Below are 144,179 nucleotides of genomic sequence, written 5' to 3'. Positions count from 1 at the left end.
ATGTCAATTTTTAAACTCTTAGATTTTCCTTTTTTGAATATTTTATTATTTACATTGTTACAGTTATTCAACTTTTTCCCCCTTCAGCCCTCTCCACCCAGCCTGCCCTCTACCTCCATAATCAGTCCCCTCACTGTTGTCCACATTCGTGGGTCCTTCCTATACGCTCCTTGACTGATCCCATCACCTTCTTTTAATCAATTCCTCCCCCTCCCCCGCCCCTTTCACAGCTGTCAGGCTGTTTCATGTTTCCCTGCCTTTGGTCCTATTTTGCTCATTAGTTTATTTTTCATTAGATTCTTCTTATAAGTGAGATCATATGTATTTGTCTTTCATTGGCTTATTTCACTTAGCATAATAGTCTTCAGTTCCATCCATGTTGTTGCAAAAAGTGGGAATTCCTTCTTTCTTTCTGCTGCATAGTATTCCATTATATAGATGTACCACAGTTGTTTTTCTTTTTAACCACTTATGTATTGATGGGCACTTAGGCCATTTCCAAATCTAAGCTATTGTAAATAGTGCTGCTATAAACATAGGGTACATAAATTCTTTTTTAATGGTGTTTCAGGATTCTTAGGATATAATCCCAGCAGTGGAATTGCTGGGAATAAGGCAGTTCCATTTTTAGTTGTTTTTTTTTTTGAGGAAATTCCATACTGTTTTCTGCAGTGGCCGCACCAGTCTGCATTCCCACCAATAACACACTGGGGGTTCCCTTTTCTCCATCTGCTAGCCAGCACTTGTTGTTTGTTGTCTTATGACCTAGTGATGCCTCTTCTGGGAATATATCCAAAGAAACCTGAAACACTAATTCAAAAGAACAAAAGCACTGTGTGTTCATAGCAGTGGTTATTATGATCACCAAGATATGGAAGTAGCCCAAGTGTCCATCAGTAGATGAGTGGATAAAAAAAGTATGGAACATGTACACAGTGGAATATTACTTGTCCATAAAAAAGAAAATTTTACCCTTTGTGACAGTGTGGATGGACTTGGCGAAACTATGCTAAGTGAAATAAGCCTGACAGAGAAAGACAAATAACATATGATCTCACTCATAAGTGGAATCTCATGAACAAACTGAACTAACAAGAAGAACGGAGACAGCCTCATAGAAAGAGAGCAGGATGACAGCCATAGGGTAGGGTTTGGGGGGGGTGGTACTGAGCAAAGAGGACAAAGGTCTCAGGGACACAGACAATAGTGCGGTGATTAGGAGGCTGTAAGGGGGACAAATGGCAATGGAAATATACAATGAAAAATTAAAAATAAAAAAAGAATGAAAAGGATATTTTTATAAAGGCATTTTCACCAGTAGTCTTAGAAAAAAATTGATATTTTATCAGATAAATGATGGTAAGTTAATGCCAGGAGAAAAATAAATTGTTCTGATATACCAAAACAGAGATTATAGAAGTCTAAATGGATTTAAGAACACTGAATAAGGCAACATTAGCTATAATTATATTTAATTACGTGGTAACAATGTTTGGGCTAACAAACTGAGAAAATAAATCTTTGGCAGTTGAAACTTTTTTTCTTCTTTAAAAAATCTTTTAAATTAGAAGATAAGAATAATGCTATTATATTGAACAGTTAAATTGAAAGTGCTAATAAACTGAGGTAGGAATCTGAGGAATACTCCTAAACTTAGTAAAACTGAATATGTCCACAACAAAATGTAAATTCATGACACTTTAAAATTTTCTCCTTCATAAAAGTCATGTGCAGTGCCTATAAAGTGAAAAAATGGAAGAAGTATAAGAAATAAGGCAGCCATCAATTTTAGTATAGAGATCACTCTGACATTATATGGAAAACAAGAAGTTAGTTCTCCCCACTGTTCCCTTCCCCCTCCCCTCTGGCTATTGTTAGGTTGTTCTTAATTTCAGTGTCTCTGGTAATAATTGTTTGCTTTTTGTTTTGTTGATTATGTTCCCGTTAAAGGTGAGATCATACGGTATTTGTCCCTCAACACCTGGCTTATTTCACTTAGCATAATGCTCTCAAGTTTTCATTTTTAAAGGAAATTTACATTTAAATGGGAAATTTCTATTTGTAGAGACAGTTCTCCCTCCTCACCAGGAAGAGGAGTCCTCTTTAACAACTCTTATCAGTGGAAAAGATAGGGCCTTAATCATACATAATAAACCTTACTAAACAAGCCTTGTTTTTGTACTTTTCCTGACCACTTTCCATAATTTGTGATGGCTGTTGCCCATGCAACCTGTGTAATTACCTTACAAAAAGGCATCTAGGTGCTGGAGAGCAGAAAGAGCACTCTGCCTAACCTGGCTGAGTAGCCAGAATTACAAACTCTTGCCTCTGCTGCTTCTATACTGGTCAGTCTGCTAACAAAGATCAAAGCCTTCCTTAATTTCCCCTTGGAATATGTCTACTTTCTTTAAATGAGCTAATGAATATGCCAGAGGTCACAAATACAGAGAGACTGTCAAATAGTAAAAGCTTTTAAAAATGTTTGTACCTTTTGTGTGCTGCGCTTCTGGTAAACCTCCTAGGACGTCCCACTTAGTATTACTAGCACAGGGGGGATGTGGTCTCCACCCGGAAGCCGTAAGTTCCTTCGGGGTGAGACTTCATTTTGTTATCCCACAGACTTTATTATCTGCCTCATTTAGCCTGTTCATGTTTTTTCCTGTTTACTAGATTATGAATTCCTGGGGGACTAATTTGTGTCGTTTTCATCTCTGTATTGCTCACAGCACCTAACACTACTTAGTACATAATAAAGCTCAAATACTGTTTTGTTAAATTTGAGTGCTATCTCCTTGGGGTGATTTTATTTATGGAACACTTGTACATGGATAGGACTTATTTTATCAAAATGATTTACTTTTAAGTTTAAGATGATTGTGAATTAAACCAGAAGACATGGAAAATTTTAAAATATAGCTTCAAACTTCAAAGATTTAATAGGATTGTGCAGTACAGTATGGCAAAATGAACAGATGGCATTTGGTACCTAGTCATTTGCTGATTGTGTTTCTTATGTGAGGGTAAGATACCACTTGGGGGCTTTTTAAAAAGTGGTGTGGAGACCCTAAATGTCCCATGTCTTTAAATGGCCTGTATCCTTGCACACACATTTTAGCAGTGATCAACTTGAGTTGGTACCATTTAATAGAAAAGAATAGCCAGGAAGCTATGCTAAACATTCCACTCAGTCAAGTAATTGATCTTTCTGGATTCCCAAAGAGAAATGTTTACTCATTTAATTGGTTGCCTGAAGCTGATGTTTGAGACAGAAAACCTTTTAGCCAAAGGTGGAAGGACAGTAGAGGAATTTCTAAAAATTACTTATATTTTATTCTTTTATCTCCATTTTTTACAAAGTGCCAATCTTTAGTTCTATAAAGATTTTTTAAATGCCCACCTTGTATATAGAATGGGTTCAATTCATATGTATAGATAATGGTTTTTTTTTTTCTGATATGTAACTTCTGCTTTAAAAATACTCTGCATCAGTTTCTAAATATCCATGAAGATTTTCTTAATTTCACTTCAGAACTGATCGTTGATGTGTTTGACTACTCTATTGAGATAACTATTTGACATCATTGGAACAATGAAAACTAGCCTGTTAAGTTGGAGAGGATCAGGATTGGCATCTTGTTATTCATTGTCTCTGTCACCCAAAGACTGGCTAGACTCTTGAGGGCAGGAAAAGCCCAGCCTGGAATACGTATCCTCAGCATCCAATTGCTGTCAACTCAGAATAACAGATGACTGGTATTTGAACAGGTTAGGGAGTATGCAGTTTCCCCAAGAGGTCTAACTAATACTACAACTTAAAGGAAGCCTATTTTACTAGCAGCATTATGAGGTTAGCAGACCTCTCCTCTGGAGAATTTCTGCAGTGAAAATCTAGTTATTATGAGATCCTGTGGATAATAGGCCACCTCTGTCTTTGAAATGAACTTCTCTCATATTAAAGTTACACCTCACCCTACTTTGCTGATGGATATGGCAAACATAATATTTCATCCAAATTGGGGCAATGGAGAGTGAAGGTGATAGGGCACTTAAGAGTGGGAAAATTTTAGTTTAAGGTAAATAGTTATAAGCCTAGTAATGTTTATGTTAAAGCTTTTGTTTCAGATCCTACAGATAAGGCTCCTGGGAAAACAACAGCTGACCTCCTGGGGCACTGCTAAAGATTACCGCCTGGGGACAAGTGGAGGCATCCAGGCCATTGTGTTCCAGGGAGAGACAGATGACCATCGGTCCCTTGGAACAGCTAACTGCCCAGGAAAAGAATGCTGCACTCTCTTTCGCCTAATTCTCCCTGAATTTCAAAACCCCTCACCGCACCTTGTTTATTCCCTGTAATAAAAAGTCTGGCCTGGAAAGAAAATGTAAAATGGCCTGTTAGGGTATGAATGCTCCATCTTCTCAGATCACTAGCCGTCTGAATAAAGTGCCCATAAAGATTCACTTTCCATCTCTGCTTATTGGGTTTGGTTGGGACAGGCAGCCCTAACACTAATGTCTTCTCTGGTTTCAAAGGCCCACTGTTAAACACACAGGAATCCCAGTCATAAACCAGCACAGTCTTAGGACATACATGGTCACTGCACCAATGGAAATTCTTATATTATGTTGGGTTCTATTACTACATAAATCAGATTTTGTTTTTGCTTGTTTCCTTTTTTGAATCAGATTCCAGATTGGGAGTTTCTAGACTAGATATCAGATTGGGAGTTTCTCAAGGCAAGAAATTATCTTCATTTCATTTTGAAGAAACTGCAGAAGAGTTTGTTTTATTTATTCCACATACATCTATGTGATAGGAATAAAGGAAAAATATAAAATTGCTTGTAAGTTTTTCCCTTTCTTTTTCTCCACTAATCCTCCCCCAAATCCCCCTTTTTCCCCTTTGCCCCAGGTTTCTAAGGAGGAAGGAGGCCTTGTAGCTTGGTCAGCTGAAAGTCTTTGCTGCGCTTACAAGGTCCTAAAAGTGCTGGATATGGGAGCAGAGATACTGGAAGAAGCTGAGAGGATCTGATGATCCCCAGTACAGGGAGTGTCAAAAAGAATTTTAGGGAATCTAAGATTGGAAGGCAGGGGCTTTGTTAAATTTTGCATATAGGAGTGATTTAAGAGATGTGAGTGGTTGCTACTTAAAGTAACACTTAGAGTTGAGAAAGTGTTGCTGTCTAATGTGGAAAGTAATTCCAATACAGTTTTCAAGTGAACTGTAATAAAGGCCAGCAATATTCTCAATTTTTTATGAAGCTGGACTTCTATATCCTTTGAATGTAATAAGATACCCAAGTTTTATGTGTGTTACACCTATTAAACATATATTAAATAGCAGGCAATCTATTTGAAGAGGAAATGTTGAATAAAGCATATGTAACAGATGATACTTGTTGAGTGAATGAACAATCAATGCATGAATAAATGATCCAGCTGGATGACCAGGAAATTTTTCTGTTTTGAAGAATTTAAGAGAAAGGAACATACATTATGGACCCTTACCCTTAAATAGTTTAGTGTGTGTTTTATTACAACAGGAAATCATGTTATTTGCTCTCTGAATTTTATGGATTCTTAGAAAGGAGAGATTTGCAATCAGGAAGTTGCAATTGTTCTCCTGAAAGTTTATTAACCACATCTTCTACACAGATATGACCCTCAGTTCTTATTACAGAACAGTACACTGGGCACAAACCTGTGAACTTTTCCCTCACCGCTCCTGAAATCATAATTTGCAAGAGTGCAAGGCCTCATGTTCATCATATACTTTTGAATGTGCTACTTGCAAGGATGGACTATGACAATGGGTCATAAAAATGTTTTTTCTAGTACAGCATCAACAATAACAACTGGTCCCTTCAAGTCTTAAGTCCTAGTAGACATGTACTCTCATTTAGCTATTCTCAACAAGTTTATTACCACTGTCTTCACTTTACCACACCTGCCACTCCCTCCCATCAGCACCTTCTAGACTAGCTTTTCAGATTCATATGTAAAATTGATAGGGGACTCAAGACTTGGAAAATTTTAGCTTAAGGTAAAAAGCTGTAAGTCTAGCAAGTAATGTGTATGTTAAGCTTTTGTTTCAGAAACTACAGATAAGGCCCATCCTGGCTCCAGGGGAAAACAGCTTACCTCCTGGGGCACTGGCTAGAGATTACTGCCTAGGGACAAGTTGGAGACATCCGGGCCTTTTGTGTGACCACTCCCCACCTTGGGAACAGCTAACTGCCCAGGACGGGAAGGTTGCAGCTTCTGAATCTCAAAGCCCTCGCCATACCTTGTTTATCCTCCCCCACCCCCTTATAAAAGATCTGGCCGGGAAAGAGAAGGGAAGATGGTTTGTTAGGGTATGAACCTGCCTTCTTCTCAGATCGCTGGCCGTCTGAATAAAGCGCCCATAAAAGATCACTGTCATTGCTTATTGGATTTGGTAGTGACAGGCAGCCGGAACGTCGGTGTCTTTTCCACTTACAAACTCATTGCATCTCATTTAATGAGAATTCTACATTCACTTCATTCTGCTCCCTCTCCTACGTGGGTCACTAGGATATTATATGAGTTCTGTTTTTCTACATTTCTCATGTATTAATTTCAATCATGTTGTTTTTCATTCCAGTTCTAAGTTTGACTCTTTCATTTTATTTTTCTTTTGTTGTGCATACTGCAGTCTTCAAGAAAAATTTTAATATTAATATTACTGGGCCCATCAATGTATTGTTTACTAGATCTTTTGAGAAATGCGCCTAAATCTTAGTAGACTCTGCTGGTGGTTCAGGAAACAGGAGGAGGCCTGGACAGATTTAAATTGGTGTGAGCTTCCACAGGTACCTAAAGGGAAAATTTGCAAACTTGTTACTGACAGGTCAGCTTCAAATGCACCTCATAGTAATTTAAATGCGTTTTAATTAGTTATCAGAATTTAATAGAGATTTTGGCTTCTCTTTAAAATAAGGAATATTCTTTTGAAAATACAGATTTATAAGGCAACAATTCACTGCTGATCTCTTTAGATGGAGTGTATGATTTGGTCTCTGCCCCGTCTGTTTCAGTCATTTATATTTCCTGCTCAGCTCTGGTAGGCATTTGAGTCTTTGACATCTCCACTAAAGCCTGGGGAGCAGCCTGTTTCAGAAGGTGGGAAACAGGGCTGTGTCAAGTGATTATTGCCCTCAAAGAACACATAGAACTTGGAATGTTTTCACTGTGGCTCCTTTGCCTTGTTTCCTGCTGTGCTGTGATATTTTCTTGAAAAATGGTTGATTGACTGACTGAACTCAAGAATCATTGTGTCACCTTAATTATAACCCTCTGAAAACTCAGCAGGGCCAGTGTGGAATTTGTAATCCTTTCAGCCGTAGGGTGTAACAGTTGTGATGGAGGAGGCAGTGCTCTCACTTAGACACAGTATTCACACAAGAGGTGGGGGCCAAGGGCAGACTCTTCAAGGTTACACTGTTTACTCAACTGCCGGGGCTTCTGTTTCACTGCTGTTGGATTGGCCATTTCCTACGAGGGGGCCATTAGAGGCAAGGAAGAAACCTGGAAGCCATTGTGATTGATCAAAGATAGAGATGGCTTCATGGCATGATTTTGATTAATGCTCTTCTCCGGATTCCTGTTGCAGCTGTGTAATGTCTACATTCCTCATTAGCTGCTCCCACTGCTCCTTGCCTTCCCCTGTCATAGTCCCATTACAATTTTTTGTTACTTTATTGCATTCACTGTCCTCCAGGCGACAGCTGTAGGTCTCCTGAACATCTTGAATGTCTGTGTTAAAGGTTTGGAAGCACCCCTTTGGGGAGGTGGAGAACAGGGCTGTTTTGCTGTAATAATTTTGCCAGAAAATACATTGATAGCAGTGTCTTTTTCAGGTTCCTCCAGCACATCAGTCTCTCGGTTGCCTAGGGGATTGTCTTTTGCTGTCCACTTTCATCCTAGCTGTCTCTTGCTCTTTCCTCATCTTTTAGGTCTTAGTTTAAATGTGACATCTTCTAAAAGATCTTCTTTGATTATCTTATTCCCAGTAGGTTCACTCATTTATTCTCTGGCATTATCTTTTAATTTATTTATTTTTATCATCTCTCTCTCTACCTCCGTATATAAACTCTCTGACCACAGCAACTTTATCTTCTTTTCTAAATTTTTAAAAACTTTTTATTGTATTTTTGTTGCTATTTATCCCCCTTATACCCTCATTCACCTGCACCCACCCACTCTCCTCCCTGACCCCAATTACCACACTGTTGCCTGTGTCCATGAGTCCTTTTTCTTTTCTGCTCAATCCCTCCACCCCCAACAAACCCCCCACCATGGCTATCAGCTTGCTCTCTACCTATGAGTCTGTCTCTGTTTTGTTTGTTAGTTCTGTTTGTTCATTAGATTACAAAAGGTAAAATTTTCTTCTTTTTATGGCTGAATAGTATTCCTTTGTGTAAATGTACCAGAGTTGTTTTTATCCACTCATCTACTGAGGGACACTTGGGCTGCTTCCAAATCTTGGCTATTGTAAATAATGCTGCAGTGAATATAGTGGTGCATATGTTCTTTCAACTTAGTATTTTGGGTTTCTTCAGAGAACTTTCCAGAATAGAATTCCTGGCTCACAAAGCAGTTCCATTTTTGTTTTTTTTTTGTGGTAACTCCATACTGCTTTCCACAGTGGGTGCACCAATCTTCATTCTCACCAACAATGCAAAAACAAACCCACTGAATGGGAGAACATATTCATCAATGATATATTTGGTAAGGGGTTAATATCTGAAATTTATAAAGACGTTATAAAACTCAACACCAACCCCCCCCCCCCCAATTAATAAAATGGGCAAAGGATCTGAAATAGACACTTCTCCAAAGAGGGCATACAGATGGCCAATAGACATGAATATGCTCACTGATCACCAGATAAATGCAAATTAAAACCACAATGAGATATTGTCTCACACCTGTCGGAATGGCTGTCATCAACAAATCAACACAGAAGTGCTGGTGAGGATGTGGAGAGAGGGTTTGCACTGTTGGTAGGAATGCATATGTGTGTGTTCTTGCTGACACATTCTCAGCACCAAAGCAGTGCCTGGCTCATAGTGGTCATTTTGACAAAGATAATAGAATAAATAAATGTGTACCACATGTTGAGTCTTTTTTGTTACTTTGTAATTTCTGCCTCGAGTTCTAGAAAAAAATATATTATTGAAGGACGTTATATTAATTATTTCACTCTAATATAAAGCAGGCTGATAATGCCAAAGTATTGAAGAAGAATATACTTGAATTAAATATTGATTTAATTTGCTTAAAATATGAATCAACACTGCTGTATACTCCTATTTCTAATAAGCTTTTCCCATGATTCCTTTTGAAGGTGATAAGTTTAAAAACGTGTGAGTAAACTTTGTGGATAAGATTGTGTCAATGCAATTTAACTTGAAGCACATATATTTGAGAGATATGTCACGTGAACCATTTGGTATGATTGCCAGATAGGTTTTAATATATAATTACAATTATTTTAAGTCAACAAACTTTGAGATTATAATAGCCAGCATTTTATTTTTCTACTTTCCCTGGCATTTTGCATTCCATAATTCTCAAATAAAATTTTTTTTAAAAACCTAGCCAAGTTGATTTTTAGAGGATGTATAGTTCTTGAAACTCTTGCCTTTACATTCCTCTAAACCGAATCTATTCAACCCCCTCTGTAGGTGTAGACATACTCCATACTCAAGTATAGAGAGATTCAGAAATCTATGCCAGTTGAGTATCTACGCAGTATTGAGTCAGCTGTTGCTGCTTCCAATATAACATGAGATTCCCCAAAAGCTAGTGGTAAGATTTGCTGCCCCGAGGTCGTAGAACCCGGCATTCACAATTAGTCAAACCCTTTTTTTTGGCCGTCTGTCCATCTTTTTGGACCCTCTATCAATTGCCTTTCCTATCATTGGTCTAGATCTTGATTTTTACAGAAATTTATATTAATTTTCAGCTTACTCTATCCCTGGTTGGATATACAGTTTATATATATAAGATTTAGTTACTATATTGTGCTTTGAATTTCTCTTACAAATAACCCCAAATGAAAAATACTACATAGTATTATGTTTATATCATTTACTTTCAGTTTGAGTCTCATTTTGAAATAGAGCATTGAAGTTTTCAGGTTTCCTTATTTTGATCATGGTTCCCTTGGTGAGTTACTCTGTAGTCATCTCACCTCTTATTGACTTACCCTGCTTGTTTCTAATGTTCTTAGGTCCACAGCAATGTCATTACCATCCCTATTTATGCTCACAGCATTGCCCAATACAAGTTCCATGGGAGATCTGATCTAAAATCAGACCAAACACCAGTGGTATTCTATCTCAAAGTACTTTCCTTCACTTCATTACTGGTTACCTTCGATTTCCAGTTTTAGCGAATCTTTATTCCCTGTAATAGTGCTCGCCATCTATCAAGCTGAGAGGGTTATTTCTGAGATTAAAATTTCATGGTTTCTTACATCTAAATTCTTTGCTAGAGGGAACATTGAATATTCTCTGGAGGGAAAAAGTACAGCACAATATTTTTTTGTACCGAATTTTACCATTACAAATTCGAAGGCATGCCCTTACATTGGTTCTCCTGGGATGAAATAGAGTACTGGAAAAAAACTGCATAGCTGGAATCAGGTTTGCAATTTGCGTTTATAGTAATATAATAACAATATTTTATATATATATATATGATTTTTTACGCAGATTTTTATTTTCACAACCAAATAGAAAATACACGGGCTGTGAACCAAAGGTCGCCAGTTTGATTCCCAGTCAGGGCACATGCCTGGGTTGCAGACCAGGTCCCCAGTGGGGGCCACATGAGAGGCAACCACACATTGGTGTTTCTTTGCCTCTCTTTCTCCCTCCCTTCCTCTCTCTCTAAAAATAACTGAAGTCTTAAAAAAAGAAAAGAAAATACATTTAAGACAATTAAAACATTGTAGTATATGAAAAATTTAGTCCACTATTATACTATTTTCAGTCCTTTTATGATTTATTGATTCTGCTAATACGATCATGTTATTCAGAATTTTTTTTACTAAACCAAGGATTTTTTGTGCAATTAAGAATTTGGAGGGAGAATCTTAATTGAAATAAGACTTGACCTTATCAAATCAAGGCAAAAAACCACTTTTGATAATCCTGATATGCACCTCATTCTATATTGTTCACTATAAAGAATTATGTGGCCTTTGTTGCTGTAAATATTATGGTCTTGACAAGAAAACAAGTAGAAAGGTCAATCTATTATACACATTATCAAGTTCTGGTTTTATAGCATAAAAACTAAGAGATTTTTAAAAATCTGCATATTGGAATCATAAGGGAATATTAATTGAAGGGTGTGTGATTTTGATTGGGTGAGGAGGTAAAAAGAGAGGAGACAGTAGAGAAAAGATCAGTTTCCATCAAAGAGTTGGCAAATGTCTTCCTTCTGAGGATACAAATTTTTCTCTAACTCCCAAATTTCATTAGATTAACTCTCCGAAATATGTACAGTGTTTTCTTCAGAACTCTAGGATTTTTAGGTTTCTTGCTATTCACAGAAATAAACAGACTTGATAAGGTGGTGAATACCACCTGAATTAGGACAAGTTCAGGATTGTTCAATTTTGCCACACCTGTTTAGACACAGCCAGAGTTCTGGAAGTTATTTGGATTTCATTTCAATAATTGGAGGTTAACTAGTAAGGTCACTTTGTGATTCAGAGATGAAAGACAAAATTTTCTGGGCCAGATAACAAAATATAGCAGGACATGTGGCCGAGATTGTTTTAGGTACTAGAATCTGAAATTTATTTTATGTTGGGAAAAACAACAATGTGACTTGGTGAAATATGTCCCAAGAAAAAATTAACAATATGATCCTGATGTTTTCTGCATTTAGCAGGCTTCGCATTGCAAGTAGATGCATTAGGGATCAAATAGAAATATTAAAGATTTAGTGGCTTCTGAGATGATAGAAAAATGATTTGAGACTACTCAATTTGGAATTTGTTCTCTTTTAAGCAAAATTTGGGAGCTGTAGGTCCTTCCCATTGCTATGTTGCACATTAGAAAGACATCGAAAGTAGAAATGCAGCGGCACAAAGAGGATGAAGCTCAAGAGAGATGGAGACATACACAGAGACAAAGGAAACTGAGCAAGAATAAGGCCAAGGGAAAGGGAGAGATGGGAGCTTAGCAGGATATGGATTATCAGCTCCTCCCTTTAACGCAGGGGTTTCAAACGGTGTGCAGCAACAGGCCCACTGGTATACTACCCAGAGTTTGTAAAACATGCAGTACCTGACTCTCTAGTCAGGAGCACCAACCTCTGTTTCCCTAGTTTGTCAGATGAAAAAAAGGACAAAAGCCAACACAACAATAACCATCCAGGATGAGTGAATCAAAATCATTCCTGTTTTTTTTTCTGTCAGATCAGCAAAAAATATAGTATATTTTTTGGCATGCCACAGAATTTTAGTAATTAGTTTATGTATGCCATGAGATGAAAAAAGCTTGAAATCATTGCTTTAACCCCATACTTACTGCAATGGACTGAATTATGTCCTCCCACCACCCTGATCCATATGTTGAAGTCTTAACCCCCAGTGTTGCCATATGTAGATAAATATAGACCCTTTAAGGAGGTAATTAACATTACATGAGGTAATAGGGGAGATCTTTAATCCAATAGGACTAGTGTCTTTATAAGAAGAGGAAGAGATACCAGAAATCTCTTTCTCTTTCTCTTTGTCTGTGTCCACAGGGGAAAGGTCATATAAGAACACAGTGAGAAGGTGGCCATCTGCAAGTCAGGAAGAGAAGCCTAGCCAGAAACTAACCCAGCTGGCACCTTAGTCTTGGACTTCTACCCTTCAGAGCTGTAAGAAAATAAAGCTTTGTTGCTTAAGCCAGCCAGTCTGTGGTATTTTGTTATGGCAGCCTGAGCAGACCTAAAACTCTCAGTATGCCAATAAAGAAAGAGGATGCTTTGTAGAAATGGTTGGGGTGTCCAGTAGTTAGGGAGAGAGGATGGGGGCATCACCTGGAGAGTGGCAGCTACACCCCTTTTCTGTTCCCTATACTGTACACAGCAGGCATACCCCAGAGTTTCAGTCTGGGAAGCAACGCCCAGAAGGACCTGGCAGGCACCTTCTCTATTACATGTACACACTTTTGCTTCAACCTGCTGGGAGAGCATAAAACTCAAATATGAAACACCACTGTCTGCCCCTCTCCCCAAAACAAAACCTCAAACCAAAAACTATGCGTGAATGTGCACACATGACTATGAATCCTGGCTTCCCTGGGCCTCCCCTGTTTGAGTCCTGAGGCTGAAAAACACAAAGAACATGGTACTAACCTGAGGTCAGACAGCACCGGAGTTCACTGGGGTAGGAGACCAGCAGCACCGGAGCTAGCAGCCAGGCTTTCTAGCTCCCCTGCATTGATATGCCTAGAAAAATTACATTGGCTTTCTTAATGTGATACTGTCACTGTGTTAGAAAAGGTCAGTACAACCAAGTCTTAAAATACCTTTACGTTTGAAATGTAATTATTAATAAAAAATTACCTCAATACATATTAAGTTATTCCTGTCTTGTTCTGTAAACACATGTAATCTAGCTGCCCAATGTAATACCAGTTGCTCTCAGAATCTCTTTACGAGCAAGTGGTTCCCTGAGCATATGGCCCATATGTTCTGATGGGGGGGACTTTGGGGACCTCATGAGGCACTCAGACTGTTGTGTCTGGGGGCGGGAGTTCTAGTGGCAAATTACGTCAAAACAAGTTTATTATGGAACAAGAGCCACAGCAGCAACTTCTAATCTTGTACTTCTAGAATGTAAGGAAGTTGCCAAGATGGAGACTGGGACAGAGGAGAGAGGGAGCAAGAGGGGGAGTGAAGGGAGGTGAGGAGAAATCTGGACTGACTGAAACAGCTGTGTGTGCCCATGTCCAGGCCATTGTCCTTTGTAAGGTGATGGCTCAGTAAGTCAACAGGAGCTCAGTTTTGCACAGGGTCACACATGCAGGGAAGACCCTACAGAGCACTCAGATCCACAGAAAGAAGCTGAGCCATTTGCCATCAATATTGGTGTACTTCTAACACCAAAGTAAAACAACAAATATAAAATCAAAACAAAACAAAAAGCCCAGTCATGACTTCTTATATGCATTGATTCCTCACACCAAATAGGCAAGCCAACAAAACGAAAATGTCATCCTTGAATAGCCAAACCACTTTCTTTCCTATTTGAAGAAATGAGGTGAGCATCTTCATTTGTTTCTAAGTCGAGGTGACCCCACACTTGAGTTGGCTTCAATTCTGCTAGCCTAGTGAGTATATATTATGCCATTGATCAGCTTAGAAAGATCTTGAGCTACATGTCCAACCAAATCCATTCCAGTGACTTTCTCTAAACTCAGTTCTATTACAAATCCAATCTCCACCCCTTCTTCCATCCTGGGATATTACCAATAGATCCATGTGTGTCAGTAGCAGTTAGAATGTACCAGTAAGGGTCCAAGTAGCACTGCAGCATTGGCAGACATTGCTTCCTGCTCGGTGCACTCAGTTTAGCGTTGGCTGCAGGCGAAGGGAAGTCTTGTAATCAGTAGGGAGCTTAACCAGTGGGGTTGAGTGGTAGGTGCTGCTCCCTCCACTATGACTGTGAAGGTCAGCTTTTTTTTTTTATGGATGCCAGGTCCTTAAATAAACTGCTCCCTGAGAATGATCCTTTGATTTAAAAATCCCTCATTCCTGTCCATATGATTCATTCATGTCAGGACTGCTTATCCTGGCTCAGCTCGCCGCCATCCAGGCAATGAAGATGTGTTCTCATCTCACGGGAGTTGAAGTGGAGGAAAGCGCTGCCTTAATTTGACTAAGTCATCCTTGTGCCCCAATGAGTATTGGTTTTTGAAACAAAAAAGTCAGGGAGAAACTTTTTTCTTCTGTCATGTTTCTCCCTTGAGAAAATGACCATTGAACATCTAACTGTTTTGACTGTGGAAAGCAGAAGAAGAAAGAGGTGAGAAAAAGTAAACTCCAAGGAGAAAGGAAAAAACAACAGCCCCGATAAACATCTAAAAGTATTGCCCTACCGTGCCTGTTATGCCACTGCTTGTATGCATGTCTGTGTGTAAACTGCCTTAAGCCCCACTTTCTAGTTCCTTAGAAAGGGATTAGGACCTAGTGACCAATAGGAGCAAGTTCAGAAATGTCACATGGGGCTTAAAGCACGGAGAAAGCAGTGATGTCATTGGAGCAGTAGTTGTGAACGGGAGCGGTGCTGCTCCCAAGGAGGTGTTTGTGGATGCCCATTGTCCTATGTCGTTTAATGAGGAAAGACCAGGGACCCCATTGTGCTGAAATATTCAGGGCAGGCTTCACAAGGAAGGATTATCCAGCATCCTGCATGACTTAATGGATCCACAGAACAGCCAGGTAGATACAAATCTACCCACAAATACCTGAACCTAGCACTTACCTCTGTTTTATATATACACACAAAGTATTTTTGGTATAGTATTGAAACATATTTAATTTTCCAGGAATAGAGCTGAAGGAAGATTACACTTAGTTTGTTTGGAAATTTGCCAAAAGTTGTTAACCATTTTAGAAAAATCATGCTTCCAATGATAAATGTTGCCATTTGGTTTTAGGTCTAAGTGCAAGCATCTGACTACATTACTTATTACAGTCATGCCCACACAATTCCATATTTAAAGATCTATTACTTTAATACAAATAACTTCCCTTTCATGTATTCTTTTATATTACAGTAAATATCTTGCATGCATAGGGCAGTGTCCAGAGAGATGGGCACAAGCTCTCTATGGTTGTCTCTGAGAGGAGTCACACAGAAAGTGTCCACCTCTCCCGGCCACGACGTGTGTAAAGTGTTGCCGACCAGGGAAGGTCACTTAAACCATGGCTTCCAGGGTTTTTTACTGGGTGTCAGTCGTGTAGTTGTGGAGTGCCCATACAGCTGACCTTATTCAGTCTCTAGCAACTCCAAGATCAAACTGAAACTGTGTGGCCCCAAACCTCCCATCATACATTACTTTGTTAACATAACATATCTGCTGTGACCCAAAGCCACAGTTAAGAAAGACATTCTTTACAGGCATAATGTTCCATGGGCTCAGAGATTACCTTGCAGGAACTGGTCAGGAGCCAAACCTCTGTTTGGAATGAGCAGGGTTTGGACAGCCCAAGGCTGCTGAGTTAGTCCTATATTGCATGCTATAAATTTTACCTTAGAATATGAAATATTTTGACTGCTAGGGGTTATAATCTCTACATTAAACATAGAAAGTGATGGAGAGTCAATAGAACAAAATCTTATACTCTGGATGGAAAGGTAGCTGACTGCCATTTCAGTCCACCCCTTCTTTCAGCTTTCTTTAAGGAGGTGGAGTACAGTTTTCAGTACATGAGTCTTTGGAGTTAGACTTTTGGAATAAACACCCGACCCTACAATTTATAATGTGTGTGATTCCGGAGAGGCTGTTGAAATGTTCCATAGCTCAGTTTCTTCATCTGTTAGTAAACTGGAGTTATAAATGCCCTACCAAAAATATAGCCAGTACTGATAAATGGTTCTTAGTAAGCACTCAATCTCTGTAGGATTACTAATTTTATTAGCTTTCTTAAGAGAAGAAATGGGATGACCAAATGCAGAAAGCCAAGGAAGGTTCATGGCCATTTGAAGTTTTGGATGTGGCACATTTTCAGGTTGGCATTTTTGAGGGGCCTTGCTCTCAGTCCTTCTCCCATGTAACAAAAAGAATACCTGCTATTTGGGGTGAGTTTTGAAATCTGGGGATGGAGAAGCCAGGATGAAGTGTAATTTATCTCCTTGGGGTCTGCTTAGCACTTTTGGTTAAAAGAGAGAGAGAGAGAGAGAGAGAGAGAGCGCTTAAAGCAAAACTTCTTGTTTTATTCTTAAATGGTCCCAAACTATCCTCTGAGGTACAAATAAGGGAGAGATTCAGGGCAGCAGCTCAAGTGATAAAAATTTGGTGGAAACTTTCTTTTGGTGCTGCTCCCACTGAGGAGCTCAGAATAGGCCTGCATGCGGCTGCCTTCCACACACATGGCAGTTAATGGACAGCCGGAACAAATCACGTTACATGGAGAGATTCTGAAGTGCTTAGTCACTGTTCTCATGATATAGACATGACTTATGAGAGCATGAGGATGATTCATTTAGCCAAATGGGTGGCATAAGTTGACTTTTATCAAACACAACTCAGAATATAAGAATTAATTAGTTCAAGACTGTATGATACCTTAGCTAAAAAGTCTCCATTTATGGAGAGAAACATGCCACTTTATTCAAAGTTAAGTGTCATCAAGCAGCAGAAAATGAAAATACATACTTGACAGTAGAGAGATTGCTTTCTAGATCAGCCCACAGGGCATGGAGGTGGTCCTTGGGGACGAAGTGACTCACGCTCCCCCAAAAGCTATTAATCTTTCTTTTTTGGGGGAAAAACTGTTAACTTTTTCAGTGAATTGAAGTGCAGTTGAGCTGTTGGATAACACAATTTAATAAAAGAAACATTCCCTAGGAACTTCCCACAGCTGTCACCTGGAGAGCTGAAGAAGGCTTGCCACCTGCCCCGTCACAAAACACAGGGCATCCTTTCCAGACTTCAGCAACCCTGGGAAGCTGAGAGCCCATCACCTTCCAGGAACTACTGAAGTGAAATCTGCTGCTTGGCATTCTTGTGGTTTTCAGACACACCAGTCATTTTCAACCACTCCCAAGTGCACATGCTCACAATATTCTTGGGCTTCTTCGCTGATACAGCCTCTCACACCTTTTACACTCCCCAGAACTCCTCCACTGTGTGTGACATTTGCTATTCCTGATGCATGATCTGCAAACTAGTGTGTGGTCTCAGCATCTTCCACAAGTTTGTCTTAACCTGACCTCCTCCTAGTGCATCTCAAGCAGTGGTTGGTCAGTTGCTCACATTCATTTCTAGGTCAGATCATATGAAACACTTAGGCTACTTTGCTTTGGCCACCTGCCTAAGATGGTGTTATCTCATCTACCTGAGATTCTCATCTCAGTGTGTGCATTTTGCACCTTTTTCCACCTCAACTTAAACTGTTCCAACTTAAAATTTCCAATTCACAGATTCCACTGTTAAGGCCACAATTCTTATATTTATTATCAGCTTATATAGTCTGTGGGCATAGTCCTTTCCCCCCTATTTTATTGAGATATAATTGACATAATGTGTGAGTTTGAGATGTATACTGTGCCAATTCAATACATGTAGATATGAAATATTTACTACAGTAAGGCTAGTTAACACATCATTTACCTTACATAATTACCATTTTGTTGTTATGTTTCTGAGCTCATTATGTTTAATGATGAGAACATTAAAGCTCTAGTTTCATAGCAACTCTTAAGGATACAATACAGTGCTATTAACTATAGTCATTATATTGTCCATTAGATCCCTGGAACTTATCAATCCTACAATTCAAAGTTTGCACCCATTCACCAACATCTTCCCACTCTCTCCACTCCCAACCCTGGCCCTGACAACCACCATTCTGCTATCTGCTTCTATGAGTTCAATGTTTTTAGGTTCCACATATAAGTGAGATCCTACAGTATTTCTCTTTCTCTGACTTATGTCACTTAGCATAATGCCCTGAGGGTCCATCCATGTTGTAGCATAATTGTTTGATTTTTATGTTTTAGCCCATCAGCATCAACATCAGCTAATGTAGTTTCTCGTGTTTTTCAGTAACTATTTCAGAATTTTCCCCTCTACCCTTAAATACCTTACTTCCTTCTTACTCTTAGCAGATAATTTGGACTGCTTACCATTGACATTTAGATGTTTCAGTCACCTCCAACTGAGTATGTGGAAAATATTTCTGAATCTCCCCTCCTCCATCAAAATGACCCCTCTTCATTGTTCTCTCAATTTCTCTCCTACACCCTTCCCACCTCTTCTTTCAATATTTAAAAAATGTAAACCAGAAATTCTCCTGTCTACAGGCCTCCTATTCTCCTATTAGAAAGTCCAAGCAATTAGTGCTCATACTACTGCATAAGCTGGTTCCTACCTAGCCATCTCTCCAGCCTCATCTTGTACTGCTCCCCACTCTGCCGATCCTTTTGTCCCATATACAGTGAGCATCTTTCATTTCTCCTAATGTACTCAGGGTCTTCCCACACGCGGTATTCTCTATTTCCACACACCCATCTTACACCATCTCATTCCTCACGTCTCAACTAAAATATTCCCTCTTCCAATGGAATCTCCATTGACCAAGCTCCAACGGACTTGGTCAGGTCTAACTGTTGCACAGTTTAAAAAAGTGCCATGTCTCAGTCAGAATTATTGATTCAAATCTCTTCCTACCCTCAATTTAAGTTTCATAACTGTGGGGTCTAAATTTTGTTTACTCAAATAGATTCTCAAAAACATCCATGAAAAAAACTGAATAGATGACTTTAAGTCAGCCTATTTACTACACTTTAAAAACTGCAAAGTATATAAGGAAGTCATACAACTCAACAACAAGAAACCAAACAATCCAATTAAAAAATGGGCAGAGGACAGGAACAGATACCTCTCCCAAGAAGACATATGAATGGCCAACAGATACATATGAAAAGATGCTCAACTTCACTAGCTATTAGGGTGAATCTAAACTATGAATCTAAACTACAAATCTAAACTACAATGAGATCCCACTCCCTTGTCTATTATCAATAAGAAAAATAATAACAAGTGTTGGAGAGGCTGTGGAGAAAAAGGAACCCTCATTCACTGCTTATGGGAATGTAATCTGGTACAGCCACTGTGGAAAAGGGTATGGAGGTACCTCAAAAATTAAGGACAGAGTCATGATATGACCCAGCAACCTCTCTTCTGGGCACCTACCTGAAAAATTTGAAAACATTTATTCTCAAAGATATATGCACCCCTGGGCTCACTGTAGCATTATTCACTGTGACCAAGACATAGAAACAACTGAAGTGTCTGTCCTTCAGTAGATGATGGGTAAAGAAGATGTGGCCCATACACACAATGGAATACTAATCAACCTGAAGAAAAGATGAAATACTGCCATTCGCAACAACATGGATAAATCTTGAGACCATTATGCTAAGCAAAACAAGTCAGACAGAAAAAGTCAAGAACCATTCGATTTCACTATGTGGGACATAAAACTGACAGTAACAAATGAACAACAAGACAAACAAGCATACAGAAGTCATAGACACAGACAACAATATGGTGGTTACCAGAGGGAAAGGGGGTGTAGGGGTAGTAAAGTGTAAAGGGGGTCAACTATATGGAAGTGAAGGGAGATTTGAATTTGGGTGGTGAACACGCAGTGCAATACACAGAGGATGTATCATAGAATTGTACACTTGAAACCTATATCATTTTATTAACCAATGTCATCCCAATAAATTTAATAAAAACTACAGTTATTTCATCTTTATTGTGACTTACAATTTTATTCCCTCGTAGAAGACATACACAACTGCAACCCTTCTATTTTCTCAATTTCATGCCCTGCTCTTGGGTCACTAGGTCCTATTTTTCCAGCTTACTTCCTTTGTTACTCCTATTCCATCAAAACTTTGTGTCTATACCTCCGAAGTTGAGCATGATTAGGGAAAAATAAACAACCAGGCTGATGATTCCTACTTTAAGTTCAGGGCTGCAAACCTCAAAGTAGACTAATTCTGCCCAGCATTCATAGTACATTTCCCCGAGGCTACTCACCTTCCACTCTCCTGGCAGATTTTCTCACACCTTCCTTTCTCTGACTTTGCATACTTCCCCTCTGGCCTTCCCTCTCAGCTCACTTCCTTACTTCCTTCTCCACTTAGAACACTGAAGTATTCAAAGGAGAACTTCCCTAGATCCCACCACTACATCTACCAAGCTAGTAACACCTGTAGCTAAAAGCTCTGACAACACATTGATGCATGAACTGCCCGTGCACCTGATTCAAGTGGATCCTTCTACGGGTGCCTTTGACCTCAGCTCCTCTCACTCAGGTGTAGACATCACTCCTGAAATCTGCACCCCCTTTCTCGTATTATGTTTTTATAGTTTATATTGTTATTTCCAATAACACAAAAGTATATTTTTCCCAACTGAAAAAAATTAAAAATTTTCTTGCTCCTACTTTCTCCACCAAATAGTTCCATTCTTCTGCTTTTACAGCTCTTGTGTTCTGTCTTAAATCTCTCACTTCTAATTTATCTCTTAACCTCTCCCAGCAGACGTTGCCCCCACCCTTCCATTGTCTGACTTTGACTAGAATTTAATCACCATAAGATCGCAGATTTTGATTATTTTTGTACTTAAAAAAATTCCATTATTGGTTTTTACAGATAGAGGAAAGGAGATGGGTATATATGTAGAAAGAGAGACAGAGAGAAACATTGATTCGTTGCTCTACCTGTTTATGCATTCATTGGGTGACCCTTGCATGTGCCCAGATTGGGTAATCAAACCTGCAATGTTGGTATATGGGGAGGATGCTCCGACCAGCTGAGCTACCCTGCCACAGCCTATTTTTGATCATTGATAAAATTTACATCTCAAGAAAAATAGCTGATGGAGTAGCTGCTCAGCAGAATTTTATTGAATGAACTAATGACTGAAGAATTTGTCTTTTATTTTTCCTTATTAGAAGATCATTGGCATTTATTGTAAAATGTATTCTCTCTCTCTGTATGTGAAACATATGTGAAAAGTACTTATAATACATATAAAGAAGAAACCAATCACACCATAGTGCACTGTCCTAAAACAGTCAGTTTTATCTACTTTTAAACTTTCTATGCATCCAAATGTTACAGAAATGGCAGTGAGATCCCTCTACCTCTCCTCTGCTACATCACTGTGTGCTCTGTCCTCCCGACCGCCCACCACCCTCACATGGAACTTAGCACCTTTCCAAGTCCCCTAAAGGATCTGTCTGCTCGCACAAATGTCAGTGTGAACAATAAAGGCTTTATGGAAGAAGTAATGTTAGGGAGTGGTCACAACAGAATCTTAAAATCTCATTCTGCATTGTGTTCTCTGATGCCCTTTCTAGGCTTCGTTGTCACCAGAAGTTTCTCTTTTGACACCTTTCCCTAGAGTTCCCAGTTTTGTTGGCTCCAATCTATCACTTACCTCTTGTAAAGTTCAAATTCTTCTTTTCTTAACTTTGCAAGAGAATTCAACTCTCAGTTTTTATGTTGAGACCGATATATAAAAATCCAAAGGAAAAGATCAGTAAAACAAGACATTTTCACTCACCAATATCAAGGGAATACAAATCAAAACCGTAACCAGATATCGCCTCTCACTTGTTAGAATGGCTATTATCAAAAAGACAATCAATAACAAGTGTTTTCGAGGAGGAGGAGAAAAGGGAACTTTAGACATTGGTGGGAATACAAATTGTTGCAGCCTACCATATGATCCTGCAATGTCACTTCTGGGGGTTTGTTTGGAGAAAACAAAAACCCTAATTTGAAGTGACATATGCACCCCTGTGATTGCTGCAGCATTATTTACAACAGCCAAGATAAAGAAGCAGCCTAAATTGAGAGTGACTTCAATGAGAAGGATCTGGAGGTTTTTCAATCAATTGGCAAGATTTATAAAATGTAAAGAGGTTTCAAGCACAGAACTAGAATAGTGGCAGTGGAAAAATAATTTGAAAATGAGATATGGTTTGCTTTAAAAACAATTTTTTTGGTTAGGTCAGAGTCTATTTGGTATCTTAACTACCTTCTTAGCAACTTGTACATACACCTATCTTATGGCTCTTAAAGATGCTTATCCCATCCATGGATTTCAGGTGTTAATGATGGGAATGGTGTTGGTTTAAAACAAAAAAAAAACCCCAAAACTAGTAACTACTATTGGCATAGTCATTTATATATTATATCAATGAAATATACATTAACTAATTAATAGATCAGGCAGATACAACTGATCTCAATTTATAGATGAGTGAAGGTAGATGAAGTTCATATATCTTCATTTGGGTAATTTATCTAAAGAAGCGCAAAAGCCAGTAAGTTCTTCCTTGTTTAATAGCATATTTAGTATGTTCTACTGAAAAACATCAGGTAATAAATTGTGAATGCAGTGTGAGGGCCAGGGACACAGGCTGGAGGCCCAGTCCTGCCACCTACTACACGATCTTGGGCTTTCATTTAACCACAATCACTGTTTCCATAAAATGGGCACGATAAAACACATATACCCTGGTTAAGAATTAAGCAACAGCATATGTGAGAATATTTTAAAGTCATATAAATGTTAGCTTTCATATTCCATGATCTGTAGAGACCAGAACCCAGCCTTTGGAATAAGTTCCTCATGTGATCAAAGCTGTGCTCTACTATTAACTACATTTATATTCCCTTAATTCACCTGAGCCTCAATTTCTCCTTCTTAACATAGTCATAATAGTACATCAAAGAGGTTTTGTGGTGGACTGTTCTTGACTCTATCTTTCAGTTACAACTTCTGGTTGAGATAACTCTGCAGCTGTCAGGGCCGTGTCTGCCTTGTTACGCACTGAGGTGACGGGGCAGGACGTGTGTGCTCCAGGAGGTACCGCTGACATGGGCTACAGTGTGATCGATGCCTCCAGGAGCTGAGTAATTTGGTGGCTTGTCTATGTCTTGTGTCCTCAGTATGTTCCTCACTGGGAGTTCTTTCACTTTCTGATTGGAGTTTCCATCACGGACTCAGGTCTTGCTTCTCATTTGAGGTAAAATTTCCAGTCATATATGTCCAGAAACTTATCAAAGAAAAAAAATTTGATCGTAAAAATACACACAAGCTAAGCAATTAAGGCTCCCTAAATGCATTCACAGTGGGAATTGATTCTGTTCACATAATTTATACTCATATGTGGAACTTTGGATTCCTTTTTTTTTTCATAAGGAAGAAAAGTGGGTTTAAAAAACATAACCTGTCAAGTGTCCTATTTATGGTTCCTGTTCAGACTTTTGGTTTTATTCTCTGTAGACATTAATGGACATGACTTCCCTTTGTTCTGTATTATTTTATTAGTGTGACTAGGGCAAAAACTGCTCAAATATAGCACAAAAGGAATTTAAAGCAATAGCATAAATAATAACTTATCCATGAATTGGATGCTTTTAAATTCAGATATACCAGTGGTTACAATCCAAAATTACCTAGAAAATTGCCAAGATAACAAATACTTTTCAAGAGTTGGTTAACTTTTAGTTGCATTTTGCTTTATATTTTTTACACATTTTTCTATATATGTATTCATATATATTAGATAAGTTGTCTTTACAGATTATAACCTCAAATTATGCCTTTTGCATTATAGAATGGAGAACAGCTTGAAATGTGGTGATATGAAGAATTTGTCTGAATGAAAAAGAAAAATAGAATACTAACAAGAAGGGGCCATTTGTTTTCCGAAGAAACATAGATTTCAGTCAGGCTCCTCACACTTTTCGGATGTAAGGACGTAAGCACAGACAGACAAGTCAGATCAGTGACTCAACCTCAGCCTGCATTCTGTACACACTTGTTCACCTGCTTCTTTACATTGTATTTCTTTTAAAACAATGACTCTAGGTAAAGAACATTTATCTGGTTTTTCAGCAATTATAATTTCTTTTGAGTCAGCATTGTATTGACTACCTAACTAGTTGTTACAAACATTCCTTAAGAAAATATTTTTGAAAATCTGAGGCAAAACAGAAACAAAAATAACTGGTATACTCCAACGACTTGATCACCTGCTAAGATATATAATATATAGGGACATTTTCCAGATGAAACAAATGTAGCTAACATGTATATGTGGTATTTATCTCTTTTAATACTTGACTATTGATTGTTTAATCACCCCTTAATGAAATTTATCCAGGACATTAAATGAATAATTTTGTGGAAAAAATGGTATGTACTAAGTGAAGCTTTTAAGATGTATGCAGCTGCTTGAATTGTTGAAATATTGATAAATGAATTACACTGCTGTCTAATAAATGCCAAAAAGGATTACTATTAAAGAAACATGTAGACACACAGAAGTCTCAAAATTAAATATGGAAAAGGTATTTTCTTCAAAGAAAAACAAAAATAATTTATAATCACTTTATTTATTTTTCAAAATACATATGAAACCATAAAATTATATTTCAAGTGCTTTTCCATTTTCTTTTACAAAAGTAATCATAAACTGTATACTTCATAACAGCTTTGAGGTTTCATTGTTACATAATTCATCTGAACCTGACAAGTATATTCACACATTCTAAAGAAGACACTGTAAAAATACTGAAATGTGTAACATCTTTTAAAGGTGGTTGCAAAACATTTGTTCTCAGTAATACAATTATATGCTGTCAAGTTTCACAAATGGCTGGTTACCAAGTACAAAAGCCAGAGACACAAATTTCAAAAGATTTTAAAATTTCTGTTCTATAACACGGAAGTCAAAGATATCGATTTGAACAATGGCTACATATTACATCACAAAATTCAGTTAAAAAGTCACCTTATGAACAATAACTGAAGGATACAAAGCAGGATTAATTAAATATGATGGATCCAAATTATTCAATGTCATGTATAAAATGAAGAATTTTCATGGTTGCTGTCAGTTTAGAATAATTGGAAAATATTGTAGACTGTTCATTATTGAAATCATCACATTTACAATGTGAGGCAGTTCTTTTCCTCATGATAAAATGAAAGTCTCATGTCAGTGAGCCCCATAATTTATCCAAATTATGCAGATTAACTCAATCACATCTTTCAGTTGGAAGGGTCAATAAAAATGTGAATGATATGAACTTGGGTTGAACTTTTTATTTACAAAACATTATAAATGAAAATATTTTGTATCTTAAAGTTGGTCTACCTGATTCTTTCTTATACAATAATAGAATTTATGAAGCTATTCACATTGGGGATTACTATGTTTTTTAAATGGAAAGCTTAGATGGTCTTTTTAAAGAAAAAACAAAAAATCTATAATAAAACCCACAAAATTATCTACATAAACAGAATAAACCATGCACTTTCTATAGAGAATGATTCTGTGGCCAGTTTGCACATAGCCTTAGGGATATAGTAGTTTTCCTCTTTTTTTGGTTCACAAACTTTATTCTATAGCAAAATCATGGTAAACATAATTTCATGTATTGATGTTCAGATGGGGAAATATTTTTTGAAAGACCAAACAAAGACAAAAATCCAATGCATTAACTTTCCAACACTGAGACTTATTTCTTGTAACAGTTTTGACTCATGCCTGCAACATGCATTGTTTTCCAAAAAATTATTTTTGAGGAAACAAAAAGATGAAATTGAATAATTGAAATCCACCATTCTATACAATAAATAGGGATTCTGTGCATAGCAGATGCAATTCACAACAAAATTTCTAAAGAAAATGGTCTATTTTTACCTTTTATGACAAGGTCAGGCATGTTTGCTCTTTGGAGAGGGTACTCATGATCCAGGTGAGCTTAGAAGTGATTGTCAGTTTGAGATGAAACTGTTTCTGCATAAATATCTGCATCTCTAGATCTATCAGTAGCAAGAGTCACTTCAGTGTCAGTATAGATAAATATAGGATTATTCTAATCAATTTCTCCTTGTAGGAGTATATTTAAATTATTTCAGGCACGAAGATGCCTATCTTTTATTTTAAATATCTTCTACTTTTTTTCAGTCATCATTTCTAGTATTCAAAATGTTGGCATTCAATAAATCCTTAAATCCCATCTCAAACTTCAGTGATTTCTTTTTTTAAGTTTCTACAGCATGATATTGTCATCTCAGCAAGTTCAACCCTGGTTACCTATCTTCATGATGAAAAGGGCAAAAATAAAAACAGTTTTTACTTTCATGAGAAAACACTTGAACTGAATATTAGTTAAATGTCACTGTTCAAATATACATATCTTGGTAAACTGTTAATGGCAGAAGACAAGTATTACCAATGCATCTTTTAAGTTGCCATTCACTCTAAATATAAGATTGAGTAAATGTATGAAAAGTCTTTTAATGAAGCAGAAGGTTCTTACTTTGAGGAGTATCACTGAATAAAGTATTAGAAACAGCATCTGGTTTAATTAGTGCTGTTTCACATGTAAAATACAAACTCATTATTTTCTTTTACATAATGGACCATAGTAGGTTCAGATGAATCATATCCTGAGCCATATCACTGAGTAACTGTTAAAATACTGTGTCATGGGGTTTGTTTCAAACGGTATTAGAGGATTCACTTTTCACTAAAAGTTAAAATAAAAAGTTTTGGTTTTACATTCAAATGTTTATTTCCATATGCTTTAACATATCTGTTTATCATTTACTTATGTAGATTGTTACTCTAAATTATTTTATAGTCCATGCTTTTGTATCATTCCTTATTGGCAGCAATAAATCCTTAGCTTAAAAAATATAAAAGTTTAGGTCAACTAAAGTACCTTGGGACAACCAGAATTGCTTCAAGAACACGTTGTGAAGAAAACAGATCTCCACATTTTCACTCAGATTCAGTCGAGGTCGAATGGCTTTCTTAAATCCTTATCAAGTGGTCAAATCACAACTAAGGTAGCTAAAAAATTTCAGATGGGGCTCCATTCTATAAAAAATATTCATTCTGAGATAATATCAAGTACTCTTTTTAAAGAAGTAAAGAAATGATCATGTGTTCAATATTAAGATTTTGTGTCCCTTTATTTGTAAAAGTCTTTGGCTCTTCGGTAACTCACTCTGAAATAACTTGTGTTTCATTTTACGGGCAGTAAAAGTTGATAAAGGAGTGGAAACTTGGCTTTTTCATTTTTGAAACAGTTAATCATCAAATGAAAGCCTTACGACATTGATAGTTCTTTACCAAGTGTACAAAATTTTTAAATAATCAACATTACAGGAGAATAAACACAGGTGAAAATGTCAATTAAATATCACAACCAAGTAAGTTCAAATATATTTGCTTTTTTCTAAAACCTGAGTCAGTATTGATCAGTTTGTGATCTCCCTGCAGTAACTAGAACAGGCACACACTCCCCAAAGCTGCATAAGAAAGTGGGTGCTTGGCTTCTCCTTCCTGTGTCTTGTTCCCCGGCAATGTCCTCATGAAATTTTTACTTAACAGTGAATATATGAATATCATGAGTTTTACATGTTAATAAAGTAGCAGAAGCAGGGCTGGCCTGATGCTCCCAAAATAAACAATTTTAAATTGTCAAGAAAAATAATTTTAAGAAACCAGTGTAAAAAATGAAGTATCAGTTGTTCAGACTTTTGTGAGATTAGTGCTCCACAAACACTAATGCTTCTTTCGTATTCAATTTCCTCATTCTCCTGATTACTTAGTGAATCAGGTAGAATACATACACACATCCATTCATTCGTACATTCATACATAACCGGAAAAGAACATCGATGTTGTGATGTTAATGGATCAACATTGGCTCCTTGTTCCTAGACCTACGTTTGGCGAGTCCCTGAATAAATCCCTGAAATTAGGTATTCATTGTATATCTAAGCTGCAACTTCATACTGTGTCAGAGCTGTCATTAAAATGTGCTGTCCCCCACAAATTAGTGGAGGAAATCTGTAATATCAAAACTTATTTTAAATATGGAAATTACACACATTCCATCTTCAATCACTGGTAGAGAGAGGGCGAGTTATGTTTGCATGAATGTGTGGCTGTGCAGACCGAGGATGTGTTGTATTGAAAAGTGGCAGAATTGCATTTTATAATAGGAACTAGCATTTTCAATGATCATGCTTTATCAATGAGTGTGAACCTCTCATGGACTGCACGAAAAGATGACTTGTGGTGAGGTGACGTTTCTCTCCTTAGTCGCTCTCGCAGGATTAGCAAATACTCTGGCATGCTAAATTTATTATAATGCCCAGGAAACATTTTTTAAAAAAACCTTAAAAACTTATTTTAATCTACAATCCCCATATTAAAGTCTCCTGGTTGGCTGTTTGCATTTTTTTCATCACAAACATTGGCTTTTTCTCTGTACTATACGAAGAAAAACATGAGCTTTAGGTATAAATATAAAGTCCTGCAAATATGTTTACAGATGAAAATAGTCATTACACACACTCAGGAAATAAGCACATATTTACTAATTAATTGTAAGCTGCAGCTGTATCTACCGTCAAAACAACTGCCTGCAAAAATGTCATTTTATTAAAAGTATAACTTTGTTCTCCCATTTGACAATTGTTATTTTCTAGTAAAAAAAAGATAATATTCCAAAATGGAAGCATTATATTCAGTGATTCTGTCTACAGCAATGGTTCTTTTAGGCTGCTTAAGGTACCCAGGTATTTTTGAACCTGGCTACCTTTTATTATTTTTAATTAGAAAGTTTAGCTAGTTTTTATTAGGGTGGTAACAGGCATTTGAACAATTTTAAGGAATTGTTTTTCCCTTTATAATGTTAAAGGTGTAAATTGCATATTAATGAGCTGTAACACCATCATTATGAGAGATGCCAATAAACAAAATTTCAAGGCTTTGAAAACTTTTTATATTTTAATATTTAGAAATGTGGGATTTTACTAACATAAAATTTTTATATTTGCTGATAACAATTTCTCATAGTGATGGTGTTTTCATATTGTAAGTACAGATTTTCTTGCCTTTTTGTTTTGTTCTTTTAACCTCTTATGTTGGCATAAACTTGAAATACGCACTATGCACAGTACAAATCTCAAAAGTAAGGTTGGGGTTATTCAACATGGATACTTTCTAATAGGGCCCAGAAACAATGCAATAGAAAGTCAACTCGATTCAAAAGAAAGGTCTGTCTCATAAAAACTTTTGCATAGTTTTTCCCATCAGCAGCCTGTCCCTTGATCCTCATGTAAGGCAAATGCCTCTCATGAAAGGACTGTGGGTCTGGGCCTTCAGAATTATTGGTTAGTTTTTATTAAATGTTGAGATTATGTTATTTATGGTATGTTTCTATATTTTGCTGAAAAACAAGTCATCCATACTCGAAGAAAATACCCAGTGTTAACAACTAGGTTGTGACTGGGTTGGACAGTCGTCGTCACCATGCACAACCTGAACTACGAAGAGCTCAGATGTTCGCTGTGCCTCGGGTGTCTGCTAGTGAAGTCTGTTGGAAACACGGGACCACGTGACAGCTTCGTGTCACAAAATACACGTCACGTACTTGAAAACCTTACAAACACAAAAAGTGAACGACTTCTAATTCTATTCATCTAGGAATACTAATGCTACATTTGAGATTAAGATTACTAGAATTTTAAAAACATCAGTTAAACAGTGCAACAGATGCGTGAACTAATGTTAACATTAAGACAGTATAAAATGGTAGCCCAAATGGCTCAACTTCCATTTTCCAGCTATTAACATTACTTCTTAAATTTATATTCAAAATGGTTCTTTGAATTATAGCTTTATCTCTATGTTTTAAGCAACAGGCTCAAGAGACAAAGTTTTGAGTTTAGCAGAGCCAAACCTCATCAAGAAAACAGTTTGCTGAGAATGAAAGAACATATTATCAGAAAAGTAACGTTAATTTCATTGCAAAAAGATTTAGTGCTGTGCAAATTAAATTCAAAATTTCCTTAAGGTTTACGTAGAAACATGTGCATAACGGAAATGAACATAGTTGTAACAAAACCAAAACCACACATATGTGTCATATGCTAGTTTATACAATGGCAGCATAAACTATACTAAATTTTAGATAAGTATGGATTCTTTTAAAAAGGTATTTCCTTGCTTATGCAAAGAATTACAACTTAATAAAACATTCTGTGCTAATAGGTATATGACGAGAAGAATAAAACGCCTCATGGAAGTAAAGGACCATTTGTTTTCAAGGAAAATGTATCAAGATGTCCAAAAAAGTAAATGCAAAATTGCACATCAAGTTTGCTCGTTACCAGGACATATTTTAAATCCAGAAGTCAAACCTTCTACTTTTTTTTTGATCTGATGAGCACATGGTCCCGAGTCCTTACTACAATGGTCTTATTCTGGAGGCATTATGGTGTGGGAGGTGGTTTGGGAGAGGAACAGGATCCTTGACTATCAAAACTGGTTGCCCGGCCAGGTAACTGAAAGACAACAATTTTATAATTTATAGTCTAATATAAAAAATAGAAAAGTGGGTAATTACTGTTACCTTTTAAAAGTGAATGATCACTCATGATATGCATGTCTGAAAGAAAATATACGTAACTCCCCCTGCCCTTTGGAACTCACCTTCTCAGGTAGTGTAAAAAGACATATGTATCTTACAGAGATGTGGGCAGTGCGTGGTACATGGATGGTATGCAGGGCAGCAGTGTATAGACAACTATTCATCACTGCAGGTCCATTTCACATTCTGTGACAGGGTCTTAGTCCTTATTGTAAAATAGTTATTGGTTTACCATAGTGGGGGGCGAATTCTAGGTAAATGCGGTAAGAGGTTCTAGACACAAGAGACTGTGTTTTACTTGCTCTAAAGCAGGAAGTACTTTTAGAGGAGCATTAATGAGATGACAGGGACTAAGTTTGGCAATGGGAGCCACATGAGATGAAGAATAATTTCTCACATTCCTAAATATTATGTGTATTTAAAAAGTTTAGTTACAACAGAATAAACTCTTAATTATCTAGGTAGAGTTTCTAAATGACGCTTGAGTTTCTCAGTCCCGCCAACGTACCCAGTTCTCAAATTGTTCCCTTCTCATTTTAAACCTTTCTCTGCCAACAGAACACATAACTACACACTCATCACTTCCCCACAGTGAGAAATCCAGCCAGTTGTTAGTCTCTGTTTGACCCCTGAATGTAGTGTAGGAGTTGGAAAAAAGGAGCTGTTTGCTGGAGAAAGTACATTTATATAATCTTTTAATGGACTTGTCTCCTGATACTCTTCTGCTAGAAAAATATCTGGGATCTTCTGATGTCCATGTTGTAGCTTATTTTCCTGTATGTCCTACAGTGGCTGACACAAATGCATGGAGTCCATGAAGTTCATGGCTTCCCTTCATCAGATAAATGTGTCACTACTTCTTAAACAGAATCATATGTAATTATAATATATCTTGGGTTGTACAACATATGCCCTTTCATTCATTACAAGTTCTTCCTCCCATGATCTCATTTCTCCCTACAAAGTTCCTATAAAATCTGAGGTGAGTGCACTTCCATTTGCATTAAATACAGAGAAATGCAGCTGTTGCCAGTGTAAGTGGTCTGCTCAGGGTTATCCAGAGGGGCAAGGATTAGAACACATAGTTCCCCTGCCCAGCAAATTTTACTCTAATGTCTAGAGTCTTAAAATTATATTCACTCTTCATACCTTAAGTAAAAACAAATGTGAGAGTCAGGAAAAGGATCATAAATGTATAATAGGCAGTATAGTATACTTAAGACAATACACACTGTTGACTTGAGCTATTTAGAGAATATAGTCGTCTATATTTCTGAACCACTCTAGGGGAGAGTACTGTGTAAATGTGCTTTGTGTGTGTGTCTGTCTTGTCAATGATGAAGTGAGATAAACATCGGAAACACACACATGTATATACGTTACCTATGATAACAGATATCTACGATGAGAGTTCACCTCTGGTGTCTGAGTGTGCAATGTTCTACCACATTCATCCAGTTTTCTCTGTAGAGTTCCGAGTAACACAGCCATTTCTGTTACTCCTGAAATCACAACCTGGGCCCACTGACTTCCAGTAGTTATGTAGTGGGCCTGGAGCTAGAACAAGTCCCAGTCAACCCAGTGCCTAATGCCAGAGCAGGAAGCAGAACCTTATCCATGGAGAGATGGCAATATATCATCACTTACTATATAATATGGTTATCTTAGCCATTCTTTTTATTGAATTGCAGAAATCCCAATTCCATCACCTACCACAAATCCTTTTGTCAGTATGCATTACCTCTCAATTAATCAGGTCACATAAATGACTTACCTTGTGACCCTTCAAGAGTCTCCAGCAACCATCATTACATCTAGCAACATTCAGTGTTTTGATTACACTGACAATTTTGAGTAGGCTCATAGAAGCTGGTATTAATATCTGGTTAATATAACTTCATGTTATAATCAGAGCTAACATTGTGTCACAGTGCTAAGAACTCAATATTCAGCATTTAATTTCATTTTACTCTATGAGTTTACTACTATTAAAGAATAATAGCAGAACTTAGGTTAAAGTAACTTGCCCCAAGGTTCTCCAAAATGTAGTCTCATAGAACAGCCAGGCTTTGATCTCAGGCAAACTGATGCCTCAATAGTTAAAACATCTGTGACCACTCTTACTTCCTGGCCAGAGTTGGGGTAGATATCCCTGTCCTCCTACACAGATGAGCTGTACTAGCGGATACTACTTCTACTTAGGAATTCTGGGAAAGTTTAGGTGAGGTGGCTGTTTTCACAAAAGAGAGGCACCAACATTCAGCTTCCAGTTAGTAATGAATGTACTTGTTTTTTCCATTGATGTCAGCTTTTAGCATATGCAAAGAAAATAATAGACTGACAGTTTCTATGGGCTTACTGTCCAAAATAACATCAAACCCAGAGAGTACAGTGATTTTCGAACTCTAACAAGGCACACAGAACTTTGAGTCCTGGATGATTGAGTGTGTAGGGAAAAAGCAACAGCAACATCTGTTCTTTAAAAAAAGAACAGGTGACTATCTAAACCATCAGAGAATCACTAGTAGACAAATAATAGTTAAGCAGAAGAGATACAAAAGAGAGTGGGTGCCAGGAAGTCACAGGCTCACCTCCTGCAAGGGGTGCCAGTGTGTTATTGGTTTCCGGTGATAGGCCAGCATTTCATTCCAGTGGTCTCTTCCAAGACCCTCAGCATCCAGTCCTGTTCTGCACACTCCGATGACCTCATTGTGTCCGACCCTGCAATTCAGAGACTGTCACACTTCCACCCCAACATTCAAAGATGAACGGAGTTCCACACATCTTAGCAGACTTTTAAACATATGATTAAAACACTAGATTTTGCTGCAGGTTCTAAATGATTTGCAGACCAAACAACTTCAGGTCAAATAAAAAATCTTAAGTGAACTAAAATTCCTAAACTAGATCAGCATTTAAAAGTGAGTTTTCAAAAGTGTGGACACAAACCATTTCAGTGCCTCGTAAGTTGAGCACATTTCACAACAATAACGATAGTGTGAATGACAAATGCCAGCTGGTCCTTACCTGTGTGAGGAGTTTCTTTCTTAGAAGCAATACTATTAATGTTTAAGTGATGTAAATCAAAATCTCATTCTTTCCACAAGGCTTAATGTTTTATAATAATGCTTATATTTCTCACTAAGAGCTTAATACCCACTTTCTTGTATAAATGACCATATTTAATTAACTCTGAATGATATGTCAATGAAGGTTATGTTTGTACTATAATTAAACAGGACAGGGCTATGATGAGTACTACAGATGATTTATTATTGTATATAGCACCAGAGCATACTGAACAGCATGCCTATTTTGCATTCATGTCTTGTGTTTACAGCAAGAAATCAAAATAATAATGGCAGTCAATACATTTGGAGATTGTTATGTGCCACACACTGTTCTACGTATTTAAGTGTGCTGGCTCACTTAATCCTCACACCATGGTAATGAGTATCACTATCACCATTTCATTCTACAGAGACAGAAATGAAACACCCAAAAGCCCAGGGACCTGCCTGCCTGCCTTCATACACCCAGTAAGAGGCAGAGGCAGCATTTGAACAAAGGCAGTTGACTCAAGTGCATTAGTGGTTGAGTTGCCCTTCAAGTATGGAGTGTAATTTAAAGGTATTTCTAAGGGTTATTTTGACAGACATCTCTAAGGAGACTTTGAGATGATTTTAGGATATTTCATTACTTTCTTCCTGTCATTGATATAGATTTGTATGTTTACTATCATTTTCCTCAATGTTATTTCCCAAATAAGCATACTTTTAAAAATAAGGTTTTAAATTTTTCTGTTTTGTATATTGTCAGGATCCACTTCTCTGAAGCTGCCCGGGTGCCCAATGCTCAGTTGAACTTACCTGTGGGCACTGCTGAGAGAAATCAATAGGAGATATTTTTTGGTAAAACTGAACAAGGGTTCCTACTGAAAACAGTACACCATTTTTAGAGTTGAAATTTCAATTAATTCAAGATCTCTCTCTGTCTCCAGTGATAGCTTTTTAAAAAAATTGTGATATAATTTAATTTGAAATAGATGATGCATAACATTTCATTTTTCACTGCTTCATTTTGCTAGCTATGAGCCACGGTATAGCATATTAATTTCTCTAGGTTATAGAGTCCTGGTTACTACCATTTTCATGATAATATAAAATGGACATTGTTTTTAAATATTTGTATATGTGCGTTCTTGTGTTAGCATTAGAACAAAATAAATGCAGTGAGACATGGTCTCGGCGCTGATAATTTTGTAGGTTAAATACACATTATTCCTTTCCAAAGGGTTTATAAATATAAAACGTGAAACGCTAAAAAGAAGTATAGATAAAGGGCCAAAGAAGAGATTTGAACCTTTAAGGTGGGATAGGAGCTCAGGGGAGGAAGTGGAGGGTGACCCGAGACAGACAGAGGCGGTGGCTTGAGCACGGCTGTAAGGCGCGTGTGGGGTGGCATTTCAGGCAAGGGAAGGGTGGGAAGGCGAAGGTAGGAGCTGCAGCAGGAAGAACCTTCAGAGCTGTACCTGGGAGTGTGCAATTTAGTTCATGAAAGGAAAAGCGAGTCCAAGTGTGGGAGCTGGAAGAGCGACCCACGAAGCAATGTGTTAAGGCTGCAGTGAAAGCATCAAGGCTGTATTCCCAGGGCCACTGCTCACCTTCTCCCCTCAGTACCCACTGCTTACAGTTCCATATTATGCTAATGTTTCACAAATGGGGAAAGTGAATCCCCAAGAGATTACAAAACTTTGCATTTCACACAGCTAGTTAATGACAGAGCTCTGAAAAGAATCATAATATTCATATTCCAGTCTAGTTAGTAAAACAAACTCCGTTGATTTTAGTTTCTGTGGTTACTGCGAAAAAGGCTTCACAACGGTGCTTTCTACACTGTGTCCCGTAGAGCTTCCGTACCCACTCAGTCACCAGCCCAGGTGTCCCATCCTCCAACCTCAGAGTAACTTCACTTGGAGAAGAAAAAATATTATAACATGGAAAAATGAGTTTAAATAAATAATTTTTTAAATAAATAATTTTCCCCTCCTCCAATTTACATGAAAACTGCTGTAGCGGAATTTGGTTCGCACTTGACTCGACATGGCTGTTCTTCAGAGCGGAGACAGACACACGTACCTGTCGTAATCCATGACTGCGATGGAGAGGCTGACCTGCTCCACATTCTCCGGGGGGATGTCGAAAATAATGGCCTCGTTGTACACAGGGTTCAGAGTGTTTTTCTTTGTAGTTGTTTTCCTCTTTTTTAGTCTTCGACCCTCACACATCAGAGATACTTTGACATAAGGATCTAGGAGTGGGAAGGTAATTTTGTTAAAGTAGAAGTATCGGTACAAAGCATAAGTAAAACTGTAGTTCAATGTTACTAAGTGAGAAAAGTGGTATATTAAGCTTTACAATAGTACCAGTTTTAAATTCAAATGACTTATTTGGGGGCAGTAGACTCTCTAATACTTACTAGTTTAAATGAAAACATTTATTTTGAATGAACTAGAAAATAATTAACTTGATCTCATTATTTTTAATATAACTGAGAAAACTCATGAATTTATCAAGAGCCAGTCCAGAGCTACACTTTTTTCAGTCTCAATTATTTGAAGACATATTTTTGTTAGAAGTGAATTCTAGGGAATTTAATCTTAACAAGTAAGAATAATTTGAAACTTAACCTTTCAAAATAGTTTAGAATCAGAATACTAAAACTTGTGAAAGAGCAATATTATATATATCCAGACGACCATATGTAATCACAATGAATAGAAATTAGAAAGCAGCTAATATAGCCCAACTACATTAGTTCGAATTTTCTTCAATCATTGGAAAAGGTACTAAAGTTAGAGGTCTCTTTTTACAGCCATAGCATTTGTGCCTTATAAGAAGCTCTGATTGAAGGAATGATCACTAAAAGTAATTAATACTCAACAACATGCAAAAAAGATCACTACGTGCCTTCAACAGGGCCACAGGGAAGATTTCTGTTATGACATTGTCTGTATGATGTCAACTGGAAAGAGTAAAAATTAGCTGGCCTATATTTTCATGGGCCCAGGAATCAAATAATTGTTAACATTTCTGCCCAGCTGACTCTCTACTTTCTTACCTCTGCCACCTTAAGTAGGACAACTGTTAGAGTGCTATAGGAAATACAGGAATATGGTATTCTAAAATTTTCTGTAAAAACCTTACCTTTTTATAAAAAGGAGGCATGGCTTTGGGAGGGAATGTTGTCACTGGGGTGAGCATGGTAGATGGTTTGAACAACCAGTTTCTAAGGTCTATTTTTATTTTTTGTTTTCTGGTCATACTCCAACTTATTTCCTTATCAATATAGTAATAAATCTTATTTTCTTAGAACAGACCAAAAATGATGGAAATATTAATTTAGTTGAGCAAATGAGCATTTTCTGAGCTCTGGAAAAATCTATCTGTATATTTTATAAGCATCTCCTCCAAGGGACAGATCCACATTTTATGGCTAGAAACAGGGTATTTAGAAGAAAACAAGGTGAAAGGGCAATGTTAAATGGCTGTTTTCCATTTATTTTTGTTTTTCAATAATAGGAAGTGCATTCTAAAGAAGAAGCTCATTTTTGGGATCTACATTTGTGTAGGAGCCCCGAGGCCTAGGCCTCTCATTAACAACACGAACAAGCCTGCTTTATCCTTCCATGCCCCCATCATGTCTCTGACTACATTCCGCTACTCATGACAAGGGTAATTTACCGGCTCCTTGGTTGATTCACAAGCCTTTTGTGAGAATTAATGAGGTGGTATTCTCAAAGCATGTACTCCTCCTATAAAAAGCTTCATGTAAATACAAAGTGATCTTGTACTTAATTACAACTTTGATGCTGTTGTTGTTTTTTCTTTGGTCTCAAAATTTGGTCTCTTTTGATACATTGTAGAAAGATTAGAAAAACAATAATTTGCAGAGTACACTGTTTGTCTTAAGTTCTTCAACTTTTATTGACCCAAGGATTTTTGTTGCGTTATTTCAAGATAAATGTGAAATTTACTTTCTTTCTATCTTTATTTATCAACTATGTATTAGAAATTAAACAAATAAATAGGTAAATCCGGACATAGTTCAAGAATCAAGAGCCTAGAGAAAGATGTACAGTGAGGAGTCTCCCTCCCATCTATCTCCATACTTTCCCTTAGTTTTTCTGGATTATTCCAGTACTTATTTATGCAAATGTTAGCAACATGAATATGTATCCTGAAAATTCCCATTCTTATACAGAAGGGAGCATGATATCTGTATTTATATTTGTACCTCATTTTAACATTAATTTAGTAAATACTGCACCTCTTTTTGAAACAGGGTACAAAGTGGGGAGTCCCTGAAAATACCAAAGCATATTCCTCACAGCCCATGGTTGGGAGGTGGAGGAAGGGGATGATGCATGGTTAGGATACTTTTCATAACAATGGCAAGTTGATAGCTAGTTGATATAGCAAGGCTGGGGGTGGGGGAGGAAGAGAGGGAGTACTTATATAGTGCCTGCACAGAGGCAGGAAGGTGAAGGCTCCTGTTTCATGGGGCACTCTTGCCCTTACTAAAGATGGCAGCTAAAAGAAGGTAAAAGATATGATGGAACTGGCAAAAGTAGCATATTGTAGGAGGGGCCAAATATGAGGACATGTAGGAAGTTGTGGGTTAGCCTTTAAAATAAGGGCAGGCTGAAAGACAAGGGGCTGGTCTGCCATGAGAGCTGAGAGGGTAGGTAGCAGCCATGCAGTTTGAAAGGGTGTAGACGGGCCCCCCTGCCTACCACAAGGTCTGGTGTGTAAAAAGGTGCCCTGCAGTTCAGAGCAGGAGGTGCCAGCTGGTTTTGGATTAAGAGCTGGAGTAAGAAAGAGGAGACCTGCTGGAAAGCCTGCCTGGAGAACGTGGCGGCAGAGCTGATGGAGTTGGGAATTGTGGAGACCTGCCTCAGCAAGCACGGATTAGTGGGAGATACCTGGAATGCTGAACCTCGGACTTCTCCTTTTGTGAAAGACTGTACCTCTGACTGGTGTATTCTGAACCTGGCCTGGTTGGCAAAGTGGAGCAGGACTATGTATTTTTGGGTGTTTTAAAGGGAGAGAGACTTAACAGCAGAAATCCACCATTGTTTGGAATTGGTATAACCTTGAAATAAACAACCCCTTTCTTTTTTCACCAAACTCTTACATTGGGAGTCATGCTTCCTGGCAGTGGGCAATTGAACCCCACAGCTGTTCCAGAACAGCATAGGCAGGGTTCTGTAACATTTCCACACTAACATTTTGAGTTCATCATGCTCTTTATAATGCAAATCTAGGGGGCATTTTTGTTTTTAAGAACCACAAAGCTATAGATTATTCCCGTGTCATCCTTTACTATATCTCCATTACTATTTATTTCTGTTTAATTAAACAAACACTTATTGATCTCCCTATTCTACCCTCATTATTTTTCTTTCACAAACTATGCCAAAGTTCACATATTCAGTTATAAATAATCCTCCAGAACTGTAGATTTAAATAAAGGAATAAAATAGTGTGGTGTGGCTTTAATACTAACAAATCTAGCACAAAAATAATTTCCTTCAAGAATGTCTTTAAGAAGCTTCAAGAAGCATTTAATTACTTTATTATTTCTTTAAATCTCTATAGTTGCCCAAATTTTTAGTTAGAAAGCTGGTAAGAATGCAAATGCAAATGGTGATCTTGGAACCTGGTAATTTCTCTGCAGATCAGGTGAGAGAAATAAGTTCAGTCTAAATATGTCTTCAAATGGTCCTCATCCTTAGACTAATGCAAGTTTCAAATGCATGACTTAAAGTCCAAGAATTTTCTTTTATAAATAAGTGATTAACTGAAAGTAAGGAAGTGGATGGTAAATTATATACTTTTCAGAAAAAACTAAATCAGTAGAGAAAGAAATAAAAATAAAAACCCAAGTTCAAAGTCAATTTACTTGGTAACACCTTTTAAAAATTTTCTAATGATAATGTGAATAAAAGAGGTGACTTACAGCCCTTTAGCGGGTTATCTCTTTTTCTACCATTTTAGTGACCCTAAATGGACAAATGAATTCAATTCAATTGCTACATATAGTTTTGGGTACATGGAATATATTATTTGGGAATGTATACTTGGATCACTAGCCAATTGTGTGCATACCTGATGCGCCAGTAATATCCATAGCCTTCAGATTTCTGCACTTGATGACCGTCAATGTCATACGCCCAGCAGTTGGCAAATAACAAAGGGAAAACATGATTTCACCCAGGTCTACACTTTCCTAGAAAGACAATTGGTGATGTTAGCCATTTCAAACACCGGAGGCTGAAAACAAAATATAAGTGAAGATGTTCAGTGAAAAATCACTTTAAGAGAATCTTTAAATGTCATTTTAAATTGTTTTATTGAGGATACTAATAACATTGTGAGAAAGCTGTTCCAAGCAGAGAAAGAAAAGAGATTATATCCCGGTAGCTTACCTGACATCTCTACTTGCAGTTCTAACAGGAATCTCAAACTTAATACAGTCAAAACCAGACTGCTGATTCCACTGATTCCTCCCATCTTCTGAACCAACTTCTCTGTCAGTCTATCCAAATCAGCAAATGGTATCATAATACATCCAGAGGCTGGGGCCAAATGCCTAGCAGTCACTTTTATTATTATCTTTCCCTCATGCATGCCTACATCCAACCCATGTCTTAGTTACACTCTCTACAAAATTTATCCCAAAGTGCTGAGTTTCTTTCCAGTATGACTACCATTCAAGCCACTATCACCTCTTACCAGAATTATTTCACTTGTCTCTAAAATTGATCTTCCATTTCAAGAGTAAAGAGTCATACAGCAGCCACAGTAGTTATTTACAAATGCAAATGAAATTATTTCACTCTCCTGCTTAAAACCATCTAAGAGCTCACAACTATATGTGATAAAATTCAAATTGTTTTACTCTGACATATAAGTGGGATAACTATAAACCCTGGTGTATCTGGGAAATTCCAGGTTTATATATATTTTCTGGTGTAGTTATTAGTAACATCCCCTTTAATTTTTAAATATGTCTTTGTTTAGACAATGCATTACAAGGTTGTACACATAAGGCCCCATGTGATCTGCACTATACCTATCTCTCTAACTCTATGCCTTGCCTCTTCTCTAAGCTCACTCTGATGCACATGCAAAAGCCTTTTGTCTGTTATTCAAACAAATGAAGTTTGTTTTGGCATGTTCTTCGCTTCTTTTTTCATGTTAACATGGCTGACTCTCACCATACAGGACTCAGCTCAAACAGCATCTCTTCAGGGATGCCTTTCCCCTTCCTGTCCTGTACTCACCCTACTCACAGATCCTTCACATTTTCCCATAGCAGTTGCCATCATCAGAAATCATCTTTTAAATTCACTTTTTGTTTCCCTGGTTCCAATACATAAGGTCTGGGAGAGCAGGGTTCTTATGACCTTGTTTTTGCCTCCTGCTGAAGTGGCTGGTGCATAGCTAGCTAGCTCTTAGTGCATTTGTTTTGAAGGAATGAAAAGATTATTAATTAACCTGGATAAAAAAAATGACCTACTTGCTTTGTTTACAAACTGTCTACAGTGCCCTGATGTAGATATTATTTGCTGTCATTGGTGCATAGATTGTGGACAAATGAAAATGCATGTGAACAATACATACCTATGAAATAACAAATCAAAAAGTTGTTTATAGGGTTTAATTAAATCATTCCTGGTAAACAATGTGGTAGATTCAATTTTGGGGGAAATAGAGTTGCTATGCAGTCAGGCCAAAGAACTAGGTTCTTAAAAATTCTTCATGACAAGCAATTAACATTTATTGGACATTTTCACAGCTCAGGTTCTGATTTACATATTCCCATTTCTTTATTCATGATCTAGAAGTAGTAAAGCCTAGTAATTAAGAGCATAAACTTTGAGTCAGTTAAACTTGGGTTTTGACTCCTGTTTTCTGCTTCATAGCTGTGAGATCCTAAAAAATTAATTAAGCTTTGAATCTCTGAAACTTCATTTTTAAACTGAGGAAAATACCCACACCACCGGAGTTTTAATCATTAAATAACAATCATATGATGAAAGACGCTATTCACTGCTGTATTGCTATCACACGGAGCAGTGTGCTATACATATCAGGTACTCAGTGAGTACTGCATAAAAAAATAATCAAGTGAAATAATTATTATTGAGAAAATTAGTAAAAATGAATATTTTATAAGAAAGGGATATCCAACTGGGTCTCCTCTGTGCTGTTCGATTGCTGCAGACCTAAAATAGTGAGCAAGACCCAACAGGAGAGGCCTGATGGAAAACAGGAAGACTACAGCCTCCTGCCAAGTTCAGCCTCTTGCTGAGCCTACTGGTAGGTGCCCAGGATGCCACGATAGGCATGGCATGATTCTACCCTTGAAGATCTCAGTTGAAAAGGAAGAGTAGTCTGTAAAGGGCTAAGAAAAACTGGATCTGTCTTTTGACTCAGCAATCTACTTCTAGGAATATATCTTATGGAACCAAAAACACTAATTCAAAAGGACATAAGGACCCCTATGTTCATTGCAACATTATTTACCATTTTGAAGATATGGAAGCTGCCCAAATGTCCATCCATAGATGAGGGGATAAAACAACTATGGGATATTTACACAATGGAATACTACTTGGCTGTACAAAAAGAAGAAAATTTTACCTTTTGCGACAGCATGGATGGACCTCGAGAACATTATGCTAAGTGAAAAAATCCAGTCAGAGAAAGACAAATACTATATGATTTTACTCATATGTGGAATCTCATGAACAAACTGAACTAACAAGCAAAGTAGAGATAGGCTCATAGACCAAGAGTAGATGATAGCTAGTGGTGGTCGGGGCGAGGTTAGGGAGGGGATGGATTGAGCAAAAAGGAAAAAGGACTCAAGGACATGGTCAACAGTGTGGTGATTGTGGGGTGGGGGAGGGGAGTATCAGAAGACTAAATGATAATGAAAAATACAATAAATATTATATATTTAAAAAAGAAAATGAGTCTGAATTCTATGTTTATCTGGTGGTTCTCTCCTTGTTTCACCCTCTGTCTCTTTTTTCCACATATTTCTTTAGCTTAGTCAGCGGGCTGAGTGTTCTTTTCTGGCAGCCATCCCTGCTTCCCGCACAGGGGAGTTCTTCCAGGAACTATCAATTAGAGTAAGCATATTTCATTATCAGGAGGCAAAAATTATGAATGCAGAACAAGATACCAGGTTCCACTGAGAAATATGCTGGGCATGCTGATGGAGGAGCTAGGAACAAAATAGGAGAGGTGAACTCAGGGATGAGACGCTTGGAGTCAAACGGGAAACACACCGGATGCAAACTGGAAAAAAGTTCCCAAGCGGAGACATATAAAGGGATTTGTAAATACAACATTTTCATGTGTCTGGCTGACATGGTTTTACTTTTACACATTAAATAATCGCTGGGAGTACTTTCTGTACTTCTCTAGATATATTACATGTTTACTAGCTGGAACAAAGATGTTCTCATCATGTTTGGTCCTGTCTCTCAAAGATCCTTTCTATGGCTCCAGGTGCAACATAATTTTGACTATGTGTTATTAACAGGTATTGATAAATAGAAAAAGGCTATAGTGAGGAGATGACCAAAATACTAGCCCAAATAAATGGAAAACAAAAAGCTGATTAAAGGTTGTTTTTGAGGAGCTCTATATAACAAGATAGCAGGCTTTTTTGCCTACTACAGTAGTAAGAAATCTACCTAGATACTTACACTACATATAGTTAATGGTTTTTTAAAAATAGAATAAACAGTGATAAAAATTAATTTATCGTATGCATCCATAATAATTGCACAAAAGTTTCATTCTTCATTAGACTGAATTTTTATTTCAGGAAGTATAGATTTAAGAACTAAAACTGCTCACAGACCAAAAAGGGCAGAATATTCTCTAAGATAAATTACAATACTCTTCAACTTTTAAAACCTGGAAGTGATCTAACAGATAGTTATGAAAGATGAACTTAATGAAGGAAAACAGTGTAGGCCTTAAAAAAGGTCCTACAGCAGATGGAGCAGCAGAAATTGAGATTGCGGCTACAGTGCCCTGAGCCGCGGTGTGTGCCAGTTCTCAGCACCCACCACCGAGCCTGTCCTGTGTCCGTGGCCCCACTCCAGGGAGCGGGACAAGTTCTAACTGCTGTCTCTTTCTCTGCCTGCTCCAGACCACTGCACTTTAAAAGGCCACGCTCAGTCTCAACACTTTGAACTCTCTGGTGCCCAGCAAAGAACTGGGAAATAAGCTGAATGCTCTCTGAACAGCCAGCATAAACATAAAGATATGCAGTAAAATCCCGTCATTTCATGAGACTAGATCATTATTTAACACCCATTTACTATTATTACTTTAGACAAAATTCTAAGAAGAATGCTTACTTAGTATATCAACTGACATCAGGTCAAAACCCCGTGCTATGTGGAGACGGGGAAACTGATTGCAGTAGCTCAGGTGAGGGCAGAAAGGAATGATAGCTGCAGACGCCATACATACAAAAGAAAAGCGAGTATTCTAAAAGGAGAGCAATCTAGATCATTTCCTATCAAGGGGAACACTAATGTCTTGGCAACTTAAAAATGATAGTTTGTTATAGACTTAAAAAGTAAATAATATCAAAATGATGACTCTGGGTCATCAAGCTAAGTGAAAATATCCTATAGGTTCTGTTTAAGAATGTAAAGACATGTACACTATTTTTTTAGAGTTATTTTTATGCAAAATCCTTAAAATGTCTGAAGTGGTAATTTTGGCCTAAAATGAGAAAGGCTTTGATTTTGAGTTTCTGAAAATTTTATTTATGGATGATCTTATTTACTGCAATTCTCTATAAATATGAAAGTCCCATATTAACCTTTAAAACACTGGTATCTTTGGGCAAACAGTCATTTGAAACCTGGTAATAAGGTCTCGGATTTGGTGTTCCATGACATTTCTTTCGAGTAAGAAGACCTTCATTTCATTCTCATCTGCACTAGTGTATCTGGTTGAGCACTCGCAGTGAGAGTCCTCTGGCTGGGGCCGGACTGTACCTTTGATGTCTTCCTCCTGGCTCCGCAGACAGAGCTGGGTGTCCTTACCTGATGGTTGGCTATAGTCAATCTGGCCAATATAGTCACAGTTATACATTTTTATTAATGTATTGTCTCTCCAAAATAAAAGTAAAGGCCACTGAAAAGATACATTGATACACAAATAGTTGCACTGCACACCTTGTTTCAGGACTAACCAGATGAACAAGTAAGATCAAACTATAGCAACTGAGCGTAAGAGACCTAGAGGAGGGTTCCCTGAAAGCTCCATAACCAAGGGTGTGACAACTAAGGGAAGACTTCCTGGAGGGAAAGAATGGTGACGCTGGGTTTTGAGAAATTAAATGGATGGGATTTAGAGTGAAGAAGAGGAACAGTGTCATATGTGAGTGCTATGAGGGTAACAACAATACAATTCGAAAAACATTTCTTTATTTTGAGAAGGCTAGATTAGGATGGAAAAAGAGAGAGCCATTGAGTACACAAGTGTGGGGAGGTGCTGGCTGAAGAACGGTTTGAATTTAGTGATCTATTAGAAAGAATCATTAAGACTTATTGAAAAAACCTTTAAACAAACAATTGGTTGCCATGGTGATGGCAGCCCTCACATCCACTGAGCACCCTAAATGCAGCCCGACTGCATTTCCTGGTTGGTATGAAAAACGGAAGGTTTTCCACGCTGTTAAACAATGTGTTACTAGATCAAACGAGCTTCTTCATCAAGTTACCTTCGTCCATCTGCTCACAAAATGAAGGTGCAGTGAAATGCAGGCCCAGAAGGGTTTACCGAATTCAAACTACCATAAAATTTTTATTTCTCTTTAATGCATTCCTCCCATTCACCTAAAAAATATCATGGAATTTAACCTTGAGCGATTACTTAACCTCACTTAATCTCAGTGTTTTGTTGTTTTGCTTTGTTTTTGGTGTAATGAGGGTGTTTAAAGAGATGAACTAATTTATTTTTTGCTCTAAAAGTTTGTAATTTTAAGTGCTGGTAAAATGAATGATAATTAGCATACACAGTTCAGGCATGGTCAAGGATGTAAGGCCAGGTCCTTTTAGGCCTTGTTCGTGAGATCTGGTGGAGCCTTGTTGGAAAGTCCCCAAAAGATCAGTTGATACTAATAATTCGATTTCAAGTTCCAGTGCAACTGTTCATAAAAATTGGTTATCACTTTGATTACCTGACAATCTGCTAGATGAGGAAAGAGGTAATCCTTAAGGCAGAGAGCATCAGGGTTGATCTGATTGGGGATCAGGAGGACCTCACAGGAGAATGAATGTGCATTGTCATTTATATTGTCTTTTGGCTCTGCAAAAAATCTCAAGGGGATTGTTTTTGACTCTCTGATATGTGTTGGACACACAGGGCCTGAAATATAGAGAGTTCACACTCCTCTACATGACACATGCCTCCCTAAGAATTTGGTCTCTAAGTTTTTTTCTGCCTTCAGCTTACAAATTTCTTATGATGTTCCCGCAACTCCAAAATGCTGCACTCTAGCTATATCAAATGCCTTGTGAATCATTTGTCCTTTCATTAGCATGCCTGTGTTTATTGAGAGCATCATTTGTAAACATTTGTCCTTTCATTAGGATGCCTGTGTTTATTGAGAGCATCCAAAATGCCAGGCAATGTTCTCACCGGGATAACATTGATAACCCAGACAAAAATGTTTCTCCTTACAGAGTTTACATGTGATTTTAGATAAGTCATATAATCTCTCAGAACACCAGACGATTAACTGAGGGACAGGCTAGAAGAAAAACTTAAGTGTGCATAATTTTACAGTACATGTTTTTTTTTTGATACAGTGTTGCAAGTGCTTTTTAGAGAAATTCTTGGGTTTTAATTATAGGAACGGAGATGAAAAGTACCCAATTTTTCCCCTGAAGATCTAGGAGGACTTCAGAGGTACATAACATTTAATCTGAACCTTAAAGAATGAGTAAAGGTGGAAGGAATTAAAAACCGAGGGAGATACACATAAAGAGGCTCTGAGGCTTGGAGTGTGCAACAGCAACTGGCTCTGGCGTTGCCAGAGCATAATTTAAATGGCAACACGCTGACCTTATTCTGATGACCCCTCCTCATCATGCTTATTCAGATCAACCCTGATTTTCTCTGCAGTCAGGATGAGATCCATTTTCATAGCTAATAACACTTTCCTGAAGAGGCTGCATTTAGATTTAAAAGACATAGTATAAAAATATAATTATGTCATGGGTCCAGTTTGGCAGCCTGACACATTGTAGCTACTCAAAAAACACTATTTTTTAAATTTAAAACAATTTTTCTGAGGTCAGTGACTGGCATAAGGTTGATGCTTAGTAAAGTGTTTATTGAGCGAATAAGTGAATGAATAAATCATAAACGCCTGGTCATGATTTATTGGCTTCGGGGGCAGCAGGGACAACTGTTTGAAGGAGTGAAGACTACTCAGTTGGCAAGGAGCAGGTGAGCAAATTGCAACACCATTAGTGGGTGTCCTGTGCTTTGTGAATGGAACCCCCAGACCTGTGCAAAGGCATGTCCATGTACGGTGGCCCTGAGAGTACAATAAACTGCAAGTCATAAGAGTTTTCAGCCATTTAAAGGTATACTTAGGGTTTGGGGAACTAAAGTTAGAGGATAATTGTTGAACTTTACTTCTCTGCAGACCCCTCTAGTCTAGTCTGACCTGAGATACTGTGCTATAATTCTATAGCACATTGGAATTGCACAGTCAAATGTATCCCTGAGGTGTATAAATTGCCTTCCTTTCTTTGCACACCTGGCCATCTCCTCCAATCACCAGCACGAGCAGCCTAGTCACTCTGGGAGGCACACAGGAAGAAGGAAGAGGCTGTCTGAAGGAATACAATTAAGAAATGTAATAAATTGTAACCCTTCCTCAGTTTCTAGCCAGCTTCCCTCCTTTTCTTTCAAAGAACTACAATTTTCGCACAACACTTCCACCCTGTCCTTTATCCTCCTACTGATTCTAATTAAATCAGATTTCATATTCAGTGAAGGTGGGGGCAGGAACAGGCAACGAAGGGTTCTATCACCAAGCCCAGTTACAGTCCTGGATTTTTATACCACATTTGCCATTATTGATTTGTTCCTGCCGTCTCCACCTGAAGACAGAGAAAATGCTCACCAGGTCCCCTTCAGTAGGACTTGCTTGAATTTCTGCGAGAAGGCAGAAATGCACTTGTATTAAGCATGTAATATTAAGGATTGTGGTTCAGGTGAAATTTTGCTGCAGTCAGGGCAGAAAAGGGCAGAGAACATGGCAGTGTTCGAGATGGGGTAATCACAAATCCCACTTAGTGTTAAGTGATTAACAGTCACATCTCAGAGCCATTATTGCCAGGGATGCTGTTTAATAGTGCCGTGTGGCTGCTCAGTGGGAGAACCATTTTCAGCTCCAATGCAAGTGGGGAACATCTCTGCCTGACAAAGACGTTTAGTTCTTATTCTATCCTACACAGCCACAGACTTAGCTACCCGGAGCCACGAAGTGCTCAGGTTGTCGAGACAGAGCTGAGGCCTAAAACAGCCTTTCCTGGATTTAATAAATCAAGTCTCATAACTACCTGTGTAATAGTAGCCTGAAGTGATAGCCCCGTACCAGAGCAACCCAGGACATAAGAAGAGGATACAAATTTGATAGAACTCTTCCCTCTATCATACTGGATAAAAGATATCTTAAGCTGCCCTGGCTGGCATGGCTCAGTGGATTGAGTGGTCACCTGCGAACCAAAGGGGTCACCAATTCAAGGGGTCAACCAGTTCCTGTGCCCAGTCTAGGGCACATGCCTGGGTTGCAGGCCAGGTCACCTGGTAGGGGGTATGTGAGAGGCAACCACACACATTGATGTTTCTCTCCCTTTCTTCCTCCCTCCCTTCCCTCCTCTCTTCCCCTCTCTAAAAATGAATAAATAAAATCTTTTAAAAATAGATAACTTAAGCTTCTTGGTGAGAGGAACTGGAGACTTATTCTCAAACCTTAATCACTATTTATATAGGGGCATAGAGACTGGTGTAAAAACTGTACACAGCTCTCCTTAAAGTGTTCGATGCTTTTAAATATCTTTACAAAACCCCTAATTAAAGGAATCCACTTGGATTGGAAGAACTTGGCTTTATATTCTCAGGTCTACCTTAAATTATTGCATATGGTTTCATACCTGCTCCCCAAAGCATAGTCTTCATATAGTAGCCAAGAGATCTTATTGATACTGAGACCACAGTTCACTTCCGATCAAAATCCATCAATAGTCTCAAGAGTTGCTTGAATTCTCTACCAATTCTAAAAATAACATGCTCATAATGAAGCAGGACAGTGAGAAGCTAGGAAAATTCCTTAGCAAGTGGAATAGGGAAACTGAGAAACAGAGCTGAATACAATGGCTGAGCAATTTACAGCCGGACACAGAAGGCCACCTCCCTGGAAATGACATCTAGGCCTCAGCTGTATTTCAGCTCCAGGCCCAGAAGAGCAGCAAAACCAGGTGGGTGACAACAGGACCAGCTGCAGTGACTACTGACTCCCTTCCCTAGTGCTGACCAATGAGTAGAGACCACAACCCTGAAAGAGCCCACCTGGAAAACTGATGAATATTCTGCTGAAACCCTCCCCTAAGACCTCCATTTAGATTCCTGCCTGCAAGAGAGAGATTAAAGCCTCAAGACAAAGGACCCAGTGGTGTGCTCCCCCCTGGGGAGCAGCTTGCTCTGCTTCCTTCCCTCTCTTCTAACCCCTACACACACGCATCTCCTGACATCTAAGAGACTGGGAGACTAGCAGTCCGGGAGAAATGGGCAGCAGCATCTTGTCCCAGGCTAATCCCCTGAAACTGTCCCCAGCGAGTTTCCAGTGAGCTAAGGCAGCCCCGACTAGGCCCTCCTGTTGTTTTTACGCTAAGGCCTTCCTTGTTTCACTGCCCCCAGCTTTAATAAAAGCACCCTCATAGTCACCTGGATACGTTATGAAATCTTCCCTGCTAGAAGTCAAGAGCCCGCACACTGCCAGCTGGCCCCAGGGAGACTCACTCAGGGCCAGGCCCTCCATCTGGTAACAATACGGTGTAGACTTCAGATTTGGCACAGTCCTACTTGGATCACACCCACGAACTTTTAAGTGAACACGAAGAGACTTTTGACCTGGTACAAGTCTCACACTTTACTCTGGGAACAGGACCTATGGCATTATTTAAGATTTATTGATCTTATTTATACACAAGTCTCCCAAATTAGGTATTTTATTATACAACCTAAAAGCAACAAATTGGAGATGTTCGGAATGCAGGAAGCATGCACAATATAGCAGAGATCAAATAGTGTAAGAGAGGAGCGATGGACAGAAATAAGGACCTGCTTTTGAAATTTATTGTGATAGTTAATAGTCGTAAAGATCAGTACTACAAAGAAAAGGTTAAATTATTCTGAAGATTCTACTTTTTAAAAAGCAGGGACAGGTATGACATTTTAGAAACATTTTTATCTTAAATTTCTGAAGTAAGAAATTGAACACATAAATGTGAGTATGTTTTGAAACCTATAAAATTAACATAAAGACTTATTTTTCCAAATTGTTTTACATAAATGATGTATTATTCTTGACTGGAATCTTTAAGTAAAAAATTCTAAATTTTAAAACTGTGACGAAATGTAAAATTCCAATTTAAGGAGCTTTGTGGGCCGTATTAGATCAAACCAAAGACTTTTCAAAGTAGCATCGAAGTACATTTTAGGTTTGATCTGAGGAACAAAATCATCTTAAAAAGTATAAGATAATATTAACTAAGGGACTGAGTGCTGGGAAGAGGTGACAAATATTTTACAAGAGAAACGCCTACTACTTTTAGTAACTTATAAGAATTGTTTTTAATTTACCCAATCACCAATGTTACCTATATACTGTTAGGTACCTGAGTTATTACTATGTATGTAATCAAGTCCTACCTTTGCAGGTTCTTAGAACATAAATTCGGTAACTTTGTAAACTTGTTTCAATAAGCTGAGTAATACTTTGTTTTGTATATGACTGCAGGTCAAATAAAAAGCAGTGTGTTGGTGTAACTATTACTTACTGTGGTAGCACAATGAATGTCTTTCCACACCACGGCTTCCCTGGAGAGATCAGAGACATCAAACAAATTCTCCAGAATCACTTCTCCAATCATGTCATGTCTAGAAAACCTGTCGAAGTCATATATACTGAAATGTAGTTTTCGGTTGCTTAGTTGATCATATGCTACAGGAAACTGAAATGTTTCATCAAACACGGGGTTCAAAGTCTTTCTGTGCACACGGGTCTGAAATTTCTTTTTCCTATCTGGAAGAAGATACATCTTCACGTAAGGGTCAGAGGTTCCTGTGAAGTCTTTAGCAGGGAGGTCTAAGGCTTTGATCATTTTAACAACCAGAAGTTCATTTTCATAATCATACTGGAGGGTAAAGTTAAGTTTCCCACAGATTTTGACGTCTTCCTTCCTGTTGCCCTCTGAGTCAACCGATTTCTGTTTGTAGAGCTCTGGTTTGATCCTCCCAATGCTGGTGGTGGTTTCTCCTCTCTGTAAGACGGGTTCTGTGCCCATGCTGAAGTCAACGCTGGAAACCTGCATTTGCCTTGGCAGGTGTCTCCTGAAGGAATTGTGGCTGTACACACACACACACACACACACACACACACACAAAATAATTTAGACAGACTATTGGAGACAATATTAAACAGTGGCATATACACTGTCTCCCACCCCCAGGATAATGAAAACATGTCAGTAGAAGACAAACACACACACACACACTTTTGAAAAACCAAAAATGCAATATTCAAAGTAAAAGTCTCCTAAAGTTATAGAAATACTTGAAACAGACACAGATAAATATTTTTGAGCTTTTGAAATTTTGTAATTCTCATTCATAAGCACTAATTAAATACAGTCATAAAGAGACACAATTACCAACAAAGTTCAATATTTCACAAAATACTATGAATCATCAATCATTTGGGTGTATCTAGAGGTAAGAATTATGTAGAGAAATCATACAGGTGGCTGGTTTCCTTTCATCTGGATCTTTATGTTTCGTGTGTTTCATGTTTTAGTGACTGCAGCATTAAAATAAAACACAAGTCCCCATTTTATTATAGTGTGTTAATTATTTCTAATACTTAAAATAACTAAATGACTATTTACTTTAAGAAAGAATATAGAGGTGTGACAGCCCAAATGATCACATTTTCCTTTTTTCAACATTGAGTGGGCTTCAGAAATTTTAAGGATTAAAAAACTGTAGCCTGAGAATTCAAGACCAGCACAATAAAGTTTTTAAAATTCCAATGGACTTTCCTACAGTTACTGTTACTATTCATCTAGTCACCATTTCCAGAACATTAACCATATATATCTAGATTGACCACCTACACCTCTCCTCACTACTGTCCTGTAAATGTGACTCATATGAAGATCTGCTTCTCTGATACTTCTCCCATGATTTCTGGCATAAGCTATGCCAGATATGTATCTTCTCAAAACTTAGTCCCAGGTCTTTTGTTCTTTTCTTTCCTCATTTTGTCCATTACACTAATCATCAGTTCTCAGACTATAATTATTATTTTGAATCTTATGGTTTACCAGGTATACCCAGGTATACCTCAGATACATAAATTTCCAGTTTCATGTCTCTATTATTTCCAAGGGAGATTTCTAAATGGATGTCCTAATTTTGCCCCAATCTCAAGCAAACTCATTATTTTCTCCCCATTGCTCTCAAACTAGTTATTTCTTCCACAGTCTCTAAAAATAGTGCTAACATTTTTATCAGTCACTCATGTTAGGACATTTGCAGTATGCTTTGAATCGCTTTTCCTTTATCCATGGGATTTACTCAATTTCAAAATCCTGTTGATATTAGCTTTGAAAGAAGCAGCTTTTTTTGGCTAGTTATGATAAATTGAAAGACAGCAAAGATGCTTAATTTGTATGTTATGAGACTTGTACAAAATTCTTATTAATTCCACAGTTTCTGTAGTTTTTATTTGATAAGAAACATGTTTGAAAATATCAAGTAGAAAAGTGAAATCTGTAATTTGTGCTCTATTATGCAATCAAAACAGATTAAGAATAATAAAAATTATGTCTATGTAAAGAAACATAATAGGACTATTCCATCTCATATGCAACAATTAAAACCATACTAAATTTAAGAGCCAATATTTCAGTTTCTGCATCTAAGTAAATATATATGTCTTTACTGACTTAGAGCTTGAAATGGTCTTTTTATAGATTGGTCTCATTTAAATGCATTAAATATGCTATTAAATATATTTTGACCTTGCATTTTCCCCACATATATAGGATAAGAGTCTAAACTGGAGTCAGGGAATTGTCAGAGAGCATTTATGAAAGCGGGAAGAATTTGAAAAGGAATTCAGGTAGTATATATTGTTGTGGATTGTTAAAGTGGATCTAGTATAATCCAGTTTATATATTCAAAGTTTCTAAGAGATTTAGAATATTTTACTAAATAATCACATTTCTATCAAAATCACTGATACTTATGCAATATTTTTTTATTTTTGTGAGCAAAAATCCCCAAAAGTTAATTTCTCATTTTTATAGATTGATTCCATCACTTCATACTGACTTATACTTCTCAATATAATGAAATTTTAATCTTCTATCCTTTCCCTAAAAGTCAGTAATTTCTTTCTTATGACTGTGAATATAATTATGCAGCTGGAAAGAGCCCCTTCTAACAGGAATCTGAGTTGTAATGTTTTTGTTCTAGTAAGCCAGTGCCCTAATTATAGGGTAAATAGTGCATATTCTAAGTCACAGTTTAGCTAGTCAACTAAGAGAAGCTTTAATTATTACAATGTTAAACAATTACCATGACAACACATATCCCTTTCTTCTTTTTCTCTTTTGGAATGACAGTGATAAGTGACTATTTTATCCAACAAATTCATGTACAGGCCATTTGATTATTTCTGATCCCATTCTTACCCTTCAAATCAGGAAAGCACCACCCAAGTGCTCTTCCAGTTGGTGAAGGAAAAAATTGCCTCGCCTTCTCTAGAACACCAGAGAGTAGCTAGCCATAGTCAATATTACTTGATGCACACCTCTCTCTGATCAACACCCCATCCTTCTAGCTCAGCCTTCTTCTATGCCATCTTAGACAGCTTTCCCAACTCAACAGAACCTCCAATCCACAGATTTTATTACCATTTCATAATCGCTAATTTCTTAATATATTTTTCCTTCTTTTCCCAGTTTCAACCACCTGATTAATCACTAGACATACTCTTATGCACACATCCCCAATTCCCTTGTTGCTGTCTACTTTCTTAGTTCTAGAGCAAAACCACAGCTCTGCTTGAATTCAGTTCTTCATCATCGCTACACCTGCGCATGTACAAGTGAATATGACCAGAGTAAAACACGAAACAACTCTCACTGTTTCACTCTAACTTCAAGACCACATTCCTCATGTAGGCACTAATGCTGCACAGCAATCCATTCTCCTGCTCAAATTTAAATTTGCAAGAGGGCGATTTCATATCTTCTCACCTTTCATCACACCTTTATCAACTACTTCCTCACTTCCAGCCTCAATTAATGACCATGCTTCCCTTTCCTGAGAACACTGAAGCAAGGAGCAGGAACTTCCACAGACTCCCGATACCTCACCATCCCTCCTATCAGAATCTGTACCCGTCCACTTTGCCTTCTGGTTGATATTAAATTAACTACCCATACTTCTATGTGAATCCAATTCCTCCACTTGTAGTCCAATTCCCATTTTTTTCTCATGTAGCTTTCAAGAATGCTCCTTTCTGATTCCTGCATTATTAATTCTTCTTCTTGACTGAATCACTACCATCAGCACAACAGCATACTCTTATTGCTCCTGCCTTAAAGGAACCTTCTATTCACCCCACTTTCTCTCTGTGTACCGCACTGCTTTTAAAGAGGAGATAATGTTTATCAGTGCCAGGAAACAAACACTCTCCAAGTCTGAATCTATTTTGTAAGGTTTTGTCTCTAACCTTGGTTCAAGCAGCCATCCTACTTCAGAAAAGAAGTGAGTGCATACACCAAAAGCATATGTTTCATAAAGGGGGTTATTCAATCACTTCAAGCACTAGCACAGCATCATCCATGAAGGTTTATTTCAAGGAGATAGATCTCAGTTTCCCACATTGTCCTGGACAAGTACTGCTTCTTGATATCCTGGGTAACTAGACACCTTTTCAACTCTCCCTTGGTGTAGCATCTTGCTTTCCATTCCTTACAGTGTCCTGGATTGGATAACTGCAATCCAGTTATTTTTAGTACTTTTTGAGAGAAATTTCAATCCAGTTTTACATACTTTTATATAATTCTTTGCTTCTCTTTTAAAAGTATATGTTGATTGTTCTTTCTGACACTGTGTGATGATTTTAAGAACTACTTTTCTAAACAGCCAAAGTTAATTAATTATAAATCTATCAGCACACATGTCAATACTTATTTTCCATGTGCATTTACCTGCTTTTGTTCACTGGATATGCCATTAGGTTTCCTAATTATTTTCAATAGGCACTTAGAATCCTAACAGTGACTAACCTATATAATTCCTCATCTTCAACAAATTACTTTCCCACTTATTATTCACCACACCTTTATACAACTAATGAATGCCCAGAAAATTGGTCCTCATGCCTGGGAGTATACCATCAACCTCTTTCTGATATGAGCACAGTGTATATCAACACCTGATGCTGCTTTTAAAAAAGCAAAGTGAAGTGGAGAGATGTCTATCAATCACAAGCATTCACTTGATGCTCATTATGTACCTGTGCAGTGATGGAAATTAGGTTGCACAGCCTTGGTCTCTAAGGATTTAGCATCTATTGAGCAAACAGCTAGGGCTCAATGTTAAGCCAATACACAATTAATTGCTACATTGTAATTTTGGCTTTAAATAATAAAAGATGATAGCTTATAATGGGTAGAAACAGCAGCCTCTTAGATGCATTTTCTTTAAAGTTCTTACAGTAAATAAAAAAGAGGTCATTATTCTAGAACAAGGAATCAGCATGTGCAAATAGCACAGAGGTGGAGAGTTGAGGTCTATAAGAGGGTGATAAAAAGACCAAGGTACCGTTTTCACTGGCAACCATGAAAGATTCATTTGAATGGATAAGATGAAGTCATAGCATTCATTTGCTGTTGATTTTTTTTTATACAACAAATACAGGGTGGGGCAAAAGTAGGCTTACAGTTGTGAGTGGGCACAACAGTTTACCCTTGTGTTATTAGTTATTGCATTATTTTTCATATGAACAATTGTAAACCTACTTTTGCCCCACCTTGTGTGCCCTGAGTTCCTATAGTGCTTTCCTTAGGTGTCAAGAGCAATATAGAAAAGAATTCAGCAAACTTTCTGCCCAGGAAAACAAGCAGTGTGCAGCTAGCTATCTGTGTGGAGGTTTCGCAGCCTTCAAAGTGTTATTATGGTTGGTATTATCTTGGTATTATCAGGTTGTACCAGTTTGAATGTCAGGCTTTTAAGAAGTTTGGTCTACATTTGAATAGACTGACCTGTCACAGTTGTTTTTTATAAAGGATCTTGGATTCTTCCTTTACAACTTTTCTTAGGTTTCTGTCTTTTTTGTTGTTACTTCCTAATTCCTGATTTTTATTATGCTTTAAACACTATATTAGTTATAAAATAGATGTCTTCTTCTACAAGTCTGTCTTATGAACTTTTGCCACATTAATTTTCCCAAAACATACCTCTTTATTGAAGGCAGTCTTGTGCTGCAAATATTTTTGACAGAACAGACTTTGAACATCTTAGCTATGATTTCAAGGCCTCCTCAAACTTCAATTACAGCTGACTTTTCTATTATTCCTCCACAGAACTCCATATTCTGATTAAGGAAATTTACCTACTGTTTTCTTAGGGAGATTTCTTCTTGTATGTATTTTCACATAAAATGTTTCTATTTGGGATGTGCAACCCCTCCCAATTGCCAGCTATGTAAATCCTAGTTCCCTTTAGCCTCTGCCTACTGGCTGGCCCTCCTCTGTGCCTCAGCTGGCAATGATATTCCTATTCTCTGAATTCTGCATTCTCCACTATACAGTTTGTACTTACTGCCTTATATTGAACTTGGTACAAGTATCTTATCTCTGCATTATGTTGCCAACTTTTTTCCCAGCTCCCTTGAATGTACAGAGTGGAAAGAGTGTGAAGAATACACTATTCCCAGGAGTAAATATATACTGACTAAGCCTATTGGAGGACTGAACAATCAATCAAGAAGAATGCATGATGAAGAAATACACAAATGTCTCCTGGGTCGTTTGGTTGCCTGGCAGGTTAATGGGGCCAAACATCCATTTGAAAAGGGAGATGAGAACTTGAAAAACGAAGTTTCTAGCAATGTTGTTAACTTCTGAACAGATCCAGGTGTTAAATATGGAGAGAAAAGTTGAAAGAGTATGACCTTTGTCATCTATTGCCTGAGGCAAATAAAGTAGAGTGTCAACAGCCAACTAGAGCTGGAGTAGCCTAATAAGGTGAGGAAACCAAGCACCGAAGTTAAGTTCACTGTATATGTGTGTGTGTGTGGTTTGATCTCACTACATCTCAGGGAGAAGCTATCACTTGAGCAGAATAATCTGATTTATAAAAATGCACCATTGATCTATGTGTCTAAGTGGACTGCATAATGAAGTCAGCAATTTCCTATTCCTCTCCATATAAGTAATTTCTAGAATGATAAGGTAATTAATGTAGATGAGAATTTTTGAGAACTAGATATAATCAAGTTCTCTGTAAAGAATGCATCCCAAGGCCAGCCAGATTATAATCATGACTCTAGTCATTCATGATAACCACATATAATTCCCTACTTCTGAGTAGAATGAGCAGCATGATACCCCCATCCTCCAACCTGCAAACTACCTGTCCTTAGCAGACCTGTAACCACTGTTTTTGTGGAAAAAAAAACCCTTACATCTGCTTGGCTTTATTGCTTAAAATGTATTTCATCCATCTGGATAAATCTGAATTCTAACTCTTCAACAGCTGCATGACTTTGGGCAACATTTTAAATCTCTCTGTACTTCAGTTAACTCACAAGCCATGGGGATAATTAACAATGCTCACTTCATGCACACTGGTGGAGGATTTGCAGGAAGGATGCCTGGCAAAGTGACTAAATTTCAAGCAGTAAGAAATAACATTATTTTTTTCTTTACCAACCACTCACATAAACAAGAAAATTCAGGTAGGGGCATGTGAGAGGCAACCACATGTTGATTTTTTTTCTCTCCTTCTCTTTCTCTCTTCTTTCCCCTCTACAAAAAAAAATAAATCTAAAAAAAATCAAAATTCAAAGAGGCAGAAGAAATGACATTAAAGTTCTAACAAAACTATGAATTTGTATTTTGCTTTTTCTCTTAGAAAATATGACATATGTACAATCCAATTGTTATGTTTTTTAAGATTGAGAGAAAGAGTCTTTTTCTGATTTATTCAACTTCACATAATTACTGTGAAATCCAGGACTACAGTGATGTGTTTTCACCCCTATCATACACTGTTTCTACAAACCAGTTCTGTATCCAAGACCAAGTCTTCACACGTGTTCTCAGTACATACTCTTTCATTCTCCCCTAACTAGAAATCATCAGGTCAACTGTCTCTTTACATTCAGCAGGTAATATTTTAGCAATAGTATTTTGTTTTTCCAAAGTTTCCAAAAAACATCTAGGCAGAGAAAGTCAGGCAATTTTCACAGCTTACCTCAACTTGGCTTCATGAATTGAATCCTTATGTGGAGTGCACTTACAACTAAAAAAGTTTAATAACTCTGAACACTAATAAGGTGACATATATTCATAGCTGTCATTAACATTTTTAAAGTGTTTTATAGTTTAATTGACTGTTAACCCTGAAATTCCTGTGTCTTAGTACTTTATTACACAGAATAGTTAGCCACAATGTGCGGCAATGAGAGTAGTGATAATCAAGTACCAACGTGAGATAATTTTAAAGCAGTTTTTCCTATATATATTAAAAGAGTGTCACACAGGATAATTATTTTACAATTAAATACCCATAATAAATGAATTTAATGAACATATATTGGGGTCATATTACATAAAAATCATAAAAATGTTAAAGTAAACCTAAGGGCTACTTCTCAGGAAAACTTGTCAAAACAATAACTAAATATGAGGCATACCTTGGTTATAGAATTTAAACAGAAAGTATAACATGAAAAAGATATCCCAATATAACCTCCTTATCCCAAAGTTTCTTATCCCACAAATATTTTTACTTATACTTTTGTAATTTACTTCAAGAAGAAGAGAATTTATAACAGACACAATCCTTTTTAACTTCATAAAAGATACATTGAATACCATATTTTCCATGTAAAATGCTCACCTTTTTGCCCACATTTTTGAGGGAAAAATAAGGGTGCACATTATACATGGGTAGTACTAATTCCATATCTATATAAATGTTTTTAATTCTTTATTTATGCTTATACATTAAACATGTAACTCTAGAAAGCAATAATGATATTTGTGTGTAGAATAATACCTTGGAATATGAAAATCAGTTTTGTTTCTAAATATAAATAAATAAAAAATTGAATTAAAAATTTAAATACTCTGGTTTCTCTCCAGATTGTATAAATCTTTTGCCTTTTAAAAAATTTAAATGGAAGCTATTTTTTTCCTAATGTTTGGGTCAAAAACATGGGTGCGTACTATACATGGGAGCACATATTACACAGCAAAATATGGTATATTCTTTCAATTCTAGTAGCAAACATGCCCCATTTTTCAATGTGACAGATTTCTAAATACAAAAAATATGCCACATCAGAGAGCCTGGATGCACCTTAGAGAGGTAGGAATATAAGATCAGGATGGGTAGTTAGAGACTTATGTCCCAATAACATTGATTACCCCACTCTAGGTTAAAATTAGTTGCTACTTCTAGAAAATAAAGAAAAACTGCTCCTGTCATGCTCTTGTTCATTTTAAAGACTATATTAAGTAGAAAAAAATGACTCCTCACAAGACTATCTTTTTTCCTTTACAGTTAACACAATCTGAAACAAATAGCAAATTGTCATTCAAGGAAATTTTTGCTGATTTTTCTAGGCTGAGTTAAAATGCACCTCCTGCCCTGGCTGGTGTGGCTCAGTGGCTTGTGTGCCGGCCTGTGAACCAAGGGGCTGCTGATTCTGTTCCCAGTCAGGCACAGGCCTGGGTTGTGGGCCATGTCCCCAGTAGGGGGTATGAGAGGCAACCACATAATGATGTTTCTCTCCCTTTTTTTCTCCCTCCCTTCCCCTCTCTAAAAATAAATAAATAAAATCTTAAAAACAAAATAAAATGTATCTCCTTATGGAACTCTCTTTCTTCCTTCCTCCTGGGTATTCCTTGGTACGTTCCTGATATTTGACAAAGCTCTTGTGGAACTTGCTATACTCTGCCTAATACATGAGTTTGGTCTGTGTGAATTCTGAAATTCCCCAGCCATTCCAGGTTTGTGGTGTCGGTACTGAACAACTGTAACGACCAATCTCTGTTACTGGGCTTGGATTGTGAACTTCTAGATGATTTCATGATATATCTCTTTTCTTGATATTTATTGGTTGAATTAAACTAAATGGAAAGATTGTCAGCAGCAATTATCAACTAATGATATTTCAAGGGAAACAGTCAATACATAATCTGTCCTACTCATTCCCTCTTTACTCAATTATGTTTCCTATGTATTGCTCATTTCTCCTGTTTACCATTACTCCTTTCCCACCACAGTTTTTCTCTCTCATGAAATCACACAACACATACACAACACATGCTCAGTTTTATGTGTTGCATCTTTCCTTACCGGGAAGAAGACGTAGGCTCAGTCGTCTGTCTTTGCACACGTGCATGTTTAATTAAATGTTCTTTTAAAGCAGTCTGAACTTCTGCTGGGATATCGGGGGAAGTGTGACTGATTTTTATTGCAGGCTCAATAGCTTTTAGTGTTGGCTTTCCATTTTCTTTGACCTCCTTTTTCTCTTCAGTCTCGAACACTTCAGTAGGAGCATTGATGGTGCTCTGGGGGAGAGTACTGATGTTGGAAGTCACGGGTTTGCTCTTCCAGCAAGGCCAGCACAGCTTCCAGAAGACAAAAAGGGAGACAACCAGCAGAGCCAGGCCACAAAAGCTGACAACAACTGCTAACAAGCTGACCGAAACATCTGTCGAATTAAAACGTAAAGCAAGATTAGTTCATTGATATGTACATAAAAGAGCAGAAATGGTGAGGTAATTTTACATTTATAATTATTAATAGACTCCTCATTTAGAATTTCAAAAATTTAATATTGTTATCTTTGTAGGGGAGAAATCAGTAATTATGTCAGGAAATTCTCCAAGGAGATATTTGAAAAATCTCATCCCAGGAGAAGTTTCCAGTTGTATACCAAAAAAGCATAATATATGCATATCATGCCTATTATTTCCAAGGACACGAGAAGGGGTCCAAGAGCTTGCAAAATGAAGTTCCTCAACCAGCAAGCTGCCATGAAGTCATGAAGTGTAAGAAACTCAGGAACTGCATATGCAGAAGAGCTTCTGTTTACTTCATCTTTCACCTTCACACTTTCTGAGCAGGGAATAATGATACATATTTGCATAAACTACTTTATATAGTGTAAATGAAAGAATGTGTACACTATATGTTGTAGTTTCAAACTCCCTAGTTTGATAACTTTGCATGCTCTTAATTTGTCTTAAGTTCAAAATTAGTTCCGGCATAGGTGGACGCGCCGTATGTCCAGGCACAACCAAGATTAGAACAACAACAATTTAGAGGCAGAATAACACCCAGAACTGACAGAGAATTTATCTGAATGGAAGTTGGACAGCCAAGAAGTTGAAGTAGACCCGTTCATCCAGACCGGTAGGAGGAGCAGAGACGAGCGTGGGTCGCAGCGTGAGGAGTGTGGGGAGAGCTGGGCGCCTAAGGCAACCAAAAGCGAGTAAGCCATCTGGGGCATGCAGCGGGTGGACCCTGAGTACACAAGGGGCAACTGGCGGACTCAGTGAGGCTGCGATTGTGGACCAGGGCAGAGTGCGCAGCCCAGGATCCCCCCCGGGAAGGGATGGAGATCCCAGGAGAGTGGGGCTGCCGCCATTGTTCCCTCCCACCCCCGCCCCCACATACAACGTCACAACCTAATGACTGGGGTGTCCAGCCCCGGTGAACACCTAAGGCTCTGCCCCTCACCATAACAAGAGCAACCAGACTGGGGGAAAAAAAAGAGAATGTGATGGCTTAAAGAGAAGAACAAATCAGTGCCCCAGAACTCATCCTTTTGAGCGACTAAGAAATAGCCAATCTACCAGATGCACAGTTCAAAACACTGGTGATCAGGAAGCTCACAAAATTGGTTGATTTTGGGCACAAATTACATGAAAAAAAATGCAGGTTACCATAAAAGAGATAAAGGAAGATGCACGGAGAGCCAATAGTGATGAGAAGGAAACTGGGTCTCAAAACAATAAAGTGGACCAGAAGGAAGAAAAAAAGAAACCAAACAGGAAATAATGAAGAAATAGGAATTCAAAAAATGAGGAGAAGCTTAGGAACCTCCAAGACATCTTTAAACGTTCCAACATCCAAATTATAGGGGTACCAGAAGGGGAAGAGGAAAAGCAACAGATTGAACACATATTTGAACAAATAATAAAGGAGAAGTTCCCCATTCTGGCAAAGGAAATAGACTTCCAGGAAGTCCTGGAAGCTCAGAGAGCCCCAAAGAAGTTGGACCCAAAAAGAAACACACCAAGGCACATCATAATTACATTAGCCAAGGTAAAAATGAAGGAGAGAATCCTAGAAGCAGCAAGAGATAAGAGGACAGTCACCTACAAAGGAGTTCCCATCAGACTGTCAGCTGATTTCTCAAAAGAGACCTTACAGACAAGAAGGGGCTGGAAAGAACTATTCCAAGTCATGAAAGACAAGGACCTATATCTCAGATTACTCTATCCAGCAAAGCTTTCATTTAGAATGGAAGGGAAGATAAAGTGCTTCTCAGATAAGGTCAAGTTAAAAGAGTTCATCATCACCAAGCCCCTATTTTATGAAATGTTAAAGAGACTTATCTAAGAAAAGACAATAAAGAAAAAACATGTATAGTAAAAGGACAGCAAACTCACAATTATTAACAAACACACCTAAAGCAAAACCAAAAGAAACTAAGCAAACAACTAGAAGAGGAACAGAACCACAGAAATGGAGTTCACATAGAGGGTTAGCAACAGGGGAGTGGGAGGAGGAGAGAGAGGGAAAAGGTACAGAGAATAAGTAGCATAGATTGTAGGTTGAAAATAGATAGGGGGAGGGTAAGGACAGTATGGGAAATGTAGAAGCTAAAGAACTTATAAGTATGACACATGGACATGAACTAAAGGGAGGAATGTGGGTGGGAGAGGGTGTACAGGGTGGAGAGGAATGAAGGGGGAAAATGGGACAACTTTAATAGCATAATCAATAAAATATATTAAAAAATAAATAAATAAGTTAGTTAATGACTTGTTACCTAAGTTACAAAATTAAAATACACTTATATAAAGAGACTCAAAGGAATATAGAAAAAAAGTTAATAAGATTGAGTAAATAAATAGACAAGAGAGAAGTGACATATCTCTTTTGCAGAAGAACTGCAAACAATTTATGTAGATATTTTGCTCTCAAGGAGGTGGAGCATGCATCCTTACTGTGGTGTGGGTTACACAGAGTAACTTCCACCCACAGTATAAGGTAAACAGAGGGTAACTTTACAGTGGAGAAGCCTCGCCCAGGTTTCATGAGTGATGTGTTGTGTTGATAGTATGTACCCTTGATATAATGTGATGGAAATGACACTTTTCCTCTGTGGTCTTCTTCCCTTAAACCTATAACCTGAGTCTCATTGTGAGAAAAATATAAGACAAATTGCAGTAGAAAAGCATTCTACAAAATACTTGACGAGTACCCTTCACAACTGTCAAGGTCATCAAAAATACAATCAAGTCTGAGAAAACTGTCACAGCCAAGACTGAGGATATGTGACAACTAATACAAGAAAATGTGCACTACCTTCCCAATGTTTCTACACATCCTAAACCATTCTAAAAAGTAAAGTCTATTTTGTAAAAGTAAGTATTCCCCTAACTGCTTCCATTTTCATATCCCTAAGATTACCAAAACTAGCAATCAGTGTTTGTTCTACCGCTCTTAAAGTTCTGAAGATCAAAGAGATTTCCTATAAAGGGAATTTTTTTCTAGATTCAAATAATTTTGTAATATCTTTTACAACTCTCCTTAGGCTCAGTGTCAAATATGAATCTAATTTCTTTTGTTTGTTTTAAATAAAATTGTTAAGAATATGTTATAGGCTGAGTTATGTCTGTTCCTCTACCCCCCATCCAAATTTGTATGTTGAAGCCTTAACCCTCAGGACCTCAGAATGTGACTGCATTTACAGATAGGACTTTATATTAGTAATTAAGGCAAAATTAGGTCATCTAGGGATGGGCCCTAATCCAGTCAGACCAGTGCCTTTCTAAGAAGAACAGATGAGGACAAAGGCACTCACAGGGGGAAGGCAGCCCTCTACAAGGCAAGACAGGAGGCCTCAGAAAAAATCAAACCTCCTAACACTATGATCTCAAACTTTTAGCTTCCACAACTTGAGGACAGAAGTTTCTGCTGTTTAAGCCACTCAGTCTGTGGAACTTTGTTAGGGCAGCCTTAGAAAACTAATACAGAATAAATATAATTTACTTTAACCACCCCTGTAAATTCAGCAGGTTCTTCCCTTCTCCAGAAATAACCACTGATCTCAGTTGAGTGTGGATCTGTCCAGTCCAGGCACTAATACACAAAAATATACAAATATGTAAAAATACAGAATTGTTTAATATATTTTACATAAATGGTTTACTGCATATTTCTCCATTTTGCTTTATTCTTTTATTCAGCAATACTTGAATATAACTTCATGTCATTTGAGGTCTGACTTCATCATGGTGAATATTTAGCTTATGCATGATGTTTTCCTTTTTTAAAAAATTTTATCTATTTATTTTTAGAGAGGGAAGGGAGGAAGAAAGAGAGAGACACAGAAACATCAATGTGCAGTTGCTGGGGGTCATGGCCTGCAACCCAGGCATGTGCCCTGACTGGGAATCAAACCTGCAACACTTTGGTTCAGATGTTTTCTTTTTACAACACAGCTACAATGAGCATCCTTATACCCTCTTCCTTATGCATGTTCATGAATGTTTCTCTAAGGTAAGTATCTACGAATAGGATTGCAGGGTCATAGCTTATGCATATACTTAGTTTTATTAGATATTTCTAAAATGTACCCTGGAGCGGCTGTAATAAAAACATCATATGAGTTTGCCAGATCCTACAGTCTCAGAGACATATTGTTGTACTTTAATTTTCACTGATCGAATGGGGAAATGATACCTTGTTTAAATTTATATTTTTCTGATTGGTAAATTAAAATGGTTCTGTTTAAACTCCTGATTCATAGCTAATGGAACTCTATTCAGAAACTGAAATAATTCCTAGTTTTTATTGCTACTCGATTATGAGGTTAAAAATTAATTTTGACATGCTGTGATACAGAGACATTAATATTTTCCTCACTTTCCAGTTGCTTATTCAAAAAATCTCCATTGAATATATTTTCCATTTATATTCCACTGGTAAGGAATGTGTGACTATTTTTTACAGTTTGTAGTTCACTTTATTTTTACTTTTTATTTTCATTAGCATCATACTTGTGGAAAAGGGTAAAAGCATGAAATTAATGTGCTTCCTGAATATTATGTTTTCTTTAAAATTTAATTTTTATTGTATTTTTTCCATTACCATTTTGTCTCCTGTTATCTGCCTCTGCCCAGCAATCACCACACTGCTATCCATGTCCATGAGTCCTTTTTCCTTTTTGTTCAATCCCTCCACCCCCAATGACCCCCTAAATAGCTGTTATCTGCTCTCCATCTATAAGTCTGTCTCTATTTTGCCTGTTAGTTCAGTTTGTTCATTAGATTCCACATATGAGTAAAATCATATGGTATTTGTCTTTCTCTGATTGACTTATTTCACTTAGCATAATGTTCTCCAGGCCCATCCATATTGTTGCAAAGGGTAAAATTTTCTTCCTTTTTATAGCCAAGTAGCATTTTGTTGTGTAAATGTTCATAGTTGTTTTTTTAAGTTTATTTTAATTGTTCAAGTATAGTTTTCTATCCTTTATTCCCACCCCAGCCCACCCACCCATCCCTCCCTACCTCCCTCCCATTTCCACCCCCCCTACTTTTTGTCCATGTGTCCTTTATGCTTGTTCCTATATACCCTTTTCCCTTTCCCCTGAAATTCTCCTGACATTCCCTCCCCTCCCTCCTCTGGTCACTGTCAGCCTGTTCTCTATTTCAGTGTCTCAGGTTATAATTTGCTTGTTTGTTTGTTTTGTTGTTTAGGTTCCTGTTAAAGGTGAGATCATATGGTATTTATCTTTCACCGTCTGGCTTATTTCGCTAAGTATAATGCTTTCCAGTTCCATAGTTATTTTATCCCCTCATCTATTGATGGACACTTGGGCTGCTTCTATATCTTAGTGATTGTAAATAACACTGCTATGAACATAGGGGTGTTTATGTTCTTTCAAATTAGTGTTGTGGGTTCCTTTGGCTATATTCCCAGAAGTGGAATCACTGGGTCAAAAGGCAGATCCATTTTTTATTTTCTGAGGTATCTCCATATTGCTTTCCACAGCAGCTGCACCAATCTGCATACCCACCAACAGTGCAAAGGGTTCCCCACATCCTTGCCAGCACTTGTTGTTTGTTGATTTATTGATTATAGCCATTTTGACAGGTGTGAGATGGTATCTTGTGGTTTTAATTTGTATTTAACTATGTACATTAACTATGCTTTTAAAGTGGAGGAATAAAGATGACAATTATGGTTTCCTAATCTTTATTTTCAGCTCCATTCTACTTGGAAGTCACTGGGTAACTTCTACCCAGTTGGAGCCAAAAGCCAAGATATAAGAAAACTGTGGGGCAATGTGAGGTAGGGGAAAGAAGAGAAGTAGTTTTCAGCTATAACCGAAACTCCTCCCATCTTACTAATGGGGTCAGGCATTAGAGAGCTTTTATTACTCCATCTGCAAAGGTTTTATAAAATTCTTTTATAGCACTGTTCCGTAGTGATGGGCTTTGGCATTCGTAAGGTTATTCTCATCCTAAGAAAAAGCTCTGGAGAAATCATTGACCCCAGTTCCATTTTCCTTACTGCTGACCATTTTCTTTCTAAAATCAATATCTGGTTCTGTCATTTGGGGAACCATAAAACATTTCAACCAAGTCACTTCTGAAAGTGAGCACTCTGCTATCAATAATTCCAGGGTAGCATCAAGAAACCAAGTCATGTCCTGGCAACCGAGATATAGTCACCCTAGCACTCTCAGCCTAATATACTTCCAGGTCACCCCTTAGCCGCCTGGGGCAAATCCAAACTTTGCATAGCATTCCACAACATCTTTGTGATTTGATTCCTGGCTATTGATCCAACTTCATTCTTCTGTCACTCCTTACCCTGACTATTCCATTACTTGTGCATGAATTTGTTCAGGCTGTTTCATGTAGTTCCAGTGCATTTTCTTCTCCTATTTGGCTGCCTGGCAAATTTCTATTCATCCTTCAATAATGAGTTATAATAATACCTCTTCCCTGAAGCTCTTCTTGCTTCTTTTATTCTTACAGGCTTTTAAAACACACCCACCACTCTAATGCTAGTATAATAATAATCCATTGGCCTATAATCCTTTACCCCACACTCTTGAAACCTGATGTGTTTGAAAAATTATTATTATTTACTTTTGGATATTACAAAGGTAATATAGTATACATTATCTGGGATAACATCAGTAATAAAACATACTAATATATCTATACTGATTAGTTAATACAGAGTGGTATCATGGAAGACCATAAGTAGTTTAAGGTTAATTCAGGTGAGGTGTTAATACTGAATTGTTGTAAGTTACAAAACAATGTTTAGTTTTTAGGGTTTTGAGGTATAACAATTGCGGGTAAGGGATTGTGGATCTGCACTTATTTTGCTTCTGCAAATATTCCCATACGGCAAATAAATTCACTCCCTGATCCTTCAGGTCAAAATCCAAATGCACTCACCATTTTATTTTTAGTGTCAGGTATATGTCACACAGTCAAAAATGTTTGTGGAGCTACTGAATATATATATTTTTGGAGTTGTCTGAAAAGACACTCAATGTCTATGGATTTCAAGGTGGCTGAATGAATTAAAGTTGACTGATTTGGCCTTCTACTAGTAGAAACCCTTCTACTAGGAAGTTGGTATAACATCTTGTACTCTGGAGCAATTTAGACATGGATTCAAAAGTCTGCTCCACTATTGTGTGACTTTGGGTGAGTCATTTAGGTTTTAACAACTTCAGTAAATTAGGGATATTTATTTCAAAGGAATGTTGTGAGGTTTAAATAAGAAAATATATAGAAAGTATTTAACACTGTAATGTGCATAATATGTACAACAATGGGTTGAAATTGTTATCAATTATCTTTCTTTAAATAAGAGTAGTGAGGGGAAAAGATGTAATGGTATGGGTTGGTATGAATTGAATGGTGGGTCACAAATTAGTAAGAAGGGGAGAGACTCACCTTCTGATGATATTAGGTACCAAAGAGTGAATTTGTTTATAATGGAGACCAACATTTCTAAATAGATGTTAATATTCAGGAAGCTAATAAATAGCATTCCATTTTCTTGATTTTTTTTTTTTTTGGCACAGGACCACTGAGAGACAGAGACAGTATTCAAGCTGGTAGCAATTCAAGTAATTGGGAATATTACCTTAGGTCTACAGAAAGTGGACTTGCTAATATATCACCTTGAATTAATTAAACTTACCCATACAGGTATAGGTCTGGCTGGACAACCACAGGTGTTCCCCATTAGGACTTAACCTTGTGAAATTCACTACATGAAGGAGTACAGAATATTTATTCCCTGAGGATGTGTAGGATACACCTCAAAGAAAGGGAAACAGCTAAGTCATTTCTCAGGAATGGGAGTGGACCAAGATTCCATGAATATTCCTATCTTGCAGCTCCTTCCATCCAGAAATATAAAGCAAAGGGAAATGTATTTCCTCTCAATAGCAACAAGTGAAAGAGGATGGATTAAATATAATTTTACTTTGAAAAATAAAACTAAGATTATAAAAACAAGCTTCTTGTATTTTATATATTTTACACTGGTTGCAATTATGATTAATCACTAAAAATATTTAAAAAGAAAATCTACTATTTAGTACTTAGATCTTTAGGACATATTTTTTTCAATAAAATTTGTTTTAAAAAAAGTGAATCTGGCTAACAAGAGATTATGGGAGGATTCACAAAGTTATCAGAATGTTTTTAATGATTCTTTTACAATTGTGATTCAACATTTAACCTTGACATAAAGAATGTTATGGATTTGGACTCAGTGCAGAAAAAAACAATTAGCCCCATTAACATTTTAAGTCAATTACTGAAATGGCTCAGTGTACATTTTAGAACTAAATGCTCTGGCTGGGGAGAAGATAAGAATGGAAGTCAGACTAGAAGAGGAGAAACTGGTTCACAGATACAACCGTCATCCACATGCGAGAGTGTGTCCTCTCCAAATGAGGGTTTTTGAAATGGGAGAAAAGACCTGACTGCAGAGATAATTGGGAAGTCAAAGCTGTGAAGGTGTGTGAAGACTGAAGGACAAGAATCTGACACATTGGGAGACAAACAGGATGATGAGGTAAAGAAGACCATGACTTCAGCTTTGGCCTTACTGAGTTTAATGTACCTATGGTGGTATAAGTTGGCATTCTGAACAAACTGTTGATTATACATAACTGCAACTCAAGATAAAATCAAAGGACTTCCTTAAACACAGGAGTCAATCCATGAAAAGAGGATACAAACTCCTCCACAAAATCCTGAGTACACAAATATTTAAAGAATTATAACTTCAAGGAACTAAAAGCCTGCATGCAAAAAAGATGGATAAAGAGTATGAGTATTAAAATGCATTTAATACAGGTCAATGTGTTTTCATAAAAGGTTGGAGAAGAATATTTTGAGAGTTGACAGGTAACCATTAACTTTAAGAAATACGTCTCTAGTGAATTCAATGAGACTAGTGAAACAAAAGAAGTGTTAACTAGATTAATGTGGTTTAATTAATGAATGGGAGTGAGCCAGTAACTAAATCCTGTGAGAGTAATTTCTTTAGGAACTGGATTTAGGAAAAGGCAAGGGTGAGAGCAACAACTAGAGTAGCACATGGAGTTGATGAAGGTGTTTTTATTATGTGTAATGCTTAAATATGATTTAAAACTTCCGGGAATAAATGAGTAGACAAAAAGATAGGAAAGTAAGCACAGTGAATAATAATGAAGTCCCATAAAAAGTGAAAATGGATGGAATATGAAGCAAAGGTAAGAGAATTGGATCGCTTCTTCCTTTGTAAGAAAAGGAGGATAGTTCTGGAATGAGGTAAGTTTACAGGTCTTTGGGTAGGAAGTTAAGTAAATTCCTGTTTGTATTTACTATACAAAATAGGAGTTAGGGTTGACTGCTGGTTATTTGGGGTTATTTGGGAACAGTTTGGAATATTTAAGTAGAGTGGGAAAAGTGTGAAATAGGAACTGTAGGAAACAAAAGAAAACTGAATAGGAAAAAACAGAATGTCTTGTCAGAATTGAAGTTTCTTTTGAAATTTGAAACTAATATAGTAATATTAGTCTGCCCGGTTTTAAAATCATCTAATTATTCAGATATTTGGTGTAAGCATAGAGAGATGGATGGATTTGCCCATGAATGAGGTCCCTTCTGCTCCAGGAGAATGTGATAAACCTCAAAGGAGAAAGTGATTGTAATGATGAAGGATGCATTGTAAGTATGATGCCATATTTTATTGATACAAAATTCACAGAGAAGTAAAAAGGTGAATGTTTTGAGGTTTCTAAACGAGAAAAATGAAATCAGAGAAGGTTTTGGTTGTGGGTTGTAACATCGGAATTTATAATTCTAAGATAATATTTTTTCAGTATAACAAGTATTTGGGCATGATCATAAAAGAAAAGAGAAAAGGTGGAGAAGAGATCACTGGAGGGAAGGGGCCAACCATTGGGAAGCCAGGGTGATACATATGAACAACTTGCCCTTTCCATATAGACTCTGAAGTCACCCAGTGCATTGGGCTGACCTGATGAGTAGTACTATCTAGGTCAAATTTTTAATATCTTTGGATAATTACCATTTTGCCATGTAAATTCACACCCATATTTTGTGTGCATTTTACATGGGAGTATTATACCTGTTATTATATCCATGGTATATAATCATTATACTCATGTATAGTGTACATCCTTAGTTTTACCTAAAAAATTTGGGCAAAAAAGTGAGCATTATACACAGCAAAATGTGGTAAAAAGAATGCATTGCATAACATTCATCCTACTATATCTTGGTAAGATGAAGAGTTAATAAAATTTACAGAAATTAGATTAGGCTATATGATAATTAGGTTTAAAATTGCTAGAACTCTGGTTTGATTATGTGCATATGCATAATCAGTGCTCTACCACTATCTATTTATCTGTCTGACAGTATATTGCTGACTCACCTTTTTCTGTAGAAATCACACTCTTTTATCATGTCTTAATATCTTAAATAAAGTGACACAGTTCTGGAAAACTGAGAAAAGACCCTTTTCATAAAAAAAACAGAGTAAGACTAAAAAGCCAATTCCTCAGAAGTTTTTAGTAAAGCAGAACTTTACTAAAGTCTGTAGAACCAGGCCATAAAATTTGCATGGTCCTACTCACTGTGGTTTGTGAAAACTGTTAGTTTAAATTACCCACTACTCATGCAGATGGCTATTATTGCACAGAAAATCACAGACCAATTGGCATGCTCTGAATTCTCAGTCACCACTGCTTTAGTTGATACTCTTATGTGTGCTTTCTGTATCATATTCTTTAAATGTTAAAATGCTAGTGAATTCTGAAAATGTACAAGAAGGTGATTTCTCATAATTAATCATAAATTATAATTTCATTCACAGATATTCCAAACCTTTTATTTCCTCAGTGGTTTCCCATTGCTGCCTGACCATAGACAAATTGTATGACATAATTCTGCAGAGAAAGAGAGGGAATGAAACTTAAATCAAAGTAAAACTTCTATTCAAACTTAAATCAAAGTAAAACTTCTGTTCTAAGCAAGCTTCTTCAGGGAAGTTGAGGTAAGCTGCCTCTAAGATGAAAATTATGTTTGAAGGTAACTTGTCTATACTACTCACATAGTACAATGTCTGTCCAGAAAGTATCCCACAATGTAATATGAAAAATAGAGACATTTATTGAAGAAGATATAAGATACAAGAAACACTGTCCACAGGACATAATGCTTCAGTCTCCTTCAAAGTCAGTACCCTGGAACCTCACACAGTTCTCCCAGTGTCTCTTCCATTGTTCAAAACACTCTACAAAATCCTTTGTTGGAATCACCATCAGCTGCCTTGTCATATTTTCCTGGATCACGTTAACAGTCTAAAATCTCTCCCTTTTCAAAGGTAATTTTTGTTTTAAGAAAAGCCAGAAGTCACATGATGCCAAATCTGGGCTGAAGGGGGTCTGAGTCACTTAGGTGATTTGATGTTTCACCAAAAAGTCTGCATGAGACATGATGCATGAGTGGGCACATTGTTGTGATCAAAGTGCCAATCACCAGTTGCCCATTGCATAGCCATTTTCATCGTATTGCATAACTCAACTGATGAAGAATATTGAGGTAGTACTCATTAACTGTTTGGCCCAGAGGGGCATGCTGGTGATGGACAACACTTTCCCAATAGCAAAACACAGTTAATGTGCTCTTGATCTTGCTGCGACTTTGCCAAGCCTTCTTCAGGCTTGGAGAATCCAACTTCCATTGGGATGACTAGGCCTTCATTTCTGGATCATGGCCATAGACCCAGAATTTGTCTCCAGTTATGACCTTCTTGAGGAGATTTGATTCATTGGTAGTGTTTTAACTCAAGTCATTAGCAACTGCAGCACAATTTCCCTTCTCTGATCTGATAGCAGAAGCTTTGGAAGGGATTTTGTCACTACACGTTTCATGCCAAGATTCTGTGTCAAAATCTTGGACACGGTAGTTTTTGAAATCCCCAGGTCAGCTTCTAGTTCTTACAATGTCAGTTGCTGATATTTGTTAATTGTAGCCTGTACACATTCAACATTCTCAGGTGTTCTGCTTGTTGCAGGCCTTTCAGAATGTGGATCACTTTCAACAGATTCTCGACCATCTTTGAAGCATTTATTCCACACTTTTATTTGTGCTGCACTCATTATATTATCCCTGAAAGCCTTCTGAACCATCCAGATAATTTCTGTGGAGGAATGTTCAAGCTCAACACAAAATTTGATGCAGATCCGATGCTCTACTCACTCAGTCATTTTGAATGCAGTGGCCACACAGTATACATGTTCACTCAATGGTGTCTACTAACCCTACTGACTAGTACAGTGAAGTTGTCATTGTTCATGCATGAGAATTCCAGTCCACTTTCCTTGGCTGACAGGTTACATTGCTGTCATGCAAACTGTTCTCATTGTATATTTTTAAATTTTCTTATTTTTGTATATTTTTATTGATTATGCTATTACCATTGCCCCATTTTTTTCTCCTTTATCCTCCTCTGCCCTGCACCTCTCTTCCCTCCAGAATGCCCTACCCCCTCCCTTGCCACCCCCCTTACCCCGCTTAGCTCATGTCCATGGGTTGTACATATAACTTCTTTGGCTTCTCCATTTCCTATACTATTCTTAACCTCCCCTCTCTATTTTGTACCTACCAATCATGATTCTTATTCCCTGTACTCCCCCCCCCCATTCTCCTCTTTCTCCTTGCCTGCTGATAACCCTCCTGTGGTGTCCATTTCTGTGATTCTGTTCCTCTTCTAGTTGATTGCTGAGTTTGTTTTTGTTTTTGCCCTTTTTTTAAGTTCAGTTATTGACAGTTTTGAGTCTGTTGTCATTTTACTGTTCATAGTTTTGATCTTCTTTTTCTTAGATAAGTCCCATTAACATTTTATGTAATAAGTTAAGGGTTTGGTGATGATGAACTCCTTTAACTTGATCTTATCTGGGAAGCACTTTATGTCCCCTTTCATTCTAAATTACAGCTTTGATGGGTAGAATAATCTAGATTGTAAATCATTGCTTTTCATGACTTTGAATACTTCTTTCCAATCCCTTCTTGCCTGTATGGTATCTTTGGAGAAATCACCTGATAGTCTTATGGACACTCCTTTGTAAGTAAGAGTCTTTTCTTATCTTTAATCTCATGTAATAATGTGTCTTGGAGTGTTTCTCCTTGGATCCAACTTCTTTGGGACTCTCTGAGCTTCCTGGACTTGCATGTCTGGTTTCTTTGCCAGATTGGGGAAGTTTTCCTTCATTATTTTTTCAAATAAGTTCTCAATTTCTTGCTGTTACTCCTCTTCTGGCACCCCTATGATTCAGATGTTGTAACATTTAAACTTGTCCCAGAGGTTCCTAAACCTCTCCTCATTTTTCTGAGTTTTTGTTTCTTCATTCTGTTCTGGTTGAATGTTTATTTCTTCCTTTTGTTCAAAATGTTGATTTGAGTTCCAGTTTCCTTCCTTTCACTGTTGGTTCCCTGTGCATTTTTCTTTATTTCACTTTGTATAGCCTTCACTTATTCCTTTATTTTGTGATCATATTCAATTATTTCTGTGAGCATCCCAATTACCAGTGTTTTGAATTCTGTATCTGATAGATTGTCTATCTCCTCATCTCTTAGTTCTTTTTCTGGAGTTTTGATCTGTTCTTTCATTTGGGCCATATTTCTTTGTCTCGGTGCGCCTGTCACATTGTAAGGGGCCAAGCCTTAGGTATTCACCAGGGCAGGGCAACCCACTTCCATGCAGTGTGGAGCTGTACATGGGGGAGGGGTCTCAGGGGGAATAATGACTGTTGCTTGTCTCTCACCCCTCTTTTGGTCACTCCCCTCACTTCCCACAAACAGATTGTGCCCTTTTAGGTGCTGAGTCCCAGGTGGGTGGGCTACTGTACTTTCTAGGATCCCTCCAAGGGATTCTCCTGTGAGACTGGAAGTTTCTCTTGCCTCCATAACCCCCACAGATTTTTAGAGCCAGAGATTTTGAGGCTTTAGTTTCCTGCACTGGAATGCTGGACTGTGTAGTCTGTCTCACTCCCCAGTTGTTTCCCCCATCTTATCTGCACGTGAATGTGGCATATCCCAGTCTGCCAGCCACCACTTTATTGAGAGTCTTCTGCCCCAGCTTCCTGTCTCTGCTCCTCCTGCAAGTCTGGATGAATGTTTCTTTAACTCCTTGGTTGTTGGACTTCCATACAGATCAATTTTGGCAGTTCTGGCAGTTCTGGTTGTTTTTGTTTTTGTTTTTAAATTGGTTGTTATACTTCTTTTGGTTGTGTAAGGAAGTGAAGCATACCTACCTATGCTTCCATTTTGGCTCAAAGATCCCCTTTTCATTATATTAACAATGGCTGAACTTTTTCTGGACAGACCTCGGTATTATTACTATAATAGGACATAGTTTTGATTTCTATAATAAGGACCAAATTAACAGGGATTTAAACAAGACAGAACTTTCTTTCTTGCTCATGTAACTAACTGCCCCAACATAAGCAGGCTAGGGCATGTACATTAATTTGAATGTATCTGGAATCCTGATTTCTGCTATATTTTTGCTTTGTTATTCAAAGGGTTTTGCCTTCTCCTTGAAGTCCAAGATTGCAAGCCACATGTCCACATTCCAGGCAACTGTAAGGAGGAAGAATAACAAAGGAAAAGGGACTATGAGAGACTGCCCTTTCATTTTAAGGGCCCAACCTGGAGGAAGTGCACATCACTGCAACTAACGTTATAATGGACGGAACTTAGCCATATGGATGCACCAAACCACAAGGGAGGCTGAGAAAAGTTGTCCTTTTTAAGTTTTTCATAAAAATTAACTCTGCCACATGCCACTTGAAAAGGAAAAATTCCAATCTGTGAAACAGTAGGGGAAAGTGAATACTGGGAAACAACTAGCAGTCTCTTCTGCATCTTCGAATCCAACATATTGCCATTCAATGTACTTATCCTTGACACAGTGCCTTTTACAGTTTCCATTTTAATTGTCTTGATTTTTGCCTTTCTTTTGAATTTCAGTAAATAATAAAAATGATATTAATTTGGTATCTGATTATAAAATCCACATTTTAAACATTGTAACTTTCTGAAATTAGAATCCGTATTAATGACTTGTTACAATCATAAGTGGCCAGGAAGTAATGGCATCACAGTTGTCTCTGTCTGTGCATGCATCAGTGGAAAATCATCACCACTGAAACTCACAGAATGAATCAGTGGCTTCGAAGAAAATAACCGGAGAGAAGAGTGAAGCATACCTTTAACTCTTTAAGCCAAACTTTTGTTGGGATTGGGTGGGGAGTGTGTCAGATTAGCTTGGCAACATTGCCCACATTCCATGTAATTGTCCAGCAAGCTTTGGAGCACAGCACTGATAGACTTTTTAGGTTTTACAAATTCTTTTAAGGAAAAAATGCATTATTAACCTTCACCGTAGCACTCTTAATGGCATACAGTCCAATAACGAGTAGAATAACAAAGGCATCATGAGTTCTGAATCAAAATGCCATTCAGAAGAATCAGACTCAGAACTTGAAAGTTACTTTAAGCCATTTATTTATCTTGTTCTTTATGTTTGGACAAGAGTGATATATAATTTTAAAAGTGGTATTTCCATATGTATAAAATAAAAATTCCATGCCATAAAAATGTGTCAAGTCTTTAATTGGCAACACTCCATTTTCCTTGGTACCATATAACATAATGGTGCATCTCACAATCAATAGCAACTGTCAATAGCATCTTAGAGTCAATCAAAGGTGGTGTCCTTATATGGTATTCAAATATCCAAACTTATAGCAAAAGTTTTTATACTGAATAAATGATTTCTAATCAGTGCTTGTATACTAATAATATATTTAAGTTAACTTGGTCAACTATGCACAGCATTTCATTAATGGCACCAGTATATTTTTACTATCTGGAGCAGTAGCTTTCACAAAGTAAGTCCTCGGTAAGTAGTTGTTGAATGAAGGCATGATGCCAAAGCCACCTCTCATATATGTTAACAATTTATACTGAAACACATTAGAAATGATAGTAAGCTCTTCAATAGTTATATTGATTACTTCTGTAAATATATGCCTCTTGAAACAGAATTATGGGGATGATGAAGGCTGAGGAGAAAATAATAGTCCGACTGTTCAATTAAAATAATTCTGCTGTATGAACAAATGGACATTTACAAGATTTAAAAAATTGACTGTAATTTTTTCTATTCAATAATGGAATGTTAAATTAGACAGTAGACCTTGCCCTGGCTGGCGTAGCTCAGTGGATTGAGCGCGGGCTGGGAACCAAAGTGTCCCAGGTTCGATTCCCAGCCAGGGTACATTCCTGGGTTGCAGGCCATAACCCCCAGCAACCGCACATTGATGTTTCTTTCTATCTCTCTGCCTCTATCTCTATCTCCCTCCCTTCCCTCTCTAAAAATAAATAAATAAAATCTTTAAAAAAAAAATTAGACAGTAGACCATAATACATTTTGGGATCTACCAGAGTGAAAAAAATATTGATTATTTTCACTCGCTCCCCACCTCCTTCCCCAACCAGCCCAGTATGAGCCTACCTTTCTAGCTCTGAGCCCATTAGAGCACAATTCCAATTTTATGTAGTGGGTTTTTTTTTCTAATAGTCTACATAAGTCATGTTAATGTCAGCTCTCACAGCTTCAGTGGCCACTTAGGATATTGAATGCTATGAGAAAGAGAAAAGCTATGGCATGAGGGAATAACAAGAAGCCATCTCTTGAGTCAGGGATTCTGTTTCTATACTTGGCCAGTGTTGGGTAATCCACCAATAGAGGAAATTTGTATTGAACAAATTAGAAACAAGTAAAATAAATTATTGACCTTTCATAATAAGACTCCCTGTCAAGAGATCTAGGTTTCTTTGACACATTCATAATAATTTATACTTTGGAGCCTTTAAATAGATCATTTTCAGCTCTTTTCCACTATAATAGTGTATCTTCAATTATAGCCTTCAATGCTCATTCTAAATTTTAATAAAAATATGGACTGTTAATTACTTAAATTAAATAGCCAAAATATGGTAGGAAAATAAAACAAATGACATTTTAAGGTATTATTTTTCTAATTAAAAATTAACAAAAACAGCCCTGGCCATTGTGGCTCAGTCGGTTGAAGTGTTGTCCCATAACTAAAAGGTTGCAGGTTTGAATCCCTGGTCTACGGGCATACAGGAAGCAACCAGTCAATGCTTCTCTCTTGCACTGATGTTTCTCTCTCTCCCTTACTCTCTCCATTCTTCTTTCTTTGAAAGCAGTAAGAAAATCCTTGGGTAAGGATAAAATACTTGTTTTAAATTAACAAAAACAATTTAACTGGTAATTTAATATCTGCTTTCATTATGGGCTTTTTTATGAACACATAAAAGGAGTTATATTTATATGAGTTCAAAGTTGTGCATTTAAAACACACTAAAATCATACATGAGATTTTACTGTTGAAATAAATCATATTTGGCAAAAAATATGAATAAACAGTTGTGTACACTTAAGTGCATATACATGCATATAATCAAACAAAAATGAACAGGAACATTGTATCTTACATTTGGATGACAGCAAATCTAATTAAGAAAGTGTGAGGTTTGGGTCATAATTACACACTGGGAAATTTTATTGATATCTTAGGATATACCACTAATTACAGTCAACAGTATAATAGTTAAGAGACTATCTTTACAAACATTTGTTCCAGCTCCCTTTATCATCAGAATGTCCCCAGGTTCTCTTCTTATTCCCACTTTTTGTTGACCCTAAGGAGCCCTGGGTTTGTTCTTATCCCAGCTCTATCACTAATTAGTTATGATGTGAGGAGAAGTTGCTAATTGTTCCTACGTTAGTTTTCACAACTGCAAAACAATGATTTCTAGTTCTAACTGGAATTACTAACAGAAATTTGAATAATGATATTTTTTCCACTTTCTACTTGAGCAAACTAACAGACTTTCCTTTTACCATTGTAAATGGACATATCAAACAGACATTTCCACTTTACTAGAACTTCAATAAATTTAGTACATTTATTGTGCAAATCAAATTTAGTCATGGTGTTCACTGCTTTCTCATGAGTAATATTGCTCATTATTTTCTAGCTTTTAAATGCCTCAAGTACTCTAATTTCTGTCATTGTCACAAACTAAATATTTTGATGCTTATGTACATTGAATACTGTACAGAAACTGGAGACACAAAGATACAATTATATATAATTTACTTACAGAATGGATTTGGAGATTATTACATAACAACCATAATTTTATAAATAAGAAAATTTGAGGCTTCTTAAGGGTAATTCATTGATTCAATTACTCATTCTTTTATTCATTCAATAAATATTTGTTGAGATTCTATTGGGAGCCACAGATTTTTCTAAGCGCTGAGGATGAAACAGTAAACAAACGACTAACCTCAAAGAGCTTATGTTCTATTGACTTAATGTGTATATATCATCAGTAGAATAAAATGTAAATCAAGAAGAACACAATTAGGTTTTCAAATATAAATCATTTTAATCAGCATCGGGAACTTTTATTAAACATTTATGATAAGGTTTGTTTTCTGCCAGAATTTTATACAAGCAAAACTTGTAATGAATGCAGATATACTCTCAAAGTGAATATTTCTTCTCATAAAGCAAAATTACAATGATGATGAGGTTTCAAAGAAAATGTGAATAAAATGGATAGCTGTATACTTTGTATATAAAATCATTCCTATAAAAATCAGAGTTCAGAGATTAACTGCTCATATAAAGAAGAAATATAGATATTAATTTATTATAAGAGAATATAAAAGAATATTCTTATTATGTAAGAATATATAAGAGTGCTAATACTGACAAAATATTGATGTTTCAGAATTAAGAATATTAGATGCTTGCTGGGATGTTTGGCTGTTGAAGCTAGTTGTCCACTTGTCTAGAGAAAATGAGTACAAACACAATGTGTATTGATGAGCTCGCAAAAATGGGACCAGAAAGAGCAGAATCTGCCCATTCTTCAGTGGGGTGACAATGGGGAGGCAGGGAAAAATCCTCTTATACATCCTTCTTCAAAAGGGTCTATACTGATGAATTTATTGTGGTTTAGTTACTGTTTTCCAAACCTATAAGGCTCAGGGAAAAATTCCCACTATGTTTTTACACTGTAATTATTTGTAAAATAATTAGAATCCATAAAACTCAGCAGTACTATGATATAAAAATTATAGATGAGTATTCATTGCTTTGTAGAGAAAACTTATGAAATCCCCTTACTCATTTTAAGCCCTTATGAAAGGACTTAAAACGCCTTAATCACACAGGAAAATCATGATATAATTTAAAAAATTTCATGTAGCCACCTCTTAATAATTAAGTAACTTCAATGAAATTTTTTGCCATTTGCCTACTCAATTCCACATCTAAGAAACTGAAGAACATGTATGAATTTAGAAGAATTTGTTTAAACATTTATTTTAGAATTTTTAGCTTCAAATTAAAAGTGTAAATGCAAAACTTAAAACACTCATGTATTAGATGTTTATTTAAAATATTTAAGTTAAATTATATCTATATAACTGTGATGTGACTATGAGTTAAGTGGGTTCAATTAGCTATGATTTATGAAGGCTGCCTTTCAAACAACATAGTTTCTTTTTTTACTGTTGTTCAGGTACAGTTGTCCTGCCTTTTCCCCCCACTGCTCTCCCCTACCCTGCCCCTCAACTCCCACAGTCAATCCCTCCCATTGTCCATAACCACGAGTCCTCTATTCATGTTCCTTTGTTTGCCCCTTTCCCTTCTTCTTACAATATGTCTCTTAAAACCTCATTAGCATTTGGATATGGAGCAGCAATTAAAGACTCATGGGAAACAAACCCAAATCCAGTCTAAAAACTATTACATCTATTTAGTCATAGTATATCTGAGAAATAACATTTGAGATCAATATATTATTTTGCATTTTTCCTAAGTAATCTAGTATTAAATCATATTGTGCATTAGATTATTCAGTGAGTGACGTCTTTAAGGGGAGGGAGAGAATCAGTGGTAAAAAGATTGCAAAAACTTTCTAGTGTACTAGTGATGTTGACATCAATAACATCTTTAACAAACTACTACAAATGAGTGAATTAACTAGTGTTGGCAGCTGCATGGCAGCCTAAGTCTTCACAAATTTTATTGCAATATGGGATTGGTCGACTTAATTGGTAGCTCCTCAAGGTCAATATCACTCCTGCCGTTTCTGCCACTATGGTCAAGAGGATGGTGAAGCTTGCACTTTGTTGGCATTGTAAAAACTGGCAGAATAATGTCTTATTTATATATGTGATTCATAAGTTCTTTAATGTAGATTGACTTTAATTGCGATTACCTCAGTTTCTCTTCCTCTACCCTGATGTGAAGGAATCTAAAAATATACACAATCTGGAAGCCTGCAATTGTCACTGCAACCCTAGAGTAACTGACACCATCTGGGCAGTGCTGATTAACATTCAAAGTAAATAACCACTGTACCATTCACTGTCCACCTCCTCCTACCAGTAAATGCTTCCCATTAAACAAATAGTGAGTGGAAGGATCACCTACTGAAAGTGTTATTTTGGGATCTATAATAAAGGGCATGAGTGTGTAAATGAAAATACATGAAGCTGAGTGGCTAGTTCATACAAAGATTTGGTAAATAATATTAGAATCCACTTACCAGATATTCAGAGTTTATTTGCCAATTAAAGTATTTTACTTCTGTTGCAGATTTACAAATGGAAAATGTAATGAAGTCTTGTGCATCTTTATATCTCATATAAAGCCTAGTTGAGGGTCTTGTCTAGTGATAGTCATTGAATATATATACTCATATATTAAATCAAATACCACATTTGAATAGTATATATTTTCCCTCCCCTTTAGGGGAAAATGTCCATGTATTTTTGTTTTAGGCTAACCCCCTTCCTTCTTTGTTTCCAAGGGAAAGTCCAAAGGGAATTAGGATGACAACTATTTTTTGTAGTGCTTTAGGTAAGCTCAGAACCCTTTCTATGATTCATATACAGTACTGTGTTTTACCCTAGGCTGACAGAGTTGTACATTTACAAAGATTCAGGAGCTAGTACTATTTGGTTTCCAAGCTTCACAAATTTTCTGCATTACCAGCAGTCAAGACCCAAGAAACCACTACTTGGTGTATGATTGCAAAGAGTGGAGGAGAGGGAGAACTTAGTATATCTCTCCATAGCACCACCTGTTAAATGACCAAGAAAATAGGTCTTTAAACTTAAATAGTCTCATTTCTTTCACTGTATCCTCTTCTCTGAGTTTTATCTGTAGCATGCACGCCACCAAAACAGTTCAGAAGAGTTTATCCAATATCACCACAGAGGACTTCACTGTCACACTATTTTGACTGTTTCTCTCATGCTTAGCAACCACACACATGACATGCATGTCATGAGATGTTCATCCAGTTGCTTCCTCTAATAGCTGAGGTTCATATATTCCTAGGAATTTAATATCTACTGAACAAATGGAAAAGACTTTGACTGTGGTTATTACACAGTCACAAAGTATCTAAGTTTTCAGTACTTGGACAGCAGCAATTATGCGTCACTGCTCTGGGGCTCAAGGAGAAGCGTCTCCCAGGTTCTGTTAAGTGCACACTGAAGCTTCTCTTGGTTCTTGTTACCTGGAATCAGAGAATTTGAAAATCCTGCAGACCTTCCATTTAAATCAAATCTACTTCCACTTCCATCTCCTCTCCCTTTGTTTTTGGTGGGGGTCGTGGTGTGCCTGTGGGAGAGCAGTCACTAAGGTGTGCCCTCCTGGCCTCCTTCCCAGCACACCGGGATCTCTGCAGTCGCTCTTGTCCTGAGCTTAGCGGTCCAGCTCTTACTTGTTGCCCTGGCTACTCACAACGCAGAAAGCCTCGCCAGGAAACCAAATGACAGGAAGGCAAAGGGGAAAAAACAAGACCCTCCAAGAGCAATGGAAACCTTTCAACCCAATGCCACAAATTCCCGTAACTTATGTTTATCTTTCAAAGCAAGTGACTCTCACAGGGGACTCATGATAGCAGGAGGACCACAGACCCAGAGTCCGTCTGTCCTCTGTGAAGAGCACAACAGGCTGCACAAACCATTGCGCGGGTGGCTGAAACCCTTGCCCCCAAGAGTGACCAAGAGATTCTAAGACGGTCCTTTCCTCCCCGACTTTCTCTTGAGAGAAATCAGCCACCTGAGATTTCTTTCAGCCTCCACAGCCGCTGTCCTCTTCCTTCCCACCCCATTTCTTTCCAAGTTTCCTGAAGGAGTAGGAATTTGCCTGTATGTCGGGGTGTGTATGAGAGCATGTATGTGGAAAGGATTTATAACGTTTTCCTTCTCTTCCACTTACTCTATATTTGTCCTGAGCCTCAGCTGTCGCCTAAAGGATAACCAATAATCCCTGCCATTTTGCCAACGTTGTCACGAAGCCCTAGAAAATCATATATGTTCAAGGGTTTTGGAAACTGCCAAGTGCTCAACAGGTTGCAGCTCCGAGTTACCTCTTCCCGGGTTCCTGGCTTCCAAGGCCTAGGCAATTCCATGTGCAAGGTAGTTCTTGGCATCCAAGCTCGGATTGTCCCGCCCGGCCCTTTCCCCAAGCCCGGGACCCCCAACCCGCGACCCACGGGACAAAGTAGGGCATCCCGAGTCCCACAGGCGAGCGGTTCCCACGCCGCCGCCAGCGCTAGCCGCTCCACTCCGGAGGGAGACGCGAGGCGTGGGAGTGCGCGGCGACCGGGTGCGGAAGCCAGGGAGCGCAGGGAGCGAGACCGTGGGCAAGAAGCAGACCAGAGAAGTGGAAGAAGCCAGCGGATGGAGATGCGGAGACAATACTCGAACAGTCCAAGTAGCCAGCTGCTGAGTGGGAGGAAGGAGCGAGGTAGGAAGGCGCAGTACGCTAAAGATGCCCCCGGCGCCGCGCGGGAGGCGCGGGACCCCGGAGCTTGGAGGGGAGTGCGCGGAATCCCGGCGGAGCTCGGGGACGCCAGCGGAGCTCTCCCCCACTTACCTGTGCTGCCGGCGCCCTGGCTGCTCCTCTCCGAGGAGATGATGCCCGAGCACTTCTCCCTCTCCACCCGGCCGGCGAAACACAGCTCGTTGATGATGTGCAGCGCCTTCTGGCACAGGGTGGTCACCCGGTCCTTCTTTTGGTAACTCATGGTTTGGCTTCTTTTTCCACAATTGGCCTTCCCCTCCCCTTTCCTTTGGTTCTAGGCTGCCCCCTCTTGCACCCTAAGCCATATCACTCTCCTGGGGACTTTGGCCGGAGAGCGCGTGGCCAAGAGGCTGCAACTCTTAGGAGCCCCAAACTGGCCCCATGGCAGGAGCCGAGGGAGCAGGGGAAGGTAGAGAGGCTGGGCGGGGACCCACGCGAGGTGGCAGAGGTGAGGCTTGCGCCAACTCCCGGCCGCGCGTGCGAGCCGAGGCGAGCTGCCGAGAGAACCCCGGCATGGAGTGGGGAGGAGACGGGGAGACAGAATAAAGCCAAAGCCTTCGACTAACAAGAACGGCCCCCTCCCCTTTCCAGCGCTTTTGTATTTCTGGCGGGTGCCTGACGCGGCGCATCCAATCGCAGCTCGGCGCGGGTCCCGACCGCTCGCCCAGGAACGCGCTGCGCCCTTTCGGCAGTCTGCTGGAGACGGGCTTGGTACTCGGGGCGGGGTGGGGATGGCGGGGCACCTGCGCTTGGTCTCTCTGCTGAGGCCCGCGGTGCTCGTCTTAATTCGCAGCTGGGCGGAGAGATCTCGGTTTTCTTTGAACTTTCCCCAGACTCAGCCCACCCCCTCCCCAACACTGGAGTCCCTTCAACTTCACAGCAGATGGGTGCTCTCTCCCCATCTACTTTAATGAAACGTCATTCCAACGGAAGACAAATGGAAAAAGTTACATTTTAAAAATGCATCGATGAACAACCAAAGCAGACGTCCACAGAAAGAAGAAAGACGTCCCCAGAAAGCATTTTTAAATGATTTCTAACGATAATGGTTTAAACAAAGTATTTAACCTGAGAGGTCTTTATGTTTACTAGTAGTGAAATTCACCAGTTTTTTTATGCATAAATGCAGTGAATAGGCAAATTTTAATTGATTGCTTTTGATTTTGTTAACCTTCTTAAGAGGTCACGAAACGAAATACGTTATTTGTAGTAATAGTCTGAATTCTGTCAATCCGTAATTGGCGACTGAGAATGCACCAGGTGACTCCCTTTGTCACTTCTGCAAGTGAGTTCAATACCGAAAAGGCGAGGCATGGGTAGGAAAGGGGTGGAGGGTTACATTAAAATCTATCACAGGCACTTCTGCCTAACCTTGCAGGGATTACTTTCAGTTCTTTATCTCAGTCTGTAAAATGAGGCTCTTGGACTTTCCTGTTCTTGTAATTTTTTAATATAAATGGGTGCAAATTATTATGGAGTTAAAGCTACAGAATAATGTTACCACAAAGAATACATACCACAAAGTTACAGCAAATGCATTTACATTGTTTTAAAATTGGTTTCAGGCAGAGTTTGACCCCATATTATAATCTGGGGGTTGATTTAACCTTTAATTAGATGAGGATTCTTTATTTTTGATATGGAATATCCTGAACTTGTTAGCATATTTTTATTAGTAAAATAGGTAGACTTATTTTAAACTGCCTGAAAGTTTACGATAAATTATTTCCTCTGTAAGGACACCGTGGCAAAGCTAACTATAAATATTAGACATAGCATCTTAGTAGGTAAGCATTCATTAGCTGAATCATTTTGACCTGATTCATAGGACAATTGGTAACTAGGACTATTTTTATCATGAATTAAGAGAAACTAAAATCCGCAGGCTTCATTTGCTTTTGTTTTTTCTGCACATTGTCTTGGGTGTTTTTTAGATCAGGTTGACTAAGGAAATACTTTCACTGTCAATTAAAAAACATTAAATATCTGCCATATGTTTGAAGTGAAGTAACACACCTTAATAAGGCCCTTTCCAACCATCCTGGCTCTCCAGTCCTCCACAACCCAGACAGTCCCACAGAAAGCAACCTGCTGTGCAGTGCTGTGCTCTGTATTTGCTGTGTGAACAAACTGTTGCGTGGGAGGACCAAATGAATACCTTCTACTCCTTACAGACTCTCATTGCGCAAGTGGAGTAATGCAGCAGTTCTGTCTGATAGGACCCTCTTATGTTTGATTTCAGTACTAAATATTAAGTAAACACATACTGAAAATAACTTTCCTGGTATTTGCATATGCTGCTCCTGGCCTGTTGCTACTCTAACTACTGTTTCCACCACAAGCAGACTTAATTTCGTGTGGATATTATTCATTTTTCTGATTTTATTTGAAATATTTTGGCTCTCATCTAAAATTAATACTGTGAGGTTTTGAATTCTTCCTCTGTTCTTTAGACCATCTCATAGCTCATTAGCTGGTCACTCAAACCAGTTTTTCTTACTACTTACTAACAGCTTAGTAAGAGTTTTAGGAAATATTGAAACTGCATTCAAGATCATTTTTTTTTCAGTAATGTAGAATAAGATGACAAGAATTTCAATCCATAATCTTCAAAAAAATGCCAATTATTTCAACTAGCAAGAGCCTAACAAGTAAGCCACACAGAACAGGTTTGCATATGCCTCCCCACCCACACTTTGAAATTGCTTAAACAGTAAAGGAAGGGAAAGCATGTTAGACGGACATTTATTGAGCACAATTTGCTGTGTGAAGTGCTATATGAGGCATTGATAGTTGAAAAATATAAGCCATACGGGTCTCTGTCACAACTTCCTTCTGATGACCTCTGGGTTATGTAGAGGAAGAATTGGACTGGAGGGGAAGAACCTAAGAGAATTCCCTTGTGAGCTAACCCAGCCTCTTGAGTGATACCTTTGAACATTCATTTCCCTGCTTGCTCAGTCCTCTTCTAATTCTTACTTTCTCTCCTTTCGGTGCCCCTGCCCCTCGCAACATCTGGAGGGGTGGGATTTATCTCCTTAAGCAGAGATAATTCCGAGAGTAAGGGGAATCTGGGAATCATTTCTGAGACTATAATTTCCAATATTAACCCCCAAGACAAGAACTAATAGGGTGGGTAAATAAGGAAATCTCAGAACAACTGAGCTTGGTTAGGATGATGATCAATGTTAAATTTTAATATTGGGGAAATTAAAATATTAAGGAAAATTATCATTATAACTAGATATATTATTATATTTAAAATTATTATATATAATGTAAGTATTATAATGATATTGTTTTATTTTATTGAGTATAAAATTATTGTGTTTTATATTTATTAATATAATAAAGTATAACATTTTATTAATATTTTAATATTAACAACAATATTTTTAGCTAAAAAAAATCCCTACCTTCATTCTCTGTGTTCTATAGTTAGCTCAGATTCATAAGAGCCCAATTCTAACTTCTTTAACTCACTTTGGCCTGCTCCTGTATTCCTTAATTCAGAAAAATGCCATCACCACTTCCAACTGGTGACGATGATGACCAGACTTCTGATTTGCATGGATGGGTGTTGTTACTGAGAAGTTTAATTCCATCATGACTTCAGACCCTTTTCCTCAACCTGATTCAGTACTCTGAAGGTTTAGTGTCTTCTCTTTTTCCATTGTGTTCACTTTGTTCTTTCATCCTGAAAGGTACTCAATAGGCATTTCAAACAGAGACTCTATTTTGAGTTGTTAAATTTTGAGAAATTCTATTGGTCTATTCCTTCAGTAATTCTCTGTCTTACATTTTTCTGTGTAGTCCCTTCCTGGAACTCATTTATGTTGGATTTTTGACATTTATGTTGGATTTTATGTTGGATTTTGATTCACAAATTGAATCTCCAATTTGTGCTTCTCTTCTATTTCTATCTCTATCATCCCTACTCCCTATCCTTTAATTTTGGGGAGATTTCTTTGACTTTCTCTCCTGAGTCTTCTATTAGTAATATTACTACAGTTTCAGCTATTAGCTGTTATAGTTTTAAAACGTGCATATTTGTTTGCTTACTGATTTTTTTGTTTCTTATTTTATGGTTATACAGTCTGTGCTTAATTCCCTAAGCATGTTATTAATGTATTTTTAACTTCTCCCTGCTTCATTTTTGAGTTTTTTCTCTGAATAAATTCCTTTTTTGTTGTTGTTTAGTTATTGTTCTTCATGCTGTAGGATTGTCTCAATTGTCTGCTGACATAAATGATTAAACATAAATTCTCTTCACTTGTATTTAAGAGCAATGTAATATGGAGTTGAAGCTCCAAGTACATTAATAAGACTTATGACCAGCAGATTTCACTGAAGGGTGGTTCAAGGTATTTTGAATTGGAGCACCCCTAAATATCAGAGAGGGACTATATAATCTTTCATTAGGGATGAGGTGTAATAATTAAAATCTGCCTGCTTTTACTTAGTTCTCCATTTTCAATATAGGGTCTCACTGTTTTCTTGTACTTTTGATGTCTTGGGTTGGAGCCTTCCTAGTTTAATATCTTCAGGTATAAACTCTCATATTTCCAAGTTTGGGGAAAGGTAACAATCTGATTAAACAGTTGTGTGGGTGGAGACATGAGCCTCAAGATATCTTAAGTATTATATCAACTCCAGCCACATGCCTTCTAGCCTCTCACCCCACCCCATATCTGCAGAATCAGTACAAAGTATCTCCATTTCTGTTTTTTTCCGGGGCTCTGGAGGTGAAGCATTTGCTTCTCCATTGCTGTCTCCTTCTAGAATAGGGGTCCCAACCTCCAGACCATGGACCAGTACTGGTCCAGACCTGTTAAGTAACCTCCTGCTCTCATGATATTGAATATAATGCACTTGAATCATCCCGAAACTATTCCCACCATCCCTGCCCTGGTCCACAGAAAAATTGTCTTTCACAAAACCAGTCCCTTGTACCAAAAAGGTTGGGGACCATTGCTCTAGAGATTTAGCTCCTTCTGCTCAGCTGTTTTTACTGCTTCACCTGCTTCTGTCTTCTAAACCTACTGAAGCTTTTGGGCTTTTGTTATTTCCTGTGCCCTCTTCTATTCTCTTTTGTCCTTTAGGGTTTATAGCTTTTTATTGTTCTATTGTTATTTCATTGTAATTTCAGGAGGGAAAGGAGCACATGCACATCTTTGGTCCATCAATCTTAACTGTTTAAAAGGCAATTCTGTCACTCCCAGTGCCTTCCCACTGGGCTTTAGACATATCGAATACCTTGACCGTGGCCTGTAAAAGCCCCTCTTGACCTGGCCTCTGCCTATTTTCTTTTTATTTTCTGAATTCTTTGACTTTGTGCTTTCTTTTCATTCTCTATTTCATTTTTATAGCCTATATAATTTAAGTCAAATAATTTGCTTATATCTGGTGATAAAGAACTTTTCTTCCTTCATCTCTGTTCTTTTCCAAGTGTCTTGTACTGTGCCACCAGTGATAGTCACTAAATAAATATTTGGCGAATGAATAATATATGTCATTTGTTTGCCCTATTTTTTCCCTTTAGTTGTCAACAATAGAAGCCTTTACTTACTTGTTTCAGAAAACCTAGGGTATAGTAGAAACTAATAAATGGTTCTTCCCAGGGAAGTTGGGAAAAGAGGGATTAGAAAGAAGAGTGAGTGATAATAGTGGAATATGTCCTTCAAGAAGGAAGAACATGGTCATTTGTATCTTAGGAACAGACACTAACTTTTGAGCACCAGCTTTGTGTAAGATCTGTTACATATTTTATACATATGATTTAATAATGATAATTTGTATTTGCTATATAAGCTCTGTCTAGAAAGTATCCAGCCCACCCATGCATTAAGAAAAATAGAGACATTTATTGAAGAAGATACAAGATACAAGAAACATTGTACGTAGGACAATGACTCCTCAGTCCCCTTCAAAGTAGGCACCTTGGGACCTCACACAGTTCCAATAGCTATCAGCTGCCCTGTTGTATTTTCCTGAATCTCATTGATGGTCTGAAATCTCTTCCCTTTCAGAAGTGATTTGGGTTTTGGGAAAAGCCAGAAGTCACAGGGTGCCAAATCTGGGCTGGAGGGGGTTGAGTCTCATGGGTGATTTGATGTTTTACAAAAAAACTCTGCATGACATGTGATGCATAAGTGAGCGTGTTGTCATGATAAAGCTGTCAATCACCAGTTGCCCATAGCTGTGACCTTGTGGATCATCTTGAGTAGTTTCTGTGGAGGAATGTTCAAGTTTAACACAATATTTGATGCAAATTTGTTGCTCTACTCAGTCATTTTGAGTGTGATGGCCACACAATACACATGCTCACTCATTGGTGTCTACCACTGACTAGTATAGTGAAGTTATCATTGTTCACACATGTGCATTAGAGTTCACTCTCCTTGGCTGCCAGGTTACACTGATATTGTGCAAACTGTTCTCATTATATTAACAATGGCTGGATTTTTTCCAGACATACCTTGTATAAACCTAATTTTTTTAAAGATTTTTTATTTATTCACTTTTAGAGAGGGAAGGGAGGAGACAGAGAGAGAGAGAGCGAGAGAGAGAGAAACATCAATGTGCAGTTGCTGGGGGTTATGGCCTGCAATCCAAGCATGTACCCTGGCTGGGAATCGAACCTGTGACACTTTGGTTCGCAGCCTGTGATCAATCCACTGAGCTATGCCAGCTGGGTCTAAACCTAAGTAATTTTTAAGCTAATTGTTATAGTAACTTAGGTAATAGCTCCTTTAGAACAGTGACAGGCATAATTGTAAGCATTTTACATACATTAGCCCATTTAATTCTCATGACAAACTTGTGAGATAGGTGGTATTACTTTTCCATTTTACAGGTTTGAAAACTGAGCCACAGAAAGGTGAAGTAGTCTTTCTTAGGCCATATAGCCATTGGTAGTAGCATGTGGATTTGAATGAAGGCCTTAAGGTTGTGGAATTTAGTCCTTAATTTTTGTAGTATGCTGTTTCTTCTCATCTAACCTCATGTGATGCTTATATAGTGGGTGGGATGAGGTTTAAGGGCTCTTCAGCCTTGCGGCTGTACTTGACAAAAACATGTCAGAAAAAGTATGGCCTTTACCTACTTTTTTCCATTGACATTAGCAACCAATTCTTTCCAATAATTATGCCATTTAAGAACTTTGTGTGTATCTAGTCAAATTTTTCTCCTCTCTTATGTAATTAAATAAACATTTAGAAAGATGTGTAGATAAATAGATGTTGTTTTGACATTTTCTATTTTCTTAAAAGGTGCAGTTCTTACCCAACTATAATTAATGAAATTCCTTCAGTTAAACTGGGTATCCTTAACTAGTTATTTTAAATGACAATAAGTTTTTCAATGTGATGATATACCATAATTTATTCAGCTCTTTCCTTACTCATGGGAATTCACTTTATTTTTCATTATTCACCACTGTGGATCCTTTCTCATACATTATCACATGCTATAGTAGTGCATAGCACATTTTGTATAAACCTTCTTGTGATATTTATTTATATACTGAGATTTCATTGATACAATCTTATTCCCAAGGAGGAGAATTCTGCTACATGGAATGACATGTAAATTCATATTTCTACCAGAAATATGTAAGAATATAATTTTGTTTGCATCCCCTGCTTACAAAAGTAGATGCTACTACTTTTAAATTCATACCATTTATTTTGAATACATTTTTTCCCAAGGCTGCACTAAAAAAGCTGTGAATGATATGGTCATATTCATACGTATTTGTAAATTCTAATCTATATAACATGGGTGTGTATAAATGAAGTTAAAATTAAAGTTGAGAACATATTTACTTCTAATTAAAAAACAAGGATATGGAAGTAGCCATTACTTATCTTTTACATTAGTGATTTAAAACCTGAGTTATGTACCAGAATTACCTGGAATTCTTGTTAAAATAAAAATTCTGGGTCTACCTTCAAGTTTCTGATTCAATAAGCCTGAAGTGTGGTCTGAGAATTTGCATTTCCCACAGTTTCCAGGTGCTGATGCTGCTAGCCCAGGAATCTCACTTACAGAATCCCTCTTCTGTGTGGCCTCCTTGAAACCAAAAAGTACTCCTAAGAATGTACACCAGAAGTCAGTTCCTCAACACTGATAATTGGCTAATTCAAATAACCAGTATGAAATAATAAAAGGCTGAGGGCGTCAGTCAAATTAGGTAGAAAACCTTAGTCATGGTCTAAGTTCTGTCATTGGCCAGCTGTGTGACATATAACTTACTCAGACTCTGAATTTAGTTTTATGTTTTGAATGTTAGAATAATATTGTTTTAGTTTTATCAAAGGATTGTCCTGAGGCTCAAAAAAGACAGTGAATTTGAAAGTGCACAAAAACCTATCAAACACTATGCAAATACAAATCATCATCATCATCATCATCATTCTCTGGATTAGGATTAGTTGATATATGAATCAGTTACAACTCAGCCTTAGTACCTCATGCCAAGGCTTTTCTCAGATTGGCATTTCATTCTAAAGTAAAACAATTGATTAGGTTCCACTTATAGGTAGATCATGTGGTATTTTTCTTTCACTGCCCGGCTTATTTCACTTAGCATAATGCTCTCCAGTCCCATCCATGCTGTTGCAAAGTGTAGGAGTTCCTTCTTTCTTTCTGCTACATAGTATTCCATTGTGTAAATGTACCACAATTTTTTGATACATTCATTTACTGATGGGCACTTAGGTTGCTTCCAGCACTTGGCTATTGTAAATTGTGCTGCTATGAACATTGGGGTGCATAGGTTCTTTTGAATTAGTGTTTCAGGGTTCTTAGGGTATAATCCCAGCAATCAACAAAACACAAGCAAGCAAAATATAACCAGAGACAATGAAATAAAGAACAAACTGACAGTAACCAGAAGGGAGGGGGGAGAGAGGTAATGGAGGAAAATAGGTGAAGGGCCATCAAGGAACATGCATAAAGGACACATGGACAAAGCAAAAGGGGGTAGGTTCGAAGATGGGAGGCAGAGATGGGTGGGGTGGGGAGGTGTGGTAGGGTGAAAATGGAAACACGTGTATTTGAACAACAATAAAAAAGTTAAAAAATCGAGACTAACAAAATCCTTAAAAAGTAACAATACACCTTTCTCAAGAGGCAAGAAATAATGAATAACGTCACATAGCACACCACTGATCTCTCTAAAATTCTTGAGATAATGATCTGCAGTTTCTACTCATTGAGGAGTTTCCAGTTGTTTTACTCATATTAGAAGACCACTATAGGCACAGCTCTTTTTGAAAAAACAACCTTTAAAATTGATGGATAATTAAGATACAATATCCTATTTCAGATATGTACCATGTGATTTGATATTTATATACATTAAAAATTGTCTCTATGGTAAATCTAGTTACCATCTGTTACCATATAAAGTTATTGCAGTATTATTGATTACATTCCCTATATTGTCATTACATCCCCATGACTTATTACTTTATAACTGGAAGTTGATACCTCTTGTTTGTTTATGTGTTTATAATCTCTCTTCCCCATAGTAGAGTACAAATTCCATGAAAGCCAGATCTTCAACTCTTTTACTGGCTACATCCCCAGAACAGAAAGAACAATAATGGGCAGAGTAGGAAATAAACAATTTAGTGTTTTTTTTTAAGATTTTATTTATTTATTTTTTTAGGGAGGGAAGGGAGGGGGAGAGAGAGAGAGAAACATCAATGTGCGCTTGCTGGGGATTATGGCTTGCAACCCAAGAATGTGCCCTGGCTGGGAATCGAACCTGGGACACTTTGGTTCCCAGCCTGTGCTCAATCCACTGAGCTACACCAGCCAGGGCTACAATTTAGTTTTTTAATGACTAAATGAAACTGTATAATATCTTGTAAGTAGTTGTATCTGGGACTGACAAGTTTGAAATAGGAGCTTAGATGTGCTATGCCAATTTTTAAACATCAGAAAATTTCAACATTACTACTTTATTCTGAGAAGTTCCATAGGGAGGATATATTGATCAAATGCTTTGTAAGTAACTATTATTACAATTTATTTATTTATTGAACAAATATTTATGAAATTTATACATTATAAAAATAAACAGTATGTAAATTTTCAGCAAATTTTGAATTCCAAGTCCTGTACTTGCAAGAAAGCTAGATTAGAAAAAAGTAATTATAACTTGGTGGACTACAGCCAATTCTCCCAATACTCAGTACACTTCCCATCAAAAAAAGATGATGAGATTGTTCTGCTCTTGAGAGCAGAAACAGAATAAATGGCATAAGTTCCAGGAAGTCAGCTTGGTTTAATAGGAGAAATTACTCTCTGAGAAAGATTATTCTTACAATATTTCAATTTTAATTTGTTGAATAATTTTTCTGCAAAAGTGTTTGTAATAATTTTTGCTCCACATATTAAAGAGTAAGTACTAGAACATAGAATGCTCCTATAAAATAAGCAGTATATTGTTTTCTTGAATGATTGTTTTTATAGGGTTACCATGAATTTCCATAGTGCTACATTACAAAAATATTTTCGGGATTACTTCTTCTGCAATTGACTTCAAAGTCAATTCACATGCTATCAGGAAACCCCAGAGAACCTCAGGATACACCAATATTTTTGAACCTAAACTGAAGTAGTGTAATTTGATTAAATATTTTATTTATCAATCTTGAATATTGGTCGATAAATACAGGAGTGGGCAAAAGTAGGTTTACAGTTGTATCTGAAACATGGTTTATTCTTATATTATTTATTCTTATAGTTTATTTGTGTCACAACTGTGAACCTACTTTTGCCTACCCCTGTATTGACTTTAATAACAAATAGATTAAAAAAAACCTTTCATGATAAAAACATTCAATAAACTGGTAATAGAGTGAAACTTCCTCAACCTGATAAGGGGCGTTTATGAAAAATTCCAGTTCACAGAATACTGTGGAAAGACTGAAAGCTTTTCTAAGAACAGGGAAATGTAAGGATGTCCACTCCTACTTGCCGTTTCTGGTCAACATTGTATTGGAAGTTCTAGCCAGGGAAATTAGGCAAGAAAATTAAATAAAAAGTATCCATATTGGAAAGGAAGAAGTAAAACTACCTCTTTTTGCAAAGGACATGATCTTGAAAATACTAAGATATCCATTTATTACTACAGCTAATAAATGAGCGCAGCAGGACATAAAACTGATATTTAAAAAATGGCATTACTATATATTAGCAATTAACAATTCAAAATGAAATCAAGTAAAGTTTTATTTATAATAGCAAGAAAAGAATAAAATACATAAGAATACAATTAATGAAAGGAGTGTAAGACTAGAACTCTGAGAACTACAAAACATTGTTGAAATAATTTAAAGAAGACCATAATAAATGAAAAATATCCCATGTTCATGAGTTAAAAAATTGATCTTCTGATATAATGCCATCCTTATAAAAATCCCAGCTGCTTGTTTTGCAGAAATTGATGGAATAATTCTTTAATTCGTATGGAAATATAAGGCACTCAGAATAACTAAGTAATCTTGAAAAGAAGGAGAAAGTTGGAGGACACACACTTGCCATTGTTAAACTTAATACCAAACTCTACAGTAACTCAGACTGAGGTACTGGTGTAAGGATAGACATATAGATCAATGGAATAGAATTGAGGACCCAGACATAAACCCTTACACTTATGGACAATAAGGGTGCCAACACAATTGCGTAAGGAAAGAATATTCTTTTTTAACAAATGGAGCTGGCACAACTTGTATCCAAAATACAAAAAAATGAAGGTGGGCCTTTTTTCACATCATCAAAAATTAACTCACAATGGATCATAGACCTAAATATAAGAGCTAATATTAAAAACCTTTTAGGAGAAAACATAGTAAATTATTTGTGACTATGTGAGACATTGATTTCTTAGATATGACACCAAAAGCCCAATTAATAAAAGAAAAAAAGATAAGTTGAACTTCATAAAAATTAAAACTTGTGCTTCCAAGGAAATTATCAAGAAAGTGAAAAGGCAACCCATACATTTGGAGAAAACATTCAAAACACATATAATAAGGGACCTTTATACAGAAAATATAAAAAAATTGTTATAAGGCAACAGTAAACACATAAACCAATTTTAAAAATGGTCAAAGGATTTGAATTGGTATTTCTCCAAAGAAGATAAACAATAATCGATAAGCATATGAAAAGATGCTCAACAACATTAATCATTAGGGAAATGCCAATTAAAACTACAATAGCATACCACTTCAAACTAAGGTGGTTAATACTAAAAAGACACACACAATATGATTTGGAGAGAATGTGGACTAAATCGAACTTACATACATTTCTGGTAGGAATATATGATGAGGTCACTTTGAAAATTAGCTTGAAACTTCCTGCCCGGTATCTGTCTACCAGTTCACTAGGCAGTATCTACCCAAGAGAATTGGAAAGATATTCACGCAAAAAAATTGCACACTGATGTGAATAGCAGCAGTATTCCTAGTGACCGGTAAGTGTCAATCTCCATCAGTTGATGAATGATAAAGTGTGGTATATCCATACCAAATATTTTGACAATAAAAAGGATTGAATTGTTGTGATATGCTACAACATAGATTAACCATAAGAAATTGTCTTAAATGAAAGAAGCCTGTTACAAAAGAACACATATTATATGATACCATTTATATGAAATGTCCAGAACACAAATACATAGAAATGAAAAATAGATTAGTGGCTTCCAAGGATTGGATGGATGGAAAATAGCTGCCAAAGAGGTGAGGTTTCTTTGTGGAGTGATGGAACTGCTCAAAATTAAATAGTGATGATGTTTGTACAACTCTGTGAGTATACTAAAACTCTATGAACCACAGACTTTAAAAAGGTGACTATTATGGCATGTGAGTTCTATCTCACTGAAGTTATTTTTAAAGCTAATTTATCACTGTAGAACTCATTTAATTTTAAATGTCTTAAATATGTAAAATTAATTATAAAAATTTCTTTAGAGAATTTTGAATTATTAAAATTGAAACAGAGGGCAAAAATATACTGTAAAAGCACCATTAAAAATTGAACTGAGAAAAACTGAACTCTTGTGTATATGTGAACATAGGTTAATAACAATATTAACAATAACATCTTAATAATAAAGATCTCTTGTTAATTAAGGCAAAATTTAAATTTAATTTTACTAATGAATGAGGAAACCATATTTTTCAAAAATGTATATATGAAAAACATATAAATAACCTAATTAATAGTAAAGTAACTACAAAATTTAACATGATAATCTTTTTAAAAAAATGATAAGACTTATAGCCCTGGCTGGCGTAGCTCAGTGGATTGAGTGCAGGCTGGGAACCAAAAAGTGTCCCAGGTTCAATTCCCAGTCAGGGTACATGCCTGGGTTGCAGGCCATGACCCCAAGCAGCTGCACATTGATGTTTCTCTCTCTCTCTGTTTCTATCTCCCTCTCTTCCCTCTCTAAAAATAAATAGATAAAATCTTAAAAAAAATGATAAGACTTAGTGCAGGCCAGATTTGGGGGAAACTGGGTAATTGCGTATACTGCTGGTTAGAAAAAAATTGATATAATATTTCTTTAAACTTTTTAACAGAAGTACAATTTCACATATTTCAAAATTCACTTCTAGCAATTTATCCTAAGCAAAATATTATAAATGTGTTCATCGATTTAGCAACAAAAATATTTCCTGAAACATTATTTGTAATATTAAAATGTTAGGATCATCTGCATTGTCAAAATGAGGAATTTATTAGATCAATCATGGTATATCATAATATTGAACATCATTCAGCTGTTTAATAAAAAATAATCAGATTATAGAGGAGTACGTACAAACTTACTGATTTATAAATAGTAGAAAAAGCAACAGAATGTTCACAGTGGTTACATTAGAAGTTGGGATTAGTGACCGTGATGACTGATGCTCAACATCTCTGTCACCCTCACCTGCAATGCTCTCCTGTACTATAGAGACTAGAAAGTTAAAAGTGCCAGTTCTCAGACTCCATTGCTGCTTGTGCTCTGTAACTAATTAACATCCACAAGCCCCATGTCATTGTGGAAGATTTGGAAGGTGCAAGTGAGGTAGCAGCTTTATTTTTGTTACTCCTGCCATTTCTGCTGCCAAGCATAGTCACAGAAGCACTTGATTTTTCCCTGCAGGATCATCAGGGGTCCCAGTGTCAAGCCACTTGCACTGTGGTTGTCACGAAGCTGCACATGAAACATCCATTTTGCTCTTGTGTGTATAGCAGGCACAGGGTCGTTTGTGGAGAAGTTTCTAGTGCTGGCAGTGATGGCATGATTTTGAATCCTAACTTCTAATCTGTGAAGAATCAGTAGTTTCTTGTAGTATGGCTGTGGGGTTCATTTCAGGAAGCACAACCTAAAATCTATCTCTTCACCTTTTACAAAAGTACTGTAAGCCTTTTAGTACTTAGTAAAATGTCCTTTGGTTTGCACTGGCAGGAAGGATTCTGTCTTCCTCAAATGGACATTGAACACTAATACAATTTGATAATTTTATTTTCATTCTTTAGCTTATATGCATTATCTAAACCTTCTATAATAGTTATGTGTTGTTATTATTATTATGAAACTATATAATAATAGTATCAAGAACAATAATAATCTAAAGTTTACAAAGAGGCTTCATTTAAGATTACAATTTAAAATTTTTTAAATTAAATTTATTGGGGTGACATTGATGAATAAGATTATATAGGTTTCAAGGGCATTGGAATAAGGCATTACAGTTTAATAATTAAGCGTTTGGGCTCTGGAAACATCGTAAGTTTAAATCCCCACACTGCCACTTCTTCCCTAAGCATTCTTAAGCAATAACCCTTCCAAACTTTAGTCATTTTCTGTAAACTGAGGATGTGACAATTTATGGTGTGAAGGTTCGATGAGATAATTATGTAAAGCAGAGATCTCGATGCCTAATATTTTACAGGAATTCAGCAAATGGTGGCAGCCTTGCAGTCTCCCTCAAACTTTCACAGAGCTCGCATCTCTCCATCAAGATCATAAGAACATCCATGTATAGCTTCCTTAAATGCTTTTCTTTGAATTGCATTTCATTATACTGCATCAGTATAAACCTAGATAAATGTCCTAATCTCATTTAAATTAGATGCCAGAAACACGAAAATATTAAGAGAAAATATTTCTCCATGTGAGCTCATATTTCATTATCTTTATCATAACAGAAGAAAACAAATGCTACTTTGGACTTAAGTGACTTTAGGATTCTTTCAGCTCACTGATTTTTTTCACATTGAAATAAAAACCACCAGCCTGGTGTTCAAAATACAGCAACACATCAATGTCTGATCATTAAGGAGCCTTCACTTCCATAGATGTACATCCTAACTCTTAGCAGAGTATATAGCAAGTGAGGGTACACAATGGAATTCCCTAGGAATTTAAAAGAAGAATATGCTTTGAACTGTTTTTACCTCAGGTAACCAGAGCCCGCAGAGTAAATGTTACCCTTAAATATACACACATACCTGAATGTTGTGTGATTACAGGTAGATCTCAGAAATGGTCAGTGAACTCAGAGCACCTTGTTTACTACAGCTAATGGTTTCTACTGATGCAGTTGCAGTCACATTGTTCTTTGGCATTGTTAGATTGCCTAGGAAGAGGATGCAATATTTGGCTCCTTTATCAACAAATAGAAAACCACCTTTTATGGGGTTTCATCTTATCTTGGTTTTACTGGTATATACACTAAACAACTGAGCATGGCATGTCACTATTAGTTACTTTGAATGTATAATTCCTCTATTTTTTAAGATTTTATTTATATTTATTTTTAGAGAGGGAAGGGAGGGAGAAAGAGAGAGAGAGAAATATCAATGTGCGGTTGCTCGGGGTCATGGCCTGCAACCCAGGCATGTACCCTGACTGGGAATCGAACCTGCGACACTTTGGTTCAAAGCCCACGCTCAATCCACTGAGCTATGACAGCCAGGGCTTAATTCCTCTATTCTTGAGGAAGCTAATGTTCATGAAGATTATTCTGAGAGACATGTACTCCCGAGTTGTAGGTTACTATTTGAAATTCCTTTCTGCTTTAACTAATGATAATGAGATGAAGGTGGGTCCCCTCCCTCCCTCCCTTAGTTACTCTTCTTATAAATAAGTGCTTGGCACTATTTTTAAAAAACGGGAACTTGTTAATTGTACTAGACCTATGTTCATTTATTTGTTCATTTGTTCATTCAACTTATATTTATTGAGATTTACTGAGCAGTGTTCTAAGTGCTATAGATACAGCAGTGAACAGAATAAGCAAGGAGTATAAATTGTGCAGCCACTTTGGAAAATAGTTTGGAAGTTTCTCAAAATGTTTAACATAAGGTTACCATATAACCAGAAATTTCATTCTTAGGAATCTACTCAAAAGAGTTGAAAACATGTTCACAAAAAATTATACACTAATATTCATTCATCATTAATTTTAGACATTTACATTCAGTAATACCCTTTAACTAATGAATGGATAAACAATTATGGAGGCCATATTCCATTATAGCCTTATAATGGAATATGTTTGGCAATAAAAATGAAGTATTAATACATATTACACCATGGATGAACTTTGTAACATTGTTCTAAGAGAAAGAAGCCAGTCACAAAAGACCACACATTATATGACTCCAGTGATATGAAATGTCCAGAGTACACAAATCTGTAGAGCCAGAACCCATAGAGATGCACTTAGACACCAAAAGAACTGCATGATTTTTCCAATTTATATGGAAAGAACCCTAGATAGTATGTGTTGAAATGAATATTTCCAAGTGTGCAGGATAATGATGGAATGTGAATTTGACCAGGCCAAATTTATTGATAAGGGTCCACAAAGCAGAGATTCTAGATTTAATGTTTTAGTTTAAGGGGTTAGAAATGGCTCTAAGAGTTTATTTGACTGGTTGAAATATGGACCAAAATATGGTATACACTAAATGAGATCAAAATGCCAGAACTGCCTCATTATACTGTAGAGGAAGGTATCCAAAAAACTTGGGGAGATTGGAAAGTTCGAGTAGACTATCATGTGAGACCTCTTCAATTACCCAGGGACATGAAAGGACACACTCTTCACCATGATTGTGAGAAATGAATTTGTATAAAGAGCTTTAGTGTCCTTGAAAAGCTCTATGTTTGTTATTCTCTGTAGTCCAGAGTGGGAATTGTTGGTATTGAACAGGGATTCTTAAATGCAATGGAGATCATTGGATCCAGGGTGGCTGGGCCAAGTGATGGCACTTAATCACCAAAGACAAGGTGAATGTGGTTACTGTAATAAAGAGCAGAGTCAAATTACTAATAATAGTCTGACTGCCAGAAACCTATAGGGTTGGATAGATGATCATGATGTTCCTAGAAAAGAAATAGATGGACAGGACTAAATTCTGAATTAACATGTATAAATGGAAGAATTCTGAGTAGAGTGAACAGAAAATGAACTTGAATCACCATACAGAACATCCTGACTCTTCACTCAGTTCCCAAACTTGAGTGAGTTTATAGGACCAGACCACTTGAATGAAGAGAATTGTGAGTAGGGACTTCTTTATAATGCTGACAAATGCCTTCTGTTACTTTATCCCAGCCTTTCCTATAGGGACCTATATAGACTTTTACCAGGATAACTGTGCATTGGGGGAAGGGAAGTAATAAGACTTTTGGAAATTACTAGACTGACTCCAATTCCAGGAGAACCAAATGTCATCGTGTTCTACAAGTCAGAGTAGCAGCTTATGGAGTTCAGTTGTTCAATTGCATTTTAGCTCAGGTCTGTTTTGCAGTGAGACTTTTAGCTCATCCTGTGCTTATTCCCCTGGTTCTAGAATGTATAATTGGTATAGAAGTACCCAGCAACTGGTAGAATCCCATATTATCCCCCTATTATGGTAGGAAGGGCCAAGTGGAAGCCGCTAGAACTTCTACCTGAGAAAATAGTAAACCAAAAGCAATATCCCATGCCTGGAGAAATCACAGAACTTAGTGTCACCATTGAGGACTTGAAAGATTCCAGGGTGGTGTTTCCTACTGTATCCCCGTTCACCTATTTGGTCTGTGCAGAAGGAAGCAGATATAGCATGTGTGTGTGCGTGTGTGTGTGTGTGACACACACACATCTCTAATTTGCACTGTAGTGCTAAAGTATATTTATATTTATTATCAAAGTACAGAATCAGAAATAGAGGCATACAGAGGTTATGCAACTTGCCCTTTGCTCAATGTTACTCAGCTAGGAAGTACTGGGGCTAGAATATAAATGTAATTTATTCAGACTCTAAGACTTGTGAAGCTTTCACTGTATGAACCATAGTTCAGTCTTCTAAGAGCAATAGATACTTGTAGCCCTTCTTGGGAAATCTGCTTTTCTTGGTTGAGAAAGCCTGAGTCACTCTTATAGTCTACTCAGAGAGTGACTCTTCATCATTGCTTTGATGCCTTTCCAAACTTTCTGTACTTAAGTTGTTCTTCTGTCCCCAGAGTGGCTACACTCAAGCTGTTAACAGAGTCAAAAGGCAGTGTATTCTTTCATATTTATACTCTTATTTGTTATCAGGAGCAAGCCATAAGAAAGGACATAAGAAGCATTTTTGCTTCCCTGTCAAAAATAATAGGAAATGAATTAACTAGATGCACATCAAGTTTGAATTGATATTCTTGGCATTGACTCTGAGGTTGGGGCTCACAAACTTCATAGTTTACATCGAGTAGTTACTGGATTTTAGGGCTTGAAGAGATGCATTTACTATTCTTCAAAGCTATAAAATACTTGAAAGCTTTCTACTTATTATTTGATCATTAAATAAAATTCAAGTATTCCATGAAATAAATTTATTTAAATTCACATATCTATTTCCATGTGGAATTCTGAGAGTAGAGATTATAATTTTTCCTAAAAAAATGAATACAGATATAGAAAAATAAAGTTATATATATTTACATTAAACATCCATACTTGAATTAGCAGGATGTACCCCTGGATATTTGTCAGAGTTATCTGAGGGGCTTCCTACAATGTTATACCTGAATCATGTCACAGACACATGAATCAGATTTCCCAAGGGTAGATTCCAGAAACCTGCATTTTAACAAAGTGTCACAGGTGGTTTTAAATTCATGGTCAGGGTGGAAAAGTACAGAGGCAAGTAAAAGAGACTTTAAAATTTGCATCAGTTAATTGAATTGCTTAATCTTTCTATCCTGGTCCTGTTTTATGAGCCAGATCCCCCACATTTCACACATATATTCTTAATAATTTTTTGAGATTCACTATTGCCCCAGTGTTAATTTTGGACTCCCTGTTTAACTACCTGCTCTCCCTTGGCTGGCAGGAACATGTTCTTTAAATCTGTCTTTTGTTTTTCTTGAGGACTTTGTAAAACACTGGCATATATCAGTTCTGGTTTGGTGAATCTACTTTTAAATTGATTTTTAAACTCATATATATTGAGTTTACAAATGGGTTGGCCCAGATTGCTCCATTGAGTTAATTTGTTTGCTTGCTTCCTTGGAGAAAAAAAAAAGCATTTTGAGGACAAATACAAATGGCTTATTTTCCATTAGCTGAATCCTGAAAGAGCATCAGAACTCACTTGCAAAGAGCCATCAAATTAAATAAGTATACCCATTCTGAATGTTCTCATTTTAAACAGGTATATAATTATTTTTGCATTGTATTTTTATTTGTTATGGATAACAAAATTCAAACAAGGGGAACATGTCTCTTTTTATAATGTGAATGTTGGTAAATAGACAAAATTGTTGATTATAGTGCAATTTTCTAATTAACATTTATTTTTTTGTTTATTTATTATTTATTGATAGTCTGTTATGTGCCAAACATTGCTGGGTACTAACTCAGCTCTTTTTATTTTTTATTTTGTAATAATTTTATTTTAGTCACTGCTTAAGTACAATTTTCTATCTTTTACTCCCATCCCAGCCCACCCACCCAGCCCTCCTCACGTCCCTCCCATTTCCACCCACCGCTAGTTTTTGTTCATGTGTCCTTTATACTTGTTCCTGTAAACCCTTCCCCTTTTCCCCTGAAATTCCCCTGAAATTCCCTCCCCTCTCCCCTCTGAACACTCAGCCTGTTCTCTATTTCAGTGTCTTTGGTTATATTTTGCTTGTTTCTTTGTTTTGTTGATCACGTTCCTGTTAAAGGTGAGATCATATGGTATTTGGCTTTTACTGTTTGGCTTATTTCACTTAGCATAATGCTCTCCAGTTCCATGCATGCTGTTGCAAAGGGTAGGAGTTCTTTCTTTCTTTCTGCTGCATATAATTCCATTGTGTAAATGTACCATAGTTTTTTGATCCATTCATTTTCTGATCCTCTCTATGTCCTCCTTGGAGAAGTGTCTTTTCAAGTCCTTTGCCCATTTTTTAAATTGGGTTGCTTGTCTTCTTAGAGTGGAGTCATGTAAATTCTTTATATATTTTGGAGATTAAACCATTGTCTGAGGTATCATTGGCAAATATGTTTTCCCATACAGTTGATTCTCTTTTTATTTTAATACTGTTTTCTTTAGCTGTGCAGAAGCTTTTTATTTTGATGAAATTCCATTTGTTTTTTCTTTCCTTTATGTCCTGTGCTGTAGGGGACATATCAGTAAAAATGTTGCTGTGTGAAATATCTGAGATTTTCCTGCCTATGTTCTCCCCTAGGACTTCAATAGTATCATGGCTTACATTTAAATCTTTTATCCACCTTGAATTTATTTTTGTGTGTGGTGTAAGTTGGTGCTCGAGTTTCATTTTTTTGCACATAGCTGTCCAGTTCTCCCAACACCATTTGTTGAAGAGGCAATGGGGTAACAATATGTTACCCCATTTTATGTTGCTGCCTCCTTTGTCAAATATTAATTGACTGTAGAGACTTGGATTTATTTCTGTTCTGTCCCATTGGTCCATGTGTTGGGTTTTATGCCAGTAACAGGCTGTTTTGATTACAGTGGCTTTGTAATACAGTTTGGTATCAAGTATTGTGATCCCTCCTATTTTGCTTTTCTTTCTCAAAATTGCAGCAGCTATTTGGGGTTGTTTATTTATAGTTCTATATAAATTTTTGAACTGTTTGTTCTATGTCTGTGAAATATGCCATTGGTACTTTAATAAGTATTGCATTGAATCTGTACATTGCTTTGGGTAGTATGGACATTTTGATGGTGTTAATTCTTCCGATCCATGAACACGGTATATGTTTCCATTTGTTTGTGTCTTCCTTGATTTCTTTCTCCAGTGTTGTGTAGTTTTCTGCATACAGGTCTTTTACCTCCTTGGTTAGATTTATTCCTAGGTATTTTAGTTTTCTTTTTGCTATATCGAATGGGATTTTTTTCTTGATTTCTGCTTTTGCTGTTTCATTGCTGATATACAGAAATGCCTTTGATTTCTGGTTATTGACTTTATATCCCGCTGTTTTGCCAAATTCGTTTATTAGGTCGAGCACTTTTTTGGCCGAGTCTATAGGATTTTCTATGTACACTATCATGTCATCTGCAATGAATGACAGTTTTGTTTCCTCGTTTCTGATTTGGATGCCTTTTATTTCCTTTTTTGTCTAATCGCTGTGGCTAAAATTTCCAACACTATATTGAATAGAAGTGGTGAAAGTGGACAACCTTGTTTTGTTCCTAATCTTACTGGAAAAGATTTTAGTTTTTGCCCATTGAGTATGATGTTGGTTGTAGTTCCTCATATATGGCCTTTATTATGTTGAGGAATGCTCCCTCTATTCCCACTTTGCTGAGTGTTTTTATCATAAATGGGTGCTGTACCTTATTGAATGCTTTTTCCGCATCTATTGATATGGTCATGTGATTTTTGTCTTTGCTTTTGTGTATGTGATGTATTACATTTACTGATTTGTGAATATTGAACCATCCTTGCATCCCTGGGATGAATCCCATTTGGTCATGGTGTATGATCTTTTTAATGTATTGTTGGATGCGGTTTGCCAGTATTTTGCTGAGGATTTTAGCGTCTATGTTCATCAGTGATATTGGCTTGAAGTTTTCTTTCTTTGTTGTGTCTTGATCTGGTTTTGGGATTAGGATGATGCTAGCTTCATAAAAAAAGTTTGGGAGTCTTTTGTCATTCTGGATTTTTTTGAATAGTCTGTTAATGATAGGGGTTAGCTCTTTCTTGAATGCTTTGTAGCATTCTCCTGTGAAACCATCTGGACCCAGACTTTTGTGTGTTGGGAGTTTTTTGATTACTGCTTCAATTTCATCTGCTGTTATTGGTCTGTTCAGGCTTTTTGCTTTTTCTTTATTGAGTTCTGGAAGATTATATATTTTCTAGAAATTTGTCCATTTCACTTAGGTTTTCAAATTTCTTGGCATACAGTTCTTTATAGTAATTTCTTACAATCCTTTGTATTTCTGTGGTGTCAGTTGTAATCTCTCCTCTTTCATTTCTAATTGTGTTTATTTGCATCCTTTCTATTTTTTTCTTGATGAGCCTGCTTAAAGGCTTGTCAATTTTGTTTATCTTTTCAAAGAACCCGCTCCTGGATTCATTGATCCTTAGAATTGTGCTTTTTGTCTCTTATGTCATTTAATTCTGCTACAATCCTGGTTATTTCCTTCCTTCTACTTGCTCTGGGCTGTCTTCATTGTTGTTCCTCAAGTTCTTGTAGGCATAGGGTTGGGTTGTTTGTTTGAAATGTTTCTATCTTTTTCAGGTAGGCCTGTATCACTATGAACTTCCCTCTTAAGACTGCCTTTGCCGTGTCCCATAAGTTTTGTATTGTTGTGGATTCATTTTCATTTGTTTCCAGGAACTTTTTGATTTCTTCTTTTATTTCATTCTTGACCCATTCATTGTTTAATAGCATGCTATTCAATCTCCAGGATTTTGAGTGTTTTGGGTTTTTTCCCTTGGGGTTGGGTTCTAGTTGCACTCCCTTGTGGTCAGAGAAAATGCTTGGTATGATTTCAATTTTCTTGAATTTGTTGAGGCTTGTTTTGTGTCCTATCATGTGGTCTACCTTTGAAAATGTTCCATGTGCATTTGAAAAAAAATGTGTATTTAGCTTCTTTGGGATGAAAGGCTCTCTATATATCAATTAAGCTCATTCCATCTAGGGCATTGTCCAATGGCACAGTATCTGTGTTGATATTTTGTATGGAAGATCTGTCCATTTTTGACATTGGGGTGTTTGAATCCCCTACTATAATTGTGTTGCTGTCAATATCTTTCTTGAAGTCCTCTAAGATTTTCTTTACATATTTGGGTGCTCCTATGTTGGGTGCATATATATTTACAATGTTTATGTCTTCTTGGTGAATTCTTCCCTTGAGTATTATGAAGTGACCTTCTGGGTCTCTCTTTAAGGCCCTTTTTTGGAAGTCTATTTTGTCAGATATGAGTATTGCTACCCTGGCTTTTTTTCCCTGTCCATTTGCTTGGAAAATTTGTTTCCAGCCCTTCACTTTCAGCCTGTGTAGGTCTTTTGTTCTGAGGTGGGTCTCTTGAAGGCAGCATATGTGTGGTTCATGCTTTCTTTTCCATTTAGCTATTGTATGTCTTTTGATTGGAACACTTAATCATTTTACATTTAAGGTTATTGATAGGTACTTATTCATTGCCATTTACATACCTGTGTTCCCCCCTCTCTCTCTCTCTTTCTCTCTCTCTCTCTTTTCCTTCCTTTCCTTAAAGCAGTCCCTTTAGCATCTCTTGCAGAGCTGGTTTGGTGGAGGTATATTCTTTTAGACTTCTTTTGTCTGGGAAGCTCCTTATTTGGCCTTCTATCTTGATTGAGAGCCTTTTTGGGTAAAGTAGCCTTGGTTGAAGGCCTCTTGTTCTCATTACTTGGAATATTTCTTACCATTCTCTTCTGGCTTGGAGAGTTTCCATTGAGAAGTCAGCTGCTAACCTTATTGGGGCTCCCTTGTATGTTACTTTCTGTTTCTCCCTTGCTGCTTTTAAGATTCTCTCTTTGTCTTGGTATTTTGTTATTTTAATCATGATATGTCTTGAAGTGGGCCTCTGTGGGTTCCTCTTGATTGGGACTCTCTGTGTTTCCTGGATTTGTGTGACGTTTTCTATCATCACATTAGGGAAGTTTTCCATCATTACTTTTTCAAACAGGTTTTCTATCCCTTGCTCTTCTTCTTCTCCTTCTGGTATCCCTATTATATGGATATTATTACTTTTCATATTGTCTTGCATTTCTCTTAATCCCTCTTCATTCTTTCTGAGCCTCTTTTCCTTTTCTTGCTCCTTCTGGGTGTTTTTGTCTACTTTGTCCTCTAGCTTCCTGATCTGATCTTCTGCTTCATCAATCCTGCTTTTCATTCCTTCTACTGTGTTCTTCAGTTCAGAAATTGTATTCCTCGTTTCCTCTTGGAATCGAGGCCCTTGTGCCCTTGTTGACAGTTTCTATTCCCTTTTTCATGTTGATATAGTTTTCAGTGAGTTCATTGTAGCTTCCCTGTAGTTTCTGGTAGCTCATTGTGAGCTCATTGAACTTCCTGATAATCATTGCTTTGAACTCAGTATCTGATAGTTCAGTTGTCTTTATTTCATTTAGCATTCTTTCTGAGGCTTCCTCCTTTCCTTTCATTTGGGGATTGTTTCTTTGTCTTCCCACTGTTTGTGAGACTCTTCTTGTTAGCCCCAGCTTCTTAAATTGATCTGTTCTGGCTCCCTGGGTTTATGGTGTAAACTTCTATGGTAGGTAGAATACCTGTGAGATTCAGTGGTGCAGTCTCCTCGATCTCCCGAGCTCACTGGTCTTGCACTGCCATTTAAGTTAGCTCTGTGTTTGTCTTTGGGTTTTGATTGTTGTTGGGTCTTTCTTTGGTGGGTTCTTCCCACCAGCTGGTTAAATGAGGGTCACTCTGTCTACCACCTCTTGTATTTTGTTGAAGCTGGTTCTTCTGTGTGTATAAGGTTTTGAGGATTCTCTCTTGCTCTTGTTGAGTTGTTTGTACTGGGTAGTATCTCTACTGTTTAGTTGTATTTCCAGATAGGTCCTGGATTGAGGTTTGTGTGGTTTCCACTCCCTCCTGCACCTTCTTCTGTTGTTATCTGTTTGTGGTTCCTTTGTTGTTGGGTTTCCTCTTCCAGTGGGTATCCTGGTGTTCACCACTTCCACCTACTCTTTTTTTGTGATCAGTTGGAGGGGGAAGGCAAAATGGTTTAAGACAGCAAGAGAGTATTCTATGATATTTACAGTAGCAGCCAGTAGAGAAGAGATAGGAGATCCTTTGGCTATGTATAGTGTTAACAGTGATCTTGCACCCAAGTAGCCAATTTTTAGAAAGGATGGAAAGAAGATAAGACTCTTGTTGTGGAAGGAAGAATTGTGAGTTGGGTCTAAAAAGCAGTGTGGTTGTAGGAGGTCAGATTTTGAGGTAAGGTGAGAGTAAAGGATAGTAAATAGGTGTGGTGTGTGAGAGAATAGAGTTAACCACTACAGTAATAGAGGTCAGGAAACTGTGCAGTGGGCTATGATCTGGGAGGGATATTGTGAAGTATTTACAATTGTATAGAACAGCTATTATTTACAATAATATTAGAGCAACAATTATATGACAGAATCTATGTGATCTAGATAACAAGAATAGGGAGTATAGAACCTTGAGTAGTGTGCTAATTGGACACAAGTGAAGTGAAGGACAGTAAATTAGCAATACACTATGAAAGAGATATCAGAGAAAACCTGTCAAATGATACAATATAACCAGCCTAGCAAAGCAGACTCTACAGAAAGAACAGGAATAAAAAAAAAAACTATTAAAATAAAAGATTAAGAATAATGGAAAAAATAATAATAATACAACTATGCAATAACTTTCAGGTTCTCCATAATAGCAGAATGAAATTTGTTTCACTGTCACAGCTGTTGTGATTCCCCTTCTTTGGGTCCAACTCTGGTCTTTTCACAGTCCCAGGGTCTTTTGGGTTTTTTTTGGTCTCACTTGTAGGTATTATTATTTAAAAAAAGCAGACAAAGGAAGGAAAAAGAGATAAAATTGGAGGAAAGAAAGGAAGAAGGAATAAAACAAGAAAGAAGGAAAGAGGGGAAAGGAATTGAAAGAGAAAAAATAATAAAAGTTAAAAAATTAAAAATTATTAAAAAAATAAAAATAGAATAAAATTAAAAAGCCTCTTGGTTTCAAAGTGGCCAAACCAGTTGTTCTGGTCTTGCTGGCTGCAGCAGGCTGAAGGGCAATTGGTATGGCTTTTCTTCCTTCCCTATCTGCACTTAATCAGCTGTGCACACTGTCTGGGGAGCTATCCTGGCACCCTGTGCCTTGGGTGTGGGAACCAGGCCTTTTCCCAGGGTTACCACTGTGGGCTGGGGTGTGGGGGTACACTCGAGTGCACTCGGCCAGGCTGCCTCACCCTTCCCAGTGCTATGGGGGTTCTCAGGGTCTTCCACACAAGCACAAGCTTCTGTGCAACCTCGGGATTGCTGTCCGGCTGGGTAGCAAGGAGGCTAGAGTGATTGCTATAGGAGAATTCCCCAAATAGTATCTGTCTTTTCACATTTTCTTTTTGAGAAATTCCTTCTACTCAAGCCTGCCATTCCATACAATGGCCTGGCCTCTGCAACAGCCCAATTATCTAGCCAGACCGGTGACTATGAGGATCAGGGCCCATTGCATGACTCTCAACTCTGTCAGTGTCCACAGACTCCAGAGGGTGCTCACAGCCCCTGTGTGTTTGCTAGCAACCGGGTTTCTTCCCGTGCTGCTCTGACCTTGTTTGGTTGGGGAGGGAGCAGTTCCCCGGGCTCTCTCCCAAGGACTCTGTGGCAAACCCAGCAGCAGGCCCCAGGCCTGGGCCTACAGCCCCCCTGGACTCTGCACTGGTCCCTGGACTTTATTGTCCTGAAGCACTGTCCTTACCATCTGGTTTTTTGGTTCCGCTACAATTTTTGATTTCTTATTTTCATATGTTGAGGTATTGTTGGTTGTTCGCTCTTTTACTACATAGATCGGTTAGGATTTTCTCTGTGTATAGGGGGATGTGGAATCTGCTCCCTCCTACCCTGACTCCATCTTCCTCTCTCTAATTAATATTTGAATAGCAGTATAAACAAAATGAAATTAACATTTTAAAACATTATTGAGTTTATTTCATTTGAATTGAAATGAGATGTGGAGGGAAAGAATTATTTGTATGATAGTCTGTGCAATATGACATTACTACTTCTCAGCTAGGTTTTTCACATCTTCTGGGGAGCAGCATGATTCTTTAGAGAAGAATTTAGTATTCACAATCACTTATAACTGAAGAATTTCAAGATACTCAACCTTGGTATAATCTTGTAAAAACTTTTAAAAATAATTATATTAATATAAAATGTAAATCCTTTAAAAAATGTCTTTAATGTTTAGAGAATACCATGTTCTTGAATTCCAATAAAATGTACTAGAATAGATAAAATAGTATTCCTTTATAAGATATCTGATTAAGACATTTTACTACTTTTAAATTCTACTGAATAGATTTTTCAGAAAACATAGTGGTCATAGTGAAAAGGGTAAGTGTGGAAAGTAATTTGATTATTTTGTAATATTTAAAATTTTAATAAAACTTGTCAATCATCTAGATCTTATAGGAGCTGTATTTCATAACTAAGTTGTAAATTACAAATTTTATTTGTAATTCATGAATTCAGTTTTAATAGTTTGTCACACATTTTTGTATAAAGCCACTTAAAATATATACTTCAAGAATTCTAAGAGAAAATGGCAGAGTAGGGAGTTCACCCCACTGAAACAATCATTAAGCTGAAAAAAACTTGACAGAATGAACTTTTTCTGAACTCTAGAATCTACTGAAAAACTTATAGCAACCATGGAATTAGTTAAAGAAGGAAAAGGCTGATAAATTTTTTAAAAGATTTTTTATTTATTTTTACAGAGAAGGGAAGGGGAGGAGGAAGAGAGAGGGAAAAACATGAATGCATTGTTGCCTCTTGTGTGCCCCTCTACTGGGGACCTGGTACACAACCCAGGCATGTGCCCTGACTGGAAATTGAACCCACAACCCTTTGGTTCACAGTCTGGCACTTAATCCACTGAGCCACATCAGCCAGGGCAAAGGATGCTAATTTTAAGCATTTAAGGAAACCTCTGTCAGGGCACTGGCTGACTACTAAAATAATGAAACAGAGAATTCAGCTACTATACAAAATTTAAAAAAATATATTAAAAAGGGATAGAAACCATAACTGAAGAAATTCAGACATTGAACTTATTAAACAAAACTTTAAACCAACTGTCTTAAATTTGCTCATTCATTGATATATGAATGACCCATGGACATAGACAATGGTATACAGATTGAATGTGGGAGCGAGGGGTGGGCAAAAGGGGGAAAAATTGGGACAACTGTAATAGAATAACAATAAAAAATGAAATGTACACTTGAAACCCATATGATCTGATTAACTAATGTGATCTCAATAAATTCAATTAAAATGCAGTTAATTTTTCATAAAAATAAATAAGTAAATATGACAAAAATAAAACAAAATCCTCCCACAAAAACCTCCTCATACATATATAAAAAGAAATCATGACAAAGAACTAAATGAAATCAGGAGACTAATATCTCATGAAATAGAGGATACCAATGAGAGCATAGAAATTATAAAAAGAATCAAAATAGAAAATTTGGAACTGAAAAAGATACAATTAGCTGAAATGAAAGGTTTCCTAAAAGGGATAGAATATATATTTGAATAGACAGAAGAAAACAAATTAGTAGATGGAAATATAGGACAATTGAAAATATCCACTTTGAATAATAGGGAAGAAAAAATAAACTAAAATAAACAGATCCTAAGGAAATTTTGGGCACTAGCAATTGTACTAACACAGAATTAAGAGAACCTCAGAAAAAGAAGAAAGAGAGTTAAAGAGAAAGAAAGAAAATATGAAGAAATATGGCTGGAAAACATTTCAAATTTGATGAAATACATGAATCTACAAATCCAAGAAGTTCATCAAGCTACAACAGGATAAAGTCAAAGAGATTCACACTGAAACATGTTGCAATTAAACTGCCAAAAGTCAAAACAGAGAGAATCCTGAAAGTAGCAAGAAAGAAGTGACTCACCACCTACAAATGATTCTCAGTAAGATTAATAACTGATTTCCCATTAGAAATCATATAGGCCAGAAAACAGTGGAAAGAAAAAAGTTATCAACCCAAAATTAAATATCTGGGGAAACTATCCTTCAAAAATGAAAGAGTAGGCTCTGGCTGATGTAGCTCAGTGGATTGAGTGCGGGCTGTGAACCAAAGTGTCGCAGGTTCGATTCCCAGTCAGGGTACATGCCTGGGTTGCAGGCCATGACCCCCAGCAACCGCATATTGAAAAAAAAATGAAAGAGTAATTAAGATATTCAGAGGGAAACAAAAGTTATAGACCTGACCTACAAGAAATGTTAGAGTCCTTTATGGTGTAATGAAAGGATATTAGACAGTAACTTAAAGACATATACAGAAATAAAAAATTCTCCCCAAACTTTTAATAGAGTGAATACATTAATTCAGCAAAATTGCATTGTGCAGCTGTATTTCAACAATCATATACACACCTGAAACCAATACAAAATAAAATTGAAAGAAAAAACTGAAAATAGTTTAAAAAAGAAAAATTAATTACATAAAAATTAGTTGTGTTTCTATACAAGAGCAATTAACTATCTGAAAAGATAATTGAGAAAAAATTCCATTTGCAACATTACCCAAAGAATAAAACACCTAGAAATAAATTTAACCAATAAAGTGAAAAACTTATACACTAAAAATCACAAAACTTTGCTGAAAGAATTTTAAAAATACCTATATAAGTGGAAAGAGATGCTTTGTTAATGGTTTAAAAGATAATATTGTGAAGATGGTAGTATTATCCTAAATGATCTTGAGTTTTAATGCAGTTCCTATCAAAAATCTAACATCCTTTATCACATATTTAGAAATGCCAATTCTCAAACTCATATGAAATTTCAAGGAACCCTGAATGGACAAAACAATAATGAAAAAGGAGAAAAAAGTTGGAGAACTCACATTTTTTTTCAAGCTTAATACAAAACCACAGTTAATCAAAATAGTGTGGTACTAACATAAGAACAGATGTACTGAAAGATGGAATACAATTGAAAGTTCAGAAATAAACCCACACATATGTGTTCACTGATTTTTAACAAGAATGTCAAGTCCAAATCAATGGGGAAATAATTAATAGCCTCTTCAAAAAAATGGTGGTGACACAATTGGATAGCTACATGAAAAATAATAAAATGATTCTTATCTCACACTGTATGTAAAAATTAACTCAAAATGGATCTATGACCTACATATAAAGGCTAAAGCTATAAAACTCTTACAAGAAAATAATGGGAGGACTCTTCCCACTTTTATTCTACATAGCAGTGGGAGTCCTGGTCAAAGAAATTAGACCAGGAAAAGAAATAAAAGGCAACTGACTGAATGGAAAGGAAGATGTGAAAATGTCACTATTGTAGGTGACATGATATTATCTATAGGAAACCCTGAGCACACAGGCAAAACCAAGGGTTGGGGAGGTTGGGACCAGAGCAGAGAGGTGGGGATGGCTGGGGTGGGGAGAAATGGAGGCAACTGTACTTGAACAACAATAAATAAGACAAAATAAAATAAAATAAAAATAAATAAAATATATGTAATTGGGAAAAAGTGAACATATTGTACTTACAACACGGTGTTGTTAAAATAATTGTATGAAATAATTCATTTAGCATATATAATACAGTGTTTAGTGAATAGTAAGCTGTTAATATCCATTCTATTATTATCCACTGGGATAAAAATATCGTGGACACCATTCCTTTTTTTTTTACTTTTCTTTTTAATTTATTTTATAAGTATATTTTATTGATTATGCCATTATAGTTGTCATATTTCTTTCTCCCCTTTATCCCCCTTCCCTCCAGCATTCCCTCCCAGCCTTAGTTCATGTCCATGGGTCATACATATAAGTTCTTTGGTTTTTCCATTTCCTATACTATTCTTAACCTCTCCCTGTCTATTTTGTACCTACCAATTATGCTTCTTATTTCCTACACATTTTACCCCATTTTCCCCTCTTCCCTGATAACCTTCTGTGTGATTTTCATTTCTGTGATTCTGTTCCTGGTTCCTGTTCTGTTTGCTTAGTTTGTTTTTGTTGTTTAGGTTTGGTTTTTGATACTTGTGGGTTTGTTATCATTTTACTGTTCATAGTTTTGATCTTCTTTTCTTAGATAAGTCCCTTTAACATTTCATATAATAAGGGTTTGGTGATGATGAACTCCTTTAACTTGATCTTATCTGGGAAGCACTTTATCTGCTTTGCTAGATAGAGTAATCTTAGATGTAGGGCTTTGCCTTTCTTGATTTTGAATACTTCTTTCCAGTCCCTTCTTGTCTGTAAGGCTTCTTTTACAAAATCAGCTGATAGTTTTATGGGAACTCCTTTGTAGGTAACTCTCACTTTTTCTCTTGCTGCTTTTAAGATTTGATCCTTATCTTTAACCTTGGTTAATCTGATTATAATGTGTCTTGTTGTGTTCCTCTTTGGGTCCAACTGCTTTGGGACTCTCTGAGCTTCCTAGACTTGTATGTCTATTTCCTTCACCAAATTTTGGAAGTTTTCCTTTATTACTTTTTTCAAATATGTTTTCAATTTCTTGCTGTTCCTCTTTTCCTTCTGGAACTCCTATGATTCAGATGTCAGAATTTTTTAAGTTGTCCCAGAAGTTCTAAGCCTCTCCTCATTTTTTTAAACCCTTGTTTCTTCATTCTGTTCTGGTTGAATGTTTATTTTTTCCTTTTGTTCCAAATTGTTGATTTGAGTTCTGACTTCCTTCCCTTCCCTGTGTATTTTACTTTACATCACTTTATATAGCTTTCACTTCTTTTATTTTGTGTCTGTACTCAATCATTTCTCTGAGCATCCCAATTACCAGTGTTTTGAACTGTGCGTTTGATAGGTTGTCTATCTCCTCATCACTTAGTTCTTTTTCTGGAGTTTTGATCTGTTCTTTCATTTGAACCATATTTCTTTGTCTCAGAGCACCTGTTATATTGCAAGGGGTGGAGCCTTAGGTATTCACCAGGGCAGGGCAACCCACTTTTCTGGGTTGTGGTGCTATATGTGGGGGAGGTGTTAGAGAGGGGACAATGACTTTTGCTTGTCTCTCATCCCACTTTTAGTCACTTTCCCCACCACCCACAAGTGAATTGCACCCTTCTGGTGCTAGTTCCTGGGTGGGTGGGCTTTTTATATTCTAGGACCCCTGTGGGCCCCTCCAATGGATTGTCCTATAAGACTGGCAGTTTCTCCTGCTGCCACAACCCCCACATATTTTTACAGCCAGAGGTTTTTGAAGCTTTCTTTGCCTGTGCTGGAATCCTGGGTTGCTTGGTCTGTCTCTATCCCCAATTGTTCCTCCTGACTTATCTGTATGCTAATGTGGGACCACCCACTCTGACAACTACCACCTTGCCTCAGCTTCTCTTCACCCCAGCTGCCCATATCCACCCCTTTTACCAGAGTGGATTAATATTTCTTCTTTAAATCTTTGGTTTTCGGACTTTCATACAGTTCAATTTTCAGGCGGTTCTGGTTGTTTTATGTTTTTGTGTGTGTTTACATTGGTTGTTATCCTTCTTTTGTTTGTGTGAGGAGGCATAGCCTGTCTACCTACACTTCCATGTTGGCTGGAAGCCCCTCATGAACATTATTCTTCATCTTGTTTTTATTTTAAATGTGTCTTGGAAATCTTTTCATAGAAGTATATACTTTGTTTTGAAAATTTATGACTCTAGCTCATGTTTTTTACTATATTACTTTTAGAGTATAATTAAAAAACAGAAAAATAATAATCTTAGAGGGATAACGTGCATGTCATCTGCTGATGACTCACACTTTAATTAATTCATGTTGCTAATAGATACCTCTGGTTGAACCAGGTATTGTATTTTAATAGCAGCTCTTTAGTGGAGAGAATAAGAAAAACATATTCAGCACCAAACTTATGGACACGTGAATATTCACACAATTTTTTCCTACTTTTGTAAAGCTCTGAATCCACAGCACTGTATAATGAAAGCATCCATCAAAGTTCATTTTTTATTTTTTAATTTTATTTTAATTGTTGTTGCAGTACAATTTTCTGTCTTTTACTCCCATCCCAACTCACCCACCCAGTTCTCCCCTTCTCCCTCCCATTTCCACCCGCCCCTAGTTTTTATCCATGTGCCCTTTCTACTCGTTCCTATAAACCCTTCCCCTTTGCCCATGAAATTCCCCTGAAATTCGCTCTCCTCTCCCCTCTGAACTCTGTCAGTCTGTTCTTTATTTCAGTGTCTTTGGTTATATTTTGCTTGTCAAAGTTTATTTTTTCAATCTATGGACAAATACCTGCTTGATGACCGCTATAATCAGACACTGTGAGTTATGTCAGGGAGGCAGCAGTGAACAAGAAAGCATTCTTGCCCTCATGTGGCTCTCATTTTAATTGTAGAGAGACAGATAATAAACAGTGAGGTTTATATGATGCATCAGTTGGTGATACATTAATAAAAGAGAAAAAGAATGAAGTAGTGATACATGCTACAATATAGATGAAGCTTGAAAACATTATGTTATGTGAATGAAGGCAGACACAAAAAATTATAAGTTACATTTATATGAAATGATCAGAATAGGTAAACCTGTAAATACAAAAAGCGGATTGGTGATTGCTAATAACTGAGGCAAAGGGGAAATGGGAAGTGACCACTTAATGAAAACAGGGTGCTCTTTTGAGGTGATGAAAATGTCTTGGAACTACCTGGAGGTAGGTGATGGTGGAAAAACATTGTAAATGTATAAATGTACTGAATTATACAGTTTAAAGTAGTTAATGTTATATTAAGTAAATTCTACCTAAATAAGAAAATAAGGAACACACTACATTCCATAACTTAAAAAAAAACTGATGGGATGAAACTGAAAGTTTACTAGTCAGGATCCAATCAAGAGACTGAAACCACAGAGTAATTTAACAGTGAATATTTAATATGAAGAATTATTAATTATAATGGATTATATGTACTTATGGGAAAGAGAGCTCTGAAGAGTACAAGAGCAGATATAAGGGGTAGGCCATGTCTTTTAGGCTGAAACAAATGGAAGAACGTCCCTCCGATGCTGACACCCAGGCCTTATTAGAGATGGTGTGCCAGTGGTCCATAAGATGATGGAAATGTTTGCTAAGGTGCTGCTCTGTGAAATCACTGGTAATCTCTTGCAAGGGCAATAAACTGGAAAGCTGTCTTCTGGGGGAAACTAGCCAAGGTGAAGTGCAGCTGGCTGCTGCACACTACAGGAGTTTACTGAGAGGAGCACTTGGAAATCAGGAAGAAACTCCCTTCCTCCTGCGGGGTTCCTCAAGCACTCTGCACTATCAAAGCTCAACACTGTGCCAATGGGCAAAGGAGAAATGTTTACAAGGTTACATTATGATTTCCATTATTGCACAGCAAGAAATAAAAGAGCATCTTTAGCTGAGAAACAATAAATTGATAACTGGCACAAAATTATTTTCACAAAGTAAATTTAGATAAAATGTTACACAAAGGCCTCTAACTTGGGCAATAGTCTCCAACATTGATTCATGAGGCATGTAGTAATCATTATGTGATTACTTAGTTGTCTTCTGGGTTTGTGATATTACCTCTAATCATCTGGAAGTTGAAAAGATATATTCCTTAGAGGGGAAAATGTAAGTTTGTATTTAAAAACAGATGTATTAAACTATAAAGTTTGATTGAAGGTATTAGACAAAAAATGTAATAATGGATTTAAAAATGTGATCAATTAAGAGATGCTTCTTGATAATAAAGGGCATGATCTGCCATTTAGACACTCAGATGCTTGTCATTATTTCAAGTAGAGCTTGTACAAGGCAGCTGTATAACAAGCAAGATGATAACTAGCTGCACTGGAATATACACTAAAATAAATACTTATAAACTGTTAAAAAATTTAAAAGCCCACTTATGATCAAGTTGAATAACTATAATATTGAATATTATAACAAATAACTGTTAGAGCACCATTTTAGCATCCTGGTTATAAAATAATTAATTGTTCTAGCATTTTAACAGCAAGTTATAATCTATCAGAAGTAAATTATTGCAATAGAATGTTTAAATGTTATTGTTTTATGGGATAAGAATTTTTATCTCAACTCTGATGTTTGTTTGTGGTAAATGGGCTTCACTTCAATATTTATGTAGCAGCAGGAAGCCATTATCTTGTGACAACACTTCATTGCATTGACATTATCTGTTAATTATCTTTGCCACCACCAATTTTGAGCTTGGTGTGCTGTGTATGCTGGCTCTTACCAGTGGTATGATTGCTCTTTCTTTCCTCATTGATGAGTCTGGAAAATGTACAAACCTTAATTAGTAAGATTTCTAGAGACACTATGATCATACAGAGTGGTTAAAAAATAATCTTCAGGTATTCAGATCTGTCTCTGATATGCACTATTTATGTTGGTATGGCTATAATGAGCCCTACAGTTCCTCTCTCCTGGGTACATCCATCACTTTCAAATAATTTTTGAGTGTAGTTCTATAGTCCTTACCTAAATGTCTCCCAATTCATGAATATCTTGTATAGATATTTAATAAGCATTTATTATGTTAAAGTTTACTCACTTATAAGTCCTTTTTGGGAACCACAGAAAGAGGAAGGAGAAGACCTCATTGAAAATAGAAAAACAAATAAGAAAGATCATGTCCTCAGGACAATTATGGCCTTTTAGAAGAGATAAACCTTTTCCAAGCTGTGTAAAGAAACATGTTTTCTTTAGATGTTTTCATCTTGCTTCTCTGGCAGCCTCTGTTTTTATTGCTCTGACTTTGGCTTCCTGTCTTCTTATAGAGAGATTTCGTAAAGTTCTTCTGCCCGTTCGCTCAGATCTTGTGCTCCTTAGGGGATGATATACTATCTCTCTTCAGCTGCCATGCTTTCCAAAATAGAATATGTTGTACTGTGCTCCTAAGTTTTCCCCTCTGAACCACTAGCTTTTCTGGTCTTGGCTGTAGATTATCATTCTTGTTGCTCCAGTTCCCAAATAAAGGGCAGGGAATGTGGTTCTGAGCCCCAGCTTTCTTCTTGCCTGGCACTCTATCCTGCCCCTTATCTTCACATGGTTTTCTCCTAATTCCATTCAAATAACCCTTTAAGAGGCATTACCTGAATATTCTATCTTAAGTAGCCTCATTTCCCAACTCCCAAATTTTATTTACCCTAGGTCCCGTTAATCTGATTCACAATCTTCATAACATTTATGACTCTTTTAAAATAATGTTTTAAATATTTGCTGCGTAACTTCTCAGTCCCTCTATTATGATATTAGTATAACAAAGGCAAGTGATATTTTTTAAGTTGACTTGTATATTTCTACTACTTAGTGGTACCTGGTACATAGTGAAAACTCAAAAAATATTTGTGAAATGCATAAATGAATAAACCGCATGCACACCCCTCTAAGGGAAATACTTCAAATTTGAAACTAATCTGAAGATCCAAATATGAAGTTTGCTGTCTCTCTGAGCCGACACATCAGACCTCTATCTTTTTCTCTTGGACATTGGTACTCTTGGTTCTCAGGCCTTCAGAGTTGGACTGAGTTATACCACAAGCATTCCTGTTCTTCAGTTTGCAGACAACAGATTGAGGAACCTCTTGGCCTCTGTAATCATATCAGCCAATTCCTATAATAAATCTCTCTCTAAATATATGTGTGTGTGTGTGTTAAATATATGAACAAATACATTTTCTGTCTATATAAAAGAGATAAATATACTTGTTTGTATATATTTTCATACACATATATTTTTAAATTTAGAGAGAGATAGCTCCTTTTGGTTCTGTTTCTCTGGAGCACCCCTATACATATTTTGGTTACCGGGAGAGATTCTAGAGAAACAGAATTTTAAGGGTGAATTTTGTAAATAGGTCTGGGGTTTCTGGAATTGGCTTTGTAATCTGATTATAGTTAAAGATGCTAATGACTGTATTCAGTAGTAGAGAGCATACTGATAGTCCACAGCATGAATTGTTTATAGAGATACATAAAATATTTGCATTGGATGCTCCTAATCAACCACATATGCAAGGAGCTAAATGATTGTACATGATGCTTCAGTGCACTTTTGGAAAACTAGGGAATACAATGAAGTTGGTTGGTTGCCTCTAATGGCACTGGATGAAGTGGTGAAAGAAAAGAATGAGTTTAGGAATTGAGATTTCCTAGTTAATCGCCATCTCAATAAACTAAGATGTTCTATGTCTGCCCTGAAGGAGAGCTTTACCTTCTACAGTTACAGAACTACAGTTGCTGAAAATCAAATATAGAATCTCATCCTGAATTTTACAGGCTAATTACAACAACGAAAGCAGAATTCCTAGCATCACTGGACATCTACTGTTAAAGTGAGGGCATTGACTGATTCAAAAAGAATTGGGATACTATAAGTGAATGGAGATGTGTGGAAAGATTTTGACAAAGCTGAGGGTACTGAACCCCTAAATCTTAAAGAGTCTTCTCTACCAGTGAAAATAACCTTGCCAACCCCACTGGAATCCCTCTATGATTCTAAAATTCTTGACTGGAGGAGTCCCAGCAGGCCCTTATAGGTGAGGTGCAAAATGGGATCCATTTGGAGATATACTTTACTCCAAAATAACTACTTCTGTTTAGTACTTTATACAAACAGAAACTCAAGGGCACATGTGTGAATGGGTATTAAGGGTGTGAGATAATGGTAGAAGGCATGTAAAGTTGGATTTGGCTGAATTTACTGATGTGGGCTCACTAAACAGAGATTCTGCATTTAATGTTGTGTCTAGGGGAGTTAGAAAGGGCTCTTACAGTTGGTTTAGTTAGTTGGCTAAAACACAGGCCAAAAGATGTGTCATAGTGAGTGAATTAAAAATGTGTGGCCTCCCTTGGTTTAAGGGAGAGAAAAAGGCTAAGAGGCCTAGAGATTGGAATTTTTCAGTGGACTTGTCATGTAAGACTCATTCATCCACACTGGGATGGCCCAGAAGACATATTACATCTTTGAGAAATAAATGAGTGAAGGGAGTGCCAGCATCCTTGAAGAGTTCTATGATCATTTTCCTCTGTAGGGCAGACCTTCAAGTGGGAATCATTATCACTCAATTGGAAAACCTAAATATAATGGGAGTAATTGGATCCTGGGGTGGCAGGGGCCAAAGGCAGGTGGGTATGGTTATTGCGACAATGAAGTATTCCAAATTGTCTGAATCTGGCAGACTTATGGCACTAGATAGTTAAATAATGGTGTTGTTAGAAGTGAAATTGGAAAGAAGCCTAAATTTGTTCTCTGTTTGAACTGGGGCATCCATCTTTTGTCCTCATACAGTGGTGCTTCTGGTTCTTAAGCCTCCCTGTTCACACCAGGACTTACACCATCAGCCTCCCAGTTCTTAGACCTTTGGACTTATAGCGAATTATACCACTGCCTTTCCTGTTTTTCCATCTTGCAGACAGCGGCTTGTGGGATTTCTCAGCCTCTGTAATTGTGTGAACAAATTCCTGTAATAGATCTTATACATGTGCGTGTATATATATCTCACATTGGTTCTGTTTCTCCAGTGAACATAATACAAATCTGGTGTGGTAAAGTCTTTTTGGCCATAGGGGAAAATGAGAATAGGAACTTGAAGGAAGAAGTCAATTAGACTCTCAGGTCTCAGAAAGGGGAACACTCCATGCCACTCAGAGTCAAAGTGGGGACTGGCAGTTTTTGTAAGATGGCAGAAAACAGTAATGAGAGGAAGGTCTAAGCCAGAGCTTTTATGGGTGTTTCTGTACAGCAGGGCAGAGTAAAGAGTTTATACCTGGTTGGTTTAAGCTATAGGGGTTGTCTCTAGTTGCCCACTACCTGGTCCTGGGATGATTTGGGGCAGGGGAAGTATCGGCTTTGAGTGTGAAAATAAATATAGGGTGCCTGGGCTGTAGACTTGAGTTTGGTCCATTTTTATATGAAATATGGGCTCCTGGGTGACACCTTTGGTACCTCTAAAAATGAATTAGCCTTGAGATATTAGAAGGCAGGCTATAGAATGGGAGAAAACATTTATAAAAGACACATCTGATAAAGGACTATTACCAAAAATACACAAAGAACTCCAAAATTCAACAATTAAAAAAACCCAAATGACTTGATTTTAAACTAAGTCAAAGACCTTAGCAGATAAATCATCAAGAAGATATGGAGAAGGGAAGCATATAAAAAGAGGCTCTACATCATATTTCATCAGGGAAGTGCAAATTCAGTCAACAGTGAGATACCACTAATCTAGAACACTGACAACATCAAATGTTGGTGAGGTTGTAGAGCAAAAGGAACTCTTACACATTGCTGGTAAGAATGCAAAATGGCACAGCTACTTTGGAAGACAGTTTGGAAATTCCTTACAAAACCAAACACTCTTACTATACTATCCAGCACTCACACTTTTGGTATTTCCCAAAGGGACTGATAGAGACTATATTTTCACCTCTTTCTAATATTATGGCTACTTCAAACCCTGCATGTGGATGTTTATAGCAGCTTTATTCATAATTGTTCAACTGGGAAGCAACCAAGATGTCCTTCAGTTGGGGAAAGGATGAATAAATTGTGGTACATCCAGACAATGGAATATTATCCAGCACTAAAAAGAAATTAGTCATCAAGTCACAAAAAGACACAGAGGAACCTTAAAAAGAAGCTAATCTTAAGAGACTACATACTGTATGATTCCAACTATATGATATTCTGGAAAAGGCAAACTATGGAGATGGTAAACAGATCAGTGGTTGCCGAGGCTTTGGGAGGGTGGAGGAATGAATAGGTAGAACACAGAGGATTTTTAGGGTATTGAAAATACTTTGTATGATACTATAATGGTGAGTACATGTCATTATGCATTTGTCCAAACCCATAAAATGTACATGGAGGGTGAACCCTAATGTAAACTATGGACTTTGGGTGTTGATGGTATGTGAATGTAGGTTCATAGTTGGTAACCACTTTGGTGGAGGAGGACATACAGATGTCAGGGCAGGAGATAAATGGAGAATCTCTGTATCTTCCTTTCTAATTTGGAAGTCTAAAATTGCTCTGAAAAACTAGTCTTAAAAATAAAGCTGACTAACCCAGGAGGGGCAGTCTCCTTTGAGCCAGCAAATTTTTCAGATGTCGAAGCAACATAAAACATAGAAAACTAATAGAGTATAGTTTAATAATTAGTTTTTATTTGATAAGGACTATGTTTTACCTATTTCTAATATTATAGAATTGTCTTATGTGCTGTGGGAACATTTTAAATCTGAACAATAAAATATAAAGGAGAACATTTAATTACTGATAACAAGAATACTTTGCGAAGGAGGAAAATCTATAAATACAGTAATAAAACAAACAGATTAGGGTGAAAAGAATTTTTTTGTAGACCAGTATATCAATAAAATTCTGACAATGAGCCCATCATGTAATTAGATTGCCCTTATATCAGTGTGCTTATTACAAACATTTTAAGAGAGAATTGTTAGTTCTGACTATCTGTGAGCACTTGCAGAATTTTTTTTAAATAAAAAAGTTTTCTGTTGAAGGATTACTTTTGCCCCTTATTCACATCTTCAGTATAGAAGTACAAGACTTAGGTGTTTTTCTTTTTTTTTTTTAACTTACAAAAGTTCCCCTCTTCCCCTTAGGAAAACTCACAGAAGAGTATATCTCTCATAAATTTATAACATTAAAAAGGAATTCAAAAGACCAATTCATACTACTGTATTTTTTAAAGATGAGGAAGTTGGGGCAAAATCATTTCCCATACAAATGTTCTTTGGGAACTATCAAGGTGAAAGATACAGAAGGGTGTGATATCCAAGGATATAATATTTTTCAATGAGAAAGCATTCTCTTTTCTACTCTTAAACAAAACACAGGCATTGCACCTCTCCAAATCAGGCTTTACATAAGACAAACAGGTAAATAGGTGAGAATAAGTTAATACCACCTAAATTTTTTTGGTTTTACTCACTAAAATAATATTTGTATGACTATATTAATACAAAATATACTTTATGGCAAAGCCTATTAGGAACAGTCTAAATAAAATTTCAACAGGTCAGGTCTCTATGAAAACAATTTACTTCTGGACATTAAGCCTGTAATAGCCTATTCCCAAAATATATGAGAAAAAATTAAAATAATTATAAACATTGGTAAGTAAACTAACCATGTGATATTTCAACATATCCACTAAATATTTGACAGATTAAGCATACATTAATAAGGATATAGAACAAAATTAATAAGTTTGATAAAGTAAGTAAAATGAAATTAAAAATTGAACAACTCATGTCCTTCTTAAGCATTCATGAAATGTTTACCAAAATAGGACAATGGATGCCATAAATGAAGAATCAAATTTTCAGACAACTGGTAACCATACAGATAATATCCTCTGAGTCCAATTCAATTAATAGCAAATTAATATGTTAAAGATAATATTTATAAATGTCTTGCAGAACAAAGAATAATTTTAATGCATTTGCTAATGTACTCAGAAGTATATTGAAAATATCACCTATTAAAATGTGGGTACAACCAAAACTGAACAGTATAAGAAATATGTAGTCTTAAACGCACATTAAAAAAAAAGTACTCAGAATCTGTGGGGTAAGAAGCATCTAAATTAAGAACTTAGAAAAAAGAAAACACAACAAAGGAAAAATAAAATATAAAAGAAAGTAGAAGAATAAAAATGTGATGGAAGAAAGAATTTCCACCTCTGGCATGTTGGACTAACTGTTACTAGATTTGTCTTCCTGTTGGTAAAGAAGAAAAACTTAGAAAATGTTACAAAATATGTGCAACAGCTGTTTTGACATTGAGAAAAACTGAATTCCTGCTTTTCCCACCAAAATCTGCCATTTTTAACAATCATTTTCTTGGTTGATGGCAACTCCATGTGTCCCAGCGCTCAGATTTAAAGCAACAACAACAACAACAAACCACTGGAGGAATTCTCTATATCTCTCTTTGTCCAACATACCACACCCGATTCGTCAGCAAGTCCTAATGGCTCTACTTTCCAATTATGTTTGTTTTATTTATTTTTTAAAAAGATTTTATTTATTTATTTTTAGAGAAAATAAAACATTTTTTAGGCATGAGAAAATTAACTTTGTAAATATGCACTAAATAAGTGACTACTGAAAAATAAATAAAAATTAAAAATAAACCATCAATAATAGCATTTTAAATGATTTATTCCAATTACTCTATTGGCTTTATTAAATTATTGGTTTTGTGTGTAAAAATAAACTGTACTGCCTAAAATATAGCATATATAATACAATAAGAACAATCTGAAACATACAACAGTTTTTATGACTAAAGTATATTGAGCACCTATAATTTATAAGAAACATGGCAGAAAACATCTACGAGAGAGAGGGAAAAATGAAATGAACTGAAATGTAGTAAATTGGGCTGAAATTTTATGAAGCTATCCTCTATTGTGTTCCTATGAAATGTTTTTTTAGCTGAAAATTGGTAGTCATTCCTCTTCAGAAGAGGACTTAAAGTTTTAAAACACTCATGTAACCTATATTTTACCAATAGTTTATGAGTTTTAATACTATGGTCATTATTTTAATGAGGCATCAAAGAATGTGTATATTTTAAGTGGAAACAACACAATTTCTTTTGTAGGCAGACTCCTAAGATTATACAAGTTCAAAGTATAATACTTTATATCAGGCTCAAGGTTTGTTGCCTTGTCTGAAACTGGCAATGTCACTTTGGCATTCAGATCTAATAACCCATGCCATGTATTTTAAAGTTGACATATAATTAGGCAGGAGTTGCTGACAGGGTCATGAATGATAACATTAAGGAGCTCGTTCAACAAATCTGGTTTGTATGGGAATAGAATTTCTATGTTTATGTGAATTTAGAATGTTATATCTTATTCATTCATTGTTTCATCGATACCTTTAATTCATGTATTCATTCATTTCTCCAACAAGAATTTATTGATCACCTGGTAGGAGGAACATTCATTTTGGTAAATGACAGGTAGAATTCAAGGCCTGCATTCAAAGTCTACCACAACACATGGCATCGGGACTTCCTCCATAAAATGGGGATGTGGAAGAGAAGGCTGTGGATATGGATTTTGTAAATCTTTAAGGCCCCCTCTTGTTCTATAATTCTATCTGTGTTACAGATATTTACAAGGGAGTATCTGACCTAATGTCATTTATAACCTAATAGGAGATAAGTAAATGACATATTATGTTAGGATAACAGGAAAATAGCTTTAAAGTTATTAATCAAAGTTTAAGACAATTCACTTTGTAGGTAAAGGTGTTTGAATGCAGAGGCAGACAACAAGTGCAGGAATCTCCAGAGAAAGATAGGATGGATGTTCAAGTTGAGAATCTTGATCTTGAATGTCCCAATGACTCACTTTAACCAAAATCATGACACTTTTCAGTGTGTAGTGTAGAATGACAACTTGTTCATTTATTTTAATTTTCAGTGACTGATAATTCCCAGTGAATCATCTTGAGTAGTAGATTCCTTACTTCAGAAAAAAACTATAGGGGAAGCTAATCTATCAGCAGGACTTTTCGTTTAGTGGATACCCATAGACTAAGCAATGGAAGCTGCAAATGGCATTTTATGTTTAATAGCATCAGATTCCATGGCCTATGCATTCAAGTCAATGAGATCAGGTAGTCTGTTAGTGAGTTAAGAAGTTTGCAAGTGCCAACTCCAACCCTCTAACTCTCATCATCCAGATTCCTGGCAGATCAACCTCAGTCCAGAATAATACACTACATCTTAAGATTTATCAATACATTCAGCTAAGGAACAGTGGAGTCTTATGAGAGTCTTTTTCTCTTACTGACTTTTTCTACTGTTAATTTGGTGTGTGTAGAATTTAGAGCATGTCTCACTAAAGGCAGCTTTAGTCATTTATGTCCAAGAACATGGTGGGGAGGGGGGGGTTCTTTAATTGTTCAGTACACAAATCTTTTGGAAAGTGATGTCATTTAAACTTTGTTAGTTCAATATTGAAATAATTATTGGTTTGGTTATTTATGTACTAGTTTATTTTTTGAAACATTGAGACAAATGGTCTATGTTCTTTTTGGGGTGGTATGCCAATTTCTGCAGTTACTATCGAGTTATCTCAGCATCTCCTGTTTATTCTTTCAATTCTCTAAAACTTGTGTAACCAGTTTTCTGTATTAAAGCTCTTTGGGTGGAAACATGTAGATGTTTTCTATTTTCCTGGTGGAACCCAACTGCACCTGAAATTCTTCTTAACTATTTCAGTGTTATTGCACTAACTCTCATTGATCAAACAGGAAATTGAAAGATAGTAACATTTGTCCCTAGATTACTAAATGAGAATTATGGGGAAATTTTATTAGTCTACATATCTTTATCTATAACTGTATCTATATCTACACATATTTATATCAATATCTATACCTATATTTATAGAAGTAGATAAAATTCAGAAGGAGGAACTTTACCTTTGAATCTGATTATAGCCTGTATCATCTAGTACTGCTTATGTGACTGAGAGTTTTAAGTGGTATCTTATTAATAAAAAATAGATACACTATTGTTTATTATTCTGCTTTTAAAAGAACAGTGAAAGGTTGTTTAAGAGATAGACTACAATTACAAATACTGTTTTTAATATTAGCATTCAGGGAATTAATGTGAAACTGTTTTAAATATCCTATCTAATCTAGACATTACATTTAAATGTGATATTAAATGGGTCCAAAGTAGTTTATGTGTCTTTTCCATGTGGGAAACTTCAATGACAAATATTTTACTATTTTTTTCTCTGATGGCTATTTAGGATTGATACAGTGAATAACTGAATCATTCAAACAAGATCAGTGCATTTTCTACTTTCTTGCTTCATGTTTAGCAGAAATGTAATATGCCTGAAAGCAATGATTGGTAATCCATGAAAGCTGTACAATGCAATATAGAATTATCCCCTTTCAAGGGAAATGGATAATATTATCCATCATACTGTGGTACTGTGGTATGATTTATGCGAGGTATTTAACTTTTAAAAAATTTAATACTTCATGTTTCCCCCAAGATCCCTCTGTGGTGGGTATGGCAAATATTCATGGATTGCAACCTTGCTTTATAGTATAACATATTAAAGACATTCCATAATTAGATGCAGAATTAAATAAGGTGCATGTCATCTCTGTTTTCTATATTGAACATCAAAGTTTACTTTCAAATAACCAATAAACCAAAAATGCTCAGTATATAACTATTTGAAAAACAATGCATTAAATATAGAGATTTATACTAATGGATTGAGATAATAGGCACTAAAACTATAAGAGCTTAAAAGAACAAATCTCTGTAAGCAAGATAATTTAAAGGTAATCTGTGTTTATCTATTTCATGAAAAAGTACATAGTTGAATATTTTGTGCACACAGGTATAATACATAGTGACAAAGAGACCAAATCCTTTTGGAGAGAAAGACAATAAAGTAAACAAGTAAAACATACACATTAGAGACAAGTACTTCTGGCATGATGATTTCCACTTCCTTTCTAGTAAAGCTCATTAAGGCACCAACATTATTTGGGTCATTACCCATACAACTAGACCTTGGAAGAACAACTTCTCAGAGGAGTTACAATTTATTATATTTTTAATGCTTTTTACCATTTTACATTAAGTAGGTAGCACCTTCACCTTAGTTTGTGTCAGAGTGCACTGGATCACATGATGAACAAAATCTAATGAAAGAAGTAATTGACAATGGAAAACAGTTTTTAAAATGCCCTGCATTTTGAATAAGACAGTTATAAACAGACAACTGATAAATTTATTGACAATTTTTTAATTCAGTATTTTACACTATCAGACATTTCTGGAAACTCTTATCTGTTGCAATCCTAAAAATACCTACTTTGTTCTTTCACAGCATGATGCAAGTAACCTATTATAATTCGGTGACAATGTAGCTTGCTCATTTATATGGATTAGGTATCTAGATATGATAAAAAATTTAACAGCTCTTTAATAAACTAAGTCTGTCTCTTACACATAATAAATGGATTTGCTAGGCCTTAGAAATTTACCATCTTTTTTGTTCTACATAAGTTCATTAAAACATGTACGATATAGAAGCATTCTAGCTTTGTTACCAACATAAGCCAGATGATAAATATAAAGCTCATTTATACCGCTACATTTAGTAGAGATAACAAGACTTCTAATGGCTTTTTTAAAAAAAGATTTTTATTTATTTATTTTTAGATAGAGGGGAAGGGAGGGAGAGAGAGGGAGAGAAACATCAGTGTGTGATTGCCTCTTGCACGCCCTGCAACCCAGACTGGTATCCTGATTGGGAATCCAACCAGCGACCCTTTGGTTCACAGGCTGGTGCTCAGTCCACTGAGCCACACCAGCCAGAGCCTAATGGCTTTAAACAAATTTTTATGAGTATTTAATACAGAGAGGTACCTTTCATTTCATCAAGGCTGTTGTTCCATAGTAGTATAAAATTGAAACTAAAGTCCTTTTGACAAGTTCAACTGCAAATTAAGACAAGATGCATGAATATAACAAATGAAAATAAGAATACTGAGTATTTATTGTGACTTTCATATCTTTCTAATAAAAATATTTTAAATGAATGCAAAATTAAATAATTATTTAATTTTTTGTATCAATCTTTACTAGCTATAAGAAGGAATTAGTGATTTTGGGAAATTATAATTTATAGCAGAAATTTTCATATATTTTCCTATCATTTTTCAGGATTCCATTGATGAAATGATGCTTGAGTTCTAATTTTTACTTATGTTGTAACATCAGTGTACATTTCACAATGTAGTTTCCAACAGGGGTAAATAATACTTGATGCTGTCAGTGTTTGAAAAGATGATACGAATAAAGAATTATGAGTCACATTTAATTAAATCAGAGTTTTAAAATATATTTTAAACTGAAATAGACAAATTTCTTTATTGAAGGAATGAGTCATTTTGTGAAAAATGTAAAGCCAGAAAAAGTATGCAGCAAAAAATTTTAAGGGTTATTTTGGCTTTGCATAATGGACGTGCTATGATCGAAATAGAGCAAAACACAATACTAAGCTGGGATGCTCACATATTTTTTACTCTACTCCATGGGAACAAATTGATGTCTGGAGAGCAAATAGAAGACTCAGAGAAGAACAGGTAAAAAATAAAAGAGTTACAAGCTAAAACCAACTCATAATAAACAACAATTACAGAAGAGCAAAAAGTCATAATCATAATCTAATAAGACTGAAGATGTTTTCTGGCACTTTAAGTTATCCGGAACTAAAGAATCAAAGCTAATATTTTTTTAAATGACTTTACTTTTTTAGAGTAGTTTACATTTACCACAAAATTGAAAGGGAGGTACAGAGATTTCCGATGTATCCCCTGCCCCCACACGTGCATAACCTCCTCCATTATTAACATCACTCACCAGAATGGTACATTCTTTTTTAAACCAAAGGCGAACCTACCCTGACACATCAGAGTTACTCAAAAGCTATAGTGTGTGCCTTAGGGTTAACTCTTGTGTTGTATACTATATGAGTTTGAACAAATGTATAACGATCCATAATTATAGTATTACACAGGGTATTTTTAATGCCCTAAAAATCCTCTAACTTCTGCTTATTCATCTCCCCAACACACTGAAACTGCTGATCTTTTTATTGTCTCCACAGTTTTTCCTTGTCCAGAAAGTCACATAGTTGGAATCATACAGTATGCAGGCTTTCCAGACTGGCTTCTTTCACTTAATGAAATGCATTTATGATTCTTCCATGTTTTTTCATGGCTCGAGAGCTCCTTTCTTCTTAGTTCTGAATAATATTCCATTGTTTGGATTTATCAGTTATTATTTATTCACCTACTGATGGGCATCAAAGTTGCTTTCAAGTTTTGAGTAAGTTATGAATAAAGCTGTTATAAATATCTGTGTGTGTGTGGACATAAGCTCTTAGCTCCTTTGAGTAAATATCCAGGAGCACAATTGCGGGAACTTATGGCAAGAGTATGAATAGTTATGTAAGACACCACTGTACTGTCTTGCAAAGGCACCATTATGAGTGCTTTACTATTTTACAGCTCCACTGCATTGTATAAAAATTTCTGTTGCCTCACATTCTCAACATCATTAAATGTCAGTGTTTCAGACTTTGGCCATTTTAATAGGTGTGTAGTGAATGGTATCTCACTTCATTTCCCTGATGACAAGGTATATGATATGAAGCGTTTTTATATGCTAATTTGCCATCAGTGTATCTTCTTTGGTGAGGTGTCTGTTAAAGTCTTTGGCCTATTTTATAATTGGGTTGCTTGTTTCTTATTGTTGAGTTTTAAGAGTTCTTTATATGTTTTGGATGACAATCTTTCATGAGATGTATCTTTTGCAAACATTTTATCCTAGTCTGTGGCTTGCTTTCTACTTTTCTTGATAACGTCTTTCACAGAGGAGATATTTAAAAATTTTAATAAACTCCAGCTATGAGTCATTTCTTTTATAATCATGTCTTTCGTGTTGTATCTAAAAAAAAATCATCATGCCTAAGTTCATCTAGGTTTTCTCCTATGTTATCTTCTAGGAATTTTACAGTTTTGTGTTTTTTGGATCCAGTCAATTTTTGTGAAGGGTGTAAGAACTGTTTCTAGATTCATTTTCTTTTTTGCATGTGAATGCCCAATTTTTCCAGCATCATTTATTGAAAAGATGATCTTTGTTCCATTGTATTGTCTTTGCTCTTTTGTTAAAGATCAATTGACTGTATGTATGAGGCTATATTTATGGGCTCTCTATTTTGTTCCATTGGTCTGTTTGTCTGTTTTTTTCCCCAATTCCACACTCTCTTGATGACTGTAGATTTATTGTAATCTTTGAAGTCAGGTAGTGTCAGTTCTACTTTATTTTTCTACTACAATATGTTTTTGACTATTCTGGGTCTCTTGCCTTTCCATATAAACTCTAGAATCAGATTTTAACATTGATGAAATAATTTGCTAGGATTTTTATGAGATTTCATTGAGTCTACAATTAGGTTGGGAGGAAATAACATCTTAAAAATGTTGAGTCTTCCTATCCATGAACATGTGATTTTTCTCCATTTACTTAGTTCTTCGATTTTATTCATCAGAGTTTTATACTTTTCCATACAGATGTTCACATATAATTTTAGATTTATACCTAAGTCAGATTTATACCTAAGTATTTAATTCTGGAGTGCTAATATGAATAGTATTGCATTTTAAATTTCAAATTCTAGTTCATCGTTAGAACGTAGGAAAGAAATTGACTTTTGTATATTAACCTTGTATGCTGCAACCTTGATCTAACTGCTTATTAGTTTCAGATTTTTGTTGTTTACTCTTTCACATTTTCTACATAGATGATCATGTCACCTCTGAAGAAAGCTTTATGTCTGTCTTCCACATCCATACATCTTTTATTTCCTTTCCTTGCTTCATTGAATTAGCAAAGATTTCTACTGTGAAAAAGAATGTTGAAAAGGAATGGTTAAAGGGGACATCATTTTCTTGTACCTGACCTTGGTGGAAAAGCTTCAAGTTTCTTATCACTAAGTATGATGTCAGCTGTAGGATTTTTGTAGATATTATTTACCAAATTGAGGAAGTTTCTTTCTATTCCTAGGTCACTGAGAATTTTTACCATTAATGAGTACTGGATTTTGTCAAAGGCTTTTTCTGCATCTATTGATATGATTGTGTGATTGTTTTTTAGTCTGTTGATATTATGGATACATTAATTGATTTGCAAATTGAACCAGTTTTTCATACCTGGGACAAATTCCACTTGGTCATGGTTTATAAATCTTTTTGTAGATTGTTGGATTCGCTTTTCTCTATCTTGCTGAGGAGTTTTACATTTATGTTCATGACAGATACTGATATTTAGTTTTCTATTCTTACAATGTCTTTGTCTGGTTTTGTTCTTAGGGTAATTTTGGCCTCAGATCATGAAATATATTCTTAAAATTCAAAATTGCATTAGAAATGTTGGGGTCAATCATAATTATATCCTGGCAATTTTGACCCCTCTAACATCAGCTAAGTGCAGTTATAATTTTCCTTCCTCATGTAAGTCATGTTTTCAAATGATATTGAGTGTGAATAGTTGTTAGCATTATTATTTATGTTCAATTTTCTATTTGCTCAGATACTTTATTTGGTTCAGAACAATGTAAATACTTTGACAATATTCTTGCACAATGAAATCACATCCACTTTTTCACTTTTATAAAAGTATGAAAATCATAAAAAAGGAAAATTAGTAATATGTCAGTATAAATTTAGAATTAGTTAGATCCATTGTTTCCATGCTTGATGACACAAAAACCAAACCAAATCAAAACAAAACCACAAACAATCTATAGAAATAATTTAAACGCAATAATATACAACTTAGGTAATGCTATTGTTGCTTTAAAAGTTTTTAAAGCCTGGCCAGTGATATATTTATATTAGAAATAAATGAAGTTATTTCTGTATTAAGTTTATATCTCAGGCTAATAGAATATAAACCTTCTATACTTCTATATTTTGCCTGTACAGGTAGCCATGTCAGCATCTTTAAAAGAATATATATATACCTGAACCAAAAAATTTTTACTTTTTTTCATTTCTATCGTTCTTTTCTTTTCCCCCAGCTCAATACACAGAAAATTAAAAATTTGCTTGGAACTCATAAACTCTGAATTATCTTTAAAATATAGAGCAACACAAAAAATTAAGCCAAAATGAGATGGAAAAGAGAGCAAGGGGCATTTTAAAATTTCTTTTTAGGTCAGCTGATTCATTCTCATTAAGACTATCTTCTGATTCTTAATAAGGCCACTGTAATTTTCTTTTGAGCCCTGCACAAGTGGGCCCATACTTACTTTCACAGCTGATGTTCAGTGTTCATAATAGAACTTCAAGCCAGGTTTTAAAGTTTTTGGTAATTAAAAACATTTATATATGAAGAAAAATGGAAAAGAGGTCCAGAAATAGTTGGAATTTCTAAGAGTTATTTTATTATGCATTCTTTTATTCTAACTTTATTTCATTTGAATCAAGGGGTGAGAAATATAAAAAAAGGGATTATTATTAAATTGTAAGTGTCTTCAACAGTGTTTAGTAGATTTATTTCACTCTTCAGGAAAATTTATTGATTTCCAAAGTGTAGATTTCAGTAGATAGTATAAAACAAATCAGCAGTGCTATTAATTTTCTTCAACTATTAAACTGTCCTTTCCCATAATTGGATGATCATCATCAAGTCAAAGAAAAATAAATATATTCAGTAATTTAAAGAAGAACCATCTTAACCTTCTGCCCTTGCTTACCACCATTCTTTACCCAATGGTGATGGATTCCTCATTCATTATTCTACCTAAAGGAGAAATTCTTCTATTTTCAAATGCCTCTGGAAGAAGAAAAACTCTTTATTCTGTGACCACTTGAGTGTCTTAATGGCTGAGCACAAAATAAACGTAAGAGGTACAGTGCTGGTTCTCTGAGAAATGTTTGAAAAATGGTTGTAGCATACAGTGTTAAGAAGTGTTCTTATTTCCGTATAGTTGTTCCTCTTGATGCTTGCAGGATCAAAGTAAGCTTGCCACCAGGTAGGGCAACAAAAGGCACAGCTACTTGAATAAAGAAGCTGGTCCATTATCAAATTCCATTCCTGTTGCAGGCTCTTCCTAATCACTTCCGAGTCTTTTGTTGCACTGTTCCTGCAGACGTACCTGACAGCTGATCTTGTTCCAGTGAACATTCTATCCTAACTTTTTCTTCCTTTGATTTGTTTCTCTTTGTTCCTTTTTGTCTAAATCTCAGTGTAACTTTAGATTTATAAAATTAAAGATAATTAAAGTTTAAATGTTAGGGACAATTGCTGAGAACATACTAAAGGAGTGACTGAATATTATATAATTTATTTACCTTATCTTAACTATAATACAGTATTATTAAGTATAGACACCTTCTACAGCAGATCTCTGGAACTTATTAGTCTTGCATAAATGAAATTTTATACACATTAGGTAGCTCATTATTAAGACATTCTAATATCTACCCACTTCACTCAATAGATATTTATAGAGTAGCTACTAGATACAATGCACTCAACTATAGATTATAGATAATACAAGATGAACAAATACTTTGTTCCAAGGAGCTCACATCCTTATGACATTAATTTCCTGTGCATGAGCTAGTAAAAATGTCCATTTATCTAGGATTTAAATTTTTTAAAAAATTACGGTTAAATCTCTAAAGATTTAAACATCTTTTGTGATATTTGTAGGCATATTATAAAGTTATTTTTCTAGCTGTATTTACCTCTGTATTAAAAATAAATATAGTTTTCTATAGTGATTCTATGTTCAGATAATTTATTAAAAGCTATGAATAATTCTAATCAAGTAAAATACATGCATATACATATGTACTATATACAGAGAATCCACAAAAATTGTTGAACAAATATATTAGAATGTAAGAGTACCTAACATAGCTCCCAGGATTTTAGTTCTTGTTGATTGTTAGGATGGTGTTGCCCTTAACAGAACTAAGCAACTCTGGAGAAAAGGCAAGTTTCAAGAAGGTAAATTTTATTTTAAGAATGTTGTGTTTATAATGCATGCAAAAAGGTCTATTTATAGATGGTCACTAGGTGTTTGGTAATGTGAATCTTTAGCTCTAAAGAAAATTCTAATATGGAAGAAAGTGAACTGGAGCTACAGATTTGAAAGTATTTGGTGAATAGATTAAAGTTATGAATTAGCTTAGGTAAATCTTAGGCAGGAGAGAACTTGAGAATAGATACTTGGAACATTAGTGGTTAGAGAGTGGAAGAGACTGAAAAGAATGGATGGGTATAAGTGGAAAATTGGAAAAGAATTATGTCTTGGAACATAGGAAAATGAAATAAAATTCCAGAAGAAGATATGACCGAAGGAAAAAAAAAACCCAACATATTCCAGAGAGGTGAAATAGGCTATTTGATTAAGAGAAACCATTATTTTAAAGCATTTAAAGACTTTATTTATTTAGTTTTAGAAAGAAGGGTAGGGAGGGGGAAAGAGAGGACAAAAACATCAATTGGTTGTATCTAATATGCTCCCTGATCGGGGACCAAGCCCATAACCCAGGCATGTGCCCCAACTGGGAATCAAACTGGTGACCTTTCACTTTGTGGTATACCACATGGCATTTAGCCTGATATGTGGATGGAGAAGTGCCCCCTAGAGTAGACAATTTATGAGTAGTATCTAGGAAGAGGGAGCTTTAACTGAATAAAGGTGGCAGAAGGAAAAAAAAAATTGGTGCATAAAGGCATAAAGACAAGAAAACATGAGCTGTTTTCTGAAAGGAGTAATGCAAGGATTGAAGAAATGCCTGACCAACTGAGCCATGCCAATTAGCTGAAGAGAAACCATTACAAAGAGAAGTTTTAGATTAGAATGCCATGTGTAACAAGACACATGATTTCAGCGGCATGATGAGAGTAGGAACCACATGTGCAGTAAGATTCAGAAGTGAATGAGAGTTTAAAAATCCAAACAAAAAAATGTTTATCTTTTAAAAAAATAATGTAGAAAAATAAGTGGGGCTGGATCTGGAGAAGAAAAACGGATCAAAGGAAGGTTATTTATGGACTATGTGAACTTGAACCCTTTTGTAGATGGAATTTAAGAAATTGTAATGAGAAAGATTCAAGATGCAGAAGAAAGAAAGGACAATTGATGAAAAATCTTTGAGATAGAGGTAAGGAATAGAGTCAGGAGGTGAGGAATAGGGTGAGCTTAGGAAGAGTCTCATGTTAGCAGGTGGTGAGACTATTTGGCACTGTCAAGGTTGGGTGGGAAGTTAAAGGAATATTAGGGTATTTAATTCCTTAGTTAAGCTTTGGAAGAAATCATCTGCTGGGAGTGAGAAGGGTATGAGAGGGCTGTAGTTGGTGGCATTCAGAAGGTTATAGTGACTAGGACAGAATAGGAAGGAAGCTAGCAATGGGTAAAAAGATTAGAGAGGAATATTAAGATAGCTGCTCATAGATGTTAACAGAGAATAGCTGACTACATCTCAGTTTTTGGATATATTTTGTGTGTTTGCAAGTAAAATGAATTTAGAAACCCTTAATTTTTCTTCTTGATCACATAAAATGGAAATATGATAATGGTTAAAGATTTACAACAAATAGATTTCCCTGTAGACTAACAGATTTACAGCTTAATTATACTAGAGAAGAGTAATATTCTACCAATAATAAATTTCAATATTCTGCCTCTAAAATTTATTATTCAAGACAATTTAAATGAAAATATGTAAATATATTTAAACTATCTAGATTGATACCTGGAGAAAATTAAATCTTAACAAGAATTATAATTCTGTACATAATTATATTATCTGTATAATTATGTACATAATTATAACTTTGTAATTTCACAGCATCTATTTCACATCTAAATAATGTTAGATGCACAACAGAGAGGAGCTCTAGTCCTCAACTCTTTACTGAAAACCTAAAAAAGTTCATATCAATGGGACATTACAGTACAGTGGGAACTTGGATACATATTAATTGTAACAATGATAATAATAATGATAGCAACTTTCAGGCTTCATCTTACTCATTTTTTTTAATTTCATGAAGTAGGTACTATTTTTTTCTAAAATACAAATGAGGATTCTGAAACTTAAGAAGGTTAAGTGAGTGATTTAACTAAGATCCCCACTGAAATTAAGAGAAAAATTTAGGCTTTGGGACAAGGGAGTTTTGGCATTTGACTGCTGTATATCTTTTCTTTGTGTGTAGATTTGGAAGTCCAGAGGAAGGCAGTTAGACTGATATGTGAGTGGAGAAGTGCCCCCTAGAGTAGACAGTTTATGAGTAGTATCTAGGAAGAGGGAAATTTAACTGAATAAAGGTGGCAGAATGAAGAGAATTGGTGCATAAAGGCATAAAGACAAGAAAACATGCTCTGTTTTCTCAAATGAGTAGGGCAGGGATTAAAGAAAACTAGATAGAGACCAGGTCATAGCTTCAAATGTCATTCAATGGAACCTGGACATCTTGTACATGATGGAGAATCTCTGAGGTCATTTAGGCACAGATGTGACATGGTCAAGTGTGTTTCAAATTTTTCTAGAAGCAGTTCTAAACCATAGAACCAAGAAAATATATACAAATATATTTTTTAAAGTTTCGGTTCAATTAATTGTCCTGAAAGAAAAATTTTAGCAAATTGTTTGCTAAAAAATTATTCTATTTTTTAATTCAAAAGTTGTAATTTTCTCTAACTTTAGTAGGTCACTACAACACAATTACTCACCCCAGTATCATTTTGTCATTGGTTAGTAATATGATTCATCTCATGTATTTGAGGTGAAAGATGTTACTTTACTTTCTTTGTTTATTTTAGGGAAAGTTGAAAACTTAAATGTGACAAAAACTTCATAACACTGTTATTTAGTTTTACATTAATAAAATTTCTATATCCATAAATTTTCCCAATCCTTATTTAATAGAAATTCTATTTTTCAGGCCAGAACCATGGATTTATCTTGACTCTTCTATTTCATTTACACTCATTCACATCAGCAAATTCAGGTGTGCTTTAACATATATCTGGACTTTGATAACTCCTTACCATCTCCTATGCTACCATTCTAGTTCAAGCCAATGAATTGCTTCTATTTACTTATAATCCTATTCTACTTACTTTACATAGTGAATTTAGTCCTTATTTTTTCCTGTCCTGGGCACACTTTTTCCCTTGGAATCTTGAAATCATATTTGTCCTTGGCATTCAGTACCAGCTTTCTTTGTTGGCCTTCTTTGGTCTTTCCACCAATCGTGGCCCTAAATGAATATCTTACCTCCAAGGCCTAACCCCTTGTACTGCATCAGAACATGGCCCCTGCATAGGGAAACACTTCAGTATTTGTTTACCCACATGTATTAAACCAGGAAATTAAGGAATTCTTTTAAAGCATGCCCTAATATGTAGGTAGACTGCATCTGTGGAAAACTGAAAGTTTGTGCTTATTACACCATGGAAGTTCCAGAAAAAGAATCAGTATTTTTGTCTTTTTACTCTCACATACACAAATAAAAGGTCAGGTCAACAAAAAGAGCTCCACTGTTTGCTTATCTCATAAATTTTGATAGATGTGAGAATTTTGCAGCTCCTGCTGTATTCTGTTGGCAACAGCCTCCCTACTGTGCTACATGGACTTCCTGTCCTATGCCAGCACATCAATTACCTCCCTCTCACCATGGTTCTGATTTCCAGTCCTTTTTACTACTAAAAATGAAGCTCCAAATGAGTCAATGAAATGATAGCCTTGACATATGTAAAGAAGCGCATATTTATTCTCAATGTTCTTATGGACAAATTTTCAACGTGGAAAACTTCAGCTAACATTCTTATCAGTGGGCACTGTGCAGAACTATATTTGTATATTTAAATACAAGAAAATCTGTTTATAACAATGACAGATGTTTTAACGAAAATGGTGTATCAAGAGAGAAAAAGAAGTAACAGAGCAAGAACTCCTCTAAAAGATATACAAATAACATAATTTGGATTTTTCAGTATTTTATATGCCTGTTTAATTCATATTGACATTTTTTATCTGCTTGATTGTTACCAGTTAAGTGAAAATAAACTCAGTTTTTTAAAAAAACCTAATGTTTAACGATTGCAAGGACTGTGGATGTATTACAATTTTATGTGTCTGATGACATTTGCCACTGAATCTTACAAGTGAGCCATTTATAGGCTAACCATATAATTTATCATTCTAACTGACATGCTCTTGAAAGTGAAAGGTTGCTATTAATCAGTAAGCTGGGGCAGCAGGCAGAAATTGGGACTGTCCTGGGAAAATCAGGGCATATGATTGTCCTAGCCATTCTGTGAAGCCTTTTATCAGTAAGAAGCAAGACATGGTGTATTTACCAGGATTTTAAGAAAATCCCTTGGAAGAATTCATGACACAACCAGGTTTTGGGGTCTTAAAAGAGACACAATTTGTAAGCTTATATCTCATAAGCCATTCCTAAAAAAATAGATGTTCATATCATCAAAGCCACTTATAAAAAACTCACTTATGATTAAATAATTTAGAAATTTGTACTGATAAAATATTTGTCTCATAAATTTGATGTTTGCTTTCATTATCTAATGAGCACAAAATTGTCTTAATTTATGATTAGAGTGTTAGATAACAGAGGTAATCTTACATTCAATAATTCAGTCTACTAATGTTTTCTTCATTTTGTTTTTTTCTAACTTATTGAATTAAAACCATGTTGTTTAAAGTGAGTTGCCTCTGCTTCATTTTGAAAATCAGCAGTGTATGAATTATAGGTGTGTTAAAATTTGGTTAGTTTCCATGCAGTGTATGTATCAGGGTAAAATTTAGGACTTTTACAGATACACAAATTAATCCTGATGTTGTTATGATTTGTAAGTCTTCACACTATATCTGAATCTGCTTATCAAAGTTGTATCTGGGTCAATGGGTAGATATGTGGAGGAAGAAGTTGTTAAGTAAACAGAAGGCTACACATATGTGCTTACATGTGTTCTCATGAGTGTGTACATGCAATCTACTTTAAATTGTCAAGGGTTTTTTGAAAAGAAATCAATTAGTTTTATGTGGAGTAATACATAGCAATATTATTAAGTCAGTCCATCTTGGGACAACCCTAGAAAAAATACCAAATCATGTATACCTGGGTTAAATTAGTTTCTTCCCATCTATTCATTCACTTACAGTCTCTTTTTCTACCTTGTCATCTTCAAATGCAATTTTTTCTAGTCTCTTAATTACCTGCAGTTACTGCCCTGGATTTGCAGTCTTAGGGGCTTGTGTACCATAACTTAATGTCTTTAATGTCCCAGTTTACTTTAGTTGATTTGCTTTACCTGTCTCTTTCCCCAATTACCATTTTCATTCCCAATTCCAACAAATGACTGAAATATTGTTTTTATCTCATCTCCTTAGTCTGTTTTCCTAAGACACCAATAATATAATGACTGAATTATAACTTTACATTGGCTTATGAAAGGCTAGGCTTACAATGTATTATTATTTTTTATAGCTATTTTATCATTGTGTAGATCCAAGATGGTGGAGGAGTAAGAGGAAGCTACACTAACATCTTCCCAGGACCAATCTGGAATTACAACTAAATTGTAGAGAAAGCATCCTGAATACTCAACTGAACATTAGCTGGAGAGAAACCTTTTAACAAAAGACAGGCAGAAGAAACCACTTCACCACAATGAAACTGGTAAGGAGTGCAGAGGAGGCATAAGAGGGCTGACTGGGCTCCCATGGGTGGCAGCTGAAGTTCTGAGGTAATTTCAGCAGTTGGGGGATTGCCTCTGAGAAGTGTGGGGTCTAAACCGCAAGCTGGGCTCTCTAGTCTATAGCACTGGAAAGGAACCCAGATAGTATTCATCTGTTAGAAGTGTCAGGGTTTCTCTCTGCCAGAGAGAGACAGCTGAAGACAGAGACTCTGAAAGGGACAATGGAAAAAATTTCATTTGCAGCCACTTACCCTAGGCTCCTGCAGAGGGAGGCCAGAGTGGATTAGAGACCCTTGAGGAGACTCTGGGGTTGGAGGCTTTGGGTAGAGAACTAATGAAACAGCCACCAGCATCCCTGTGCTGAATCATTCTCCTTACTGCATAAACTGTCTTTCTCAGGCAGAGCACTCCTCTCCAAGTGTCATCAGCCTGAGGGGAAGCAATAGCCCTGTCCACAGGAATTACTTTGCCTCACACTGTGGTGCATAAACCAGACTGCTGAATATAGCTGAAGGCTATATCACTGACTAGTATAACAACTAAGGTGGAAATACAAAGCAGCAAAAATGGGAAGACAAAGAAACAGACCCCAAATGAAAGAACAAGAGAATTCTCCAGAAGAACTAGATAAAATAGAGGCAAGCAATTTATCAGAGAGTTTAGAGTAATGATTATAAAGATACTCAACAGTATGAAATAAGACACAGAAACATTAAAAAGGTCCAGTCAGCAATAAAGAATGTGATATTTGAAATAAATAATACACTGGGAGAAGTAAAGAGTAGGTTAAATGAAGCAGAGGATAGAATCAGTGATCTGGAAGACAAGATAGAAAAAAATACCTAGGTAGAGCAGCAAAAAGAAAAATAATTTCTAAAATGAGGAGAGCTTAAGAAATATTT

At 36.5% G+C, this 144,179-nt stretch overlaps 1 protein-coding gene across 1 annotated transcript; it reads right to left on the bottom strand.

The window, feature by feature from the left end:
* Nucleotides 1-26,146: 26,146 nt before the first annotated feature.
* Nucleotides 26,147-85,418, bottom strand: SYT10 (synaptotagmin 10). Its single transcript, XM_028532642.2, has 7 exons — nucleotides 84,788-85,418; nucleotides 61,270-61,627; nucleotides 51,441-52,008; nucleotides 40,426-40,546; nucleotides 36,394-36,565; nucleotides 33,847-33,976; nucleotides 26,147-31,169 (listed from the first exon to the last, which is right to left on the bottom strand). Exons 1-7 carry the CDS (start codon nucleotides 84,936-84,938, stop codon nucleotides 31,098-31,100), a joined length of 1,572 nt encoding a protein of 523 aa, XP_028388443.1. The 5' UTR covers nucleotides 84,939-85,418; the 3' UTR covers nucleotides 26,147-31,097.
* Between the last annotated feature and the right edge of the window lie 58,761 nt (nucleotides 85,419-144,179).

Source organism: Phyllostomus discolor, chromosome 2, assembly GCF_004126475.2.
Source record: "Phyllostomus discolor isolate MPI-MPIP mPhyDis1 chromosome 2, mPhyDis1.pri.v3, whole genome shotgun sequence".
NCBI classification, from domain to species: Eukaryota; Metazoa; Chordata; class Mammalia; order Chiroptera; family Phyllostomidae; genus Phyllostomus; species Phyllostomus discolor.
Note: the sequence above shows the minus strand (reverse complement) of the source record. Positions and strands in the feature narration are given on the sequence as shown.

Excerpts from the sequence above, each read along its gene's own strand:
- SYT10 (XM_028532642.2), bottom strand. The coding sequence starts at position 84,938 with ATGAGTTACCAAAAGAAGGACCGGGTGACCACCCTGTGCCAGAAGGCG. Across the intron at positions 52,009-61,269 it reads GAGCCTACGTCTTCTTCCCG|CCACAATTCCTTCAGGAGAC; the intron begins GTAAGGAAAGAT and ends GTGTGTGTACAG. Across the intron at positions 36,566-40,425 it reads GGATATTACTGGCGCATCAG|ATCCTTATGTCAAAGTATCT; the intron begins GTATGCACACAA and ends TCCCACTCCTAG.